The sequence below is a fragment of the Diaporthe batatas genome, assembly GCF_019321695.1.
Source record: "Diaporthe batatas strain CRI 302-4 chromosome Unknown Contig00028, whole genome shotgun sequence".
In the NCBI taxonomy this organism is placed as follows: Eukaryota; Fungi; Ascomycota; class Sordariomycetes; order Diaporthales; family Diaporthaceae; genus Diaporthe; species Diaporthe batatas.
Window position 1 is genome coordinate 1 of NW_025408575.1, and position 117,862 is coordinate 117,862.

The window sequence follows — 117,862 nt, forward strand, 5'->3', positions numbered from 1 at the left end:
AATTCTATAGGCTATAATATAATATATTATTTTTAAAATAATTTAATATATAAATAAAATATTTATAAATTATTTTATTATTTATTATTTAAATTAAATAAACTACCAAACTCCTTTAATAGTAGAAATATTATATAAGTATAGTTTTTATTTTTAAGAGCTTTATTTAAAATTAAAAATATATTTATTTAAACTATTATAGCCCTAAAAGTATTTTATAAATATAAAGAAATCTAGTTAATCTTTAAAATAAAAATATTTATTTAAAAATATTAATTATTTAAAATATATTTTAAAAGTATAAATAGTAATTATAAAATAAAACTTAAAGTACTTTTAAAGTTTATTATTTAATTATTAAATTTTCTTTTAGGTAGGTATATACTTTACTTTTAAATTTTTGCTTAAATAGTTTTATATTTATACTTTTTATATAAAATAAAATTAATATATTATTATTTTAAAAAAATATTATTTATATTTATAATAATTATAAATTAGATTTGCAAACTTATTAATTAGTAGGTTTAATTACTTTAAAAATATTAATAGTAATATTGCTTTTTTAAAAGTAAATTTTAGCTAGTTTTTAATTATATTAGTTGTATTTTTAAAGGATATTTAAAAATGCTTGCTTATATTCTTTTTGCAAGTTACTAAAATAGTATAATAAAACCTTTAAAAAATTTATAAAAAGTAAAATTAAATAAATTGAATTTTTAATGCTATTTAAAAGCTTACTTATATTTTGGCCAACTAATATAAGATTAGCTTTAACTTATATTATTATCTTAAGCTAGTTAAATTTTTAAAAGATTTTCCTTTAAATATTATTATATTATATAGCTTATTTTAATAATATAAAATTAGCCTTTATAGTTTATAAATGATTTTTAGGGCTTAAATATTTTATAACCTTATTAAAAATTTTAAAATATATTTTTATTTTAATATATAAAAGTATTAATTTAAATAAATAAATATTATAAAATTATATTATTTTATTATAAAATAAAATAAAATTAAAGCTATTTAAAAAATAATATATTAACTTATAATATTTAATATATATTATAAATAAATAAGGTTTATTTAAAATTAAAACTAATTTATAATTAGTTTTTTAATATAATAAAATAGTTATTTTATAGGTTATAAAGCTATTCCTAAAACTAAATATAGCTTAAAAGTAAGCTTTTAATTTTAATTTTATTTAAAAATAACACCTTTTAATTAATACTTAAATAAAGCCTATTTTTCCTTTAAATTATAATATTTATATTTTTAAATATATTATTAAAATTAATTATACGCCTTAAGGGCTGCCTAAGTATATTTAGATATAAACCTTAATATATTAATAGGTTAATAAAGTAAGGTTTATAATATTAAATTTTAAAATAAAAATATTTTTTTATTTTAAAAATAATAACTATTAATAATAAGTTTTTCTAATTTAATATAAATTATTAATATTAATAGCTTTAAAAGCTATTATATTATATTATTATAATAATAATATAATAAATAAAATATAAAAATAAAAAGGTTATTTAATTTAAATATGCTTTAAATATAAAAATATAAAAGTTTAATTTATTAAATATATATAAAATTAGAAATTTACCTTTAATATAAAGTATAATTATTTAATTCTTTACTAATTATTAGCTACTAATAATAAGTATATTAATTTTAAGCCCTTTTTAAAATGGGTATTTAACTTTTTAAAATAAGTAATTATTTTTATAATACCCTAATTTATATTTATGAATATTTTATAATTTAAAAATTAAATCTTGGCCTATATTAAAATTTATTATTTAGTAATAGATTTTTAGGTATATATTACCCTTATATTCCTATATTTTTATATTTTTAATTAAATTTTTAAAGTTTTTTATTTTTAAATGTAGTTAGCGTTTAGAAATACTACTAGGTGGTAATATATAACCCGCTTATTAGAATTTAACCTTTTTTTTATTATTTAAGCCTATTATATTTTTTAGTATTATTTAGTTTTATATAATAAACTTAGTAGGGGCTTATTTTATTAATATTTTTAATTTATTTAAAATTATTTAATATTAGGAGATAAGCCCTTTTACTATTATATTTAAACTTTTAAAAAAAAGTATTTTACTTTATTTAATATTTTAAAGTAATAAGTATAAAACTAGTTTAATATTTATTAAAGGAAATTTTAAAAGACTTTATTTTAATACTAAAAACTTTTATTTTTATTAGAAATATTATTTTAGCTTTTATTATTTTTTTATGCCTGTAAATAGGTGTTAAGAAAAGTAAATCTTATTTAGCTTGCTTATAAAATTAAGATCTTTATTAACTATATTATTATAGCTTTTAAAATTTATAAATACTAATAGCACCTAATTTAAAGTGTTTAAGGAATTATTTATATATAATAAATTTAAATTATTAATAATTATTATTATATTATTACTTTTATTAAATTTTTATTTTATAATTATAATTAATATTATAAGATTTTCATTTTTATTTATTATTTTAGTTTAGTTATTAGTAATAGTACTAATTTTAATATTAGAATTTCTAGTATTAATATTTTATTATTAGGCTTGGTTATTAATAGTATTAATTTTAGTATTAGGATTTCTAGTATTAATACCTTATTACTAGATTTGGCCGTTAATATTAATATTAATTTTAGTATTAAGATTTTTAGCATTAACATTTTGTTGCTAGGCCTATTTATTATGGGCAACTAAATTTAAACTTTGTGAGTATATAGGTGTTGGTTTTTAAATTACTTTCTTTATAATTTAATAGTAATTTTAAAGAACTTTTTTTATTTATTAAACTTTTTTTTTTATTTTTTAAACTTTTAGGAAGTTAATTTTACTTTTATTTTTTTTAAAATTAATTTTATTTTACTAAATTTTTAGGCAAATATTTAAAGTTTTCTTTTAAATTTAAAAATTAGAATGTTTTTAAATAAAATATTACTAAAATTATAAAAATTGCTATATATGGAATTTAGTTTGGTTTTTATTTTAAATTATAATGCCTATATTAAATAATATTTAACTACTTTTTGTAAAATAAAAAAGCTTTAATAAACTATTTATAATATAATAAACTTTATTTTTAAAAATAAAGAGGTAAATAAAATATAAAGATAAAAAATAAATTAAATAATTTAAATAGTAAATAAAGTGTTCTTTTATAAATATATATACTTAATATATAATTATAATTTATTTTTCTTTTATAAAAATTAAATTAAGAATAAAGTATTTTTTAAATTTAATTTTAATAGTTTTTATTTAATGCTATGTTATATTAAATTATCTAGCTTATATTAAGCTGCTAGCTATTTAATATTTACTTACCTTAAATTCTATTTTTTTTATAATATATTTAATTTTTTAATTTAATTTATTTATATTAATATATTAATTTAACTAATTTATTAACTAATTGAATGGTTTATTAATTAATTGAGGCCTATATTAATTAGTTAAATGCTTTATTAACTAGTTAAGGCCTATATTAACTAGTTAAGGCTTATATTAACTAGTTAAGGCCTATATTTAAGGCTTATATTAACTAATACTTTATTGATTAGTTGAACGCTTTATTGATTAGTTGAGGCCTATATTAACTAATTAAATGCTTTATTGACTAGTTAAGGCCTATATTAATTAGTTGAATGCTTTATTAATTAGCTAAGGCTTATATTAACTAGTTAAGGCTTATATTAATTAGTTAAATGCTTTATTAACTATAATATTAATTTTAATATTATTAATAATTATAAAATATTTTTAACTTTTTTATTATAAGTTAAATTATAAAGGCTTAAAAATATTTATTTATATAATAAATAATTTTATAGTAAAATTAATTATTATAATATAATTATTATTAATATAACTATTAGTGGTTGGGCAATATTGCTATTTTAATATGCTGTTTTAAAGATTTTAAAAAAGTAATTTATTTAAGGCTAACTAATATAATTAAAAGCTTAATTTTTTTATAGCTTTTATTAAAAAGATATTAATATTATAAACTTTATTTTATGTTTTATATATAGAAAGAGAATGCTTGTAATTAAATAAAACTATTTTATTGTGGTAATAATAAGAAAAAAGGCCTATAAAAATTGCTAAGAATTTAATAACCTATTTAATAGCTATATTATACTTTAAAACTATTTAAAATTAAATAGAGGCTATATAAACTATCTTCTTTATTATTAAAATATATATAAGTATAAAAAATTTGCTATAATAAAGGATAAAACTTATTTTTTAATATTAAAAAATATTTTATTAAATTAATTTTAAAAATATAGAATATTAAAAAGCCTAATTAATTTAATTAAAAAGGATTAAATGCTGCTAGTAATATAAAGTAAATAATTTTATAAGTTGTAAATATTATATATTATTTAATATTTTTTTTTTATAAGGTTAATTAGGTATATTATTATGCTAGTATTAAATATTTTGTATGTTTGTTAGTAATGCGGCTAGATTACTAGTTTTAGCCTTGGCCGCCTTAACTTTTAGCGGTTTTATTCCCTTAGCTTAGCCCTTTATTTTTAGCCTTTTTATTTATAATCTTTCCGTTTTTATTTTAGCCGCCTTAACCTTTAATGGTTTTGTTTTTTTAGCTTAGCCTTTTATTTCTAGCCCCTTTATTTGCGGCCCTTTTGTTTGTGGCCCTTTTATTTATGCCCTATTTATTTATAGCTATTTTGCGTTTTTTATTTTTTTTGCTTTTATATTATTTACTTTTGCCCTATAAGTGCTTTTTTTTGTAGTTTTATATTAGCTAGTATAAATTGCGGGGAGGGTTTATAGTTATTATTTAACTCTATAATATATTTAGTGGCTAATATATAATTTTAAAAGTTGGAGAAAATGTAATTTATATATTAATTATTAAAATTGTTTAGGAGGGTAATATAATTTTTAAAAATATTATTTCTATTTGTGTAGTATTTATAAGAATATGGCGCTTTTATTTTTTAGGTTTAATATAATATAGCTTGTATAGCTACCCTTTTAACTTATAAAAGTATTAAAATTAATAGTATAAGGAAATTTAATAAGTTAAGAACTAGATGCTAGATAAAAAGTAGGTAAAAAGGCCTATTAATAGGGTTATTAATGTAAATAAATATAGCATTATTATTATTAGGGTTATAATTAATAGCAGCTAAGTTATTATTATAATAATAGTTATAAATAAAGTTAATTATAATTATAATTATTTTAATATAAATAAGCTTAAATAAAATTTATATTTATATTAATATAAATTCCCTAATAATATATATTTATAATATATTAATTAATAATTTATATAATATAGTTATATTAAGTATTTAATAATATTAATATTAAAAGTAATATAAATAAAATTTTATTATTTATATATAGAAGAGAGAGTTTTATATATATTTAAATAAAAGAGTTATTAAAAGAAAAGAAAGAAGAAAAAAGTTATATATAAGAAAATAGTAGCTGGTACTATTTAATTTAAAAGAATAGTTTAACTATTTATATTAGTTTTATATTATATTAATATATTAATAACTAGTATTATATAACTTTATAATATTTATTAAGGCTATTATAGCCACTTAATATTACTTATTTAATTTAAAAGAAAAAATATATATAAATAATGCTAAAAATATAAGTTTTTTATAAGTAAAGGCTTAGCTGCCTATTAGTAAATAGGGTAATGGTACTAAATTCTTTTTTTAAGATTATTAAAGGCTATTATAGCAGCAAATTATTTTATTGGCCTATATTACTTTTATTTAATAATTAATTTAAGGGTAATGCTAGGTAAATTATTAGGTATTTATGTAAATAGTAAATATACTTAGTAATAAAGCGAATTTTTTTTATTTAATAAGTACTATTAAATAATAATTTACTTTTATATAAACTATTAAAGGATATTTTAGGTAGGATAAGTTAACTTTATAGGTATTTTTTAAATATAATAATAAAAATATTTATAGTAATTTAATATTAGTAAAATAATTATTTTTAATATATAAAATAATAACTTTATAGAAAATAGCAAGATATTAGTAATGACTTAAATACTTTTACCTTAGATAAAAAGTAAGGGATAAAAAACAAAGAAGAGGGATAAGGAATAAGAGAGGGATAAGAAAGGGATAAGAGAGGGACAAGAAAAGGATAAGGAATAGAGATGAAAAAGGGACGAGAAATAAGGATAAAAGAGGAATAAGAGATAAGGATGAAAAAGGGACAAAAAATAGGAATAAAAGAGGAATAAGGGATAAGGATAAAAAAGGAACAAGGAATAGGAATAAAAGAGGGATAAGGAATAGGGATAAAAGAGGAATAAAAAATAAAAGAAAGATAAAAAATAAAAATAAAAAAGGGATAAGGAATAAGAAATGAAGTATAAAGAATAAGAAAGATTTCTTTAAGGGTTTAAGGGCTTTTATTTATAACCTAAAAATATTTAAGCCAAAATATTAGCAGGCGGGCTAAGTACTTAATTTATTAGGCCATTATTACAAAAAGGTAAAAAGGCAATTATATATTATATATAAAAGAAAGTAGATTAATAATTATAGTTTAAATAATAATATTAAATAATTTTATTAAAAATAAATTTAATAATATATTTATATAAATATAGGGATTAATAATATTTATAATATATAAAAGAGGAAAATAAATTAGTTTTATAGTTAAATTTCTAGCTTTATAGTAGTTATTAAGCTATATATTTAAAATTATAAAATTAATAATTATAATTATATAAAGATTTTATTTATTATTTATATTATATTATAAAGTTTAAGGTAGTTTAAGTTTTTAATATTATTATAAATTATTAATAATATAAGGTTTATTATAAACCTTTTCTTTTAAGCTTTTAATATATTGTAAATTTATATTAAAGGTGGTAAAAATAGGGCCTAATAGCTTTTAGTATTTTAGTAATTAGCTTTATAAAGTATAACTTTTAGAAATAATATATTTATACTATTATTAGGCTTAAGGATAAACAACTTATTAATAATTTTAAATTTTAATTTAAATAGTTTTTATAATTAATAATATTTTATTAAAGTAAATATTAACCTTTATATTATATTTTATTAGTATATTTATAAAAATATATAAATAGCTGCTATTTAATTTATTATAATAACCAAGCTATATATTTAGTATAAAAAAAGTAGAGGTATGTTTTTAGTATTAAAAGATATATAAAAGGAAAATTTTTTAAATATTATTTTAATAAATTAGTAATTATTTATTAATAGTAATATTTTTATTTATTAGCTGGGCTTACCTAATAGTAGTAGCCTAATACCTTAATATATTTTATTTATTAAAGGTGGAAGCCTAATATTTAGGCTTTTATTATTTGCTAATAGCAGGCTTAAATTATTAAAATAAATATAGCTAAATAGTAGATATAATTAGTTGGCCTTACTCTAGGCGTATTAGTTTATAAAATGCATTTTTTTAAAGTTTTATATTAAAAGAAATATTATACTAGCCAAAAAGGTATAACCTAAAATAATTACGTTTTAGCGTTTTAAATATTAATAGCCTACCTTATTTAATATAGCTAAAAAAAATTAAATATAAACTTAATTTATTAAATATATAAAATAGAATTAATATTAATTATAATATATTTTAGCATAAAAAATATAATAAAAAATATATTAAAAAAGACTTTTAATAATTAAATATAATTTAAAATTATAAATAGTATATATAATAGTTTATTATTTAAAGTTTACTAAACTATTAAATTTTATTTAAGCTTAAGGCTTGGCTAAAAAATATATAAATTATATTTAAAACCTTATATTTAGCAATTTATTATATTACTAGTATTAGCTGCAAATATATTAGAGTTTCTTATTAAATTTATTAAGGGCCTTTAAAGTTTTTTTATATATTTAATAAGGCTTTTTAAATAATTTATTTAAAATAGTAATTATTTTATTAATATTTATATTTGTTAATAAGGTTATAAGTTAATAATAAAATTTGGGTAAAGAAAAAAAACTTATATAATTTAAATTGCGCTTATAAATTATAGTGAGGGAAGTAGCTAAAAGATTTAAGTATATGCCTATATTGTTATTTGCCAAAAATTATACCTATTTATTAGATTTACTTATTATATTATTTATTATAAAATAGGTTTTTATTATATTTTATATAGCTGCTAATTAATTGTGTATATAGGGCCTATTTATTTAAAATTTATAAAATGTTTTAATTACTTTTTTTCCTTATAAGGCACCTTATTAAGCTTTAAAATTTTTTTTAAATAGCCTTTTAGTAAATATTTAAATTAAAAATAAAAACGCCTTAAAATAAATTATATATATATTATAATAAAATAAGGCTATTTATATTAAAATAAAGCTTGTTTTTAATATTAATAATTTTTAAAATATAGTTAAATTTAATATTTATTTTAAATAGTTAGGTTTACTTTATGGTTCTTTATTATTAAATTTATGGGTTTTAAAGTATATATTTATTTAAATATATATTCTATAAGAGGGATATATAAAAGGCAAAGCTTTTAAGATATATAATATTAAGAAATTATGACGCAGCTTTTTTAATTGTGTGAAAGAATAGAAGAAGGCAAATAGCTTTAAATATCTATTAATACTTGTTTTTTTAAAACGCTTTATATATAGGCTTTAAAAGGTAAAATTATATTAATAATTAGTATAATAATATTATTAGAAAAGGAGCTATTAGTATTATAATTAGTGTGGTATAGTAATGGTGTGAGTGTAGGCTAAAGAAAGTATGGTTTTAAACTTTTAGTTTTTTAAAAATTCCTATAATATTTAGTAATTTTATTAGTACTTTTTTGCTAGGATTTTATAGTTATTTATTTTATAATTTAATTTAGTAAGATGTAATTTAAGGTAAATAAATAAGTTATTTATAAAGAGATTTTAGCTTTAAATATATTTTAATATAGCCTAGTTTAAAATATAATTTAATACTATTTTATTATTTTTTAGTTTTATTTGTTAATTTCCTATAAAATTAAAATTTAGAAAATAATATATAATTTCTTAAAGATTATATATTAATATTATTTATATTAGGGACTTTTTAAATTATTAATAATAAAATTATATTTATTATAATTAAATATAATAAATTTAGTTTTATTAAATATTATCTTAATATATTTTATATTATTAAATTATTTAAATATTTGGAATATATTTAATACTTGTTTTTATATAAATAAATTAGTAATATTATATTTTTAAAACTTTAAAAGTTTAATTTTATTATTAGATCTTAAAAGCGGCAATATTTAGTTAATAAGTATTATAAATATATAAAATATTTATTTATTTTATTAATATAAATAAAGTTTTAAAATTATTTTTATTAGCCAATTATTATATAAAACTTTAAGGTATAGAAATTATAGTTCTTTATGGGCTTACTTTTTATATTTAGTATAAATACTAGTAAAGGCTTATTTATAGTAATTATATTTATTTAGTAGTTTTATATATATAAACTAATAAATATAGCCTTTAAATATAGCTAATATAAAAAGGTTTTTAAATAAAATAGGGTTATAAAAATAAAGTCTTTTAAAATTAGTAATAAATTAATAATTTAATTTTTTTAAATTTAAATTAAATAATATAATATTTAAAATTTATAAAATATTAAAGGTTTTTATAATTATTAGTAAATATTAACTATTATATATATTATAATATTTATTTAAAAGGCTTATATATAGCTATAAGAGGCCTATTAAATTAAAAAGCTATTTAGCCCTTATTATTAATAAAAAATATTAAATTTGCTATTTTAGCTACTTCTATTAAGGTTTTTTAAATATAAAATTAAAATTTAAGTAAAGTTATTTAATTAATATAAAGTAAGAAATTTAAAAATAATAAAAGGTTTTTTATAAAATAAAATAAAAAAGGTTTAGGGTAAAAAAAAAGCTTAAAATAAAAAAGAAGCTTAAGGTAAAAAAGAGGCTAAAAGTAATAAATATTTTAAGTTTTTTAGCAGGCATTTAGAAATTATTAAAGTATAATTTAAGGAAATATTTTATTAGAAATAATTACACTTAGACTAAGTATATATATAGGAAAAATATAAAGACTAATAAATTTTAACTATTTATATATATAATTATTAAATTTTATATTTTAAATTACTATTAAAAATACCCTTATTTATTAAAATATTAAAATTAGTAGTAATAATAAGTTGCTTATACTAACTATTGTTTTTTAATTAATAGTTTTTTATATTTTTATAATTTTTATAAATATATATTTATTAATGGCTAATAAAGATATTTAATTATAAAATAAGTAGTTTTAGCAATTTATAAAAATAATTTTAGGTTTATAAAATAGTAGATATATTTATAACTATTTTTTTAAAAATTTAAAATAACCTAATAAATTTAAAAGTTAATAAAAGCTGCTATTTATTTATTAAAGTAGCTGCTAAGCCAGCCTACCTTATATTTTTATTTTATTTTATTTTATATAATTAACTATATAATAATTTATAATAGTTATTTTAAAAATTTTTAAAATAAAAATTTAGTTTTAACTATTATATAGTGTATAAAATATTTTTATAACTAAATTAAATATATATTATACTATAAATAGTTAGGGCTTAATATAATATTATATAAATATAAAACTATTTAATAAAAGTATATTATATAAATTATATATATATAATAATATATTCTTATATATTTTAATTTTTAAAGATGGGCCTTACTAGTATAACTATTAATATAAAATTATAATAAAATAATTATTATTTAAGTTTTATAAGCTATATATAATTTATATAAGTAGGTAAAATTAAATTTTACTTTATTTAATAGGTATATTAAGTATATTATAGGCATTACTTTTTTAATATAAATAGCATTTAAAGGCTTTAATTTATAGGTTATAAGTAATAAATTAATTAAGCCTTTTAGCCTATTTAAAAAGGTATTAATTATATGCCTCCTTTTATTATATAGTAAATAATTATATAAGTTTATAGTTGCTAGAATTTAATAAAATATAATAAAGTTTAATACTACTAATATGCTATAAATAGGCCTTTAATATATAAATTTATATATAATAGGGGGCTTATTTTAATTTATATTTTATTATGCCCTTTATACCCTTTAATTTCCCCCTACCTCTTATATTTTCCTTTAAGGTAAAAAATATTACTATATTATCTATTTTTTTATTAATATTTTTTCTTTTTACCTTATTAATAATAAGCTTTATATATATATAATTTAGGTTTTTTAATTAATAAATATAAATAAATTATATAAAATAAATTAAAATATAATATAGGGTTAAATTATAAGAATATTTACTAAAATATTTATTTAGGTAGATAGATAGGTAATATAGCGCGGCGCGCTTATATGCCTAAAAGTAAGGGTATATAAAGCTTAAAATTTATTATAGGCGCATAATTATATAGCGCTTTTTACTTAATATAAGAATGCTTTTATATTATTTAATAAAATTTATAATTTTATATTTTTATATAAGGTATACTAGCTTTTAATAGCAAGTATTATAGTATATATAGGTATTTTTTATAGTAAGTAGTATATAGCATGCAAACTACTTTGCTATTTTATTTTTTTTAATTTTATAAAAATATATTTTATTAATATAAATTAATTTTATATTTTTTATTTTTATTTTAAAACTTTATTTTTATTTTAAGCTATTATTTTATTTATAAAAGATTAATTATTAAAATTTAAGATGTATAATTAAAAGAAGTATTATATTAGTATTTATTTAAGTAGAAACTTAAATAAACTTAATATTTTTATAATTATTAAGCCTTTTATTTTTATTATATACTAATAAAGTATAAAATAGCTTTACTTTTAGGTTTTATATAATATAGTTATAATGCTTTAAGTAATAATTATAAGCTTAATATATTAAAAATAATTAGCATTTTATTATTAAAAATATAATAAATTTATATATATATATATTTAAAAATAATTAACTAGCTAATATATTAAGGTTTTTATTTAATGCTATAATTATTATAAATAGATTATTATTATTATTATTAATATTTTTTTAAATTTAATAAAGCTAAGAAAATTATAAAAAGTATTTTAAATATAAAAGGAAAATTACTATTTTATATAGCTAGTATTTACTAGCTTAAATTTAAAAGAGAAATAGTTATTTTAAAATAATAAAGGATTGAAGGCTATTAATAAAAATATAAATATTAATAAATTTTAGGCTTTTGGTTTTAATTATTATATTTTTTTTTATATATATATATATTTATTATTTAATTATTATTTATTTAAATAATATAGCTAATAAATATTTATATTACTTTATATTTAATGCTATTTTTAAAATATAATTTATAGGACTAATAAAAGTATATAATTACTAATTTATAAGGGCTTAGTAATAAAATTTTTTATAATATAGTAAAATAGTTTTTATACTTTTAGTTTAATTAGTTATAGTTTATTTTATATTTGCCTTATATATTTAGTTTTTAAATTTTCCTTTTATTTTAGGTAAATTTATTAATATTTTTATAATATAGTAATTATTTATTATATATAATTTTAGTAGTATTTATTAATATTATTTTTATTATAAAATAAATATATTTTAAAATAGTATATAAAATTATTTATTTTTATTTTAATATTATTATAATTAGAAATTAGTTTTAATTTAAAAGATTAAATTTTAAGGTAATTATTTAAATATTTATATAAAATATAAAATATTAGATTATGGAAATTATTAAAAAATTTGGAAATATTTTAAATTTATTTATAAAAGGTATAATTAATATAATATATATAATAAAAAAATAAGTTTTTAATTTTTATTTTAATAATTAGTATTAATTTTAAGCTATTTAATAAATTTTTAGCTTAATAATTAAAATTAAAATATAAAAAGCTAAAATTTTTATTATAGCTATTTATATATATTTAACTTTTAATTTTATATTATTTAATTTAGGCTTTAAAAATATAATTATATTATATTAAGTGTTATTAATAAAAGTTAATAATAAAAGATTATATTATATTAAAATTTTAAATATATTTATAAAAATAAATAACCTTTTTTTATATATTTATATTTTAAAATATTTTTATATATATATTAAAATAAATATTTATATTAGTATATATTATAAAGAACTTAAAGAGATTTTAGCCTTATATTATTATAAAGCTTTTATATTAATATATTTAAATAAAAATTTAGTTTACTAATTTAAAACTTTTATTTTTAATAACTTTTTAGCTTTTAAACTTAAATAAGCTATTTTTATTTAATTAGGTGTTTATATATAGTTATTATAATTAATTTATTATATATAATTTTATAATATTTTTAGTTAGCTACTATAAATATACCTTACCTTATTTATTTTTTTTTAGTTTTTATTTTAATATTTTTATTTTTATTATAGGGTTTTATTTATTATTAAAGTTTATTATTATTTTATTTTTTTAATTATTATTATTTTTTAATTAATATTATTTTTTAATTATTATTATTTTTTAATTATTGCTATTTTTAATTATTATTATTTTTTAATTATTATTATTTTTAATTATTATTATTTTTTAATTATTATTATTTTTTAATTATTTTGGTTTTTAATTTTATATTTATTAATAGTTTAGTATAAGGCCGCCTAAATATAAGTAAAAGCTTTTATATTTAAAAGTAGAAAATTTAGTTTTTATTATTTTATTAATTATTATTATTTTATTAGTTATTATTATTTTATTAATTATTATTATTTTATTAATTATTATTATTTTATTAATTATTATTATTTTTTAATTATTATAGTTTTTGGTTTTTACTTTTATATTTATTAATAGCTTAATATAAAGCTATTTAAATATAAATAAAATATTTTATATTTAAAATTTAATTAATTAAAGTAAAAGTATAATATTTATTATTTTTAATTGCTTTAATTTTTAATATTATATTTATTAATAGTTTAATATAAAGTTTTATTTTTAAAATTAGAAATTTATATTCTACTTTTATATTAAAAGCCTATTTTATAGTAGATTAAGGTTGGGAAGCTAAATAATATATTGTTTGTTAATTAATTATTTTTTTAGTTTTTTTAGTTTTTTTAATTTTTTTAATTTTTTTAGTTTTTTTGGTTTTTTTAGTTTTTTTAATTTTTTTAGTTTTTTTAGTTTTTTTAGTTTTTTTAATTTTTTTAATTTTTTTGGTTTTTTTTATATTTTTAGCCCCCATTTTATAACTTAATATAAAATTATTACTAGTTAAAAGTATATATTTTATTTTTATATAAAAAATTTATTTTATAGTGGGCTAAAGTAGAAAGAAATTAGCTATATTTTATTTTAAAATGGCTGGCTATAATGGTAACTAAATGGTAGGGTTAATAGTAATATTTTTAAAAAATAGAGCTGTAGCTAATAAGAATGCCAAGCCCTTATTAGTAGTATTAGGGTGCCTGGTTTAAATATTTTTTGCTTCTTAAAATATTAATATTACTGTTAACATTTTACAATTATAATGCGGAACTAGGTACACGGAATACCGCGTTGTCCACGGGATCCGCGATGGAGGAGTATAGACCCTCAAAACGGGCGCGTCAAGCCTGTGAGCCGTGCCGGTGAGAGCGATTTTATGTTTCCTGTGCTTGCGAGCAGACGGACGTCAAAGTTTCCTAACATGTTACAGGAGAAAAAAGTTAAAATGCCCTGGTGAGAGGCCAGCCTGCTCCTATTGTGTTCGTCTCGGGCAGGACTGCGTGTACGCCACAGGAGAAGACGAACGACCCAACCATGCAATGGTTCGCTGTGTTTTGTCAGTCAGTTCAAGTGTATGATAAACAGTAGACTGATCGGCATCCCCAGCAAGAAAGAATCCACCAGCTGGAGAGCAAGTTGGATCAGCTTATCCAGTGCCTACGGTCAGCCACAGCATCAGCCCCGGTCGAGATCTCCTTTTATCGAGCGTCTCTGATATCTCTCCATTAGACCCGAGATCGCCAGTAGAGCCAGCTACCCTGTGGCTACACAAGAAATCCCGTCCATGCTAAACGAGTCACATGAATCGAATGTTCAACCTTCTTCAAGCCTCAGGCACCTGGAGTCAGCTTTGCAAGGGCATGTGTACATCAGCAGTATCTATACCCATGCTTTCAATCACTGTAGATACCAATACATACTTCCGACCATTGTGCTAATCAAAGGGTAGAACGGACGGATCGCCAAGTGGGAGCGCTTCCCAGGACCTGCGAGACCATGGCCGCCTCTATATGACTTGGTGTCATCGGCAGCCTTTGCAACTATTTGATGAAGACAGCTTTCTTGACTCGCTCGAGTCAAGAGACCACGAGCTAATCCTGGCACTCCAGAGTCTGTCTCTACGGTTTACTGCAAGGACAAGCCCACAGGAGATTTCGGAGAAGACAAGGTCTCTGGCAGAAACGTCTTATCGACTCGTCATGAAGAGAGTTGCACAAGGCGAGGTGCAGCTGTCTACCTTGCAGACACTATGCATGTTGAGTATGGTTGACTTTGCAGGTATGTAGCGGTGACCCTCCCGCGAGTTCTGCAACTAATCGTATCACTCATTACAGCTGGAAGGACTCTCAGAGCATATATGAACTGCGACCATGGCTTACAACTTGTCCAGAACTTACTATGGTCGTTGAAACCTTGTCAAACTAGGGCCCTGATTCAGAACTCCGAGTTCATCGCATGCGTCCAGAGCCTTATTACCCTACACAATTTGCATCACACTGCGGGTTGGTCGGTGACTCCCGAGCCTTCTTCTGGATTCTACAATAGCTATGCAGACTCGCCATTGGCAGTGAGACAATTGCTGTCTTGCGCCGGAAACAACGAAAAGGACGATATTCTAGTCTTCACCAACCAGCTCTCTGAGGTATGGCACATGGCAAGCTGCTACGCCGCCCGCCCAGCAGACTCGAACACCTTGCCCCCTTGGAAACCGGACTCCGACTACTCACACATCATGTCGAGACACCTCGATATCGACAGCCGGGTACCGACCAAGTACCGCTGGCGCGAGAACAACTTGAAGTTCCAGGAACTCGATTCTGCCGAGCTTCAGGAGCAGAGAGGTTACTGGGGGCCATGGCTTTTCGTGCAATTCGTCTATGCTGCGATCCCCTGCCTGCTGAATCACCCGTTCTTGCTCTCGATGAGGCTTCGAAACTTCCGGCACACGATGCCGCAATCTTTCATCCAGCAATCCTTTGAACAGATCACGCGCCACGCGGGCTGGATCATGTACTTCCTTGACTTGCTCGAAAGCAAGACATTTCAGATCTCGGACCCTGTCTTGGGCCAGTGCGTTGCTATTATAGCTACGATTCACCTCCAACACAGCTTTGTGCGTAATGACACACTTCGTGCCAGGGCTCAGACCGGGTTCGAGAAGTGTATGGTGTTCTTGCGGGGACTCGGGCGTATATGGCCTAACATAAGCGTCACGGTATGCTTCCCCCCCCCCCATGCCACTTTCCGACCGCCTGTCCATTCTGACTGACATCGTAATGTTTCCCAGGCAGATAAGTTACAGAGACTACAAAAAAGCGTCGTGGGTGTTGTGGACGCTTCTACTGCACGACTGAATGACCATGCACCGGAAGGGCAAACCTGGTCAATCGATGCAGCATTACTATGGGAATTGTTGGTCTACGAGAAGGCAGGATACTCCAGCTTATCTGAGAACCTTTCATCAGTATTTGGAGACACGCTTCTGCCAACTTCGTTGGCTCCAGAGATGGAGGCAGGAGAGGTCGAGACAGAGTTCGACTTGATCGGCTCCGAGGGCATTGCTGGTCACAAGACGGTTCACAAGGAGACACCTCTTCATGCTCCAGGACAAGATGCAACCATTCTGGACTCAAGCTTACCCATTCCGAGAGCCACTTCTGTCCCGGAAGCAGTCCCAGGAGCTATATCGCCACCATTTATGAACGCGGTGGGCCGGACTCAGAGCCCACCGGGATTTTTCCTAGGAGCTGATGCTTACAATAGAACGATTGATGCGTGGTTGGACTTGGACCTGTGAAACGGGCGTAAGAGCAAGGGGCCAGTTGTCTGAATACAGCATGTAATTTGGAACTAGCTATGTTTATCATCAACTTACCACAACAACTGAAGTCCTTGTATCTACCTGAATAGACACTGTCGGATGACCTGTTGGACGAAAATTTGCCATCTTCTGACCATCCCGCGTTTGCCTGCTCGGAACCGTACAAACAATGTGGCCACTGCACTCAATACTACCACGCCAACTGCTCTGAGGCCGAGCATGTGATTTTCTCACAAAGCTCTATGTCCTCCTGAGTCTTTTCAGTCAACTTGTACTGCGGCGTTGCGGGCCAGAGCTCCCGCTTCAATTGTGCTTCTCTCTCATAGTGACTCTTCACCAAGTCTCTAGTGACCTTTTGAAAGTACAGGGGGCCCTTTGTTCACCATGTCTGTCAGTGAGGGAGGGATTACATGTGAGATGTGCTCTCAGAGTATGCATGAAGACTTGCCTTTTCCGCAGTAGGGTGAAGCTCTCCATTGATGAAGACGCTCCCATTCAAATTCCTCTGGGCGGCATTACAGAGGTCTTTATCCTCCCTTAAAATTGTCTTGAATGTCTCCGTGACGTACGTGAATTCCTCATCTGTCGCATCTCTGTGCCTGTAGAATTCATACTCCATCTGTGTTTGAGTGGCCGAGACTGGGATGCATCGCATCATGTAAAAGAAGTGCGGGCTTTACAAGATCAGGACGTGCCAGAATCCTTATGGATGACTTGATTCTAATGATTTGAACACTTACGAGACTGTCATGCACGCATTGGGGTAGTAGAAGGTACTGTATATCCCCAACCCGACAACACCGGGCTTGTCGGTGTTGAAATGTTGGATATGGCCACCCTTCGTCTCAACCCAGTATTTGTTGAGGTCCGTGAGGCCGTTCAAGGCTGGATGGCCAGTGGGGCAATGATAACACTTTCGGCGTCAGTATCTAATGAGATAGGCCTTTGGACTTGAGGTAAATGCAGTTACTGTTGCATGTATCACCTACTTACCTCGTTGTAGTTGTCTGCCAATGTCTTCCAATTGTATTCTCCTAGCATCTCCCACTGATGATCAAAGTGGTACTCGGCAAAATTGAATTCCTGCAGTCTTGTTTGGCGGTCAACTCCCTCGAAGTCGTCTTCCCATGAGACGGCCGGAGTGCGGTCTGAGTCTAGGTTAACCCAGATGAAGCCGAGGTCGTCGATGTGTACGTGAATACGGAAAAGACCGTTTGACTCTTTCTTGAACCCGTCCAAGTCTTGATACTTGGGTGCTTTGGCCAGGGCTCCCTTGAAGCTATACGACCATCCTGTACACCCTGTCAGACATGGAAACAATCAATTGATACCTTTTGTGCTGCGCGCTGACTATTACAATCTGGTTTGACATACCGTGGTACTTGCATGCAAGGACACTGGAGGTTCCGCAGTCCCGCTCAATGATTGGAAATGCGCGATGTCGACAGATGTTATGGAAGGCATTGATGTTGCCTTCACGGTCCTTGATCAAGAAGAATTGGAAACCTGCTTCTGTGATTCGGACAAAGTCTCCTGTCTTCGGGAGCCTCAATTCATGGGACACTAACATCCATTTGCGGGAGAAGATGGCTCTTCTCTCCAGCTCGTACATCTCTGGAGATCTGTACCAAACGGACGGTAAAGCCAGGGTGGGCGCATGCTCGGAGTTGCTCTCAGCCGGAGCCTTCACAAGCCCTAGGAGCCTGTTCATCTTGATTTATGATAAGAATCTTCCACACGAAGGCTTCTGTATCAAGCAAAATTTGGTTGAGGGATTCATCCGTAGTAAGCAGGAATAAGGTCTACTTCGCTATGGCACTGCAGCACTGGTTCACTACGCACGTCATAATCAAGGTCCCCAAAATAAATACAATCTCCTTTCCATACATTTATCATTTGCCCTGTATTCCTGTTGGTTTCGATTCCGTTCCGGTTCCTGTCCGTGTCCGTGAATATCACACCGCGTATCAAAGTGGGGACGGAAGACGGCCCGGGTCCGGGTGGGCTAAACATGTCTCAGTAGCCCCGAGAATCAGCGACTCGCCGGATAGGCACGATATTCAAGCTCTTACTTTGGTGCGAGGGACACAAATGTTAAACTTGTGGTCTTGGCAACTTGATAATAGACATCAAGGTTGGATGATTCCAATCTACCGCCCGGTATGTATCGGAAACGGCCCGTCCGCCGGTGGCTCACAGAGTCGCTGGATGAGATAGCAGCCGTTGAACTCTCATTATTGTCTAGTATAGTTCTATCTTCAGTTTGTTCATATCCTGGCAGGCAACTAAGTGATAGGTTATTGGATATGTCGAAAGTCGCTTGTCTAATGCTTCTACTCTTGCCGACTCGCTTCTCTGGTTCCTCCACGCATTCACAGACCCAGGCGGGCAATGGCGCCTGTCAGTAATGATCAAAGCCCGGAAGATGGGTGTCAAGCCAATGGAAGCCAACTCCGTTGCATCATTATTGGTGCAGGGTCAGTCTTGAGCATGCCCAAGAAAAGGGTTAGTGTGAGCTAACATTGTGTCTCAGGGTATCAGGTTTGCTGATGGGTACGATGAGTTCCCCTTATAATCAATTCACTCTGATGACATCTCATTATGTTCAGCATACAAACTCCGCGAGCATTTCAATGGCAGCATCGCATTCTCAATTTACGAGAAGTCTCCTGATTTAGGAGGAACATGGTTTGAGAACAAATATCCAGGTTCGTTTTGCACGTGTGAATACACAAGCAATGAAGCCAGCCATGATGTGACAAAATCATCGACTGATCAAGGATTCAATCTCACTCCAGGGTGTGCTTGTGACGTTCCAAGCCACATATATCAGTACCCCTTTGCTCTGAACCCGTCGTGGTCACAGTTGTGAGTACCTTGCCTGCGCCCCGTCCACTTTACCAGAGTACTGAGTCACCCCGTGGGACCGTATCCAGCTATGCATCATCTGATGAGATTCAAGCCTATCTGAAACGTTTTGCTGGCGTTCATGGACTCGAACAGTTCATCCACTTCAACAGTAAGGTCATTGAAGCGAGGTGGTCTGAGAATTTAGCGAAATGGAACGTCACGATCGACGGGATGGCAGATGTTATTCAGTCAGAGATTTTGGTTAACGCAGGCGGCATCCTCAACAACCCCAAACTTCCTAGCATACCGGGTTTCTCAAGCTTTGCGGGTCAGCACCTCCACACGGCAAGCTGGGACTCCAGCGTAAAGCTTGATGGGAAGAGGGTCGCCGTCATTGGTGCCGGTGCAAGCGCCGTTCAACTACTACCCCAGATTCAGCCACTGTGCAGCCAAGTCGATGTCTACATTCGAACCCCGTCTTGGATCACGGCACCTGCTGGAATCACCTTGGCTGATGCTGAAAATATGAACCCGGTTTATAGCATCAAAGATATGGAGCGATTTGCCAGTGATGAGGACGCCTACCTTGAGACTCGCAAGGAGCTTGAAAACTATTTGTGTGTGGTTGCCAAACTTGCTCTTGGCACCCTCCAGAACTGACATTTATTCCCAGCAATGGTAACTTCCTGGCCTACTTCAAGAAGACTCCTGAGCAGAAAGATTTGAAAGCTCAATTCGAGTCACGTATGAGGGAACTCATCATAGACAAAACCCTACAAGAAAAGTTGATCCCGTCATTCGAGGCTGGGTGCAGGCGGATCAATCCTGGTGAACAATACCTCGTCGCGTTACAGGAACCCAATGTCCACGCGAATTTTGATCCTATCGAGAAAATCACAGCTACTGGTGTCGTCGTGTCGGGAGGCGTGGAGCATGCAGCTGATGTTCTCATTGCGGCCACTGGGTTCGACACTACTTTCAGACCTCGGTTTCCCATCATTGGTCGGGACGGTCTCAATTTGCAGGACGTGTGGCGTTCTGACCCGGCCTCCTATATGGGAATTGGTGTGGCAGGCTTCCCCAATTACCTCACTTTTCTTGGCCCAAACACGCCTATCTCAAATGGTAGCCTAATGGGTGAGTGCAGTGATGGCGCAAGTGCACTTTAACACGATGCTGACACGATAATCAGGTTCCCTCGAGGCAACAAGCGACTACTTCATCCGTCTTCTGAGAAGGGTGCTACGACAAAGGGTTCGGTGTTTCGATGTGAGAAGGGAAGCACAAGATGACTTCGTTAATCACACAAATGCGTATATGCAAGATATGGTGTGGACAGGGACATGCAATAGTTGGTGTATGGCTCAATCCTTCTTTCAAACTTGGGATATTTTATGAGACCTTTTACTGACCACCTAACAATCCTCCCCAGTCAAAACGAACGGAAGAGTCACAGCATTGTGGCCTGGCAGCTCATTGCATTACATTCAGACTTTGGCGGAAGACCGATGGGAGGATTACGACTGGAAATATACAACACAGAATCGGTTCAGTTACTGGGGTCCAGGCATCTCATGGGTAGAAGACCCCTCTATCGATCCCCTAGGGGTTGATGAAAGCGACAGCCGTGTTACAACGGCAACAATTCCTCGCAGGGGAGATGATATAAGCTTCTACCTACGGAAGCATAATCCATTGCCAGATGATATGATTTAGGTCCAATTTGGAAGCCTCAAACTAGAGTTAGCAAAGAAAAAGGACAAAATACAGATCGATCGAGTCCATTATCGGACAAAAGTGCCAGTCGCGCGCTGAGATTCAAACCGAATGCTACTAGTAGAATCCTTTGAATAATTTATCTACAATCCACATATAGATACGTCGAGTCACTCATGGTGTAATCTTCCAAATTGAGACCAGATCAGTCACAGTGGGTCCATACCCGACGTTTCTGTAGACAGAATACCTACTTCTCTTAGAGGGAGGCTTGGCAGAGACGGGAGCTCGTCCGGAAGCCGGTCCGGGCTCCGCGTTGGGACTTCGAAGTATCATATTTGGAGACCACGCATTGTTCACTGCAGAGAAACAGTATTCTGAAGTTTTGCCGGCTTGACTCCGGGCTCAGAGCAACATGCATTCTACGGTGCAATGTTACTTTCTAACTCCAGCCGCAGATGTGCCAAACAGCATACTGCCTGTCCTGCACTACCGAAACGTGCTACCGCACCCGCGAACGGAGGTGACGGCCACTGAGTATCTCACTTCTCATCGATGGGAAAAAAGAGTGCGTTTCGCCATTTCGTATGAGACAATAACTGTGCCATTTTCGCCACTCTGACCTCTTGCAACCTTGGAAGGGCACGTGGGGCCACATTGATATACGACACTTCCATCCAAACAGTCATGAATGTTACGGTGAGTGATGTCAACCAAGCCTGGTGTATTTTGTCGTTGAATCAGGCCAGGTGCTACTATGAACAGATTCTGGAGGGTTTAACAGCTGATTTCTTGACAGGAATCTTTCAAGGTTCATCCAGGCTGTTACTAGGCAGAATAACGGATGATTTTGAAGGGGCATTGGAAGTATCAGTGGCAACAGGCGACGTTATAGTGCTCCCAGCTGGCACTGCGCATTTTTGCCTGAAGAGCACGTCTGACTATCGCTATATTGGCGTCTACCCAGAAGTGAGTGACTGGGCATTTTTGCCTTTAAAATGGCCGTTTTACAGAATAGGCTGCGACATGCATCCCAAGGTGATCATGTTTTTTGTTTCTTGTGCCCTCATTTCTGGAACTGCCTTCTCACAGAGACTCTTCACTCCTTATCAATTACTTCTTTTAACCCAACCGCATTTTCTTGTCACGCGATTCACTTTCTGGCCATTTCGGCCTGTTCACGTCTTTTCCCTCCCCTGCTTACACCAACATAGGGATGTCCTCGTTGGACAAATGAGACGGGGAAAAATCCAGCGGATGCTTTCGGGAAGACCATTCAGGATGTTGCCACGCCTGAAGAAGACCCGGTGTATGGAGCAGAGGGTCCCTTAACGCGGCTATGGCGACCAGGCGCGCTAGCCAGATTTTGACGAGTATTTCAAATTGATAGGACCTTTTCTCCTCCCTGATATCATTCATGCACAGCAGGGTAGACGTGATTTTAACAAGTACCTGGGTGCTCTTGCCAACGCGAAACGGGTGTAGTGATGTCAAGTGAGGTTAACCCGTGAAGATGCGAGAGAAAAGACGGCAGCGGGGAAATCGCAGGCGTCGACATCGCTTCTGGTGGCTATATTGAAAGCCGACCAAATGATTCCACGCACGGAGTCTGGGGCAATAGGCTTGCCCCCCTGAGTGATGCTGTGACAGCGAGCCGCCTACATGCGCTCAATTACCACGGTCACATGTGCACTAGGAATCTCAAGGGCTCCTCGGCATCGCTTGTGTAATATTTGAGGATGCTTTGAATATTTGGTGCACGGCGGGTAAAACTTTAGAAACCGGTGCTTTCGCCAAAACCGTAGAAACTGTTTCAAAGCTTCTTCTCTTCCAACAACGGTGCCCTCTCGTCTTTTGTGGTATTCACAGAGGCCTGCTGACCGGCCCCTTCTTGATGTCCCGAACCCGTGCCTAGGGATTTAATCCCGCCTGTAATGGCGCTGATAATGCGTCTGCCGTGGTTCCGAGCAGAGAGACCATTCCTCATGGGTTTTTTATGTTCGACTGCAGGCTCCGCGGGGGGTACACGGGAAGAATCTAGAGTCTTTTCAAGCGGCGGCTTTAGGCCCATGGCATACTTGCTTAACGTGTACTCATCCAGGCTCGAAATGTTGGTGAAATACTTTTCCTGCACACTTGTGATGCCTTCCAAGACCTTTTCACGTGTACCACCATCAAACAAGCCCGGGATAATTGGATCGTATTTGAAGAGACGAATGGCAAGCTCACGGTCGTTGTAGACATACTTTGCTAGGTCGTTCCAATCGCACCATTCGATGAGATACTGGACATAACCACCTAGAGGGCGCTTCTGTTCATCATCGGCGGCAGATATTAGCAACCTTATCTGTACATGAGCATTGTTGAGCAATAGTTCGTTGATTGGTTGTGCGATGTTTTCGTAGTAAATCTCTGCAAATTCGCTGCTCCTGTCTTTGCCGACCCTCTCAATGTGAGATGCGGCTTGATGTAGCCACCCAATCGATCGCCTGTCGGTCAAAACCGCTCCTGTATATTCCGCCAGGAGTAATTGTGTCAGGAAGAGTTGGTATTGGCCTATATCAGCCACAAGGTGGGAATGATCAATGCAGCTCTTGTAGACCCTTGACCAGTGTTCGTCGATTTTGTCCTGCAGCCTGTCGAGCTCTTCGAGGAAAGGCACGTCGAGGCTCGGTTGTTCGAGGGCTTGCTCGTGCACTTCAAGGGCATGGACAATTTCCTCTCGGAGAGATGGCGTAAGACGTTCGTAATCGACCTGAATTTGTAAACTCTGGAATGTGTCAATCTCCATTTGTAGCTCGAATTTGGGTAGCCGTGAACGGCCACTGCTAGTGGCTAAATTCGGAATAACATCACGTACCGAAACTCGCACCCTGATCGCGTCGCGGGCACGTTGGAGGTTCTTTTCATCCATCTTCTTGCGGTATTCGGAGTTGAAGGGGTTGGGTTCGATGGTTAAGTAAGCCGCAAAGCGTCCCTTGAAGAGGCAGTGGACGACGAAGGAATGAAGAACACGGGATCATGGCGCAGACGTGCAGGTTCTCATATACCTAGGTACACAAGTAGGCAGCTCTGTCGACTTTGTCTGTACGATGACGTACCTAGGTAGATCGGCCACCCTTGAACACGTACCCGCGGTCTCAGTGCTAAACTTAGGCACTCCAGTAGCTTGCCGTCACAATTAGTCCCCTAGTGCTGTCGAAATGCAACATACTTTAGAGCAAACAGTCCCTTCGATGGAGCGGCATGTACACAATCCTTCCCAGAAAATGAGGCTTATTGGGCATTGGAAAGGGTTTGCTTCCATGGAAATTGAAGTTTTAGACAACGTACCAGTGCTAGATGCTGCGTTAAGTATACAATTTGTGTATTTATAGATTTGGCATTACATTGGTTGAATACAGCGACCCATCATTTGAGCAAGATGCTCGCCGTTTCCCAAACATCGTGGGCCCCCACAACCACGGAAAACAAGGAAAGAACAGATGATGTCTTCACGCTACCATGTTGACGGCCGTCCTAGGCAAACAACCTGGGGAGTGTCCTGCTTCTGGCTGTGGGTACGGCGTAGATACCAGAACTTCCTCTATGTGAGCATGTTCGAATAATGGGCGGGATACAAAAGAACACATATCAAGGGTTCGGGCCCGTTCATGCGGCCTATTACAGGTTTCTCATCTCCCCTTAGAACCTAGTTATCGTCATCGGATAACGCACGTATCTCTCTCGCAGCTCGCAGCATTGTACAGAGCCAACGATATCATACTCTCCCAGCTACTAGTCTGAAGAGTTTTGGCCCAGGTGTTTAGCCTGTAAACCGACAACAGGCCTCTCCATTTTTGTAGAACAATGTTTAGTTACTTAAAATCAACCTAGCAGTTTTCGCCATCCATTAATCTTCCACAGACACTTCCCAGTGAGCCGGATGTCTATTCAATCAAGCAAGCTATAGAGTACTTGCAATGTTCCACTTTATCCAAAGAACAATGAGTATCGACAGGGACAAGAGATCATACATCTTTTACATCAATGCGGTGGGGCATTCAGACAAAACACATCCTACCCGCGCAACATCCTCCTTCTCATCATCGTTTGCACGTTACTCCGTACCTTTCCTATTAATGCATCCGGAGCTATTTCATCCTCAAATTCGAAGCGTCTCGGATCCAAGTTCCATGTACGCTGAAGAAGAGTGAGGCTCGGCTTTTTTTCCAAGTTAACTAGGGACATCTAGCACTGGCTACTACCCGGACACTCGCAGAGGTCCGGCGAGGCTACGTAGGTAGATAAATACGTGTGTAGGTGTTTCTCAGGATTTATTACAAGGATGATACCAATAATTGATAGGACATGTACATTCGAGGAGACAATTCAGGGTCTCCCTGAACTCCCTGGCTGTAAAGTCCTAGGACAGCGCAGTTGTGGAGGGAGTAGGAGCAGTCCGAGCCAGATCTCGTGACCCAGCTGCCACAGGTGTAAGGATGGATAAGGTTTTCACCGTTTCCGACGGCTAGTCGAGACTTGCAGGCGGTCAAGCGCTGGTGGCATGTTCACGTCTAAGAGCGTCTACAGGTGTTCACCGAGGGAAGTCAGTTTGACCTGGTAAACAAACAGGGCACGCTATACCTCTTTCGGAATTCTTTTTCAAACATGAAGGGCGTTCTATATTTAAAGACGCTTAAACTAAGACTAGTCTTCTACACTAGAAATTATTATAAGTAAGTTCTCGCTTCTATATATAACAAACTTAATATGAAAGTAACTTTATAGGTGTAATTACCACCAGACTGACTTCCCTCCGTGATAACGCCCTTAGTAATGAGGGGGTTAACACTTGAGGGTTTGAAGGCGGGGTTATGACTGGAGCCCCCCCCCTAGCCTTCAAACCCTGGGTGAGGTGATGTTGACTGTCAGACTGTGTACCCTGGAGAAGTACTGTTAATGAGGGAAGTAGATGCGCATTGGCGGTGGCAAACTAGGGCGAGCCTAGCCCCTCTCTCGGTCGCCCTTGCAGAGGGGGCCCGATCCGCAGACGCAGGGTCCGTCGGGTTGGGCTGGGCTGGCTGGGCCACAGCAAAAAACAGGCTTTGGGGAGCCTGTCGGCTAGCAGATAGACGCCTGATCTGATGATGGAAGTGCTAGTGTAGTGTGTCAGTGTGTGTGAACCCCTCGGGCTATAACTGATCGACGTCGGCCGATTATCCGCCGTTGCTGCCGCTTCCCTTGGTCGGCCCAGCAGTCTGGCAGTCCAGTTCGTCAGTTCAAGTTTTGACGCATGCACCCCAGACCGAATTGACGAGGAGTGGGTGGAGTCGGTGGCGAAGGGGGTTTGTTTTGCTGGTTTGATTAATCCGTCCGACAGTCCGTCAGTCCGTCAGTCCGCCAGTCCGTTCGTTCCAGGTCGTCGAGCTAGACCAGCACCGACAGGGCCAGAAGCTCTCGGGATGATGCATATTCGCTGTGCGCAATGTACTGCGCGGCACGTAGGTATATGCACGGCATGAAAAGCGTTAAAGTTCATGCACTGCGACTCGTGGACTACGGTACTGTATGGCAGCTGCGAGGAGGATTCATAGGGCTTCCGAGGTTTGTGAGACGGATTATGAGGTGTTCTTATAATGGCCCCCGGGTGAAACACTGGATTCCTGGGCTTATGAGGCCCGTCTCACGATGGCTGCAATCCTGCAGCTTCTCTTCCTATGCCCTCGGCTGCATTGCTGGTTCGGGTGTCAACAGTAGAGCAGTGGGATTATTGGACAGAGGTGGTGTGCAGGTGATTGTGTGCCTGTCCAATCGGTTCTGAGGTCATAATATATGGGCCAACTTGCTGGCCCAGAACTGCCAGATTTGCATGTCTTGGGTTTCGTCAGCTCTGTTTCTGCCAGCATTTTAGGCTGATGAGCAGTGTTATATTGCAAGTCAACCGATGTAGGAGATCTGATCAACCCTCTCCCTTGGAATCGAGGATCCCATTCCCATCATCCCAAAACTCATCCCTTGTGACTGATTGACTGGCTGTGTGCAGCTGTCAGCTTCCTGCGGTGACTGTTGAGCTCCCCTCCAGCCGTCCAGCCGTCCTGGAGCAAGCTGCAAGGCCCACCCACATTCCAGTCCCACCTCTCCCTCCAACGCTGTCCCTGCCCAGTAGAAACGTACCCCGTCCCGCACACCCGACCCCTACCTCCACCGCACGACGTAGGTACCCAGGTACGGAGTACGGAGTGCCGTTTAGGCCGTCTCACACCACGCGCTACCGCTCAGTAGAGGTACCCCATACCGAGGGGCAGGGAGGAAGGAAGGACTCACAGCCACCCACACGCTTCCCCGTCGAACCATCTAGTCACAGGCTCACAGGCTCACAGCTGCACCCCGTCCCCGTCCCCGTCCCCCTCCCCAGGCCTGAGCATTCCCAGCACTGGCAGCCACTCCCAGCATTCCAAGCTTCCAAGCAAGGCTCGACCTTCGACCCCTTTCCCACCAGTCCACTCCAAACCCACAGTCCGCAGCCCATAGTCCACAAGTCCACAGTCGACACCTCTGCCTGTCTGACGCCAGCGAACCGAGTGTCCTCACCTCACCACCATCATCGCCAAACATCCTTCGTCATCTTGGGCAATTTTTCGCTTCCGCCCTGTCTGTGCGTGCCATTGCTTTGATCAAGCTGAGGCCCGTCCTTGCCGCCAACACGACTCGGCCGGACTGCCGAGCAGAGCGAAACCCTGCGCAACCACAGCCCGAACAATCAGCCCTCAGCCCTCGAGCCCTCGAGCCCTCGCTCGACCCTGCCCAGCCCTGATCTGACCTGGCCTGACACGACCAAACCTAGCCTGCACAGGACTAGCACCACTGTCACACTCGGCAAAAACTCCTCGAGCTCGTCTTCTGCGTCTCTCATCCTCGCCCTCGTCCTGCTGCTGCTGCTGCCGCCGCCGCCTCTTGATGGGTTGACAAGCCAGCAATCCCGCCCTCCTTTGACTCGAGCTCCAGTTGCATCCAACGGCTTGACCGCCATCCAGCGACATCCACCGACTCTTTTGAACCCTCCCACCCCTGGCAGACGTGGCCCACCGGACCCGGCTCCTACCGCCGACTCTTACTCCCGACACAAGTCACAAAACGTCCTTCCACCAAAATACCACTCTGGGATAATCGCCAAATGACGATTATCCCACAGCGCTGCTAGACGGCTAGATAAACAAATGATGCTGCGACGGCCTCCTGGCGAGGGACGGCATGTCGTCCAGCAACCAAACAACAGGAAGTTCTTCTGGGTCCTCGCTGCCCTGCTGCTGCCCGTCCTCCCTCTCGTCGAAGCTGTCGACTTCCACTCCGTCGAGCATCAGCCACAACCACCTGCTCTTGCCTCGCCATCTCTAGCTGCCCCTCGCGCTGCCGACCCTCACCCTCACCCGCATCCCCATCCCGCCGATCAACATGGCAAGCCTGCTAGAGCCAGGCCTCAGGCCCGCCACGAGTCCCCCCTCGAGGGGGACGGTGTCATCCGCAATCTTGCTGCGACTGCGCTGACACAACCCGAAGTCGACACCCCGCACTCTGCCTCGCGCAGGAAGAGAACCAACACACAATCCATCAAGGAAGAACACCCCCCATACAGACAACAACAACATCAACAACAACAAAACATCCAACCCTACGATGCGAGCGCTATCTCTGCTGCGGCTCCGGACCTATCCCAAGGGCGGTCCGTCCGAGCCCCTTCACCGTTGACCCCCGACAGGTCGATTAATGATTGGGAAGTGGAAGATTTTGTTCTTTTGGCGACCATCGATGGAGACCTTTACGCCGCCGACCGGAAAAGTGGCAAGGAGCGCTGGCACATCTCCCTCGGCCAGTCCATGGTCGAGACAAAACACCACCGCCAGGTCAAATCACCCGCAGATGCCGACTCCACCATCTGGGACCAGAGCGTCTGGGCCATCGAACCCACCGGCGACGGCGAGATCTACATGTACGCCCCCGGCAAGACCGAGGGCGTCATGGCCACCGGCTTGTCCATGAAGCAGCTCGTCGAGAAGATGTCGCCCTACGAGAACAAGGAGTACGGCCTCGTCTACACGGGCAAGAAGGAGACCAACATTCTCGCCCTCGATGCTGCCACCGGCCGTGCCATCCGGTGGTTCGGGCCAACCGCATCCACTGCCGAGGATTATGATAGCTGCCCCCGCCCTCTGGACCCAGTGGCTAGCGCCGACTCCGAGGAGTGCTATGGCGGCACCATCACCTTGGGGCGCACAGAATACACTGTCGGTATCTCCAACCCACGTGGGTACCCTGTGGCTACGCTTAAGTATTCCGAGTGGAGTCCGAACATCAAGGACGAGGACCTGATGCGGCAGTATTCCACCACAATGGACAAGCTCTACATCACCAGTCGACACGACGGCCGCGTTTATGGTATCGACTACAACGGAAACGCTGAGCGCCGTAATTCCTTCGTCGAGCATCTCCCGACCCCGATCGCCAGGGCCTTCGACGTCATTCGCCCGGCTCGCACCGACAACCAGTACGAAGAGGACGAGAAGAACCCGGAGCTCATCGCCCTGCCGCAGCCCGCTCTCCCGGCCAAGGACGAGCACGAGGCTCTGGTGCGGAGCGGTGCTATACTCCTCGACCAGATTGCCGGCAACTGGTATGCCATGTCTGCTCGGGCGTACCCTCTGGTGACCAAAGCTCCAGTAGCCCCCATAACCGAGCTCGACTGGTTCCAGGGAGACGAGAAGCTTTCCGAGGTTTTGGTGGGCCAGCATTTTCTTGGCAAGCCATGGACCAGACCCCGGATTCCACTCCTACCAGGGTCCTCCAACCCGGCAGGCTCAGATGTGCCCCAGCTGGATGGCCCTCGGGAGGATCACCCGGATGTCCCCACTATTGTGACTGATGCCCCTAGCCCCAGCAGCACTGTCATCGAGAGGGTCAAGAAGCTCCCTCAGGAGGCGGCCAACAGTGCCATCGAGGCGTTCACCAACCCCTTCGTCGCCCTGCTCTTCATGACGGCCCTCTTTGTGTATCGCCATGAGATTATTCGCCGCGTCAAGGGGGTGCCGAAACAATCGTTGCGGTGGACAAAGGGCGTCCTAAAACAACAAGGCTTCAACGTTGACCTGGACGACGACTCATCAGACGAGACACCGGAGACTCAAGTCGCTGAAAATGACCAAGCAAACGAGAGGCTCCCGGCCGAGCAGGTCGGCGCCGCGAGGGAGGCAGTCAATCTTGGTGACGATACGCCCCCTGACCCAGCCACTCCTCGCGCTCCAATTGACATCGCTGCGCCCATCCAAGGTCAGGGTGACATCCCGGTGGATGCAGCGCAGGCTCCTCCCGAGCCGAAGAAGAAGAAGGCTCACCGCGGTCGGCGTGGGGGAAAGCAACACCGCAAGAACAAGAAGGGCGATAATGGCAATGGGTCCGCCGAAGATGAGGCACTTAACGACGTGGAGGAAGCAGTGAACATGGCCAAGAAACTGGGCGAAACGGCCCGGGGGCCCGAGCCTGATATCCAGACGGTGCCTGACGACGTAGGGAACGTGTCCGTCCCAATCCTCAAGATCGATGACAGCCTCGAGGTCATCCAAGAGCAGCAGTTGGGCACGGGCAGCAACGGAACCATCGTCTTCGCCGGCAAGTGGCAAGACCGGCCAGTGGCGGTCAAGCGAATGCTGCGATCGTTCTACGACATTGCAACGCGTGAGACGCGGCTGCTGCGCGAGGTCGACCTGCACCCTAACGTCATCCGTTATTATGCCCAGCTGGAGCGTGGTGACTTCATTTACATAGCCCTGCAATTATGCGAGGCGTCGTTGGCGGATGTTGTGGAGAAGCCATCACACTTCCGTGCGCTGGCGGAGCTCGGATCCAAGAACCCGCTCGGGGTACTGAAGCAGATCACAAAGGGGCTGGACCATCTCCATTCTCTGCAAATTGGTCAGTGCTATACTTCATCATGTGCCCGTTTTTGGGCACCGAGGACTTGGTTAGGTCTATCATAACATGTTTACTGACAAGATACAGTCCATCGTGACCTGAAGCCACAAAACATTCTCATCACTACTGATATGGATGGCGAGCCTCTCATATTGGTTTCCGACTTTGGTCTTTGCAAGAAGCTGGAGAATGGCCAGTCATCTCTCGGTGCTACCACAGCCCACAACGCCGGTACAGCTGGCTGGCGGGCCCCGGAGCTCTTACACGACGACGACGCCGCGCCTGGCCCGATGCTGGTAGACGCAAGCTCCACGCATAGTGGCACCGCGAGCAGCAGCCAGCATCAGGGTGAGAACCGGCGACGCGTGACGCGATCGATTGACATCTTCTCTCTCGGCATTGTCTTCTTCTACGTGCTCACACAGGGCTCGCACCCGTTCGACTGCGGCGGCTCCTTCATGCGGGAGGTCAACATTCGCAAGGGCACCTACAGCCTCGATAGGCTCGAGGTGCTGGGCGAGTACCAGCGCGAGGCCACGCACCTGATCTCAAAGATGATCAGCGCGAACCCCAAGGAGCGCCCGAAGACTAAGGATATTCTGGTGCACCCGTTCTTCTGGTCTGCCGAGAAGCGTCTGACCTTCCTTTGCGACGTATCAGACGCTTTCGAGCGCGAGCCACGTGACCCGCCCAGCCTGGCCCTCCAAGCCCTCGAGGAGGGCGCACACGAGGTCATACCGAACGGGGATTTCCTCTCTCGCCTGCACAAGGATTTTGTCAACTCGCTCGGCAAGCAGCGCAAGTACACGGGGTCTCGCCTGCTTGACCTGCTGCGCGCGCTGCGCAACAAGAAGAACCACTTCCGCGACATGCCGGAGGCGCTGCAGGAGAAGATCGTCGGGCACCGCGCCATGGAGGAAGGCTATCTGCTTTACTGGACCACGCGGTTCCCCGACCTACTGCTCTACTGCTGGAACGTGGTCCGACACGAGGACGTCGGGTTTGATGAGGACATCCAGCTGAGGAAGTACTACCAGCTCAGGAAGGCGGACTAGACCCTGATCCGCCTTGGGAGGAATACAAGAATGCAAGAGGAAGGAGGGGCTGGAGGACTGGAGGAATATTTTTTGGAACATAAAAGAAAGGTGTGGTTGGTTGGTTGGTTGGTTTGTCGGTCGGTTATAACCGGGTACCTAGGTGGTGAAAATGAATGATGCAATGCCCAGTTGGGCTGATGGGAATCATGCCCGGCGTGGGTGGCTGGGTTCTAGGATCAAAATGGTGTAACTGGACTGAATTGGAGGTTGCCCCCATGGCGGGGTTGGGGATGGGGATCAGGAAGTATGTAGTGAAAGATGAATGTGCAATGAACGAAGTTCACGACAAAGATGATATCACTGAATCTGCACCGGATGTATCACGTGCTCGTAGTGTGTGCCGAGTGAGGAAGAGGTGATGTGCCGTCCGTCCATGGATGATTAAAAGGCACCTGCTGAGCCCTAATGCCAGTGCCGTGACTGAGCGTAGGGGGCATGCCAAGCCAATGACATACCATCAAATACATCTCTCTGCCAGTTCGGATTCTGGTAGAAACGGTATCTGCTGAGCCCTGCCTAACGGGACACTTCCCAGCCCCCAGCAAGTAGGGTATCTGGTGTGCACGTTTCCCCGACGTTGATGCAAGCAAGACCCGGAGCCTTGTGCACTTCCCACAGGTCAGCACTAAGGGGAGCCAATGGCATGCCGTCAGAGACACCGCTTCACCATTTTCGGTTCACGCAGTGCGTCGTCGGTTATCGGGTGCTGAGCCCTGATAAGGGTATTGTGGGCTGGATGCCATTCAAGCTTCCATCGCGGGAAATAGCACATTGAGAGCAATACCCCTAATCCAACGGTGGGGAGGAGGCGTGCCAACCGCGATCTTGTAATACGCTTTTGTGAGACGCGTAAGCCGAAGTGCAGACCCGATCTTCAACTCAGACACCACAGCGAATTTTCAAGGTGACCAGCTCCAAGGGCGCCTTGGGTGTAGCAATAGTGGTGTGCGTCGCCCGCCAGCAAAGGAGTGTGGATTGATAACTCGTGTGTCTCGTGGGGGAGAGAAGCCCCCCCCCCCGAAAATGCCGTTTGAATCTCGCGCATTGGCACTCGTGCGCCTATGTCCCACGACAGATACACCCAGAGCCAATGGCGGAGCATCAACACCACCTCTTCAACACTTTACGTTTGCTGTTGGAGAGACCATGCATGAGTGCTGAGCCTGGTTGAGCCTCATAACATGCATCTGGTGTCTCCCCGTCATCTCCAGGCAACATGTTCCTGTCGCCTTGAATGTCACATGTCACCACTAATGCATGACCCCCGCCATGCAGTGGGCGTCGCAACCGATGCCAGAGCATCCACGATGTCTCCCGGGCACTTCGCAATTCAGTAGCGACGATGCTTTCACCTTGCTAAGCCCTGATGTGCCTAGCTGAATCCTTTGCTTTGTTTTGCGCTGTCCTCATTCTTAAAATGATCTTTTATAAGCCAAGCTTTTATAAGAAAATATCTTATAAGATATAGAATAACCTTATAAAATCCAGATCTTGCTCCAGATGCCAAGCACCCAGACTACGGATGTCTATCGACAGAGGCAACCCGGTGGTTGTGTAGACGATCTGCCTAACGGGAGAGTTTCAATGCCTGCCCGTTCCGTGCCGTGGTGATGCGACGCCTCTACGCCTATGTGTTGCACATCTCCACCTCTCCCCCATACACACACACACACAAAGAACTCTTGAAGCTCATCAAGGAAGTAGCTTGAAGTGTTCTCCTAGGGATGCACCTGGATCACCGGCGCGCCGCCCGGCTAATGTCGTCCTCCAGACTGTCCATGTATGACAGCCCCCGCGGCACGTATGACAAAACCTTCTTCGTGCGGTCCGGGGTGGACCGGGAGTTTGACGCGAAGGCGAGTCGCGCGACGCCCGGGAAGCGGCTCTGCGGCAGCAGCGAGTCGAGCTCTTCGAGTGTGAGCTGCTTTGGCTCCTCGGTGGGCACCAGGCCCTTTTGCTTGAGGATCTTGCCTGCGGCGACGGCAATATCCTTCTGGTTGACTTCCTCGCTTGTCAAGAAATAGTAGCCCTAGGTATGTGTTGTTAGTGGTTGAGAGGGAGAAAGAACTCCATGACCGGGAATATACATACGTCATGTCCCCAGTCAGCCCCCTCGCCCCCGTTGGCAGCAGCTTCGACGAGCTTCGAGAACACCTGGGCCACGTCCTCGATATGCACCTTGGAATAGATGTTGGTTCCGCTCCCATAGTAGAAAGTGGACCCGGTCTGAACGCTTGCAGACACGAGCGCCGGGAAGACCATACTGTCGGTACGCCCAGGCCCCGTGCCCCGTCCGTGGATCATAGGCGGGCACACGACCGCCGTCTTGACACCGCGTGCGGTCCAAGCATCCTGGATGAGCAGCTCGGTGTTGCGGTGGAGCGTCGCCTCCGGCATGGACCAGAGAGTCTCGATGTCGCCGATATCGGACCACACCTTGGGGTGCAGCTCGCCGAGGTTCTCGTACTGCACGATGATGCCCGTGCCGCCGAGGTGGATGTAGAAGGCGGGCAGCGAGGCGGCCGCGCGCTCGCTCGCGCCTGCCAGGAGGGCGCGCACCGCGGCCACGTTATCAGAGTCGCCGTGGTCTTCGACGTGGGAGTGGTTTGGTTAGCTGGTTTCCCTCTGGTCTCTTATGCTGTTCGGGGTTCTGGGGGGAGGGGGGCGGCTGTCTAATGAGATTGTGTAGTACGACTTACGGACTACAACGTCTGCCTTTGATGCGGCATCCTTCAAGAGCTCGAAGTCCCCAAATTCGCCCTTGAGAACCTTCACGTTCGGGTACTTCTCAGAGAATGATGGCTGCGGGTTGCGGAGGAGGACGGTGATGTTGTACTCCGGGTGAGCGGTCACGATGGTGTTGAAGACGGTTCCGCCGACATACCCAGTGACTCCGGTACTATATCGCATTAGCTAAGCCCTATGGCCGTCACTGTTCAGCTTGGGGTATATAAAGCCCTACATGAGAATGTTTGGAGCCATGACAACGGTTTCAGAAGACTTAAATGTGCTTAAAGGATGTAATTGGTGTTGTTGGTTCCCCCCTCGGTTGACGGGTATTTCTCATGTTTGGTCCCAAAAAACTCCTTGCTACATGCTCTCCGGAATTTAGTACCCTGAGCCAAAGGAATACATGACTCGAGTCAAATTTGTCATCATCGTGCACGGTCCAGTGTTACATGTTCTCCATTGTCTCCAAAGCGTTCACGATATCCTGGGTATGCGGCTACATCAAACAGCATCTATCCCGGTCAAGTAGAGCGTGGTGGAGTAGGATTGAGCTACAAGCATGGCAAGGGTATCCACAGATAGACCGGACGAAGCTCGGCCGAGGTCGCGTTTTTTTATTGTAGACTAAGAAATACGGGATTTGAGGTCAATTCTCTATAGACAGGTGAGTTGGAGCCCATAATGCTGCATACCTACTTAAGTAGGTATTGCCAAGGCTTTTAGCTTGGAGGTCTCAGTGGAGAAAGACAGGACATGAGAATGAAAACGGTGACGGTTCTCAGACGATTAAGCTACTTGTACCATCATCTCAAGAACCCACCCGCTGTCCTTACTGGTACTCTGGCAGGTCGTAGTCTCTGTATACTAGCTCCTCTTTGACAGGGTTATATAGCTTCCGCGTTTCCTCTGTGCCAAATCGCTTCTCCAGCCACTGCTGCATGAACTTCGGATTTCGATGCCAATCCGGGGGGACCCAACCCGCAAAGTCGTCCATGGACTCATCCCAAAAGTAGTACATCGGGTTGCACGGGCGCGGCCAATCCATTTGAGGCGGTCTTCCCATATTGCTCTGGGTGAACACAATGGCCCCGTTGTAGTCTATAAGGACAACCCGCGGCAAAGCCAGGCCCGGGACGGTAGGGACATGGTCACCGGGCTCCCTCGGCACCAGCATAACGTTCCGGTCGGCAAAGTCCAGCTGGTCAATCCCACAATGAAGCTGCCTAACGTAACCTTCCATAGCAAGCGCCAGTACCTCGAGCCTGTAGTCCTCTGGGCAGTGATAGGCGTCTTTTTCATCGCACTCAGGGTCGTTGTGGATGTGGCTGCCGCGGATGCTGGTCCCGCACAGGTGTTCAATCAAGACAAGGCGGACGGGCCGCGTCCGAGTCTTTCCCCTGCTGGTGATGGCAATTTCAAAGCTCCATGAGCCATAGTATAACGGGGCAAAGGAGCCGGTCTGTCCCGTCTTCTGTAGGAATTCGTACGCAGCAGCTTCACGGCTATAGTCCATATCCGCCTCGGTGACAATGTCGCAGGGATTAAAACCGATCCACTTCTTGAAACTATAGTATAGAGGGTCATATATCTTAGCAACAGCCCTGAAAGGCTCGGCGTCACTTTCTTTGTCGGGAGTGACGGAGCATATGACGACCTGGGCTCCATTCGCGTATCCCACTGAAAGATGCGTGTTGATGGTAAGCCGTGCCGTCTCTGCTTGGGTTGGCGCCGTTTCTAGAGGAGGATTGTCGACGACTAACTCGCTCTGTCGTGCTTTTTTCATATACTGCAATGATAACTGCGGTCTGGGCTGGGCGTCATAGTAATTCGGACCAAATGGCGGTGGTGGTATATGGCGGTGGATTTGTGTGGTGAAGCCAGTGATGTATGGGAATGGAGGTTTATCTGGGTCATCTGGAGGCGTCCAAAACCGGGGGACATATGGTTCTGACCGTTGAGAGCTTTCAGGGTTAGACATGGTTGTCAATGTTATTGCTCTACTATGTATTGAGTACAAAAGTGCAGTGGGAGGCGTTCTTTCAGTGTCTTTGGCCTGGAAAAAGCTAATCTGAAATGCATTGGTGGTTGGCTTTATATTTTGCGAGGTAAAACGTCGTGTCGTGTTTAGTAAGCTTCAGGCAGCAGCTGCAAGTCGCCCCTTATTATAAGCCACCGCCCTTTTCTTCTTTTTTTGTAAGAGTCTTAACAGTGCCAAGCTAAAACGCAATGGAAACCAAGCATCAATCTATCCAATAGGTTGTGGAAAACCAGTGTGAGCGTATGACGTGTTGGTCCAACTACCTAGGTACCTAGGTACTTTTGGCAGTGAAGAGGCATCTGTGGCCCGTCACCAGCGCCTGTTCGCGTATGATCAACATCGGCGCGGCATGACTGAATTTGGTGGCTAGTGGTTTCGTTTTTTAATGCCCATACATGTAAAATTTATGTGGCGCCTTCATACCGTGAGTTTTGTGGCTACTGTTGAACACGGTCGCAAAGATCTCGGAAAACGCTGAGCTCTTGAACCGAGCGCGCTTCTCACTACGCTTGTCATGCTCAACTAGCTTCTGTTTTGTCTCCTTTTTGTTGTAGCTCATCAGGACAGCCCCTGATATTTCAAATACAATATCTTGAGTCTGCAACGGCGCTTCTTGTCATGTAGTAACAGCTCCTATCGGGATTGCTATAGACTTTTGCCCCACTGCTGCATTCTTACTGATGGGATCGTCGCCAACGGCGTCAACGACGTCGATTAGGCTAGGCTTACTGCCAACTAAAAAAACATTCCAGTTGCTGAGTGCCCTAGCGCAAACGCCGTTCGGACAGTCTGGCAGTCCTGGCAGTCTGTTTGACAGAATTATCTTAAAAAAGCAAAGTGATCGACATTGCCCTGCCAACATGATTACATATGTAAACATCAATTACTTTGTTATTTCTGAAACTGTTCCACTCTGGTGTCTACTAAGTATGGAGGCATGCCTTCTTCAAGAAAACCAAGGGTTTATGTCTCGTTACACGAACGAGCCTGGCGGGTGCTTTGCTGCGCGCTAAATACACACCTGGGCATATTACATGCATGCCAAGTCGCCAAGTTCGACCTCGTGCATGCTTTGAGGGTGATCGACAGGCAATATGGATGCGCAGAGAGAGAACCCTGATGGACGAGATTTGCCGAAAAGGTCAGTCAGTCCCTCTCAGGTTGATTTTCCTCCTATGCGGACTGAGGCCCCCCTCTTTGTCTCTGGTGGTAAGTGATAGACCAAGCCTTTGCCTCGGCCATCCACCCTAGTCTTTCACATTATGGATAGTATAGCATCAACACCTATCGTCCTTCACCAAAAGATACAAGTTCGGGGAAACCTCTCTCCAATGGCAGTGTGTGGCGAGGCCGTTGACCATGGCAACAGACGTCTGCGCATCGCTTCGATCTTCATAGTCCTGGCGGCATCCCTACTTGGGGCCCTCTTACCCATCTTTTCGTCCAGGACGACCCTGTTCCGCATGCCCAGGTCAATCTTCTTTATATGCAAGCATACCGGCACAGGGGTTATCATTGCCACGGCATGGATGCACCTGTTATCACCAGCCGTTGAGGCCCTACACCATGAATGCTTGGCTGCACGGCTGGGCGACTACGACTGGGCTTTTGCTATCGGCCTCATGACCGTGATGATTATGTTCTTGCTTGAACTGGTGGCTACAAACTACGTATCCCAAGGGTTTCCTCTCAGCACAAAGCAGGTCACGCCAGCTTTGCAATCAGCGGGTACGGTGGAGGCGGATGCAGATGCTTGTGTCCGGAAATGTGATAGCTGTTGCTCCAGGCAGTCGTACGTGGCTCAAAATGGCTCGGTTTGTTTCCCTGGAGCATCCAGTATTGGGAATGACGATCAGCAACCGCAAGCAGGAGACTCAATATCAGCACTCTCGGGCCAGTTGACAGCCATCTTCATACTTGAATTTGGTGTCGTTTTTCACAGCATTTTCATCGGACTAGTCTTATCAACAACCAGCAATCTTGTTGTTCTGATCGTCGTCTTCACCTTCCATCAGCTCTTCGAAGGCCTTGGTCTCGGGTCCCGTCTAGCTGTTGCGCACTGGCCTGCGTCCAGCCCGTGGTGGCCCTATCTGCTTGCTACTATATTCGGCTTGTCATCACCAATCGCGACCGCAGTGGGTATATATACCAAGCCTGCCAACGCCGAAGCTCAGATCCTAACTACTGGCATTTTCGACTCTATCAGCGCTGGAATACTCCTATATTCAGGTATGGTGGAACTATTGGGGCATGAATTTCTCTTCAATTCGGAGATGAGGGTAGCGCCTCTGAAGGTGCAGCTTGCTGCGTTTGCCTGCATAGCGATCGGTGCCACTGTCATGGCGGTCTTAGCTGTTTGGGCGTGAGAGACTAGAGATGGGAATATGGTTTGCGTGCAGTTATCCGGATTCATCCTCTCATGTATTTCTTAATTGCATCTGCTTCTCATTGGAGCTCTCCAATCTAGGAAGAATCTGGGCACATGTTGAAATTCCTCGTACCCTCGGGGACTGGGAAATTATTACAGTCGTGCTACGAGAGACAACATGATGCAAACAAAGGTTTTCCAGCTATTCGTAGATCTGGAATAGCTGTCAAGTCACTTGAGCAGAACGTGACCATGCTTCCGATCAATTTGTTTTTACCTACACATCACACAATGTGTGCGGCAGAAGAATGTTTTCGCCTTGCGCGGAACCCCGTAAACCAAGACCGGAGAGGTATGTCCCATACTCCAAGCCGAGGCCGCGTATACCAGTTTCCCTGTATCCCTTTCTCGGCATTGTTTGCTGATGACTCGGATGTGGTGATCGCGTTCTCGGCATTGTTTGCTGATGGGTCGGATGCGGTGATCACTTGTGACGTGGCTCGTGTTTGCAGAGCACGAGCAGCCAGCAAGGTTACGAGCGTGAGCGGTAAGGTGACTTGGAGCCAGCGGATCATGGCAGTGGCGGAGAATGTCCCGCTTCCAGGACCATCATCTCCCTGATACTTGATAATGTCGGTGCTGAAGAAGGTCTGCAATTGATGTCTTAGGTCAGAAAACATCCAACAGTGTCTTTTAAGCACCCGTGCGTTGTCAGTCAAGGGCCACCTACGGAAACAAACGTTGCTGGTAAGTATATGAGAGTCACGATTGTGATTATTCGGACAGCAATCGCCTCTCTCTCCATCTGTTGGTTCATCTTTTCTAGCCTTTCAGACGTCTGGTTTGCGACATGCTGTTTTACCTGGCCGCCACAACATGTCGTCAGTGCATTGCGAGACTGGCAGAAGGTGCATTGCCGCAGCAGACTAACTCACCAACTCTGATCGTTCCATAGTCCTCTGCCGCAGCGATTCTGCCCGGCTGATTTGGAGCTTGAAACTAGAGATTATCATATGCAACTCCTCCACGAAGTCGTCTATGTCCTCGTGGCATATATCCCTGAGAGGAAAGTTTTTCTTCGACTGCAAGTTCCGGTAAAAGGCAGCCATGGAGGAAATAACCTCCACATTGGAGTCGAGCACTGCGATCACATCGCAAACTGTCTCGCGCCATATCTGTAGTTGTTGTATATTTCTCCCCGTGTAGGTCTCTTGAGGGTTCCCTTCTCCCCTGTGCCCCAATAATGCCATAATAGTCTGGTAGAGAAATCAGATTATGATATCTGCCTTTCGGGGAAAATCGCTGAAGTCTTACGTATTCGCCCACCATGGTCTCCAAATATCTAATGTAACCATGCCAGTCCTCCGTAGACCAGTAACAGAATGCCATATGTGCGGCAAGGCTCGACCTGAAACAAGCCCCACTGTCCGCGAACATTTGTCTAGCAGAATCTTTGCTGGTGAGTTCTTTGAAGCGGTGGTGGAGGTCGTCGCCGCCCTTTGTCACGATCCACAGCGCGTTGCCTCCCACGACGTCGAAACGATGGTAGAAGGCGGACTGTCTGATCGAGTACGAGTCATCTTGTTGGGACTTGGAGACGCCTTTCAAGTTGTAGCACAATTCGTAATGCCGCCCGGACCTCCCAAGGGGCGCAATGCTGCCGGTTGCATCCATGGGCTTGATGCGTACCTGGGCCCTGAATCCTCCAAAAAGGAGGTCACTAGAGTCTGGCTTCATTCCAAATACTAGCATGAAGTCGACATATGCAGGCGCGATTTGGTGCCATGTTAAGAGCTCAAGGAGCATGGAACGTGAGATTCGAAGACGTGCCCTAGAGTGCTCGCCATAGATGTAGCTGCAAAACCAAGCGTTAAGCAAACCTTGTCAGCAAAGGCGGCTTTTTTGTTTAGACAAGTCCTAATTTTATGAACTTACACAAAGCGACATTTCGGATCCTTCAGACTGCCTACAACTGTTTTCTTGTGAATGTCGGTGGGGTCAGGAATAACGCGTACCCCCAAGTGTTGGGATAAAGCAGCCTCAGTTTGGATGTATTTTTTGTCAAGATCTATACCATTTTCGTCGGTCAATTTATACTTAGAAGGCATAAACAACCATCCAATCCCAGCGAGTTTCGCATACTCACCTTCACTATTCCCATCATTCTTCAGCAAGTCCCTGAATCTGACGTCGAGCGTGGTGTCTTGGAACAACTTTTCGGAAGCATTTTCAAGGATCTTAACATAATCTCTCGCTGCACCATTGATGGCCAAATTTCGAGGGTACGACTCCCGTTCCAAATACGACGCTTGAAATGCATCGGGTAAACGCGACAGGGAAGGCATTTTCGAGTATGATGACAATATACAAGTAGTAATCTTTTGAGTTATCGAGGAGCTGTTTACTGTGATCAGATGTGAGCGACGGCCAATGCCTTTATACAGTGCCTTGTGTGCGACGCCACCCGTGGTCTGGTCTGCCTCGGGTCATTCAGCCCGTCCTACAGCATAGCCCCTGCCACGCGCCGTCAGAGACCCCTTTGGACGCTGAAACCTGAGATGACCGCAGGGACATGGGTGGTCACACAACACAGGAACCCACAGCCTTGTTGAGAACATGCCCAGGGCGCACATAAATGTATCAATTGGAGACTGGACACCATAGCTTCTTTACATGCTATCGTCTCACATGAATCTTGACAAATGGCTCGACTTTGCGCCGACACCCATTACATGGCAGAGCCTCCCCAAAATGCCGTCCAGGTCACCGGGCCTTACTAAGGGCTGTGCATGTGGTGACACCAAATCCATCGGAACATGTGCGTCAGCGGACCACTAATTGGCCGTGTCTCAGTGCGATCAACACCCACACACCTCGTACATTGCCCTGGTTGCGGCCAGCTGCAGCACAGCCCAACTGGATATGTACCTAGTGGTTCCCACTGGTCATACTATCCAATCACTCTCAGACTCTCCCCCTCCCCCTCTTCCCCCTTCCCCTCCTGCACCCTCTCCTCGCTATTCCCTTTGCATTTTACTCTGGAGATGGGGATCTGGGAGGCGCAGAAGATTTTGCAAGCTCGTCATCCCTCAATATGGCGATCTCATGCCTATCAACCTAGAGTGAAAATTTAGATTAGTCCAGTTGTGTTTGAAATGCGTTATATTGGTGAATTACCTCATCAAGCTTTTGCGGAACATAGAAGATCCAGTGATCGTTTTCCTTCGAGGACCTTTCAGTCAGTTTCGAGAACAGCTTCTGAATGTATATTCCCGCCACCAACTGACCTGCAGCCCGTCTTCTGGGAAGTTGAAGTCCGGCCACTTGCGCTGCAGGTACCCTCGCAGGGTTGCCCAGTTTAGGCGATAACTCGAGTATATGTCCTGGCACCGCTCTTCCGTTCCTGATTGTGGAGGGGCCGTGTTCCTCCTCCGTTGCGACCGTAGTGACTTGATCGACTGGTCTGTACTCCTGCGCTTTGGTGGATCCTGCATATCTACCTAGGTACTTGTTCAGGGAGCTTATTACATTGATGGGGCGAAATAGGTAGTGGGGTCAGGGTGACTTAGGAGCGCCCGTGGAAGTCCAGGAAACACGGTTGGTGTCGCAAGGCATTCCGAGTCCCAGGCCAGGCTCTCCGAGGAGGCGATGTCAGCCTCTTAAATTTCTCAGCTGTGCTGGTCAGCCGCCCAAGTGACCGAGGCCTGTGTGAGGCTCTGGAAGCTCTGATGGGAATCGAGGCAGACTTCTGCCTGTGAGCGCTGTCAACTCGTAGGCCGCGCCCCATCCCTGACGCCTGCCCTACTAGTGAAGGTTGTCACACCATCTGCTGCTTACACATGCCTTCATACCTGGATACTTTCTCTACTTGTGCTGCGACCCATCGGCGCTTACCCTGATTATCTGTGAATCGCACAGCCTGATTGATCCCTCCTTCAACGATTTGCAATGGAGCAGTTCCTCTACCGCCCCTTTCACGTCACACACACCCTCCCACAGGTCCTTGACATTTCGCCTCAGCTTCACCGCCCTTTTCGCGGACGCCAGCTTAAGTTCTTACTAGGCACTGATGGATAGTGACAGAATTAATTGGCAGTTCACATGGCTTTATAGTAATAAACTCCTGCGACAGTGGTGTCCCAGACTCAGGTATATCGTCAGAAGCCAACCTGGGGCATTGGTAGCGGCTGTGGACTGATCCATATCTGAAGATTTCCAGTTCCGGTGGCCTGCATGTCTCGCCTAGGTCTAGACCACCAGTTTGCTACATCCATAATACTGGTGTCTCCCGTCCTTGTGCGCTGCAATAGGCGCTGACCTGCTCCCAGCCCGCGCTCAGCCGCTGCAAAGGAACCAACCACGGCCTCCAGCTGCTTGTGTCTTGCAGCAGAGCGGGGGACCCAATATTTGGCGCCATGCGCCGCGGAATATCGCAATTAATTCAATAATTTTGCACCCGCGTGGCATTTCTTGTCTTTTCAACGACCAAGGAGCATACCCGCGTCAACGCTTTCATCCCAATGGCAGGGTGGCAAGCCTACGAAATCTCACAAGCGCTCTCTAGAAAGTAACGTCGGTCGGTAACTCCGTCCAACTCTTGTCTATAAACCCCTTTCTGCCGGCAACCGAGGACACCATGTCTTCGGATTATGAGAAGGCTGTGTCGGCTCCAGAATCCGCCTCCACCCCGCAGCCGACACTGCAGGCATTCCGAGACCACCTCAGAGGAATTGTTCGGAGGAATTGGGAAGGACGAACATTCTATAACCCAGAAGATATCAAGAGATGGATGGGACTCCGATCTGCAACTACCGGAGGGCAGTCCAGGTCAAATCTCGCAAAACTACTGGACGAAGTCCAAACTGAAGGAAATTTGTTCCGTCGTGCGAGGGAGGACGAGCTAACGAACCTTCCAATATTGTTCGCAATACTTCTTGATGACAGGATAAAACACGGTCACCTGATTCATTGCTTCAAGAAACATATAGCCGACGACTCCCGGTTGATGTTCGACGAGCATTTTGACAGACTTCGCGACATTTTGATGGAAGAGAAGGAGATGAAGGTCCCGGTCAAAACACTGCTTGAAGACTTCAAGAAGGTCCGCCCAGAATATTGCCCAATGATAATCGGCATCTTCAAAGACGTACACTTGATTGATGGTGCTATCTTGCCGTTCTGTAAGAGGGTCCCTATCAACAAGAAAGGAGGAACTGCGAATGTCGAACAATATATGGTCCAGGAAGATCTCGTTGCGGAAAAACTTCGCGTCGAACTTGAAGGCTCTCGAAAAAGGGTTGACGGCTTCGGAGAGGTGAGATAAGCTCTCGTTTGTCAACTCCAGGGCTCCCGTGTGCTCTTTACTGATTCCATGATCGGTAGTGTTACAGCATCGCTGTCAAGTCTTATAACCCCACGGAAACCGATGCCTATCGGCTTGAAGTCGACGCATTCGAGGCTCTTAGCGAAATTCCCGGTGTGATCAAATTTCTCGGCGAATATAACAGGCGCCGCACGTTCAGAGGTTCCCCATCACTTGCTCATCACATTATCCTCGAATTTGGTGAACACGATCTGGACGAGTTCTTGGCGGATAATTTCCCACCTATTTTATACACGGAAATCAAAGGGTTCTGGAACAGCCTCTTCAAAGTGGCTGACACGTTGGAGCGACTCCATGAGTCGCAATACGATGAAAGAACACTTTCCGGGTGGGTGCACATGACTATTTTTCTGGAAGCCAACAATACTGACATATGATAGATGGCATGGCGACATCAAGCCTGATAACATACTCCGAGTGAACGGCGAATTCAAACTTGCTGATTTCGGCTTTACCCAATTCAAGGTTCGCAGTGATCGCGATCCTGACCCGAAAACTCATCTCGACGGCTTGACAAAATCATTTGGTTTGTGATCTATTATTTCTGCATCCATTTGTGAACCTACGGCGACTAACACTTGGATCAGGTGCCCCAGAGATCCGTACGACCGGCCAGGGTGATGGATACACTCAGAAGATTGATACTTGGTCTTTCGGCTGTGTGTTGTCATCTGTCGCCACCTGGGTCATTTTGGGACAGCAGGCGTATGACCACTATCCGGAGATTCGAACAGCAGCCATCAAAGAACTGAAAGAGAAAAGGAAAACCGACCAAAGCATCCATGCACCGGACGCCGATGACGCTTTTCATGACGGTGTGAATGTCCTCCCTGCGGTCAGTCAGTGGCACGATCTCCTCCGGAATTCCATTCGAAAGTCAGACAGCATTTCAGGAAGAATCATCGATTTGATAGAGGAGGGAATGCTGGTTGGCGACGTCAAAAAGAGATTCAAAGTGAAGGAGATGCACCAAAAGCTGCGTGACGTTCTTTCATCCGCCGAGGCCGACCACCAGGCGGCTCTAGAGTCGGCGGACCCCCACCATGCCCTCAAGCGTCTATCACCACAAATGTTGAAGGTCCTTCTCAGTCTCGACAAGGAATCCCCAGCCAGTCCTACCACGGCCGGCGAAGCCAGATCGACGCCTCTCACAAAACAGGGCCCTGCCACAGGGCAGGGAGGGTCCCTGTCCGTGACCAATCGAAACGACCGAGTGAGAAAGTCTGAGAGACTGGACAAGAACGTACGCGCCAAAGTAGCATTCCGTGAGCAGGCACTCATGTCTGAGCTCCGAATCGAAGAATCGATAATTGTAGGGGATGAACAGGAAGCAAGCCACCAGGCTTCGGTGCCAGGTCAGATCAACAAACCTGCTGGACAAAGAAAAGGGAAACAACCTACGACTCCTTCTATCCGCATCACGAACACAGTCACAGAAGCAACACCAATTTTCCCGCCAGCAACAGAAAATCAGCAAACGGATACCAAACCGCCGCAGCTGCTCGTGGAGAAGCGACACAAGCCGCAGACTGGCATGCCTGCTACTCCAAGCATATATCGTGAGTATGATGAGCTTGAGAAACAGTACAGAAAGTTTTCTGTTAGGGTTGGACTGAGCAGTCCGGTCAAGGACCGACAATTGGAAAAGCATATCCACAACCGAGATATAGTAAGACCTCACCGCTATCTATGGCTACAAACTCCGAGCTAACAATTTGGACAGAAGTTTGTTGTTGACAATGCCAGAACAATGAGTGACAAGTGGGGGCAAGTTGAGATAGTGCTTCTGGTACTTGCAATGAAGATAGGTCGACTGGACAAGGACGGCATAGATCTTGTTTACACCATTGGCGAGCACGGAAAGCTAAAAAACGTCAAGGGAACGGATATTCACGGGAGGTTCAAAAAGTCTATGGGAGATGTCGGCAACAGCATCAATCATACCGATAGAACCAGTATGCGACAGACACTCGGAACCATCTTCTCCGAATACTTGGAGAATCCTGGCAAGAGGATGACTTTGATCATTCTCACAGATGGAGCATGGGAAGGCTCACGGACAGATAACGATGTGGAACAACTAATTGTTGACTTCGTCGGGAAACTCGAACAACAAAGAGGTTCAATGGAACAAAGATGGTTCAGCATACAGTTTGTTTGGTTTGGCGAGGAAGACACCGCTGCCATATCCCGGTTGAAAAGTCTTGACGACAACATGAAGGAACGCTTCCATATTGAGTAAGGTTGCAAGCCTATCGATAGGCACGACACAAATTCTCTTCCGACGACGCTGACTGAATCTTAGAGATATCATTGATTCCAAACCGTGGTATCATGAACCAACCGACGAATTAATTCGCGGAAGTATAGAGGAGGGCGTGGATGAAGAGGATGGGGCGACGGCGACTGGCCATCAAGCCCCAAGTCTCCCAGGCTCAACTCTTGGACACAATCTTGCTGATATTCAAAAAAGGCCTTCTTCGAGCTCGTTGAAGGGAAGCATCAGCAGTAAAAAGAAATTTCCGTTCTTCTATAAATAGATATACTACTATCGTTGTGGATGACACAATACTTCACCATTTGTTTTGATATTTTCCTGTTCTTGCATGTATATGGCCTCGGCGTCATGTTACCTAGGTATGTGGGTGAGGTGATTGTTAGGATAAAATATAAAAAGAAAGGAAAAGCCCTTTTATCACGAGAACGGAGATTCATAGGGTAAAAAAAGGAGGGTATAGGGTAATGTATACTCCTAATACACTAACCTTAATTTACACCACTAATTCACTATATAAAACAATAATATATAGTTATTAACTATATATCTATCACCCTATATAAATACCACTCTTATTACTTTTACTTACCTTTATTATTTTTTCTACTTTAATAGTTTATTACTACTTTCCTTATTATTACTTAAAGTGCTTTAATAAGTCTTTAAGTACTTAAATCTCCTCTTAAGTTCTTATAAATTAATAGGTCTATAGGTTAAAATGTAAAAAGTATTTAGTTAGAGTGGTATAAGTATTAAGGTAAGGTTAAATAAAGCCCTCTCATTAACTATTAGTACTTCTTACCCTATACCCTCCGTTTTTTACCCTATGAATCTCTGTTCTCTTTATTATAACTTAAATTAAAAATAATATATTCTTTTTAACGAATTTTTAAAAGTTAGATATTTATATTTATTTAACTAAAGAGTACCTTTATATTAAAGAATTTAAATATTAAAATACTTACTTTAATATTAAATTATAAGTAAATATTTTATAAGTTTATTTTATAAATAGTTTTCTTATAAGAGGTTATCTTATAGGAGATTATCTTATAGGAAGTTATTCTATAGGAGGTTGTTCTATGAGAGGTTATTCCTTAGGGCTTAGGTATACCCTCTGTTATAGTGGGCGTGAATATCCGATCTTAATTTTCGCGGCTAGCATATAGTTACATATCTACCTGGCTATTAAGTGGCCGTGGGACCTCCCTCGGTAATTAATGTAGGTATGGTCGATCCTTCACCTTTTCCAAGATTTCGGCCAGAAGCTGCTTCCACTTGGTGGACGTTGCCAAAAATTCTTTGTCCGTCAACTTTCTCAAGACGCAGGCTGCGACTCTCGGCCATTTATCTCCCCAGGGAGCATCAGGCGCGCCAAATTCAGCCGGGACTGCTGCAGCTACGTAAAGGATTTGGGTTGCTAGTACCACTTGACCGTGTTCCGCAGCGTCTGCATCTACATTGCAGCCAGGTCGGTGAGGTCAGGTTGATCGCGGGGGAGGGGGAATGACTGGACGAGACATAGGCCAGCCATTCTTGACCTCGTCGCTGTCGCAGGCTCCCGCCACGTGTGAATGGAAGGCGGTACAAAATATGTGCTAACACTGAAGGGCCGATTGCACTGTGATCTTGCAGCGCTCGACGATGAGCACTACTCCTATGTAGTATATTATACCACATGCAGGTTGGCATCAAATATCCAATTAGTCACGCAAAACGGCGCTGATGCAGAAGCTCTTTAGTAGTGGCTCGCCTCATTCTTCTGAAGCTAGAACAGACGGGCCATGGAAACGTTGTTTGCTTATGACAGGTTCTTGCCCATCGTATTACACAGTAATGAGTCACTCGAGCGAGGCTATTTTGGCTCCAAAGATAACGGATGTGGTACTTTGCAGTACAACATGAAGCTACTTCCACTGAAGCTCACGTTCTGCGCTTGGCCGGAAACCAAGACGTCCCTGGACGTACTTGAGTGGAAGCTAACGCCGTCAAATGTTCCATGCTGGCGTGGCCTGGCGAGATATCACGAAGCCCCGCTCATTGGCGACACGTACCACGCGCAGTTGCAGAAGACAAGACGACACGACGTTATCGTCATGAATACGTGCTCGTGTTGCTCGTATAGGGCGAACGATGCACCAAACCAGTTGGAAACGCGTTGAAGAGTGGCCCGTTTGCCGAACATGCGCCGAATTTCGACGAACGCTTGCGCCGTTTCCCGTCCGGCCTGCGAACCTTGAGCCGCGGCCCGGGCTGTGGAGACTGTATGTGTGGGGTACAGCACTGGGGTATGTCGAAACAGTACTGGTTTAAGTCACCCGCCGGTCCGATTTCACCCGCAAGGTTACCTGGTCCAGGGGGGGGGGGGCAGGGGGCAGGTTGTTTACATAAACCAGGTGGGACTGATGATTTTCTTTGTTCGAACCCACCCCCTTGTCTGGCCAATGACGCATGCATCCACACAGCCAAGCATAGCATAGCATAGCAGAGCAACAGCCCAGAAACCCGACCGACAAGCCGCCGCCAAGATGAACCGCACTGCTCGAACTGATGAGCCCTATGAAGGGGAACTTACCGGTTACAATCAGAGCCCGAATCCATTGTCTCCTGCATTGACCACCAACCGGGATCTCAACGGCATCGTCAACCTCAGAGAACAGAGGGAGGGCGGCCACGGTGGTGAGCCCGGCGACGACTCCCAAAGTCGAGAAAATAATGCGGAACCAGCTCCCGACGAGGCGAGGGAGAACACCGGCGGAAAGGGGCTGGCTGGTGGATTCATTTCCATCAGCCAGCCCCTGGGAAGATGGTTCGGGCATCTCAGCTCAAACCGCTTCCCAATCGGCTCATCTCCTGCATCTGCAGCTGCCTCGCCCACCAATCCCCCTGGCCAAGGCAGCGACGCCAGGTCCTGGAGGCAGACTATCAAGAAAGGCCTCCTGAAGTTTTTCTCGTTCGTCGGCCCGGGCTTCATGGTTGCAGTCGCGTACAGTATGGCCAGTCATTAGATCTCACAGGCAGTGAGCAGCGAGGCTGACGATCATACTCCACAGTTGATCCTGGAAACTATTCTACCGGCGTAGCTGCCGGAGCTACTTACCAGTTCAGACTCCTCTTCATCGTCCTTTTGGCCAATATATTCGCCATCTTTCTCCAGATCCTTTGCATCAAACTGGGCACGGTCTCCGGGCTCAACCTGGCCGAGGCCTGCCGGGCATTTCTACCGCGCTGGATCAACTACATCCTCTATTTCTTCGCCGAAGTCGCAATCATTGCCACTGATATCGCCGAGGCAAGTCCAATGCGTCAATCGAACTTCACTCATCCTCTAGGGCCGGGCATGTTCTAACCGACTCACAGGTGATTGGATTCGCCATAGGCCTGAACCTTCTGATCCCTGCCGTCCCTCTCGTCGCTGGATGCGCTATTTCCATCTGCGATGTGATGCTCATTCTTCTATTTTATCAGCCCGGCAAATCCATGAAAGCCCTCAGGATATTCGAATTCTCCATTGTAGCCCTTGTACTGGGCGTCGTCGTCTGCTTTTGCATCCAGCTGTCCCTTGTGCACGGCACCAGTGTTGGGGCCGTCTTCAAAGGCTACCTACCATCTCGCGCCATTGTCGAACAACAAGGGTGAGTTTTCCCCATGGCCTGGAAGTGTTATGTGCTTTTGCTGATTGCGAGCAGTCTCTATCAAGCATGTGGCATCCTCGGAGCGACGGTCATGCCCCACAGCCTGTATCTCGGCTCAGGCATAGTCCAGCCCCGGCTCCGGGACTACGATGCGAAGCACGGCCTGCTGCCCCCCGAGGATAACAGCACAGCCGACGACAGTGACAATCAAAAAGATCAGTATACGCCGTCCTTGGACGCCATCAAATACTCCTACAGAATCTCCGCGCTGGAACTCGCCCTCGCCCTCTTCACCTTTGCCCTCTTCGTCAACTCCGCCATCCTGATCGTCGCCGGCATCTCGCTGTACAACAACCCCGACGCCCCCGAGGCAGACATCTTCAGCATCCACCGCCTCCTCTCCACCTCCATCTCCCCCGGGGCAGGGACGGTCTTTGCCCTCGCGCTGCTCCTGTCCGGCGTGTCCGCCGGCGTGGTCTGCACCATCACCGGCCAGATGGTCTGCGAGGGCGCCCTGCACTGGAAGCTGAGGCCCTGGCTGCGGCGCCTCGTCACCCGCAGCATCAGCATCATCCCCAGCGTCGTCATCGCCGGCGCCGTGGGGCGGTCCGGGCTCAACGACGCGCTGAACGGGTCCCAGGTGGTCCTGAGCGTTGTCCTCCCGTTCGTCACCGCGCCGCTGATTTACTTTACGTGTTCTAAGAAGCACATGAGGGTGAGCGGCGATAGGGTCCGCCTGAATATGGGTGGTCGGGATGAACAAAACCAGGGGCTTGTTGATGGTGCCGCCGCGGAATCGAGTGCGGCGGACAGTGTTGAGATGGTCAATTCGTGGTATACCAAGATCTTTGCCGTCTTGCTCTGGATCGTCATTACCGTGCTCAATGTGGCCAATTTGGTATTGTTGGGCCTCGGGAACTAAGCATATTTGGCACGGGCCGTGGAGCCAATTTTTCTCGATGGCTAACAAGCAGGGCCAGATCAAGTGTGCTCAGCGATTGAGCTTTCGGTGAGGAGCTTTTTCGTATCATAGAGAGCAGTGTGTCTGTCGCTTGAGCAATAAGCGTTTCCCAGACTAGAGGATATGACATCAAAAGCGTGCATCATATCAGAGTCATAACTTTGACTGTAGAAAGTCAAACAGAGCAATTTGTTCATTGTGCGCATCAATGCTTAGAGCTTTTTACAATTTCAGCATTGGCGGAGCAATTTAGTGACGAGTGCGGACTACGAGTACTACGTTAACGTGTGGCACTGGTGATATGTCTGTTCCGTTGTGTGCGTTTTCTAACCGATTGTGGTCATGGAATTCAACGTCGCCATGCATGTGCCTTTAGGCCTTTCTATTCCGTCAATAGCAAAATGACTTCTATAACACCACACAGTCTTTACCTACCCCCAGACCCTGAGTTGGTGAACTTTGGAAAGCCAACTCCGTCGATGCAGTAATTCGGCCCACCTGGGCATGCCACGCTATGCTATGCAAGATGTCCAGACCCCCCTTGAAGTATCAGTGGTGCAGTCCACGTCAGTGACAACTTCTCATGATCAAGCTGTTGTGAAACAAATGTCCTCCCTCGCAGCGTCTATCTCCTCACTGCACCATGTGTAAAGTTGAGCCAAGAAGCCATCGAGACCTAGAGTCTCAATGCCTCCTTTCATCTCGACCATTTGGTTGCATGCTTCGATGTGTCGCACCGCGTCTGTAATGTTGCCTGCCAGATACTTTTGATCCCATCAAAGGTTAGCGGCTGTCTATTCGTTGTGTGTCTGCGTCGGGATATTTGAGCACAAACCTCATTGAAGGTAAGGAACAGGCCCTTTGCGATGATCGAATCGGTGATATATCTAGGATCATGTGGCATGTTCTCGGCCATATTCCGGAGCAACCGGCCTCGATATTGGAACGAGTTCTGCTCGAATCTCTTGCCCTGTCCCTCGTTGCCGGAGCTATAGTGCATGTTTGCAAAGACCTGGCTTGAAAGCAACAGGATAGCCTGTATGAGCCCAAAGTCCGTAATGCAGAGCATCACCAACTTTGTGACGAAGTTGTGGCGGAAGGCAATGAGATCGAAGGGTGGATGAACAGCTTCGTATTTGCTTCGCCATTGGGAAACCTGGACTGTGACAACTGACTCGATGGATGTGATCAGTCCCCAGTGCAGGGCTCAGTGGCGGTGGGCTGTAAATGAGACGGATACAACTTACAGTGGTCTAATAGAAACTTCTCCTCCAGTGACAGCTCCTGGAGGAGACCTTGAGCCGGCCCTGTAGACGGCACCCACGCCAGCAAATCTGGGTATGAACGAGTCGGAAGGGTTGTGTCAAAGAACATCACCCCTGGAGGGTACGGTGAGGACCCCAGCCCAGAGGACATGGGCGGTAACAGGGCCCAATTTCGACAAGCGACCTGCCCACCAGACGTGCTCCCACTGGCCTGGTACTGCAGGCAATCATTTCCTCCTCGTGCTTGGCATGTTTTGGTCGTCTTGGTCCGGGCGTTTCGGGTCTTTGCGTGAGAATTGCGGGCAACGTGGATACGGACTTGTCTCTTGTTGTCTGGCTTCTTTGCCTCCTCTGGGTCCGAGTAGAGAAAGAATTTGAGTTGTGGACGGGTATTGGCCGACATTCTTAGGTGCGACAGTGGGTGTTGTGGTTATGCCAGATGACAAAGAATGCATACAAGTAGCAGGGCGTCTGAGGCGACTGGGATGCTTCTTATCATGCAGGTCAACCCCCGCGTTGGGGCTTCTTCACATTTTCTAGAACCGGTATACAGCACGTGTGTGCTTACCCAGGTGCCTACGTAGGTGAACGCCGACTGTCGAGAAGCGCTAGGATCGTAGCTTTGAAAGCATTGACGTAGATTTCTCAGCAGAGAAACGTTGAAGCTGTAGATAGTAAGATGACATCTTACACCTCCTTTCTAGATTATTTTGGCAGTAGGGCTGATGGCCGCTCCCATAAGGAACGGAAAACTGGTGCGCTCCGGACGAAAAATCCCAGTTGACCCCGAAATTCGCTAGCCGGGTCCATTCGTGTCTTGCTCCACACGTGTGGCGAAGTCGAGTCCCAGCCTTTTTTGCACGAAGCGAGGGACCTAGACTCCATGGATGCCGTAAGCTGGCCGTTGTGACTCCCACAACCATTTCAGACCGCATACATAGGGCTCCAATGCACGGTCCTCAATCTCAATGGGCGGTGTAGATAGCACTGCTGTTGGTAATGGTGGCGTCAAGCCTCAGATACCGCGACTATTGTGGCCCAGACTTGTCAGACAAGCGGCCGGAATAATGCACAAGAGAAGGTCCCCGGTTCCTCAAGTTTCTCCTGCGGTACAAGTGTACAACACAATCAAGGTCTGTGCCTATTCACCAGTGAACAGTGGCAGCACGTGGGACTGAAGGTGACGAGAGATCGACCCGGCCCGCCGTGGGCGATGTGACGGTAGAGCCAGACTCGGATGGGTATGTAAGCTTACACGCATGATGCATGTGCATGGGTGTGTAAGACCCAGCAGACTGGCGAACTCCTCCTTGGCAACACCCCTGTGATTGGACCTTTTAATTAAACTACAGGAAATCGAGATTCAATGCGAGGCGTCGGTCCGAGCAGGCGGGCAGGTAGTGTATCAGGAAGATGGCGTATGTCATATGAGTGCAGACTGCTGAAGCCGCACTGGATTATGCGGGAACATAATCCTACTAAGACATCACATCTGCTTACGTACCAACATATTGGCCGTTCTGCAAATTGATCTGGCCCTCTCCTCATACGAATTGAAGTTAGTGATGTTGCGAAACGCCTGCAGGGGGTTGCGGTAAATACCGTCTGTCACCGCTCCAACTCAACCTGCCTCTGACTTACCATAAGCCGCTATTTATTCCGGGCGACACTCATCAGAACAGGCAAAGTCAACAGGAATGCCATGTGAAGCTCACCTTGGAGTCAGTCTGTACGGGACCTGCATTGGCCGAAGGATTCGGTTCCCAACTTTGAGCGGACGCCTGGAGTGTTCCTGGCTGCCTGGCACCCGCCGCCTAGGAGTCTGACATACACATCCGTGCTCTTTATGCTTCGCGGAGATCAGCACTAGCTCAGCGCACATTGGCATTGTTTGTCACCCGACACTCTCTTGATAGGGGTCCGGAGACTTTTTTTTCGCGCGAGGATAGTTTCAACAACCCGAAATTCCATCATGACGATTCTTCGGTACTCGGACAGGAGGGCCGTGGCCTGACAGATCTTGCTAACTCCGCAATTCTCTTGCGGTCACAGATCCACAAATGTTACATTCACAAGTGACGTATTGGTGGCAATAAATATCAACAAGGACTCGGAGTTCAGCAAGGACTCGGATTTCAACAAGGACTCGGAGTTGCTCGGAGTAGGGTAGATGTGCGGCAACGGCGAGCAATCAGATCCGTCGTAATCGCGACTCCTAAGTTGGATCGCACGTACCCTAGGGTAGTTAGGTGCCTAGGTCCCTACTGAAGTATACCTACCTAGGTAGATATGAGCCTGTTTTGAAACATCGTGTTTCTAATTTTATAAGCAAGCACGGATTCTCCCATGATCATTAAAGATAATAGAAGCATACCTGGTAATCAAGGTTCTCAGTGACACGGGAAAGCAGAAGAGGTGTGAATGAACATTGTAGCAATCAAATGTAATCGAAAATAGCACTGAAAAGTTTTATCACCATTCTAACTACTTAGGTAGGTATCCTGCGGAGCATACACCGGAGGTCTATCCTGTTCCGTCAGCCCTCCACATGCATACCGACTAAATCGGTTGTGCGGCGGAATTCCACAAATTCGGCCCAAAAGGTGATTTCATTTACCTGGTCGGCAAAATTGAAATCGAGGTCCCCATCAAAAATGGCTGGGAAGTGGTGAAAGAAATCGTCGAATCGATCACGCCAGACACAGATTTCCATTTGTCCCAGGGCTGGCTCCGCGAGGAGTTCCACGAGGAAGTCGTCCTTAGATATGTCGAGCCACGTCAAGATAGTACGCATAAGCAAGCTACGCCACTCGGCTGGGAGCATACGGTCCTGGTCCAGCCGCATATAGTCGCACACAATACGAAATCCAGCGCGGCTCAAAGTCTTCAAGTCATCAGTTTGTCTCCACGACCGTGATTCCCCGAGACGGCTGCAAAGCAGACTCATGAAGCTGACAATGACGATGTAGGCGGACAAGGTGTTCCATTTCTCACTCTCTTCCAGCCGTTTACGCCTTTCAGCTGGCCCAAGCCCGTCACACTCTCTTAGCCAGCCCACGAGCTGGCTCCTAACGCTGAGCAGCTTGGATTCGGCTGCGCTGATGAGCGAGCCAAGGCTCATCGTTGCCGCTGGATTTGGTACGCGGGCACTGTATAGAATTTTGAAAGCGAGCTCTACAAGCCCCGCCAGGATACAGTCCTTACCTGGCTTCTCGACACTTTCTGCGACTTCCCGAATCAGGGCATGAGCAACCGCATTATCAAAATGTTGAGCTGGGTCCATCATTCGTTCAGCATGCTTTTGCCTGCTCATTTCAAGCAGACCAGCAACCTCTTCCACGTTGCCCATATATTTTTCCTTCGAGACATATGGCTGCTGATCGCCAAACCGGTGAATGATGCTACCTGCCTCAGTGAACATGTCCTGGACAGCAGGGTTGACAACTGAGCTAGACATTTTGAAGTACAAATAATGGCTTTCGGAGAGGACCTCGACTTTGAAATTGCTGGTTGTGTGTTGGTTCTTCGTATTGGATGTGGAGCTGAATACAATCTATGCATCAAGTTCACACAGGGCAATTTATGTACTTGGAAGAGGGACAGTGGGTAGAAACCGCCATCGAGAATGAAACAAAGACCACCGTATCTTGAACAAAGCCTGCAATGCTATTTGGACGCAGTTGCCCTTCTGAATCCGAATACAATAGGTATTGTTTGATAAACAGTACAAAGGTGAACTTGCAGATGGTCGTTGTGACCAAGCCACAGCGAAGCACAGAAAAGCTTTGTCTTGATTTTCAAGGGCCATTTCTCAGGTGTAGCATTACCAGGCTGTACCAAGTCTCTGTGAATGCAAGACCCTTGGGCCAACGTGTTCAGTCATCAGTGGGTGCAAAATTCATCTGGATCGCGGTCAATCTCCAGAACCTCAGCTTCCAACACGGTTTGATACTGTTCTTCGACCTTCATGTTCCATAAATCACTTGTCTTATGGTCTTCATATGTTATAGGCCGGTTTTCCTGCCTCATAAATACGACAACTCTGTCTTTCTCGGTTGAAGGAGATGCTTCGTTCCCTGATGTGGTCGGTATCGATGCCTTCAAGTTTGACCCCCACCAGCATTGAGCGGCCTCTACCCGGGATCTTGCGAAGCGAATACCTAACAGCGGTAATCAACACCTCGCAGCTGAGTTGCTATTTGACCATCATTGAACATAATATGGACTGTCTAAAAGAGCACGCCATTCAAGTTGATCTTGGGCATGTATCACGGCAGAGAAAATAATAGTCCGGTCACTTGTAACTTTAGAACTCAAGGCTCCCTAGTCTTGATATTGAATCCTGGATTTGTTATTGGAACAAATAAATAAACATGCAAATAACTCAACTCAAGTGACTTCACCTAAAAGCTCCATGCATGCATGAGTGCATAAACGAAACATGTTCACAGGGCGAAATTTAGGCATCTGCGAGTGTACTTCCTTCACCCATGGATGATCCGAATTGTTGAAAGTGGTTCGACCAGTGGCAACAGTCGCACCTTTAGCCAGATCGGTGTACCAAACACCCTCTCTGTTCAACTCGAGTGTTCTGTACCCATATTCACGCCACCGATTTAGAGCCCATCCCACTTGTACGTCCGTTATGGCGTCGCGGACGGTCATCTTAATACAGTTCCTCTCAGTCATGACAATGGCCGAGTCATCGTTGTGGTAGTTTGTGAAGAAATCTTCGGTCAAGGGGTCCCTTGTCACCCGATGGGTCTCCCACAGCGCGCGATATTTGCTGATACGCTCGTGGTCGAGTGCTTCGACCAGTACTACTCGCTCCTCTCCAAGCACACCGAAAATTCCTGACTGGATGGCGGGGCCTTTAGAGATGTGGATGCATACCTAGGTACTGTTTTGACGCAGACTGAGATCTCGTGTAGGTCTTCGAGCAAAGCCATGCTCTCCAACCATCCAAGATGTATGTGGCGGTCCCAGATGAAGCCATATGTCAGCGAGGCCGCGACTTTGTGGAGTGAACTTCTCTGGGACAGGAAAGCCAATGGATTTCCCTTGGCCTGCACTCTCATGCCCGGCTCCAGATATTTTGGGTGATGGAGATGGATGGCGTCGCGAGCCGGGTCGAGCCAGTGCTTATCAACAAAGGGATCAATGTCAGGGACAGCACCGCGTCTCCTAAGCTGCCCGCCAACGCGTCTCCTCAGCTGCATACCGTGTCTCCCATGCCCGCTCGGGCCATGGTCGTGTCGTAGCAGGCGTCCGGTCTCAAACGCCACCATTCGGGACTCGCGGCAGACGCGTGTTAAAACGGGAGGAGCAGAGTTGATCCGTGTCGTGTGCTCCATACAGCAACCCCGGCCTTCCTGATCGCCATGGATCGTGCGGCCATCCTCATCCCATCTATCACCATCGAGACCGGGCAGCCATACGCCGAGGGAGACAAGGCCGAGCGGGATGTCGATCTCTACGACGCGGCGGGGCAGACATTCTCTCCAGACAGCGTCGCGTAGTTCCCTGGGCAGCTGAGGGAAGAACTGGAAAGTCCGGGCCCCAGATCGGTCGTTCTCAAGAGCCATTATTCCTAGGGTCGAACGCACTTGTTGGCGGAAACATAGGCTCTGTTCTAAATTGAAAGGCAGTCATGCCCGAGGGTGCCGGTGGAGATATCACGTGAGACTGTGACAAGCGGAATGATCCCGTAAATACCGAGCATACCTAGGTACCTGTTTGAATTAAGTCTTTTTAACCATATTGCTAGAAACACCACCCTTGAAAAAGGATTTAGCAACAATTCCCTTTGTTTGCTGTAAATCAGCGGAGAAAGATGCTGTAGATTTCGGAGCTAACGTTACGTACCTCAAGTTCCAGGGTTCAAAGTGTGAGCGGAGTTTACAGCACATCTATGTAGGTACTTAAGTAGCTAATTCCTCGTGGTATAAGACCACCTGGACTTCGAAGTTTATTTGTCTTTCAACTCGCTTGACTGAAGGGTAGTTCTCCCCCTTCGGCTTATGATTCTTTGAGTTGCCCCTTTCAACCATTTTTGCTTTACAACAATATTGCCGGGCATTTGTGCCCAGCCCGGACATGCTTGGCTTTTTCCCTCGTCGCAAGCAGGCTAGGCCTCCGGTTCAAAACGCCTTCTATCTCCTGCCTCAACATCTCCGTGGTTCCATCACCCTGCACATCCTCGGGCTCGACTTTGGCACACGCGAGTGCTGCCTTCATGGTGTCAATTGAACCCCATGTGCTTCCTGATCTCCATTGCAGCTCGGCTGCCCAGAACCTTTTGCTCGCACGACGCACTGGGTCATCATCCTGGAATGCCATTGCCACCCTGTAGAAATGACAACCCTCAGCCAAACTGTTCTGGCTGATCAATAGCTCAGCAAGCGCGAGCCTCGTCTCTTGCGCCTTGGAAAGATCTAAGTTCGGAGGTGTGTTTTCGAGACTTCTGCGTAGAGAGTCTTCGTCTAGGCCCCTTGCGTCGCTGGGAACACATTTTGCAATGTCGAAAGCCTCCAATGGGCATCTATCTCGTCTCACCATACATTTTCGAAGCATTGATTTGCCGACTGCAACCACAAAAGATTCCGGTGTCTCGCCGGTTGAGACGCACAGTGCCTCGCCCCAAACGTGATTCAGAGGGTGGTTGGGTCCATGGACGATGATCGATAGCCTTTGTACGTGGTCCGAAAGCATATGACAGACGGTTAAGCAGATTCTAGAGTTCGTATATTGGCTAAAAGCAGCAATGGTATCGATCAGCCGCATGTACGCCAACGGATGGGCCCCGGTGATGGTCTGCTGCAGTTGGTCAAACGCCAGGTTTATATCTTTGAAAGCCTGCCGCGGATTCTCGTGCCGGGCTAGGCAATCCAGGCCTCGGACAAAAAGGGAGCTGAAGCTTCCCTGCTCTCCGTAACAAGGGCAGTGTCTGAACCATGTTTCTGGCTCATGGTTCGCCACGATATACATATGAAGATAGTAGCTGGCTGCTTCGACCTTTTCGAGGGTGTCCGGTCCCCGAAGCCTCCGTGGCGGGTTCACAGCTGTGGCTCTGACATCATTTCGGGCGTACGGGGGTGTCAAACCGGGTCGGCGTCTGATATTCCTCAGATGACGATCGATGCGGACTGCGTAGTCTGAATCCCTCTTATCTGGCCAGAATATGGATGAGGGGCCTTCCGGCTGTCCTATGGCCAGCTCCAGGGCCTCGTGGCGCTTGAGATTCTTGCGGATGCCCCATTTTCGGAACTGCGAATTGTAGACCTTGGTGCTGCGATCGATCCCTGTGGGTCAGCATATTGGAAGTGGCCTTGACTTGATCGGGGGTTTAATGCTCACCTAACATCCAAGCCATGTTGTCTTTTCATGGTCGCCTGTACCTCTTTCAGAGGTAGATCACGAATCCAAAATAGGCTCACCAGCTGCTCGCGATGCTTTTCCAATCCATTTGCAGAGTCCTTCTTGCCCGGTCGACGATTACCAGTCACAACAGGCGCTGGCGGCGGCATGCTGGAGGCGGCAGTCTCGGCATCTGAAATAATTGATATGTTTCGATGCCTTCTGAGGAGGGCAACAGGCGGCCCGGTGAATTCATCATCGTGGGTTTGGGATAGCTGCTCGCGTGGTTCCCGCGCAGTCATCACCGCCTTCTCGGCGCTCGTCCTCAACTCGGCCGGGGAGAACATGACGGTCAATCACCAGCCCTCGGGCTTATTGATGATTCTAGAAATGTGGGAGGATTCAGACTTCAGAACAGATGAAGATGACAGGTCGCGGGCATGAGACGATCGGGGTCGTGACGAATGCCAGATGCAAAGGAGACCTGATTCTCCGGTCCTTACCCCGTGGAAAGCGATGGCTCATTTTGCTTTGGCAATACCTTGTTGTGGCCTGCTGCTGTGCCGCAATATCCCGGACACTAGACCGTATCGGGGGACACGGAGTGATCAGGCATTCGCGTCTTACCGTGGTGGAGAGAATGCCACATCGTTATCGAGAGTCGAAGGAGTCCTCATTTAAGCATAACCCAACTGTATTCTCTTTCCACTGTTATTGGTACTGTAATTCTTCAAACGCTGGGTCTTGAGCGTTTACCACTGTATGAAGGCGCCACGTACATTTTACAAGTATGGGGATTAAAAAACGAAACCACTCAAGCATAACCCCGGGGCCGCTCCACAAGCCCCACACGGCCGCGGAATGAGCCTTGGTCCTCCGGATTCAAAAAAGCACCACACATGTCAGAGACATACACTACTATAGACCTGGCCGTGGTGTTTCAAGGACATATGCACGTAAATAAAACTAGTAATAGACAGGTGGGCCCAGTGCGAGAGCTGGCGTGCCTTTGACTCCTCCAGGAGCGCGTTAGACGTGTTAGAAACGACCAAAATTGGGGAGGGTGGCAGTTACAACCCAACCGAGCCAACAGCCGAGGCGTTTGGCTGGTAAGGCAGCTGGCTGTCCCCTCTGCCCTGCCAAGCCGGTTGGGGCTGAAGAACGCCGGGGCCCAACGTTTGATGCCCATTGGGCACCCTAGGGTAGATCGCTGCTGGAGCATTATGGTGATGGCTAATGATCTTGGGGACTAGCTTGGCACGGACACTGGTTCACGACAGAATAAGTTGGATTTCCAGCCGATGTGTACTGGAGTAGCCTGCCTACCAGTAGATACCTAGATAGGTAAATCATCGAGACTCGGTCTACAGTGAGATTTCAACAGAGCGCCCCCCCCCCTCAGGCTCTTAGGATAACCCCAAAATGAAAACAGACCAAGAGACTAGGACGACGAGGCATTGACATATGTAGAATTTGAGATCTTTAAAGACATTGAGTTTTTGAACCCTTTTTGGGATGATTATGATTGATGATATGAAAAAGAGTTTGAGCATGCCGAGAGACATCAGAATATGGTTAGCGCCAGAGGAGGTTAGTAGGACGATAGAGGGTATGCGAAGCCGCATATTACCTACTTAAGTAGGTACCTATCTCAAGTTAGCTATTCCACAGACTGGGCTCACCTACCTTTTACCCCTGTTCCCTGAAGTCTAAAATTCACATCCCTACACAAGATTAGCTCATTCACAAATTGGAGGTTTTCCTACCTTTGAGTCACAGGGCGACCTATTCACGCTGCCTATCTCACGTAGCCTGAAGTGCAGAGCGAGGACGCTGTGTTCTATCCAGCTTGCAATGGTCCGGGCTGCTGCTTGATACCATAGTAGCGACGTGGCCGACTTGCGACTGGGGTCCTATAAGCGTTAGCTCCAACCTCAGCAGCAAAGCTCTCCTGTCTCAGCGTGTTGGTCATTGAGCGAATCGCCTCTTCGTCCTCGGGGTCAAAAGAAGGATCCATGAAGCGCCGAAACTCCGTCTCGCCGTGAGGCTCTGGCGCGGCTTGCCGCGGGATAGGTCGTGCTGCAGCACGTTTCTTTTTCGAGGCGGATCTTTGGAAAAGGCACATCGTGTTGACCGTGTGTATGCTGTAGAGGTTGACAAGATGGGATCCCTAATGGGGTAGATGTGGTGTATCAATATACTAGATGGGGTGAGATATCTCCTTATTTATACAATTCTATCTAGGTATTGTTGCCGTGTAGGGAGGCTGTTGTCTTTGTCCTACCGAGTCTAAAGCAGGGATGGGTGGATGCAATAATACCTATTGTGATGCTTCTTGCCCTGCAAAGAAGACAATTTGAAGTCATAGGGTCTGACAATGCATTGTCTTGGTAATCTTCCCGAGTTGGAGATGCGAACAGTCAAAGAACCATGAATGAACAATGAAGTTGTAGCTCCATCACTGCATTTGAATCCTGCCGTGGGTCTCTGCGCTCCTCAACACGCAATACATCTGACCGTGGTTGCCAGAACAACCCTCAGATGAGCTGCGAATGAGTAGCCCCCATCTTCGTGAAATCAAGTGCTGTGTCTTTTCTTTTTCCATGTACCTAGGAAGTGCACCGTTCCGCAAACGGACCTGGACCATTGACCACTTTTACACACGGCTCAGTCATCAATTCTTTTCTTTCTTGTGACATATACCTCGGTAGATAATGGGCGAAAGCCCCACGAGACAAAGAACCAATACTAACCCTCTGTGTAGCCAACTGTCTCGTGGATAATCCCCCAAAAGCCTCACAGACGAACCTTGGAAGACTGGTCTCACACATCCCGGAGTCAATTGCCCTGGATACATTATTTACATCATGAATCGCGTCAGAAGCAACACACAAAGTGCCTTCGGCCGACTAGACGGATTCGATAGCCGGGGCGCACCACTTGATGGACCGTTTGACATACCTGATGCGGATCTCAAGCTTGAAGTCAGTACCCTCTCCTTCATAAGTGAATGGCCGATATATCAGCTGCGGGTGTAGAATCCAGTGCGTCGCGGGTACTGACAGGCCCACCACAGCAACAAGAGCAATTAGACTATTGGGCGGCCTTCCGGAGAGGTCTTTACGACGAAAGAAGATGGATAGTACAGCATGAGAGGGGGTTGCGGCGTCCAATTTATGAATTGTTCACAGTCCCGAAGAGGCGATCATGGGCACTCGAGGACCAACGGCCATCATGGACACCCGGGGACCAAGGGCCACAGCCAGACCCCCGCGACCCCACACGACCACGCATGGTCCAGGTTGACCAGCGACCCCCGGCAACTATGCGCTATCACACTATCGAAGCTCTACAAAATCCCGAAAAGCTTCGCCGTGCCGACGGGGAGATAATGAGGGGCGAGAACCCGATCATGACAGCCCTGCAGCCGCTTGGTTTTCGCTTCAAGAAGACGCTCGGCCAGGGCGGTGGGGGCATCGCGATACTTGTGGATTTGTTGGACGAGAATGGACAGGCGGAAGAGTGGGTGGTCAAGGCTCCTCTCGAGGATAACGATCTAAAGCGCGAGGCAAGAAACATGAGGGTAGGTCGGCGAGCAATAGAATCTGTTGCGATTTGCTCGTATCATTCGGCATACCACAGTATCCCCAAGCACTTTGCTAATAACTGCGGTATGTCGGTTTAGCGAATGGTTGGGGCAAGACACATGGTGCAACGCAAGTTTATCAGGGTACGTGGTCGAAATTTGCCCGCGGACCCGATTGCCCTCAATTCAAATGGGCGTGACAGCATCATCGGGATGGAACTGCTCAAGCATGGCTCTCTCGACGCCTTGCTCAGGAAAGTATCCCGTCAAAATTTGAAGCTAAGGGATGATGAGCTATGGATGATATTTCATTGCCGTGAGTTTCAAAAAGCAGGAACTCTTGAATACTTGTCTGCCATACTGACACGGATTCACAGTCTTCAGGGCTTGCGTGGCCTTGGCTCGCCCCAGAACGTGGAGTGGGGGCTTAAACCCCGAAAGAGACCCCATCCCGTTACTAGACGAAGCTATTCCACCGATCGGGCCTGTGGAGACGGAAGAATCCATGATCCATTTCGACATAGACCCTGATAATAGTAAGCATTTCGTCCTCATATCTGATGCTAGTGGGTCAAGCTAATACACGAAAAGTCCTAATTGGCGATTACGAAGCTGACCCGGGAAGTCACACTCACGAGACCGTCCCCATTTTCAAGGTATAGAGCGGCCTTTCATGATGGCAGAAATTTCAGGGTCATTAACAGTCTTCGAGATCAGTGATCTGGGTGTCGCCATGCGGCTCGATGAGCTTCAACGGTTCAAGAGTAATAACATGTACATTCTCCTTGTAGCGAAGGGCCTCGGTCCCGTGGTCCACTTGAGCACTACTGATGCGGGTGACAGGTATGTCATGTTGGCTACCAGAAAAATGGGAAAAGTAGAAAATCACACACCAGTAAGGAAATTGACACAAGTCTCGAGTGCTGTATCGACACTGGACCTAACATCTGTCTGGGATAGGAACAATTCACCCAGGAATGGGATTATCTAGCCGATGTACCCTCTGCAACAAATGAGCCAGTGGCAGGGAACTATACCTGGAAAAATAATCTATACGCGGTGGGAAACGTGAGTCTCTGTTTATTTTCAGAGCAAAGAATGGCTTAAGTGGTCGCGGATACCTACCTTGGTAATTAACACAAGCGCAACAGGTCATGTGGATGCTCATGACACGATGCTGTACCGCGATGCCACCAATTGCCACGGACATTCAATTGCGACCAAATGATTACGATACCGTTAATGGTTTTACATATGGTTACGACTTATTTGAAGAAGGCGCCGAGGACTACCACGCGACACTTAGGTCCATGGTAATATGGTGCATGAGTAAGTGATTTTCTCCTGGCCGATCAACCATACTTTGTTCGACTCGATGGCCCCCAGCAAACCCAGATTTCACGGCATTCAAAAACAAGCAGCAAACAAGCCGCCAGAGTGCCGCGAGACGAGGCCGTATCGTGGTATTACCATGAGGCTAACAAATTACCTGGTGCCATCTAGTGCACGACCCAGCGAAAAGACCAGACTTCCGCCAGCTAGAGGACGTTATCGTGGGCAACATCCGTTCCTTCCAAAGGGACGGCGACCCGAACACGGAAGGTAGGACTTCGATCAGGGACATCCTGACCACGCCCACGTCGCCGGCCGCCCCGTCCACGCCCCGGGCCGGGCCCGCGCGGCCTACCGCATCCTCGCTTGGGATCGAAGAGATCGAGGACCCTGCCGCCTGGATCCTGGGCCCGGAGATTGCCGCCGGTATCCAGCACGTCCGTTGGTCGTCGTCAGGGTGGCGGGAAGTCGACGCCGGCATCGAGGGCGCAGGGGGTGGTGCTGGTGGCAACCAGCCCGTTGTGATCGGGGTGCGGCCGCAGCGGAGCAACTTGCGGGCTGCCGTCAGGAACGCGTTCAGGTCGAGAGGCGACGGTGGTGGCGGCGGCGGCGGGCTGCGGAACCTGGCGCAGCGGGCAGGGCGTGGCATCAGGCGCGTGTTTCGCGGGGCCGTACGCCGTGTTTCGGGGTCGGTGGGCCCTCACAGGCGGACCCAGGTGGGGACTGCTACCGTTTCTCGCCCGGCGGCTCAGCAGGCTGATGGAGGACGGGGTACAATGACTAACCTCCAGTTCGCCATGGCTGCTATGGGGGTCGTCTATCCTGGGAACGTAGCATGGGCGCGACGAGGTCAGCGAGGCGGAGACAACCGAGGGCCACCGGCACCTTGAACGTGTAAGCAATATCTCTTGATCATGTGTACCGTGTAGCTGTGGACTTGTTAGATTTTTCAAACGAGATATATTGAAACCCCCTGTACCTATACCCAAGGTACCTCCTCCAGGGAAATTGTGGCTTGTATCACTGGTTGATATCCACCAGATGTGGTCGTATTATTCAAGCAAATGGTTGCGTTCTCGTTCAGTGTTCTATGCTGAGAACCCTTGGGAATGTATCCTGCTAAGGGATTAAGCATGAGCACGAATCCAGGGATTTTGATAAACTGTAGATCTCGAATTTCTTGGTATCATTAACACTATACGTGATATGTCTTCTCTAAAAGAGCAGCCGTTACGCTTGCCGGCGATGATTTAAGCAGCCTCCAACGTGCCAATCATAGAAAATGCCGCATCAACGCTCTCAATCTCCTTCTATAATGTGCATTCTGTAGCTTTTCATCGGTCCGTCTCGTGGGAGGTGACTCTGGCGAGATTCGGGGTATCAACGTCCGCAGAGTCGTCCTGATCACCGCCCTCGTTCTCCTCCAATATAGTGGCGTTCGCTGGGGGGAAATGTGATAGATACAGCACTGCCATGCCCACAATCGCAAGCGCAGCGTTGACATGAAAGGTCATGTACGCCTTCCCGGTCTCGGCCAGGGCAGAGAAAATGAATCCGAAGAGGCCCTGCGTGGCCAGCCTCGCGATGTTCTCCACCAGTGTCACCGCGTTCAGGGCGTCGGTACGGTCGCCGTGCGAGCACATCTCCGTGATGACACCTTTCGCGGCGGGAGCCGAGCCAGACCCCAATGGGAGCAGGAATGAGGCTATGTGAAGTTGAATCAGTAAGAAAAGCCCTCACGATGTCATACGACTTGGACAGATGCGCTTCAAAGGAAGGGAGACGATGATATATAATACTTACCAAGGAATATATGCCATCTCTCGGTGCACAGAGCAGCTGCACCAGTCATCAACCCATCCAGCAGCAGGCTCCATCGGAGAAAGAAAAGATCAAACTGACTTGCGGTCCGGTCTTGGTCGAGGCGCGTCTCAGGCTCAGGCATGGACTCCTCCTGCAAGTTCTGGTTGCCGGACCACATCGGCGCCTCCAGCTGCTCGGGCCGCGATGGTATTCGGGACAGGGCGTTCGGGTCCTTGGCTGGCGGCGGAGCATTCCGAGGGCCCTCAACCTTCCTAACCCACCACTTCCTCCCCGCGTCAATGATCTTTGGGAAGGCGAAGAACAAGAAGATGCTCCTGCACAACGCGTTGCCGCTCATCAGCCAGCCGTTGTCGGCCTGGGTGAAGTCGAAGTATGCCGTGGCGTACATCTGGATCAGCAGCGGGCCGTAGCTGGTCGCCAGCACGGCGAGGAAGATGCCGCAGCACAGGAAGAAGACGCCGAAGTGGTTTGCCACGCGCCCGTCCATGAACCGTATGCGCTGTGGGGCCAGGATCTTGAGCGGAGCGAGGAAGCCCTTGACTCCCTTGGCCTTTGTCTTCTTCCCGTCCGAGAGCGACGCCGGGTCTATGTAGGGTAGCACCGTGCGGGAGTAGAGCGTGGCGCACAGGAACAGGACAAATGCAACCTGGAAGGGCATCCTTATGCCAAACACGTCGCCGACCATGCCGCCCAGGAGGTAGCTGATGGCCTGGCCGAGCATGATGCACGCCTGCAGCTGGCCAAACACGGCGGTGCGCTGCATGGGCTCCACCAGCTCCCCGGCGATGGTGTTGACCACGAGAATGTACCCTGCCGGGCCGCCGAAGATGGTGATGAGCTGCGTGGTCTGGATGATTGTGATGCCTGCGTTGCCACCGGCCAGCACGCCAATGACCTGGGTGGCGACCCTGATGGCCGGGATGAAGGTCTGCTGGACGAGTGCGGCGCGCGGTCCCCACTTCTTGATGGACCAGCCCGTGATGAAAAGGTTGACGGTCCCGCAAAAGGTGGTGCTCATGCCGAGGATTGAGAACTGGGTTGCGGTCCCGGCTGCGATCTCGTTGACGGAGCATCGGTCTCCTGGCCCGGTGTGCGGCGGGTGTGTCTCATAGTAGACATCACATTCCATCAGGTGAAAGACGTAGAAGATGGGCACCTGGGTGAAGCTGAAGGCGAAGGTGATGATGAAGCCGGCAAGGAGGACCTTGATCGTGTTTGGGGGCCCAAAGATCCGCGTGGCCCAGGATCCCTTCGTCTTGGCCTCGGCGGCGTCATACTCCCCCACCGTGCCGTTGCCGATGCCGTTCCCGTTGCCAATGGGCCCATTGGCAGTGGTGGTTCCATTCTGGTGGCCATTTGTCGAGCCATTGAGGAGCGGTGTTCTCTCGTCTCTTGAAGCTCCCGCCATGTTGGTCGATCACCAGTGCAGCATGGCAGGTAGGAGGAACCTTGGAAGGATACTGGATGTTGGAGGTCCAAGGAAGAACAGTACCAGAAAATCTGCGGCAAAAAAAAACCGACGAATAAAGCCGGAGGAATGTCAACTGGTTGCAATCGCCCAATGGATCCCCGCGTTGCATCGCTGCCGGACCCGGTCGTTCGCAGCTGCCCGCGGGCCGGTGACCGGAAGCTGAGTAATGAAATCGGCGCCGCTGTCTGAGAAAAACGAAGTTGCGCCCCCCCCCGGTCAAATGACCCCTATTCATTAATTAAACCAAAAAAAACACCACCACTTACACAATACAAGTTAGGCTTCTTCTAATCCTTTCCTTAAAACTATTAGGGTTACTACCCTCTTTAAAAAAGATTAATTATAAATATTTATACTTAATTATTATATATTTAAATAAAAAAACCTTTTAATTATAAAAAGGAATAAAAATTAACTATTTTTAAAGTTTTTATAAGAATAAAAGGTTTTGTTTTTATTATATAAGTGTTTTTTTGTTAAAATATGGATAGGGGTTATTTGACCAGGGGGGGGCGCAACTTCGTTTTTCTCAGACAGCGGCTCGGCCAAATTTCAGACTTGACATGACGGCATTTCGGATCAAATCACGCCCTTTACTGTGTCGTGCTCCAAGGCTAGATATTGGCCGGTGCAAATGGACATCAACACACTGAAAATGTGGAAGTACACACATGTCGTGGAACTTGCCCGAGGGTCATCGCCAGGGTGAGACCGACTGGCACATCGGGCAGTGCAACCGGCACAAGGATTGGTCGATAACATGCCGCTGGTCCAGAACGGCTTGAAGGGCACTGGGGCACTGACGCTTTCCAGCATGCCATGCGAAGGCTCGCATATGATGCAAATTGTGGACGTCGGTTGACAACCGGCTCATGCGCATGGTCAGTCCGACCACTGAAAATTTGTCGTTGAGTCGAGGTCGACTTAGAGGCTGAGATGCTGAAGTAACTCTGATTTAACTGTAGGCATGATTGAAAAGAGCATTTGACATCCAGCAGAACCTCAGCCCAAGGAGGCATGCTTGACGGCGACAACAGCGATGTAATACAGCAGTTCACAAGTCACAGAATAACGATGGCAGTACCTCCTCTTGACCACAATCGACAGGACACCCTTCCCAACAGCATTTCGGACGAGACCCGAGAAGTTGTTCCCATCGCAAGGCCCATCTGCTTCCTCCACACCGTCTTGGGGGCCTGCTGGGTCAAAGAAGTCCTCCTTCAGGTTGAACAGCAACAGCCCTCCCGCCTCAACAAGCGAAACAGCAGCCTTGAACGCCCGCACGCCTGCGTCACCAAAACACAGTGCGCTGACAGACACCAGCACGTTGAAACCCTGCGCAAATACCGCCGCCTCGGCCGGGTCGCTCGGTGTCGCCTTGGTATACTCCATGATATCAGCCACCACGTATGCGTCGTAAACCCCCGGCCGCTCACGCTCAGTGGCGGCCTTGGCCTCCGGGAGGATATCAAGCCCCACGATCCTCGTCGAGCCTCTCTCTGTCAAGGGGCTGCCACCGCCCTCGCCGTACCCTCGGGCGACAGACCGGATCTCCCTGCCCATCAAGCCATTTCCCGCACCAAAGTCTAGCACCCGCAGCGTGGGCGTGCTACTGTCACCCTCCAGGCTCCGCCCCGGTTCTTCTTGGCGATTATCGAGGACGAGGTGCAGATGCTCGCTCAGAAGGCCGGCCATTATCTGTGGTGATACGCACCTCGTCTCGGATTCTGGCCCGCCGAACAGCTGGTCGTACAGCCCTGGGATGCTAAAGACCTGCGCGTAGTCGTGGAAGCGGATGGAGGTGATGTGCTCGCCTTCAACGAGCTCGCACCACTCATCGTCCTGCGCCACGCCTTTTAGTCCTCGTTGTGGGAAGCGGATGTCGAGGCGTCCTGGTGCGGGCGCCGCCGGCGGAATAATGGTGCGCTTCGTGAAGACAGTCATTCTTTCTGGGCCACGTCGGGTAGTCCGCTGAAAAGGGGAGGACAGTAAGACCCTGTCTCTAACCTAAAATTGGCATGATGGCCAGCCTATTGAGGAGTTTTCATGTTGGGTCGGCCGGTTATAAATATGTGCTCACGGCATTTCCCACAGCTGTGTATAGCCTTTCGGGCCACCTGCGTCCTTGGCACTCTTCCCACCGCTGTCGAACACAGGAGGTCGTGGCTGTGTAACCACACCAAGGTTCCGATGAGGGTCTCCGCCGACCAGATGCTGCAGCTAGATCAATGCAGAGGTTGGACATACGCTACCAACAACTCGCCAAGAAAAAGCTACATGACCAGGCAAGAGTGTTTCCCGATGTCCTTGGCGAAACGAAGGGCATGGGTAATGGGTCGACCTGGCACAGTTTGGCAGCGCACAAAGAAGTAAAACTCGGGGCACGTTGGCGCCATGGTGGGTTGTATGGACAGTCTATTGTGGTGTAATAATAAGTATGGACATAGAAGTGAAACTCCGCAAGGTCTCCCAGGAAGCCCGTTAGGTGCCCACGTGACCACATGCATGCTACAAGCGTAATCTCGAGGCAACAATTTCACTGCAAGGCAGCCTGGCGTCGAACTGCACAACTAGCTCCTCTTATCCCATTACGAGGGTCCGTACATGTTTAGCAGGCAATCTGTCGCATGCGTCAGCACAAGGAGCTTTTGACATGTAGATGGGTAAAGACCGGATCACTCACCTTCTTGGGGCCGGGGATGGTGTAGTTGTTGAAGTTGTTGTAAATCTAGACAGACATTAGAGATAGTTCGTCCACTACATCTTCTGGATGAGCTTACGTTGGCGGTGTAGCCTGGGTCAGTGGCCTTGACATGGCCAGGGATCTTGGTGGTCGGCGACGGGGCGCCGCCGCTGCCGCCCGAGACGGTGACCTGCGCACAGCTGATGTAGAACTGCGGCGGCGAGCCAGGGTTGTGGATGCCGAGCTGCTCGATGCGGAGCAGGTAGTCGCCGTTGGCGATGCAGGTCGGGATGTTGTACGTGTAGCTGGCACGCATCGGCCATGTCGAGCTGCCGCCGCTGAAGGTTGGGCCCTCCTCCGCGATCTTGAACCAGTCGCCGTCGCCCGCGTATGCCGAGGCGGCTGCTGGTGCCTTGGACATGTACACGGCGACGGGGCCTTGGTGGTAGACTGCCTGGTCGAGGTCGAAGGTGAATGCTGCCAGATGTTAGCGGTTGTTGTGGCCCATTCGATGATGTAGTACGCACAGCTGCCTGCCTTGACAGCAACTGTCTCTGTTCCAGCACCCTGCGCACCAGTGTTGCATCGCAGGTCGTTCGAGGCGAGATCAGTCACTGGGGAGTTGTTGCTGGTGTTCTCCCTGATGTACTTGAAAACGCCGTTCTTGTTGATCTGGTTGAATCGGTAGTGGGCGGATACCGGCGAGACGGCGAGCAGCGCCACCACGAGGCTGGTGAAGGTCTTCATTTTGGGCTAGATAGTTGGTTCTCTCCTCGCTGGTTAAATCCTCGAAAATGCAAGGCTGCCTTGGCTGGATTCAGGGCGGCTTAGGCTGATAATTATCTGAAGGCTGGTCTACCATTTGGCATGAATTCTCTCGATGCTGGGGGGCCTGACCTCTTATACCACCACCACGTTCCTTTTGGCGGCGGGTCATCTTCCATGTCGTATGAATTCCCCTTCCGGAATCATGGGAGTTCCCAATAGAGTATCCCATCTGCCCGCCAATCAGTCCCGTCGAGCCGTCGTGGCTGTTGGGTATCCCTGACCCATACTGTCAGTTGGTAATTGCTGCACCACCCAGTCGAAACGGCCCGCCAGTCCTAGATTCAGCGTTTGACAATCAAAACATCCTTGGCAGATCGCTGTTATAGGTAACATCATGTCTGTTCGGCAGTGTGCCGACTGACACCTACAGGGATTGATCATCACTCATAGACCTGCGGTCGGGCGGCTCAAGTATGGTTCCCCTTGGTGGGTGGAGCTGTCCTGAAATGGCGTAGGGGTTTGCTGGCGGGTTTTGCTCTCTCAGATAGAAGATCCCAGCCGTGCATCAGTGCTTGCATGGCTGGTCACGGGCATGCTTCTCCTGACGGTCCCGGGCGCGAGGTGGAGATCGCTTATTGATGGAGAAGGTCTTGGCTGCCGGAGCGCTATGGTCCGCTTGTAAAAAAGTACCGGGGTACTAAATTTATTCGCAACACCAGTACCCTCTTGTGGGCCAGGAATTTAACCGGACCAGGATTCGACCTACAGCTTGGTAGTGCCCGTTCAAGATGGCGGCACAGCGCATAGCAATGCCGAAGGAGGATTCGCCAGATATTAGCCCAGCATGAAATTGAGGCAGGATGACGTCCATCATTGTTGTTGTGTCTTCTGATCCTGGCTTGGTAACCTTTTTTCCTGACAAATACAGGTGACATCCATAGATCCTGCTGTGTACTGATGTCTACACGGCCTTTCTTGCCGCAAGCCTCGCGAGCTCATTATAGTCAGGGTCCTAACGACTTGCTCCATATACGCCTATCTGGTTTCGCTTCTATTCCGTATACGTCCGAGAACACATATGGCGCCTTCATACAGTGAATTACGCCTATACTACTAGTATTCTTGAAGAGATCGGATATTCGCATCCACCAAAACGGAGGGTATACCCAAGCCCCAAGGGATAACCTCTCATAGAACAACCTCCAGGGCTCTTATAGGATAACCTCCTATGGGACAAGCTTCTATAACCAGCTATAGAAAAACATCCTATGGGATAAAGTTATGAGAGAATTACTCGTAGTTTAGTGTTAAACTAAGCACTCTGATCTTCGAGTTCCCAGGTATGGGTGTACCCTCCGTTTTGACGGGTGTGAATATCCGACCTCTTCTTGAATTCTGATGGACGATACTTGGTGAGGCTTAAAAAGGATGTGTATAGTTGCAATATCATGCGCATGGGATTTGTGCAGATATTGTAGCTCATCGCGACACGGTTATTAGGTAGGAAGACGCGTTGGCATGTTCAGTGGTGATCTGTATCAACAATCACATACTGCCTTCGAATCAATACATAAAGTCCAGCATCCTTATACGTTCTTGGGAACCCTCTTCCGATCTGATTAATACAATTCTTCCCTTCCTCTGGCAATTCCTACACTTTGAGGGACGGTCTAGGGGATGATCATCATCGAGAGCTGCCAGCTCACTGCGACTGAGCCTCGAGCACGGCTTTCAAATCCTCCTCCGTCTGTTCATCCGACACCCAGATGCCCGTATCCTCCTCAGCGGCGTTGAGGAAGCCTTCGCCCCGCTTTATAGGTTGGGCGTCCAGATCCGTGACGTATGACCGCCCGTCGTCTAGCTCACGCTCCGTGGACAGCATCATGCCGTCCTTGGCTAGCCGGCGTGGCCCTTCATCAACAACGGACAGGACCCGCTTCTTCGTCGACATCTGACCCTTTTCAAAGCCCCATGATGATGGGTATTCCCTCCGATGCCTCCGGGCGCGGCTGCTAGCGTTGGCCTTGGACATGGAGACACCGCCACGGGAATGTGTCAGACCTGGCGACTTCTGCACTCCGTTGTTGGACGAAGTCGAGATCCCAGTACCCAGAGCAGTCTGATTGTGCTCATCAGGGAGCTTTCTATTGTCGTCCATCAGCTCTCCTTCACTATCGTCCTCTTTTATTTTTGTTTGCGTCTTGGTTGGGAGACGGTTGCTTTCTAGCGCAGCGTCGACTTCGCGGTCGGTATTTGGCACGCCGGCGTAGATACCGGCCACAGAGGCCTGCCACATAGCAGGAGGAACCAATGTCTCTACATGTGCAGACGAATATTGCTGGCTGGGTGCAATATGTGAAGCTGTGAAGGCGGTTGCAACTGAGGGCACGGTGGCGTGCACATGCTGGGTGTCCTGACTGGAAGGAACCTCCATGGTACCTGAATTTGGATCACTTAGAGACCTATTGGGGGCTATAACACTAGCCATCACTGCTGCCGCTCACTGGGTTGACTGTGTACTAAAAGCCTTATATTGACCTTGAATGTAAGGTCAGTTCTGTCCCATGACACTGGAAAGATCTAGGCGATATGATACTGACTCAAAAATCCTCGACACGTTAAATTCAGACTGCGCATTCAGTCTCCTTAGCATAGATGATTGTGTCGGAGGAGGGTGTTGGAAAGCTTGGCCGCTATAAGCTTCCAGCTGATTCTTATTGTCCATAGGAAGTGACGACAGTCTAGACGAGATATAATACGGCTGTTGTGGAGGCTTCTGGACGCTTCGGCCACCAGCTGGTTCTGGAGGGACAGGCAGTTTCTTTCCTCTTTGTACTTTCTGGTCAGCCTCGGTTGCTATGTCACCCCACTCCGGTCTCTCGCGGCTAATCTGATTGTTGTAGAAGTACTTGACCTGCGTCTTGTATTTAGAATTTCTTCAAGTTGCGCTGGGGACCATGTCAGGGCCAGGCTTACCATTTTAGGCGTCTTAGTACCCAGGTGCTCCGCAATGGCCTTCCAATCCGTGCCAAAGCTTTGCAACAATTCGGGAAACTTGTTCATCTCAGCCACGCTCCAGTAGGATGATGGAGCCGTAACACAGTCGGCTACGGTTTCTCTATCAGTTTGACCTATTTGTGACACAGGATCGAGGCTTTCATTTTGTGTAGCCAATGCTTCAGTGCGCCAAAGAGGTTTCTCGTCGGTGTGAGTGCGGAGATGGGTCCGAGATTGTATGCTCTAGTGAACCGTTTCGGACACATATTACACGCCCATTTTTTTAGATACTTCTGGGCTGGTTTCTTGATCTCAGCAGTGCCCTCGAGTCGATGATTTACACCTGTCACGAGGTTAGGATGACTGGCCCCTTGATGAATGTGCTGATAATTAGATATCTTACCTGGTTTTAGCTCTTGTTGATCTCCAACCAAGTTCGGCATCACCGGCTCATCTGCCGCCCCTGGTGGCCCATTCGACACTTTTCCCTTGTTCTCCGCAATTGCGCCGGGAGCATTGTCGCTGCTCGAGTGGTTGCTTGCAGCTTGCACCTCGATCTGGCCGCTTAACTGTTCGACGATTCCCTCCAGCTTCCGTAATCGTTTCATTAGCTCAATCTCTCGCTCACTAGAAGCTTGTTCAGGCGGCTCATGATGTGCTTCTTCGAGTGGGGTAATCCGTTTTCTGAAGATATTCTGGAGGTCGGAGGCCCGCTCGACTGTCTCAATGTTTTTGCCTTCCCCATCGTGCTCGCTGTCCTCATGGTCATCATCAAACTCGCAGTCCTCATGGTCATCATCAAACTCGCAGTCCTCATGGTCATCATCAAACTCGCAGTCAACTGGCAACGCTGACAGAGATATTTCCTCCAAATGATCACTGAGATGTCTTGTTATCGGAACCTTCCCCGGGCCCACGTCGTCTCGACAAAGGGGACACTGGATCATGTGCCACCCTGGGCCCATTCCGTGATTAAGAAAAAGGTGGGATATCCAATCATTCCGAGTCGGGAATGTTTTGGTAGCAGATGTACAACCGGCCTCGAGACATGTCCATGGCTCAAGGTCTCCGTAGACGTGCTGCTTCCAGGCGCTATTCGTGGTAATCGTGACACATTTACCACAGACCACACATGCGAATGGCAGACCTTTCTTGGCCTCATCTGGCAGTGGCGGTACTCGCACTCTTCTTCCTTCATCCGCACCATAGGACATGACGGTTTCTGCATAGGCAGACCCTGTGGTGGGTAGAGACGAGCCAATGCCAGAGTCGTGGAATTTTGAGCTCGCGCCGTCTGGTACACTTGATGCTGTCTGGCCAGATGGCATAACACCGAGCTCGTTTGTGTATTTCTGCTCCTGGCATCTCAGATACCGCTCATAGTTTGCTTTGCCCAGCCTCGCAACCAGTTCATCTGCAGCCATCGGGAACCGTGCGCTGACTTTGTCGCTGTAGGGTTGGTGCGGGCTCCATTTTATCCGCGTGGTATCTAAAACGACTATCGGTTCAGTTTTCGTCCGAGATATTGGACTGAAAAAGAGCGGTTCCAGATCCAAAAGACAAGTTGTGTCAACTCTTAAATCCTCCAAGACTCCGTTGATCGAGACTACACTAGCATCTGAAAACCCCGAGTCTGATGAAGAGTCACTGTCGCCTTCCATAACGGCTGCAGTAAGGGATCTGAGCACGGAGATGGATTTGTAGCCAGCATCACCGAGATCGGCGTCGAGAATATTGACGAGTCCTTGTCGTACAGTCAACCGCTGCTGGTCTGTTATGTTGTGCATCGGGAGATTAGATGATGGACTCACTGTCTGTCAGCGCTTGACCGATGCTCACAACGTATTTGAGTGTGTCGCGTTGCAGATCACGCGATTCCTCGAGCTTTGCATCTAAGTTTCCGTCGGCCATGCCATTCTCGTCTGACCATATCTTCAAACGCTCATAGCTTCTTTCAAGGCTGATATCCAAGAACTGACGCTCCGCCGACGCAGAACTTCTCTTCGCACGTAGAGCCTTCAGTATAATCTGAAACAGCAAAATGCACTGGGAACTGAGCAGAGTCAAATGGCTTTGCCCTTCCATGCCGGTCCCCAATGGATCCACATCCTGAAGGTATTGCTGCACAATAGCAGTACCGCCATGTACGTCTTGTGACGTCGAGGATTCCATGTCTCTGCACTCAGGACAACTTTCAACGACAGGTAAAGGAAGGATTGAAAGCCAAGGTTGTAAAGGCGGCAGAGGTGGGAACTCAAGCAGCAGGTGCTTTGAAGTCTTTGGGACCTGGATACCCGGGCAGATAAGTTGGTCGACGTTACGCGTGTCAGCTAGCTAGCGGAGAGGCAGGGGTACAGGCCTGGCCAGGGATAGGCATTTCTCACCACAGCCACCGCCAGAAGGCGCTGTGCTGCATGCACGAATGATGTGAAGTGTGGGGCTATGTGCATACCTAGGCACTCGCTAACGCCACGGGGGCATTGCTTCAGCCAATGGAGGAGAAAGGCATAACTGTGGGCTATTTCATAGTATAGCCACCGCCCATACTACCTACCGGTACTGTCCGTGTTCGAGCGAAGCGAGCAGTCACCTTTGCGATTATCATCGTAATGACCAAATCCGACCCAATTTCACCCTCCATCCACTTGTCCTTGGAATCGCCTGGTGCCTCTGTCTGGGAAAAACGAAGTTGCGCCCCCCCCCGGTTAAATACCCCTTATTCCTTGGTTAAACTAAAACTTTACTAATAAAGTGGAAAATCCAATATTCTTATTAAAATACCCTTATTAACTTTATTAATATTAATAATAAATTATTTTTATTATTTAATTAGGTAAAAGTAATACTATATTAGTTTTATATAGTTAATTTAAGTTTAGTTTATAAAGGTATATATAATCTATTTATTTTAATATAAAGTAATATTAATTTAGTTAATTTTATAGATAATATTATTAAATTAATTTATTAAATTTAAACTATTTAATATTTATTATATAAAATCTATTTAAAAGTTAAATTATATAGTTTATTAATAAAATATTATATTATTTAAATAATTATATACTTAAAAGTTAACTATTAAGATAATTAAAGTTTAATAAATTATTTAAAAGTACTTATAGGTATTTTTAAAGACTACTTAAAATAAGGTTATTATAATAAATTAAGTAGTTTAAAGGATATAAAAGAATACTATTTAAGTTAATAATAAAGAGAATATATTTAATAATAAGGAAGAAAAGGGTTTAAAAGGTATTAATAATAAGGATTTTTTATTATTAAGGTAGAGTTTTAATAAATAATAATAATAATAATATTAAATATCTTAAAAGTTACCTAATTAACCCTTAATATAGATATATTTAGGTAAATTAACTTTAATTTTATTTATTAAAATTTATAACTTAAAAGTTATTAATACTTTTATTATATAATTTAAAAGATAAAGTATTATATTAGAGGAGAAGGATTAGAGTTAAGGGATTTAAGGTTTTTATTAGATTATATTAATTTATTTAGAAATTTAATTAAAAGGGAATATAAAATTATTTAAATATAATTATTAAGTTAAGGATATTTTTATTAAGGTTAATTAATTTATAAATTAAAAGTTTTTAATTTTATAATTAAAAATTATAAAAAATATTAATAAAAGGATTAAAATATTTAATTATAATAATATTATAAATATACTTTTAAATTTTAATTTTTTTTTAATTTTTATATAACTATAGGGTTATATTATTAATATAAGAGTTATAAATATTTATATTATAGGGTAATTATTTAATTAAATATATATTAATTAAGGTTTTTAGTTATTATTAGCTATTTAATAGGTAGTTACTTTAAGGAATAGTTTATTAATAATAAAATAAATAATAAATATAAATATATTTAGTAGAAACTTAAACTTTAAAATTTTTAATTTATATTAATAATTATTAAATAAAAGTTAAAATAGAGGTAAAAGTAGACTTTATATAAAAAAGTATAAATAGAGGTAAAAGTAGACTTTATATAAAAAAGTATAAATAATTAATAAAATATAATTATATTCTTTAAATAAGTATTATAAAGTTAATTATTATTATTAAAATAAAGAGGATTTTTATAATAATAGTATTTTATTAGATAAAATAGTATATATATTAGTTTATTTAATAGGATTTAAGGGATTAGTTTAATATAATTATAATAAATAATATTATAATTAAGTATTTATTAGAAGTTTTTAATTATTAGATAGTTTAAATAGAGTTTAATAAAAGAAGTCTAATAGTAATAAAGTTAACTTTATCTTTTTAAAAGAAATAATAAAAGTAGAAGTAAAAGGAAAGTAATATTAATATAGTTATTAATTTATTATTTAATATTAATTTATTTAGAGTTAAATATAGTTAAATAGCCTTAATAGAGTTATTATTATTATTATTATTATTAGTTTTCTTTTATAGGTTTAATAGGCTTTTAGTTTTATTATTATTAATAGTAATAATAATAATAGTATTTATAAGTTATTATAAAGGTAAAGGTTATTAGTTATTTTTTATTATTATTATTATAGGTAAAGGAAAATAAAATAGTTTTATATTAAAAGTTTATTATAAAAGTATTTTAAAATACTTTAAGAATTTATTAAAAGGGTTTAATTTAAATAATTTATAAAAGTTATAAGGTATAAAAGGTTTAATTTTTATAAATTTTATAAAAGAGAATATTTAGTTTAATAAGTATAGTTTAAAAATTATTTTATTAATTAAAATATTAGTTAAACTATATTTAAAGGGAAAAAGGATTTTATTAATTTCTTTAATAATAATAATAATAAAAGGATTTATTATTATAATAAGAGCTATTAAATAACTATTTAATAAATTATTAAATAAATATTAAAAATATATACTTTATAAAGTTTATAAAAGTTATTTAATTAATTAATTAATTTTATTTAATATTAAGCTTTATAATTAGGTTAGTTATTTAATAAAAAGTTAAGAGCTTATTAGAATAGTTTTTATATTTAATAAGGTAGAGGAATTATATAATAAGTTTTAAAGGACTTTTTAAATAAGGGAAGTAATAATTAAATATATAGGAAGATATAATTAGTAATAAGAAGTAATAAAAAAGGAAAGTTAATTATTTTAAGTAGATAAAATAAATTAAGTATTTAATATTAAGTAATTAATTAATTAAATAAATTTATTTATAATTAATTTATTTATTTTAACTTTAATTATTAATTTAATTATTTAATTTATAAATAATATTTTTATTTATATAACTATATTTAATTAAAGTTTTATTAATTTTAATTTTTATAATTTTTAATTAATATTATTATATTTATTTTATTTTATTTTTTTAGTATTTATATATAATAGAAATATTTTTAAATAGTTTTAACTTTAAATTTAATCTTTTAAATATAAAAAATAAAATTAAGTAAAATTTTTATTTAAATTATAGTTTAATAATTTATATTAATATTAATAATATAAATAATATTTTAAGTTATTAAAATATATTTTAATAATATTAAAATTAAAGGAGTATAAAATAGATATTTATATTTTATACTTTTATATTTATTATTTTAAATATTTTTATATTATAGTATTATAAAGTATTATCTATTATAAGGATTAATTTTAGGTTTAAATATAAGTTTATTTTTAATAAAATACTTTTATTAATTATTATAAAAGTACTTTTATTATATAATTTTTATATATTATAATAATAAATAAACTATTAAATATAATTATAAGGAGGATATAAAGGTAAGTTTTTATTTAAGGAGATTTTTAATTTATAAAATATACTTAATAAATACTTAATTTATTCTCTTTATATTATCTTACTTATTAAAATTAAATTTATTAATAAAGATAAATATTTTTATTATATAATTTAATTAATATATTTATTAAAGATAATAGTTATAAAGCTTTTATTATATTAATAAACTAATATATATATTTATTTATTACTTTATATATAAGTTTTAAGGGTATTATTTATTATTTTTATAGTAATATTAATTTAAAACTATTTAATAAAGAAGTATTATATTTTATTAAAATATAAATTTAGTTTATTAAATAGAAGATCTTTTAATTTTTAATTTATATAATTTATATATTAATTAAACTTTATAAATTTATTATAAAAAGTAAGTTAATAAATCTTTAAAATTTATTACTTTAACTTAATTATATTTAATAATAATAGTAATAATATACTTAAAATAACTATATAAGTAGTAATAACTCTCTAATAATAGCCCTAAATTATCCTATAATAGTATTAAAATTTAATTTATAGCTATTTATTAGGTAGTAATAAGTTAAAATATAAATAAAACTTTAATTATTAGAGTTTAAATAGTAATAGATAATAGTTAGTTATTATTAGAACCTTTCTTTTATTAATTAAGGAATATTAATAGGTTAATAAAGGTGTTTTATTGAAAAATATTGGATTTTTTACCCTATTAGTGAAGTTTTAGTTTAATTGAGAAATAGGGGGTATTTAACTGGGGGGGGTGTAACTTCGTTTTTCCTAGACAGCTGTTTCCGTGCGCCATGGACCCATTCACCATTGCATTAGGCGTCTTGCAAATCACGGGCGTTGCAATCAAAATGTCGCTGGTTTTGCAGAAAAAGATCAAAGTTTTTCGCAATTACTCCCAAGAGGTGAAGCGAGTCTTCAAAGGGGTCGATCGACAGCAAAAGAACTTTCTTCACGAGATACACCTCCTTCTAAGGTTAGCCAAACAGGATGAGGATGATATTGAGCATATGCTCCAAGATCCAGGTGACCCAAGATGGAGTAGTAGGAAGCTACATAGTGGGCTGAACGATGCATTTCCGAAGAGCCTGAGCACCGTTCAGGATATAATCGAGATCGGGTCAATAATGCAGAGTCTTCAGGGGGAACTCGCCTGCTTTGATGAGATCGTTTGGATGGGTGCCAAGGTAAGCAGGAGAAACATCCTTTGAGACACCCTCCTGAAGGAGGACTTCTTACTTCCTTATAGGATACCTTCCTATCCTCCTATAGCAAGAACTCTTACCCTCAAGCCTGAAGCTCGCTATTAATTGTGCACGAGGGCTGACCATCACAAAATAGAATGAACTCCTTAAGGATACAGTCCGTCGGGTACGCAAGAAGGTGAAGATCACGTGGGACAAGGAGAATCTCGAACAACAAATTCAGAATTTGAGAGAACTCAATGACGATTTACGACGCCTCCGCGAGCAAGTGGCGGAGATCCAGCAGCCGGCCCTTCGAAGCACCGCCTACGTCAAGTCGTCTCATCAGCTCAGCGAGGAGTTTGGCTCGATCGGAAAAGTCCGCAGAGCATCGAAAGCCTTCCACCAAGCTCTGGCTACCGCATGGTTGAAAGAGCTTTCAAGATGGCAGCTCAAGGAAGTCAGGCATCAAGTCAAACTCAAGCTTGATACACAAGTGCGAGAAGAGGTGAAGATGGAAGTTGTAATTGGATGCCACGGACATGGACACACACAGTAAGCGCGTCACAGCTCTCCAACATAGATGTGTCTACTCATACTTGTTATTAGAACATCTATCCAGGCCGGATTCATCAACCTTCAGGTACAATCCCGCATGCTTGATTTCATGGAGTCTGGCCTCAACACTCCACCACACCCCGTTGATGATGGCCGAAAAAGGCGCAAGGTTCGCTTCAACTTCGACGACGGTGACCAGCAACAGCCGACAATAGTGTCTTCCACATTGACAAAGGAAGATCCAACAATAGTTGACCTCCAAATAACCGAGAGTATATGTACGGCATTACAAGGCACGGGCCTCGACCCCTGCGACTCCAAGTGTCTCGGCTATTTGGACAGTTGCTACAACGAGACCTTCAGGCATAGCTTCTTTGGAGTCGCGGCACCGAGACCGGTCTCTGAATCAATTTGCGTATCGACCAAAGAGATTCTTAATCGTCCAGCGGAAGGCTCAGTAACGCTTGTAGACCAGCTAACACTTGCGCGTAACTTCGCCCTGGCAGTCTTAAAATTTCACTCAACACCGTGGCTGAGAGACTACGTCACTATTCATGATTTCTCCTTCTTCCGCTTCGACGGGACCGATCTATCGAGCTGCTTGGAGACTGTGCACCTGGGCTCCAATTTCATGAACGCGTCTTTGGACGACAATTGTCCAATCGAGGATATGGTGGCTCGCGAGGCCATCGAAGAGGCAAAGTTGGCTCATGGAGTCCGCAACCTCACCCTTTGGGGCTTGGGGACAGTAATGTACGTACCCTCTGAACAGCGATCCCTGGAGCACAAGAATTCGGACCAAGCCCCAATTTTCGCTTGTTCTTCTGTTCCTTCTTCTTTCGATGTTCAATTTTCTGAAAGTTTGCAGGCTGCAAATCGGGACATGGTCGGCACTGGAGTCTCCCGATGATGTGGTAGCAGTGCGACGCCTCGCCCAGAAAGTGCCTATGCTAGGCAAGAGGTACAGAGATCTCACTAAACAGTGCCTCGAGTGCGATTTCGCTTTTGGGGAGGATCTTTCGAAGCCAAGGCTACAACAGGCTGTGTACGAGCATGTCGTTTGTGGGTTGACGGAAATGATAAAAACATTGGACATTCAGGAAGACTGATCATCTTCGGCGAGGAAATAGGTGCTGACAGGCTATGTACATTCAACAAAAAGGGTGCAGGCCTCAGAATTTGTCCATTTTTATGAAAAGGACTGCAAAACTAGTTGCATTTCATGAAAGTCTACCTACCACCTGCTGGGTATAGGGAAAGCTACATACAGGGTTGCTGTGACGGTACGAGTTAATAAGGAGATCGAGGATTCACACCCGCAAAATCGGGGGGTACACCTATATAAGTGCACACTCTATACACCAACATTAATTTACACTACCACTTCACTATAGTTAATATAAAAGTATAGTTATTTTTTATATATTTATTATTTTAAATTTATTCCTATTATTATATTTACTTATTTTTATTATTATTTTAACTTTATAGCTTTTTATTACTTTCTTTATTATATAGTTTAAAACTTATATTATTATTATAAAGATATTAAATTAATTTCTAAATAGTTAAAAGATATTTTTAATATTATATTAATAGATAGTAATATAAATTTATAGGTTTAAAGAAGTATTAATAGGTAGGTAGGTAGTTAAAGTAAGTAGGTAAAAAGGTGTTTAATAAAGTATATAAGTAAGGTTATAAAAAGTATTATACTATTTATTTAAAATAATCTTTAAATAAAACTTCTACTATAAGTTTAAAATATTAAATATTAATTAATTAAATCTATAAAAGTTAATTAATTAAAGGGTAGTTAGAAAAAGAAAGGTTATAGGAGTTAAAAAGAGTAAGGAGGTAGGAGGGGAGAGAGGAGAGAGAGAGGGTATATAAATAAAGGTTAGAGTATTAAAAAGAAAGAAAAAAAGGAAAGAAAGTAATTAAGAATTTAATTAAAGATTTAACTAAAGATTTAATTAAATATTAAAATAAATATTAAAATAAATATTAAAATAAATATTAAAATAAATATTAAAATAAATATTAAAATAAATATTAAAATAAATATTAAAATAAATATTAAAATAAATATTAATATATATTAAATTAATTATATAAATAAATATTCTTTTATATTTAATATTAAACTTTATATTTATATATAATATTTAATTAAAGTTACATTAAATATTTATTTAAATATATAAATAAAAATTAAATAAATATTTATTTTTTAATTAAATAAAATATTCTATTAAATATTTATCTAAGTTTAAATAAATAGTTTTAAAGTTTTAATAAAAGCTTTTATTTAATATAAGTAGGTAGGAGGAAAGAAGTAATATATATATTAAGGTAGAGTTTAAAAAAGAAAAAAAGTAAAAGAAAGTAATTAGGAATTAAATTAGAAACTTAACTAAGAGTTTAATTAGAGATTTAATAAAGAATTTAATAAAATTTAATAAGGAATTTAATAAAGAATTTAATAAGGAATTTAATAAGAATTTAATAAGAAATTTAATAAGAAATTTAATAAGGAATTTAATAAAATTTAATAAGGAATTTAATTAAAGTTTTAATTAAAAATAAAGTTAAAAATTAAATAAAGAATTTAATAAGGAATTTAATAAGAATTTAATAAAGACTTTAATAAAAGATTTAATAAAAGTTAAAATAAGAATTAAATTAAAAGTTTAATTAAAAATTATATTAAAAATTAAAGTTTAAATAGAATATTAATTAAAAGTTTAATTAAAAATTAAACTAATAATTTAATTATTAATTTAATTAATAATTTAATTAAAGATTTAATTAAGACAGACTTATAAAGTAGTACACTATAAACGCCCCGGCTAAAAGACCACAATTCCAAGTTATCTCACAACTTAAAATCAACCACTTATTAACTTATACTATTATAACTCTCCCCTAAAGCCTTCTAAAGCTTTAGATAAATAGAGGGCTAATTATATCCATTTCCGCTCAATATACAGTTAATAAAAGGCCTAAGAATCTACAATATAGTGCTAGTTTTATATAACGGACTATAGTATTAGGTATAATAATATAGATAGAGAGAGGTTTAAAGGTCTATTAGGTTTAAGTCTAATATAAAACTAATTCTTACCTTTTTTAAAGAAGAAGTAAATAGGCGTTACCTACCTTTTAAAAGGCCTAAAAAAGGGGTATAACTAAATATTAAAGTACCTTTAAAGTACTTCCCTATAGCTTCTATCTAACTATTATAATTATACCTCTCCTTAAAAGACTATTTTTAACTATTATTATTAATTAATATTAATTACCTTTATTTATACTTTTTAAAAACCTTTTTTATTTACTATTATTAATTAATTCTAATAACTTACTAAATCTTCTAATAGTTTTTACTATATCTTTATAAAAGTATAAACTAACTAACCTTCCTTTTAAATAGCTATTTCTCTCTCTCTACCTTTACTTTCTTTCTTTTTCTCTTTAATAACTAACCTTATTAAGTCTTTAATAAACTCCCTTTTTTTAATCTTTAACTATTTTTTTTAATTATTTTATTAATTTTCTAAATATTATTATTATATCTTACTACTTAAAGTAATTTAAAGTATTTTTATTTTATAATTATTCTTTATTTATTATTATATTATTTATAAATAGTAATTATAAAACTTATAAATAATTTTCTTTTAAAAACTTTATATATTATTTTATATATATTACTTTAAATAATAAAAGTAATTTATTTAAAGATTATTTTAATTTATTAAATTTAACCTTTAAAGACTTTAATAATAATTATATTAACTTTATTTTTATTAATTTTAACTCCTTTTTTATATTAAATTTATTTATAATTTAATTAAGAATATTAATATTATTAAAATCTTTAATAATTATTTCTTAAAATAATAAATAAATAACTTAAAACTATTTTATATACCCTCTAAACTTATTAGAAAGTAACTATAAAATTACTTTTTATTTTAGAATTTAAATAAAAGGCTTTTAAAACCTTCTTAAATTCTAAAAGTTTTTAATTTTAATTTTATATATTTAATATTTAATTAACCTTATAAAATTAAAAATATATTATACCTTCTTTTAAAAGTATATTAAAAGTACTTTTATAAACTTAAATTCTTTTAACTATATTATATTAAATTATATTAAAATTATAAAAAAATAAAGTAAAATAATTAAATTATAAGTTCCTTATAATATATATATAAAAACCTTCCTTAAATAAATAAAAATATTCTTTCTTTTATATAAAGATATTTTATATAATTTTTAATTAAATAGCTTTTATTATAATTAATATATTATAAAGTATTATTCTTTTATATTATAATAAACTTTCTTTTTTATTTACTTTTATTACTATTATTAACTTTCTAAATTAAAAAAATCTTTTATTATTAGATTAATTATTAACCTCTATTTAATAAAATTCCTTTTAAAAGGAATTATAAATAGTATAAAACCTCTACTTTTATTTATATAAAAATAAATTAATATAATTTTAAATTTAATTTATTAATATTTTAATAAATATATTTATAAATAATTTTAATAATTATTTAACTTTTAAAAAAATTAAAAACTTTAAATTTTAAAATAGTTTATTAAATAATAAAAAAAAATAATAATTTTTATATTAAATATAAATAATTAATTATTATTAAAAGTTTAATACTAACTTTTCCTAAAAAAAAATTATAATAATTAATATTTTTAATTATAAGTTATAATTAATTTATATACTTTTAATTAATAAAGTTTAACTTAAATAAAAATTTAAATAATATTTAAAAAAAAATTTTATAATTTAATTAAAATTACTATAATATATTATACTTAATTTTAATAAATAATAGCTTTCTATTTAATATACTTTAATTTAAAAGTTTTTCTAAAAATAATAAATATAATAAATAAAACCTTTAACTTATAACTTTAAAGCTATTTCTTCTTTCTTTAAAAATAACTTATAAAATATAAATAGCTTTTTTAAAAGCTAATTAAAAGTATTATAAATTAATAAATAAAATTATAAAAATAAAAATTTTAAAGTTTTTAAAATAGGATAATAATACCTCCTTATATTACTTTTTTAAAATAAGTTCTAACCTATTATAGGTTTAAATAGTTTAAAACTATTTATTTTAATATATTTTATATTATTTTTACTATAACTTTTTAATTTTAATATTATAATTAATTAACTCTCCTTAATAGTTAACTAATAGTATTTATTTCATAATATTTATCCTTTAAGTAATTTATTAAATCTTTATAGTTTACTTATTTAACTATTATTTATTTTATTAATCCTTTATTAAGTTTATATTTTAATTATATTTTACTTTTACTAATTTATTATAAAGCCTTTATAAATTATTTACTAACTATTTATTATATTATTATTTACTCTATTAGTTACTTTTAATATTTATTTTTTATTATTTAACTATTATTTATTTATCTTTTATTTATTATAACTTAAATAACCCTTTTTCTTAACCTTTTATCTATTTACTTTTAAATTCTCTTTTAAAAATATTAAAGTCCTCTCTTTTATAATATTTCTAAATAGTTTTATTTATAAATATTTTATTCTTTAATATTTAAAATTATACTTATTTAACTACTTTTTTATTTTATTAAATAATAAAAATACCTTTAATTTCTTAATAATTTTAAATTTCCTTTAACTTTTATTTAATTTATTTATTTTTAAATTTAATAGATTTATAATATTCCTTTATAAACCCTTTAATATTCTAACTATTTATAACTTTAATTAATTTATATAAAAATATTATATATTTAAAATATTTTTAAAAAAATTAAACTATAAACTTATTTATTAATTTAAATTAGAATTTTAAATAAATTAGCTTTTATAAAGTTAATTTTTATTTTTAAATAAAAATATTTAATTATTAAAAATATTTATTTATTAATTTTAAATTACTTAAATTAATAATATATATTATAATTTTAAGTTTAAATTTTAATAGCCCTTATTTAATTCTTTTAATATTTTATATAAATTTATTAAAGCTTCTTTAATTATTCTTTTATTATTAATATCTTTCTTTATAATATACTATTTTTAATAAACTATTAATTATATAAAATTATAAAAAAGTTTATATTTTAATAATATTTTAAATAAACTTATTTTAATTATTATATTTTAAATTAAATTATATAAAAAATATAATATATAATAGTTTTAATTAATTTTAAATATTTTTAATTATAAATAACTTAAAATATTATTTTAAAGTTTAATTTATCTTTTAATTTATTTATTACCTTATAAATAATAAGTAATAATATAATAGTTTTAATATTATTAAACTTATATAGTATTTTTAAAATTATTAATAAAAATATACTTTAATTAATAATAATTTCTTATAAAATTCTTTATTTATATTTAATTTTTTATAAAAATTTTATTAAACTTTATAATATTTATTATTATATAAATTAAAGGAAAAAACTTATTTTAATAAAATAATTTATAATTATTAAAATTAAATTTACTTTTTATTATTTATAATAATAGTTAAAAATTTAATTTTAAAGTTTATATTAAGTTTTATATAAACCTAATAGAATTAATAATAAAATAAATTTTTATATAAATAATAATATAATATAAATATATATTAATATATTATATAAAAGTATATATATTTTATTATAAAGACCTTTAACTTAAATTATTAAAAATATTTTTAAAAAAGTTTATATTTTTATTTATTTTAATATTTATTTAATAAATTATTATAATAAATTTATAAAATTTTTATTTTAAAGTTTTTATTTTAATATATATATATATTTTTTTAATAGAAGTTTATTTTAAATTTTATAATTAAAGTTATTTAAAATAGTATTATTTAAAGATTATATTTTTAATTATAATTTAAATTATAAAATCTTCCTTTAAATTTTATAAATTAAGTTTATAAGTAAAAAATAAGGCTCTAAATATATTATATTAATATTAAATATATATATTTAAATTTAAACTTTTATTATAAATTACTTTTATAAAGAAATTATAAATTTAAATTAATATTTTATTAAAAGAAATTATTTTTAAAACTTTATATATTATAATACTTTTAATTATAATTTAAATTTTAATTTATTATTAGTTTTTAAATAAAATTATAAGTTCTTTTAATAGCTATAACTATTTTTAATTTTAAAATTAAAATCTAATTTATATTTAAAGGTTTTTTCTTTAATATATAATTAAACCTCTTTAAAGCTTATTAATTAAATTAATTTTATTAAAATAATATTTAATAATAAAATTAAATTTAATTAAATATATTAACTATTAAATTTATTTTTAAATTAATTTTTTTATTTTATAAAATTATAAAGGTTATTATAATTTAAAAATAATAATAAATTTTAAACTCCCTTAAAATATTATTATTAATATTTAAAACTATTAATAATAGTATTTAATTTTATTATAAATTATTTAATTAAGTTTTATATTAATAAACTTTTAATTAAAAATAATAAAATACTATTAAAATATATTTTTAATAATATACTTTTAAAAATTATTAAAGTAATTATTTTATTAAAATATTATATTTAATTTAAATATAAAATATTAAATTATAATATTAAAATAAAAATACTTATTAAAACTTAACTTTAAGTTTTTTAAAGTTTTTAAACCTTTAAATTTTTAAATATAAATAAGTTAATTTTATTAAACTTTTAACCCTATTTTATACTAAATAATTACTTATTAAAGGGTTAAGTAATCTTAAAATATTCTTTAATAAACCTTTAATAAAATTATAAAAACTTAAAAACTTAAATATTATAATAAATAGTAAAATAGCTATTTTTAAATAGTTTTAATCTAATTAAAATCTATTTAAATTCTCTTTTAATTAAAATCCTAAAATTTAATCTTTTTTAAAAAGTTATACTTTTAAAATTCTTATAAAGCTTAACTAATAATAATTAATCTATAATTATTTAAATATATTTTATACTTTTTTATTCTTTAAAAATTAAAATATTATTTAAATAAATAATTATATAAATATTAATATAATTATTTAAAACCTTTATAATAAATAATTAAAATATAATAGAAATATTAGTTAATTTAAATAGTATTATTTTAAATTTATAATAATTATAATATATATAAAATATAATCTTTTATTTATCCTCTTTTAAATATAAATTTAATAATAAGTATTAATTAAATTAATTTTTAAAAATACTTTATATTTAATAGTTAATTTAAAATTTTAAAACTAATAATAATAAATAATAATTTTTAACTATTATTTTATTAAAGGCTTAATAGTTAATATAAAGTTAAAGAGTATTATTCTTTTAAAGGTAAATAAGATTAAAACCTCTATTAAACTTTTATTAAGGGTAATTTATTTAGTTTTTAAACTTTTTTTTAACTACTTTTTTAAGATTTTTAACTCCTTTAATAATAATAAGTAAAAAGATAGAAAAAGTAATAATATTCCTTTTTTTAATTTAATTATATAATTTACTTTTTTTTAAAAAGGGAGTTCTTTTATTTTAACTTTTATAAAAAAACTCCTTTAAACCCTTTAATTATAAATATAATTAAAAGGATTAAAGAATAATTTTCTTCTTTATTTATTCCTTTTAACTCTTATTACTTTCTTTATTACTTAAATTAAAAGGGTTATTAATTAAAAATAGTATAATAATAGATATTTTATTTTTAATTTTTATAAAAAATTTTATAATTTATTAAATAATATATAAATTATTCTATTAAAGTTATTAATTTTTAAATAACTTTTTAACTTTATTTAAAAATATTATAGATTTAAAGTTTTTAATAATAAAATAAACTTAAAATATTTTTAATTAATAATAAAATATTTTAAATTTCTTTTAATTTTAAAATAGTTTTTAATTAAAAAGGATTTAAAAACTTTATAAATAAATATTAAAATATAATTAATCCCTTTAATAAATATTAAAGATTTTAATTTTTTAAATTAAATTTTTATAAAAAATACTAATTAGATTTATTTAAACTTAAATATTAAGATTAATTTTAATATACTTTTAACTCTATATTATAATTACTTTTTTAAAATTATAAAATATTATAAATTTTATTATTTTTTTCTTTTAATTTTAATTATTAGTTTAACTTTTACTTTAAATACTATTTTAATAGATAGCTAAGATAATCCTTAACTTCCTTTATTTTAATTCTACCTTTAATAGCTCTTTAATTAATAGTTATTATAACTTTAAACTTAATTTATAAATATTATAATTTTTATTAATATTAAATAGTTTAAAATATAATAATAAATATTATTATAATAATAATAAATAGTTAACTTTTTTATTATTAAAAAATAAGTTTTAAAATAATTTTAAAGTTACTTTTTAAATATTTTAATTAAATTAGGTATATAAACCCCTACTTTAAAATTTTTAACCCTAACCTTTTATATATAATAAACTTTAAATTCTCTTAAAAACTATAATATTACCTTAAAAAACCCCCCTTTATTCTCTTTTATTAAGGGTTTTATTACCTCTTTTATACTTTATTTTTAATTCCTTATACTTTTTTAATTTATTTAAATATATTAACTTAAATTACTTAAATAACTTTAACTATTTTATTTCTAATATTTAATAAATTTAAAATATATTTAATTTAAATCTTTAAAAATTTAACTTTATAATTTTAAAAAAACTTAACTTTAAAATTATTACTTTTAACCTTTTATTCTAACTTTAAAGTTTTAAAGTATTAATAAAAGAATTAAAGGTTTTAGTTTTTATTAATAAATAAAATTAATTAAATTTTAAATAACTTTAAAAATATTTTAAAGATCTTTTTAAAGTTATTATTAAAGGTTTTAAACTTATTCTACTTATAATAATTAAATATAGACTTATTTTTTTAAATTTTATATAAATATTTTAATAGTTTTAATACTTTTTATAATAAAATTAAATATATAAATTATTTTTATTTTATTATTATAAAGAGATTATAATTAAAAGATATAAACTTTTTAAGATTTATTATTTAATTATTATATTATTATAAAGTATAAATTATAAATAATAAAGTAATATTAGTTAATTTTAAATCTTTTAGTTTAATTTTTAAGGTAATTTTAACTATTTTAAGGGTATTTATCCTTTATTAAAGGATTTAATTTTACTTTTATTTTTAAGTAAGGGTATTCCTTATTAAAAAAATATTTAAACTCCTTTTATTATTATTTAAACTTACTTAAAACCTTTTTTTTTAATTATTTATTTTTAGTAATATTATAAATAGTATAAGGGAAAGAATTAGAATTATAATAAACTATAATATTAAGTATAATAATATAAATAAAAAAAGGTTTAAAAGTTTATTAAGTTTAAATTTAATATAAGATTAATTTTTATTTCTTTTAAAGAAAAGGTAAGTAAGTATTACCTATCTTTTAAAGGGCTTAAGGAAGGGGTATAGTTAGGCATTAAGATGCCTTTAAGGCGCTTCCCTATAGCTTTCACCTAACCGTTATATTTTATAAGGCTTATAAATATACTTACTTCTTAGCCGTTTATTAGATAGAGGCTTCTTGCTTTAAGTATTGTAGGGACTACTTAAATTAACTAGGAACTAACTGGAATTTTTAAATATAGAGGCTTAAACTTATACCCTTTTAACTTAAAATTAAGATAGACCTATAAAGTAGTATATTATAAATACCTTAATTAAAAAACTATAATTCTAAGTTACTTTATAACTTAAAATTAATTATTTATTAATTTATATTATTATATTAATTATAAATTTAAGTAAAACTTTAATTAAAAATAAAAATAAATTAAAATTTAATAAAAGTTTTTTAAAGATTTTATAAATTAATATTAAATTATAATACTTTTAATATTTCTATTAAATTAAAAACTAAAATAAATATTTATAATAAAATAATAAAATATTAAAATAATAGAATAATAGAATAATAAAATAATAGAATAATAAAATAATAGAATAATAGAATAATAGAATAATAGAATAATAGAATAATAGAATAATAGAATAATAGAATAATAGAATAATAGAATAATAGAATAATAGAATAATAGAATAATAGAATAATAGAATAATAGAATAATAGAATAATAGAATAATAGAATAATAGAATAATAGAATAATAGAATAATAGAATAATAGAATAATAGAATAATAGAATAATAGAATAATAGAATAATAGAATAATAGAATAATAGAATAATAGAATAATAGAATAATAGAATAATAGAATAATAGAATAATAGAATAATAGAATAATAGAATAATAGAATAATAGAATAATAGAATAATAGAATAATAGAATAATAGAATAATAGAATAATAGAATAATAGAATAATAGAATAATAGAATAATAGAATAATAGAATAATAGAATAATAAATAGAAAATTTATAATATGTAGAAAGAAAGAAATTTTAAAAAGTAAATACTATTAAAATTAATAAAGAAGTATTATATTAAATATAATAAAGTTTTATATATTAATATTAAACTTTAAATTAACTTAAAGTTAATTTAATTTAATTTTAAAATATATTAATAATAGAATAATAAAGTTTAATTTATTTATATAAAGATTTATTTAAATTATAATTTATAAAACTTTTATTTAATAAAGAAATTTAAATTAAAACATTTAAATTTAATATATATATATATTTAAATTAAAATTTAAATAAAAGTTTAAATAAAAGTTTAAATAAGAATTTAATTAAAATAGATTTATAGAAATTTTATTAACTACTAATATAATAGACCGCTTAGCTAAAAGACTATAATAACTAATTTAATAATTAGCTATTTTAATAGTTTATAAGCTTAGTTTTAAGCGTTAACTTTAGACCGTTATAATCCTCTCTAAGGTTTTATAAAGCACTTAAATAACTTAAAGATAGATTAAGTATCTATAAAAGATCTAAAAATCTTTTAAATAGAATAGGTATCTATAGTATACTTAAGTTACTTTATTAGAGTAAACAACCTATTTTAGCACCGTAACTATAAACTATAAACACTATACCTACTAACTTACTAATACCTTAAATAAGATCTTTTTAAATATAAGGGCTTAAACCTATACTCTTTAAATTAGTTATTAAGATAAATCTATAGAAATTCTATTAACTACTAATACAATAGACCGCTCGGTTAAAAGACTATAATAACTAATTTAATAATTAGCTATTCTAGTAGTTTATAGGCTTAGTTTTAGGCGTTAGCTCTAGACCGTCACATTAACCTAATAGTAGCCGCAAGCCTACCCTCTTAAACTTAGACGAATAGCTCCCAGGGCCCCAGCAGGGGCTCCCCACCTGGTATAGTGGGTGGTGTGGGTGGTCGATTAAAGTTAAATACGGTGCTCTAATTAACTAGCACCCTAGGTATACACTTATATAGGTGTACACCCCAATTTTGCGGGTGCGAATCCTCGATCTCTTAATAAGTGGTTGATTTCAAGTTATGAGGTAACTTGGAATTATGGTCTTTTGGCCGGGGGCATCTGTGGTGTACCATTCTACGGGTCCGTCTCAGTTGCCGTTCACTATACTTAGTATAGTAGTATAACATAGTAGGTATAACTAAGCCTACTATATTATACTAAAGAGCCTATTGTATAAAATCTAGTAGGTTTAGGTGTAAATAGGGGGGACTAGGGGGGTAGGAGGGAGGAGGAGGGAGGGGGAGGGGGAGGTAAGTTACCTACCTAGGTAGGCAGTTACTTAAGTAGGTTACTATGAATACAGCTATTTTAAAGATAGCTTCGACTTCATGGCGTAACCTTTGGCGCTTTATGTGCGGACGCTGCCATAAAATAACTCGAAGGTCTTGCTTTAGTAACAAGAAAGCCACAGTACTAAACCCTAGTGATGTCAGGATTCGTGGTGGTCTACGGAGCCGCTGGAGGTTGGTCTCGAGTAGCGACGTCTGTGCGGCTGCGACTAGGCTGTCCACAATCCAGTTTATCACAAGCGACATAGCCCTACTTAAGATGTATCGGCATCATGTCGTGCCCAATTCATGTCTTCAAATATGCGTTTCTGTACCTTCTCTACTGTACCTAACGCCACAGCAGTGCCTTCCCCCCCTTACCTCCTGGGGGCCTCAAAGTCTTCCCAACTTCCAAGGTTGCTTGCAAAATCAGCAGGGACAGGAACCAAACGACATTCACAGAAATGAGTTATATCTGGGATTTTCCGCCAAATTCGGCCGTGCAGCCGTCCTTTTTCAGCACACTGTCTTCAGGGATGGACCGAGCTTGTGCGATTCTAGGCTCTATCCGAAGACGTCTGCTCGGACACCACCCAAAGCGCAGTTTTCAGACGCAGTCACTGCTTCTCCAACTGCCCATCGAGTTGCTCTTCGAAATCTCGGACTTTCTTCCAAAAGAATCATTAATCGCTTTTTCAATAACTTTTACCTCCTTGTTTGGCGTTCTATTCCCGAAAGGCAAACTACACCGGTGGCAGCTCGACCAGCTTCTTCAGCTTTTAGAGCGAGACCTCAGCAAGCAACTCCCGAGGTCTTCTTCTGTGAAGTATGTCACATACTCCATCACTTCTGTCCGCCGTGCAGACCAGGACAAAGATATCGCTTTGATACTTCCTGTTGGCTGAAGCTTGTGATTGGAGATGGGTACCACCTTGTTTTCAATCATGCTCTCCTCGCTTTTCACAAGCGTATCTTAGGGGATGGACTGGACTTGAGTCTATTGAACTATATCTTACCTAATTCCTTGGGCGGCTGGGAGGTTACTTTCGAAGCAAGAGTCATTCAGAATGAGCTCTATTTTCGCGTGTCCCATACACTCTCCCTCAACGGAACGGGCCCTACAAATCGCCAAAAGCTTGACCGCACGCAGCATGGAATTTGTAACCATGTTACGATACACCAAGCAAGACCACGTTTGAGTATCTCACGCAGGCGAATACCGGGGCTCACTGGCACTTATCCGCAGTGGCTTTTGGAATACGGCCGGAGTTCATGGTTTTACGGTGTGCCGCAACGAAGAAGTGTCCTTGAACTAGTACCTGGGCAATACTTGGAGACTGGGTTTGCCCTCACGGACTGCCGCGAAGCACGAGGATCCTGTTCAGTCTGCTTGACAGACTATGTTATCAAAACAAATAACATGGACTCCAGCTGGCTGACAACAATGTCAGAGCCACGGAAACCCTTGAGAATCGTCATCACTGCGTACCATCAGCTGGCCCCTCGCCGTTCGCATTTCAATTGGAAATGGCTTACGTATGCGACTTCGCTCCAAGATATGGACGTATCACTACTTGGGAAGCGATCCAAGGATGGACTTTATGCGCCAGGGTCTGTACAGAGTCGCTGGGATCGTGGTTGACCCTCCAGGTCTTCTTTTTGGGCCTGTCACATAATTACATTGTTTCCGTATTAATGCCGCGTTGTTCAGAAAGTAAGAAGATATCATAATAGAGCTCTTATAGCTAACTTGTATACCTTTCATGTGTTGACTTCTGGGAAGTGCTCCTTTGCTCCTATAAGAGGTTAGGATGTTGTCTTGTGAGATGTTGTTCTGCGGAGCAAGGGGGGGTAGCCTTGGCAGTTTATCCCACGGGAGGTTGTCCAACAGGAGGTTGTCCCACAGGAGGCTGGAGGATAGAAGCCCCGGACGCGTAGCGGACACCCAAGCAAACCTCACATTGGGAATTCCCCCAACACGCAGCAACTGCCTGCACCCGTGGGGACCATTCCAGGTTAATTGACACCGGGGGGGAGGGTGGGGGCAATGCGGTATGGACAGGAATATCGCTCATATGACGCGGACGCGATCGGTGCCGAACTTCGGTCCCGAATAGACACGCTGGCATCGAAGAGGCCCTTTCACGTTTTAGAATGCCGTCAGTCGCCTTGCTTCGCCAACCTATCCACATCGAAGCCTCGTCTAAATTGCTAGTCCGACTATGATCCGAGGCCGGCTCATGGGTGGTTGTGCAAATTGTGAAACTGCAACCACGGTGTGTGCGACGTGAATGGAGGAACAGCCTGGATGCCTGGCCGTGGGGTCGAGAAGGGGTCGGGGTAGGTGTGCTTGGCTCGTCGCGTGGTCTACGAAGGATCTGCCTTGTCAGAGTTCTGAGCTGGCCGGCTTCAGCGGCCAACGGCCACAGGATGTCAGCCCAGGCTGCATACCTAGGTATGCTCTGGGGGAAGAATTAATTGATCGACGATGTTCAATATTAAACAACAACGGGGAATGCCGTTTTCACGTTTTACCCCTGCCGTCTCTATTTTTATTCTCTTTCATCCCTTACTTGTGTGCAGTGACTGCTGGAGTATGCGCTGGCCACGCTCACTTCAGTATTACTACTATTAATATTTAATTTCGAAATGTCCAATGCTTCTAGCTTCAGCGACGGCTCTGATGCCCCGCAGGCTGTATTTCCAAGTCCTGAACTTAACACCCACAAGATTCCCGTCAATTACTCAGAGGGAAAGGAAGTCTCGAGTCTAGACAGAGGGGCATATGCCCGCAACCAACCATACGGGCCTTCATGTTATAATCACTATAAAGCAGGCTACGGTGATTGTTACGATAATTACGACCGTGAATTACAACCTCGGCATGTGGAGTTTCTAAGACCAACAGTCAGCAGAAGAATATGCGGACTTCGGCCGGCATGGTTCTGGACGACCGCAGTATTGGTCGTGCTGCTCCTCATCGGTGCCACCGCCGGGGCAGTTGTGGGTGGGATGATGCGCCGCCAGATCAAGACTTCCTCACCGTCCCCGTCAACATCGTCGGCAGCAAAGGCCGAGCTACTGGGCTCTCAGCTCAGCGCGGTCAACTGGACAGACAGCACCGGGGCACAGCGCAGAGCCATCTTCTACCAACGGAATGGGACGCTTCACGTCAGCCATAATGCCGCTGGTGTCGACGGCAAGAGAGTATGGGGGGAACTAGATATCGAGGCCCAGTTCCCCGCGGGTGCGGTGGGGGCCATGAACGCGACACCGCTGGCAGCCAGTTTTAAGAGCGCCGACGCTGGCAAAGACATGTCATTCAGCGCTGCTCTTTATTATTTGGACACTGAGAACAACATCCGCGACCTTGTGAGTACGGCGGATGACTTATCAACGTGGTCCAAGGGCCCACTTTGGGGCGTCACAGTCGCCGCGAATCCAATGTCAGGGCTGGCGGCGGCGGCGCACATGTGCGCGAAAGGGTGCCTTGGGGACCGCATCGTCGTCTTCCAGGGGACTGGTGGCGATCTGTTCGCGGTAAATGGCCCGAGGTGGACCGAACCCCCAACTCGGATCGTTGCGGCGAACATCGGCACGCCTCTCGCCCTGACGCAAGCAGCGTATGTCAACGGCTCCAGCGACGATCCGCCCGTCCAGTGGACTGCTGAGCAGACGCAGTTGCGCTTGTACTACCACCGTGCGCAGAACATTGACGAGTACTTGTTCAATGACAAGACACCGTTGGCATGGACTCCAGGTAAGATACAACAAAGCAGATTTCTTTTGATCCGCGGAATTACCTGGAAGAGGCACGAATTGCTGACAGGCTGACCGGCGGCAGGTTTCGTGGGAGTGGCATCAGGTCTCGAAACGGATGCAGCACGTGGGCTTGCAGCATCGCCCTCGGGTCCCAACAGCGTCGTGCAGGTGGTGACACTGAAGAACTCCGGCAGCGCCGTGGTGAGCTTCGTGAAGGGCTCGACCGGCCACTTCGAGGATAGCACCGTCGACCTGCCAGCGCGGTTCACTGATGGCGGCGATGTCATTACCGGGGTACCGAGCCAAGGGGCATCGGCTATCACTCTGAGCCACAACTTCGGCTTCTATGTGCTCACCGAGGACGGAAAGCAGATCCTGGAGTGTAAGTCCGACTGTCCATATTATAATTACATCCCCTCTTCTCACAATATCTGTCGTTTTCCCGCGTGAACAAGGCCGTTCCAGTCTCTTTGAATATGAAGTTGACGTGGCACTAGATAGCTGGTCCAATGCGGGCCCGGACTCGTTCCGATTTCAAGCCACGGTCGTATAGGAGGTTGTTCTATAGGAGGTTATGATGTGGACCAGTATACAAGATTTAAAGTGCAATTGCGCACGGCCACTTCTCAGTAAAGTTATATTGTAAAATATGCGTTGTATACGTTGACTTAAATGCAAATCCATCAACATTTCACGTAAAGCTTCAACATACTATACATGTATTTCTAAGGTTGGTGTAATTGCAGAGCCTGGTGTTTCCGAGCATAAGTGATGCTTATCCTTATTTTGGCACGGTCTGGTATCCAGATCAATATTAATTTGAGATTAAAGGACACCTTCCACTCAGCCATTGATATTGCCTTTCACGGTTACCTAGCTACATGCGATTAGGAACAACCTTGGAAGCCACGTTCTTGGAAACCTGCGCACATCTTGGCTTGGCCAACTTTTTCGCGGTAACCATGGAAGATATGGGGCACTTACTCAGAGATCATCAATGTTGGGGCTGACAGAATCGAGGTCCGACCTAGTACGCAAGGAGCATTAAATATTTTCATTTCTCGGTGCTGTTATGTTACGAGGGGGTTGATCCCATGCAAGACCCCGGATCCCGGCACAGGTACTACCTACTTACACCCGTGGTCCAGAGCCATCTGACACGCTGCAGAAAGGGTGTCACCACCTTGTCAGCAACCAGCAACTAGATAACCGAATATCATGACCCGGTAGTCGTGCCGGGGGCTATTTCGGCGGCTACTGTAGTTGAACATGCGGGGTTTGAAGCGTGATAATGCACGCACTCATTAGGGTACTACGGAAGATCAGCAGGCTGATACGCGGATACGCTCGCTAGTGGCTCTTTATAATTTAAGAGCAGCCTCTCAATTTTCATCTGTTGCCGCTTATGTGCACTTCTTTGACCGTATTGCTGTCCTCTATAATGGCCGCCTACTCAGCTCAGAAGCCCTTCACGATCGCCATCGTCGGCGGCGGGATAGGCGGCGTTGCCCTGGCTATCGGGCTAGCCGCCCGCAACGTCCCATTCCACATCTACGAATCGGCGCCGTCATTCGGCGAGATCGGCGCGGGAGTTACCTTTGGCCCCAATGTCATCCGTGCCATGCACCGCCTCTCGCCGGCCATGCTTCGCGCGTACTCGAAACACGTCACCGCCAACGAGCCGCCGGAGCTGGCCGATACCTTCCTGACGTACCGGAGGGGTTGGTTGCCGGAGGGCGAGGATGAGACGTGGATGCCGGCAAAGATGTTCAATATGGTGAACAAGGTTCAGGAGATTGACGGCATGTCGTTTCCTGTGAGGTGTTGTGTCCACAGGGCAAAGCTGCTGGATGAACTCGTGAGGCTACTTCCGGAGGGGTCGGCATCTTTCAACAAGACATTCGTCGGTCTTGCGGAGAATGGAAGCGACGGGGAAGACGGGGTTGTTCTGACGTTTGCGGATGGGTCTACCGCAAGTGCATCGGCGCTGGTCGGCTGCGACGGGATCAAAAGTCAGACGAGGAAGCTCCTGCATGGTCCGGACGCTGAACCAAAATACTCGGGCTATGCCGGGTACCGCGCAATGGTACCTCGTGAGGCCTTCGAGAAGGTCATGGGCAAGGAGCTGGCGGGGACAGGCAATCTCTTTCTCTGCCCGAGCGGACACGCCGTTGCATATCCGGTTGAGCACGGTTCGGCACTGAACATCTTCGCCTCACGCTTCCAACCTGATGAATGGAAAGAGAGAGAATGGCGAGTTCCGTTAAAGGAAGGCGAACTCGTTCATGCTAACAGAGAACTGCATCCCGGGCTGGTAAAGCTGCTATTGGAGCATGGGAGCGGGGAGAGGTGGGCGGTGTTTCACTATCCACAAGACAAGAAATACTCCAGTGGGAAACTTTGTATAATGGGCGACGCTGCGCATGCGACTACACCTCATATGGGTGCCGGCGCCGGAATGGCTATCGAGGATGCGTATGTGTTGAGTGGCCTGTTGGGGGCAATCGAGAAATATTCGGATATCGAGAGAGCTTTCCGGGCTTTCGACGAAGCGAGGCGGCCAAGGACGCAAGATGTGATCCGGCGAAGCGGCGAAAACGTTCGCAGATACGAGGCTGTTGCGGCAGCAGAGGGAGACTACCTCGAATGTTTGAAAGGCGAGTTCTATGAAAACTTTGGATGTCTATTCGACTTCGACCTAGATGAGAGCCTTCGGCATGCCATTTCGACGATATGAAGCACCTGTACTAGACGCATGGGATCGTGGGACTACGTGTTCATATGTCCCGCCATGTCCATGTCATTTGCTGAATATAACACTTCTGTTGAAAAGTACGGAGTGTTCCATGCACTGGAGATCTGCACCACGGGAAAAGATACCTCCAACGAAGTCCGTGTTTCTGAGCTTGTCTACGAGGCTCAGCCACGTGCCCACGTACTGTATTCTCTTTCCACTGTTATTGGCATTGTATTTCTTCAAACGCTGGGTCTTGAGCGTTTACCACTGTATGAAGGCGCCACGTACATTTTACATGTATGGGGATTAAAAACGAAACCACCACACTTCTGAGCTTGTCAATCCATCGATGACGAGCATCCCGGCAGGGCATCCCACTCATGATTGTGCTCGGCCTAGATCTACTGCACCAGGCGGGGATCGTTCATACTGGTGACGCTCGCCGCCTCCAATTCTTTGCCGGTTGTAGATTGAAGTACTTTACAGACATGTCGCCAAGCAATGTTGTTCTTAGGGTGGCCAGCGAGTAAGTTGAAAGGAGAATATAGCCAAATGCAACCTCAGCCACATCGGGGTGTGTGGATTGAGAGGGGTTCCAAGTGGGAACGATACGAACGATTAATGGCACTGATCAAATAATAGACTTGAAACACACATTTCAAGCCATCGTCCGGCAAGAGCCGACCTCGGGAAGAGCCGCACACATCCACCGTGCCTCGTGGTTGATCACGTTTACTTGGGAATCAGAGCCAACGTGCGGATTTAACTGTCCAAGGCACAGACAAATTTATCACAGTCCGGCTTTTTAACCCAACTGATGGCGATAATTGCCATCAGTTTACACCAACCTGGGCTGCAACGGCTTAGGGTACCTGTATCACTAGTGCTCAACTCTCCGGGTCCTCGCTGTCAAGTCACAGTCAACTGTGGTTTTGTTGTTTTCCCTTTTTGGGGGGGCGGAGGCGGCTCATGATCAATATCTGGGCAGCGAGAAATTGCACATTACTGATAAGGCGTAAATCTCTCCAGTATCAAATCTCGGGAATCTTCACATGTCATGTCGATCGAACAAGATATAATATCAAACCTTGACTCGCGATTCTGACAGGGCTGTAGCCAAGGGAATGTTCCACGCTTCACGACTCGGTTCCGGACTAACGAACTCCCTTCTCGACTTCTCCCACCGTAAATCGTCTTCACGCGCGATAGCCCGATACCATTTTGGCGCGAAATCTGGATGTGTAGTGCTTTTGACACTTTCACGTTCTATGAGGCTAGGTCCTGATTGCTTGGCGGATAGCCCAAATCTTTATTTGCGGAAAGTATCGTCAACACAGAAATCACACACTCTAATTATAGTGATCGCGCACTCCGATGGATATCAAAAGGTTTTTTTCCGCGCGCGTCACAACTGACTGCGGGCATCCGCGTCCAGCAATGTTACTGACGCGTCAAAACGACCGAAACTGAAGCGTGTGCCATGCCGTGTCACCCGGAGGCGTGGTCCGAGTAAGACATCGTCATCATACTCCGTACAATCTTAAACGCCGCCGCCGACTCTCGGATTTCGGCATCTACGGTGGGAAAGTGAAACCTTAGACCGGGCTAAATGAGGCTCAGAAGCATGGCCAAGACACCTGCACAGCAACGAAATGAGCAAAGACCGCGTGATCACCCGGGCCCTCAGGGCCAACTCCAGTGCCTTCCGTTGATAGTGGAGAGTGTGGGCGGCAGCAGGTTCGCACTGCATGCAGATCTTCGTGGCAAGTGGGCAGTGGTGCCACATACATTCCCCATCCGGCCCGTCTCACATCTCCCATGCGGTTATTCACAATTTAGAAAGTGCTGGCTGCCTCTTCGTGGGCATTCTGGAAAGACTGTCGTCATATCGCCCATATAGTGTCATGAATGACGTTCGACTAGCCTGCTACCAGGATATATTAAGACAAGGCCACCACCAAAGTATTCCCAGCCTTGGCTAAGAATCACTGCGAACCACGGCAGAACAATAGAGACCGGGCCAATGACCTCCATACGCACCGGGCGGCGATATGCATAAACGAGACGGTCGCGGCGACGTGCTCACTATACACATCGCCGTGTGTTTCACACCACACCCTGACGGCTGCGCGCGTGGGAGGTGGGGGCTGCGGGTTCTCGGATAATCCCGGTGGATACGAGCAACGACTCAGACATGTCAACCGACTCGACGCACTTGCCCGCAGACCCGTGCCAGGGCAAAAGGTAACCTGGACAGGCAGGAGGAGCGGTTCTGGATGGTCTCCTTGGCAGTCTGTGGCCGTTCATGTCCGGCGGACCCGGGCTGGCTGGCTGGCTGTTGTGCCTTGCCAACTTTATTGGTCGGGCATTCTTCAGAGCCCGATTGAGGCGGCAGGCGGATCTACCTGAGCATTGCCCTCTGTCCTACGGAATAAGGGACTCTGGAGCTTGTCGTCTGATGATTCATAGTAGGCAGGGGATCAGGCACAAGGTTATGGTGGTCAGCTTAGAAGCTTGAGCTTACTTAACGTTGCCCAGTTAAGCACACCCACTTGTTTCTAGAGTTCCATTTGCGGTCTTGAACGAATAGTGCGCCCGAGATCCCGCGGCAGTGCTAAAACAACAACAAAGGCTTAACGAAGGAACAACCCGATCTGCAGGCGTGTTTCCCCATATGGTTTGGAGAGGACTGGATAGTCTTCCGCTCTAGCCTCTAGCTGGTGATGTTTGTCTAAGAATACGCCCCAAGCCGGGGTCCCCATGCACTCAGTTGCATCCCATAATAGAGAACGGAAATTCGCGCACCCAAAATTAAAAGGCGCGCACCCAAATATAACTAAATAGGGCTGCAGCTAATTAAAAAACTTTATTTTATTTGTTAAACCATTCAAGTAGTGCTTTTTATATTTTACCTAACATGCCCAGTAAAATCTTTTCTTTCTATCTAATTATATTTATTAACTACTATTTAACTATAAGTTAAATTAACTATTTAAGTAATAAGAATTATTAATTAAGAATTAAATTTTTATTATATTTATTTAAATATTATTTTTTAAGCATTATAATTAATAATATAAATATTAAACTACTTTAAGTTTAAGCTATATTAGCAGGTTAATTATTATAACTAAAATTATAATATTATTACTACTAATTATTACCTTTTAGCACTTTTTAATTTTTTTATATTTTTAAAGCTTTTTAATAATAAATATAATATTTATAAAAAATTTAAGGTTAAATTAAATAAAGCTATAAAGTTAGCTAGTTGGCTAATAGTTTTTTATAATTTTAAAATAAATTAAAAAATTTTAATTTATAGCCGCAATATATAGCAACTTTTAGCTTTAACTACTTATAATATTATTATAATTAAAACTAACTACTTTTAGCAAAAAGTTACTTATATAATTAAAGTTATAATAAATAAATAAAAGCTTATAGTTTAAAAAGAAAAGTATATTTATTATAGGCCTTAAATAGTAACTAAAATAAAATAAGGCTAGGTTAAGTTAATTACAAATTAATATAAATTTTTTTTTTAAATTGCCTATAACCCTTTTATAGCAAAATTAAAAAAATTTAAACTTATATTTTAATAAAAGTATTTTATAGTTATATTAAAACCTAATATAATAAAGTTTTAGCTAATAAAATAAAAAAAAAAAAGGTAGGGCATTTATATACTAATATAAATAATATTAAATTAGCTTAAAAGTAAAACTATTAGTATTATTATATTTAAAATAAAAAAGCATTATTAGTATTTTTAATATAAAAGGTAATAAATTATATAAATTTAAAAGTAATATTTTATTTAATATTTTTTTAATTATATTTATATAATTAATAATAAAAATGCTATATTTTTAAGGTATAATTATAATATATATAAAAAGAATTTATTTTTATTTTAAGGTATTATTAATAATAAAAAACTAAACTTTTAATAGCTTTTAAAGTAAGTTAAATTATTGCTAGTAAAATATAAAGTTATAAATTTAAAGATTATTATTATTAATTATAATACTACTTTAATTAATACTATTAAATATATATTTTTTATATTTGCTATTAATTTTATATTTTTATATTAATATAAATATTATTTTTAATATTAAAAATAATAAAGGGTATTAGCTTATAAAATATAAAAGAAAGAAGCTAATAATAAAAGGATTTAAAATTAAAAATTTAAATATAGCCTTATTTAATGCCTTAATAAAAGCAAAATAACTATTTTATTAAAAGTTTTAAATAAAGTTTTTATATTTACTAGGTTTTATTTAACTTATTTAAATTTATAAAATATTTAACTAATTATTAAATTTTTAATTTAGCTTAGCATTATTTATAAAAAGTTTTTAAATTAATAGGTAATAATTTAATATTTAAAATTTATTATATAAATAAAAGAAAATTATAATTAAATAGGTGGCCTATAAAATTTATAAAGTTTTTAATTTTAGTTTATATATAATATCTTTAATAAAAAATATATATTAAAAGTTTAAGGTTTATTTAGGTTATAAAATAAAAAATATTCTTTATTTTACTAGGGCTATTTATAAAACTTTAAAAAATATTATTTATAACTTTAAATTAAAAAAAGTATATTAAAAAATATTCTTTTTTTAAAAGTTTAATAAGTAGAAATGGCTAGGAAGCCTTTTAATATAGGTTTTATAGGCAGCTTTAAATCTTTTTTTAAATATTAAAAAAAAGGCTATATAAATACTTAAAGGCAAGATTATATAAAGTAATTACTTATAATTAACCTATATTTACTTTATATTTATATAATATAGCTTAATTTGCGCTAATTAAATTACTAATAAAAAAAAGGCTAAATAGTCCTTTAAAAAGGCTAATATATATAAATTTTTTTAGCTTAATTATAACTTATTAGTTAATAACCCTTTATTTATAATTTACTTACTAAAATAGGTTAAATTAATTAAAAAACGCCTTTATAAAATAGCTATATTTATAACTAATAAAATAAATATTTTTAAGTAAAATATAAATTAAATAATAATTATAATAAATAAGCAAATTAAATTAATAACTACTAATTTAAAAAGTAAGGTAGAAAATAAAATAAGGGTAATAATAATTTTTTTTTAATAAATAAATTTAGCTTAAAAATAGAATAATTTAACCTTATAGTTTTTAAATAAAAAGAATACTTATAATAGTAGTGCCTAATAAAAAACTATTTGGCAAAACTAATAGCTAATAGCAAGGCTTATAAAATAAGCAAACTATTAGTTAAAATAATAATTTGCTTTTTTAAGTATATTTTTAAGCGCCTTACTAGTAGCTAAAAAATAGCATATAGAAATATAAAGGACTATTAACTAATTGCTATAAATAAACCTAATTATAAATAATCTTACTAATAATAATAAAAATATATAATTTAAAATTTAAATATATATATAATTAAATATAAATTGCGCTTAAAATACTATTTATTTAGGCCTTAATATATATAATTTATATAATTTTTAACCTTTTTTTTATTAGTTGGCAAGAAAATAATATTAAGTATTAGTTATATATAATAATTTTATTAATTATTATAGTAGGCCCTAGTTAAAATAAATTTGTGTATATATGTGGGCACTGCTTAGTTATATTTGGGTGCGCGCCTTTTAATTTTGGGTGCGCGAATTTCCGTTCTCTTATAGTATACTCCACTGCAAACCTGGGCAGCCTGGCCGCATGAGCTTTGGAGCTGAAGATCCCTCCCCTGCCCATCTCCTTAAGCTTTCCCAAGGGGTCCAAGGTTGCACGCGTGATAATGAGTTAGAGTAGTTGCATGTATGCGGCGAGTAGACTCTGAGCTTTAAATAATACAAATCATCCCGTCAAAATGTATAGATATTCCATGATATCCCCCATTTTGGCTCTGGCCACTTCAGTCATTCGTTTCAAATTTCTCTGCTAGCATTTGCGGTGCGAAGATGAGAGTCCTGTCGTTATCCCTCCTTTGCGCGCAGTGGCTGCTGTCTCCTGTCCTGGGCTTGGGCTTGACCACCCATGACAGTACGTTTGTTCCCGACCATGTGCTCCGTATATCAGCCAAGGATATCTCTCAGGCATGCGACCAGCGGCACTCCGCCGTGGTGAACGGCACCTCACCTGGGCCCGCTATCCGTATCAGGCCCGGGGGCTCATCATGGATCCGGGTGTATAATGACATGGAGGACCATAATCTCACAATGGTATGAACAAAACAAAACCGCCCTATACATATAGCAAGAACAAACATTAACAAGCACTCACAGCATTGGCACGGCCTCGCCCAGCGGATGGCCCAATTCTCGGATGGCGCAGTGCTGGCATCCCAATGGCCCATCCCGCCCATGAACTACTTCGACTACGAGATCGAGGCCCTGCCAGAGGACGCAGGGACCTACTTCTACCACTCACACGTCGGGATGCAGGCCCTGACCGTCTTCGGCGCGCTGATCGTCGAGGACTGCGGGCCGCCCCCCTACCAGTACGACGACGAGCGCACGCTGCTGTGGCACGAGCACTACAAGCAGAACGACTCGGCCTTCGAGGCCGGGCTGCTGGCGAGCCCGCTCGTCTTTGGCGGCGAGGTGCAGGCCATGATGCTCAACGGGCAGGGCGTGGCCATCAACCACACGGCGGGCGAGATCCCGGGCGACGCGTCGTGCCAGCTCCCCGTGATCGAGGTCGAGCCGGACAAGACGTACCGGTTCCGGTTCATCGGGGCGACCTCGCTCAGCCACTCCATCATGGCCTTCGAGGGCCACGAGATCCTGACCGTCATCGCCGTCGACGGCGGGCAGTACACGCAGCCGGCGGCGACGTACCGCATGCAGCTGGGCAGCGGGCAGCGGTTCGACGTGCTCCTCAAGACCAAGAGCCAGGCGGACCTCGATGCCGCGGGGGGCAAGACGGACTACTTCATCCAGTTCGAGACCCGGGACCGGCCCGCGGTGTACCAGGGCTTCGGCGTGCTGCGGTACACCTCGAGCTGCGCCGACGACGACGAGGAGGCGCCCGTCCCCACCGCGCCGGCGACGGCCCCGTTCAACCTCACCACCAAGACATACGACTGGCTCGAGAACACGCTGCAGCCGCTCGTGCCGGACCTGGACTTCCCGACGCTCGAGGAGGTGACGAGGCGCGTGGTGGTCGACGTGGTGCAGCTCACGTCCAACGCCACGGGCCAGATCATCTGGCAGCTCAACGGGCTCAACTGGAACGAGATCGTGGCGTACCCGGTGCCCCTGCTGGTCGACATCTACCTGCGGGGCGAGGACGCCGTCCCCGACTACGAGACGGCCGTCGCCAACGGGGGTTGGGACCCCAAGACCAAGGCGTATGCCGCAAAGGTCGGCGAGGTCCTCGAGATTGTGTTCCAGAACACGGGGTCGCTGGTGAACAACAACGGCGGCGTTGATGTTCACCCGTTCCACGCTCACGGCGCCCACTACTACGACCTGGGCAGTGGTAATGGCACGTACGATGCCAACGCTACCGAGGCCGCGAGGGTAGAGGCTGGATACACGCCGGTCAAGAGGGATACCACGATGTTGTACCGGTACGAGACCAAGACGACGGCCGGTGCTGATGCTGGCTGGAGGGCGTGGAGGATCAGGATCAACGACCCTGGTGTGTGGATGATCCACTGCCATGTCCTGCAGCACATGGTAATGGGTGAGTGCCAAACAGCAACTGCAATCCCCCCCTACAAAGTATCAGTCAGCTAACCTCCGAGTAGGAATGCAAAGTGTTTGGGTCGTCGGCAACGCGAGCGAGATCCAGAGGACTCCCACCGAGCTGAGCCAGGGATACTTCACATTCGGAGGCAGCGTCACGGGCAATGAGACCAGCCCCCCGCAAGTATACGAGCAGTTTGACCACAGCCTATCGACCTGTCCTTTTTAATGCTCATCATGGGGTCAGTCGTTACGAAGGTCATGTTTATTATGACGGAATATAATTACATATGCGAGTACTCAGATACAGCGTTTTATTATTAGATGATACCAATACATTATACAGCCCTGTACTTGAAACAAATCTGCTGATCCTCAATTGGGAGGTGAAAACGTACATGTAACTTCACGATGACTTGATGATATTTTGATATTACTGACTGGTTAGAGTGCGCATTTTGTCATTGCCGCGGCGAGCTCCTAAAGGCCAGATCCGGTCGTTGAGTGTCGAGAAATTAAGCAGACAGGCAGCCAGGACAGAATTCGGCCCTGAAAAACTCGGAAAAGAAAGAATCCATGACCGGAAACGAGGTACTGCGTGAACAAAAGCCCTCCGTACTGTTGTGCCTCGGGGTCCGAGGGCACACGCAACACATGGGAACCATCGTTAGTCATCACCGTCATTGATGAGTCCGCGGAATACATTCGCACGACCCACACACCACGTGAAAGAATTAGAATTGTATCTCTCTGCCTCCTGCTCACACCATATGTTACCATTCTGAGAAGGGGGGGGGGGGGCACACATATATTCTCTTCCCCAAAGCCCACGATTTTATGAACGCACCATTGTCGCCCACCTCCATCAGCCTCAGGAGCACACTCACTGCCTGGGCCGGGGCAAAACATGTGAGTAACTACACGCCGTCATCAGCGAAAGCCATTATCCAGCCAGGTTCCTCAGCCATCAAATTACCCAGATAATTTATTTGATCAGGCAGTGTGGCCGCCGGCGCCGGAGAAGGGAGGAGCCAGTCCATCCAAAAGACCGCATCAGCCACGTCAAAACACACCATCTACGTGTCCGATGAATCGATAGACAAGAGACGAAACTGCAAGAAACCGCTCCATTTAATGCTGAGAACCTAAGAATACAGAGCCCATCACCAGGGCTCGAAACCCCATAGCCTTACCCCCATCCTCCGCTAGTAGTTGAACCCGTCCGTCCCATTCTGCTCATTCATTACATGTACCATTTACGCCGTGCCCTTCCCCTCCAACCACGCCGTACACCCTCGTTTGCTCGCTGATACCCATGCACATGAAAATATTACACAACAGGCCGTCAGTGGGGATAGTCATCGCCCCCCTCTGGACTTCCCTCATACCCGCATACCGTAATTTCAAGCCAGCAGCAGACTTTCGCCTTCCCGTCTCGGGTGATAGTAGGAATTCGTCGTGTCATGATATACACCAACCTATCAAACCGACTAGCTCTCTCGTGTGCTTTTGCCCACATTTTCTCTCACCCGCTCTAGCCTCCTCTTCCCACTGGGGTCTCTCATGCTACGCTCGCATCTCTCCCAGATGACATATTACGCATGATACCGCTATTGCGTGCGAGTTCCTCTCATCTAGTCGTTCCAACATCTATCCGGGTATCAAAAAAGGCCTCTGCCCAAAAAGTGCCGGTGGTGCCCATCGGTCATAGGCCGCATTGCGTACAAAGTTATCTTCCAAAAAACTTGCAACCTTCAGATTACACTGCGCTTCGGCGGTCTAGGCCGGGCCTGCGCCAGGCCGAGAGACAACCTCTCGCGCATAGAACTCGACCAGCATCGTCGCATAGGCTTCCAGGTCTTCGACCTGGATTGCGAGACGGAAGTCGTTCAGAAGGAGGAATTGTATCTCCAGGTGGTTGAGCTCGGCGAGCGGAAGACCCCCAACCTATGAGTGTCTTTGTTAGTCTACAGCCACGGTACGGGATGGATAAGAAAAGTAGGTTGTGTGCATGGTTGTGCGTTGGGGTGTTCTTACCTTTGCATATCTCGAATTTGTGTAGAAGACATCCGAGAAGAATTTGCTCGCACACGTCACACCAGAAATGATCAGCCTATGAATGTTGAAGCTGTCCACGACGAAAAATGTAGGCTGGCTGGCGGCAGAGGGTGTACCGCTAGCCTTCCCTGTGCCACTCGCTTGCGCCCTCTTCGGCTCCGCCGGTCGCTCCCCTTCGCTGTCCGAGTCATCCACTATATCCTCGTCCAGGTCCTCGTCGCTGTCGCTGCTCTCGCAGGGGGCCTCCTTCATGACGACATCAGCCTGGGCCTGATCCTGTGCGTGGCCTGACTTCTTGGCCTCTTCTGCCTTCATAACGATATCGTTGACCCTCTCCGTCATGCGGTCAAAATAGACGAGCAAGCTCAGAAACACCTCGAAAGTGGTCGGGCAATACTTGTGTATGCGGCTCAGATAGCTCAATATGGTGATGGCAGGTACGTTCTTGCCGTGGAAGGCCAGTACGCTGCTACTCAGGGGGCTCATGCTGTTCTCCGAAGCCAAGCCGTCGTTCTGGGCCTGGGCCTGCTTGACGTGGCTGGCGTTGCGCTCTACGGCATTCCTGCTGAGAGCATCGTGCTGCTGGTCGTTGGTGGTGGTGATCTTGGTCAGGAGCGCTGCGACCATCTCGATGACATCACCGATGGGGCACTCGCTCAGGTCGTATTTGAGGGATTGCAGGGGCACATCGTCGTCGAAACCCATGCCCGAACGTGCGAGAGCCTGGACATGAGCAAGGTCCCGAACCTTGATGGTGGTCTGTTGTTGTGTAGGGGAGGTGGGCGAGGAGTTCAGTGTGGACTGCGATGCGCCCCATCTATCGCCAGAATTGGAGGCGGGAGAGGGAAGGACCTGACTTGGCTGGGCGGATCCGGCGACGGTCTGAGACGAGGAGTTGGGGGTACAATCGGCGGCAGCAGCACCGGCAGCGGAGAATCCCTGCGCAGGTTGGTGCGCGGCTGAGGATTCCATGTAGACCTGCTTCTGACCATCCTGTGCAACGCTGCTTGTGTACCTCGCCTTCAGGTCTTCGTCTGATTGTGAGGCGCTTGCGGCACCAGCACTGGTGCTACCAGACGAGGAGTCTGGGGGCGAGGGTAGTCTCGATGCGGCGCTGTCGGTGGTGGACGTGGCGGAGAATCGTGGGGAGGCCCGCGAGGACTGCTGCCGGCTGGCTGGAGGGTGGTTTCGGGGGGTAGAGCTTCTCGAATGGCTGCTAGATCGGTAGTGGGAGGAGGCGTGGGATGATTCTTGGGAGTATGGGAGACCCTGGGTTGCGATCATAGTGTGGAATCCGGAATGGTTTGCAAAGTCTCCGATGACAGCTGCCATAGCATGCGAGTGTGGGTGGTCGTCGGGCGGTGTGTGGTTGCTGCCTTTGGCGAAGAGAGTATTGTTATTGAGCCGACGGGGATGGCAGGCGTGTTCGTGGTGGTGGTGTGGGTGGTGGTCGCCGCCGCTGATGGTGCGAACGTCGAGGGAGGATGTGGAGGGAGAAAAAGGTGGTGAGCTGTTGTCGGGGCGGAGACGAGGATTAGCGGGCTGCATGCAGGTTGCTGTCTCAAGGCTGGGTGGCCTCGTAGCGCGATAAAGTTTCGGGAAAGCGAAGGGGGGCCCGGTGGAGAAGCAAGAAGGAAATGCGCAGGAACAACACAAAAAACAAAAAAACAAATGCAGAGATAACGACGATGCAACTAATCTACAGAATAAAACTGTGCAGGAGGATGAGGCTTATTACTACCAGGAGGAGAGCAACAAGAGAGACAACAGATGGTGTTCCCGGGCGGGACAACATAAGACGACAAGATGAATGAGGTCGAGGGCGGCTTGGGCAGCGAGCCGGGGGGCCCAAACAGTTTCGCAGGTGCAGGCCCGACGGGACAGCTGTGTGGCCTTATCTCCACATGTAAGAAGCCCAAGAAACCCCAAAGCAGAAAGGGACGCGGCGAGCGAGGGTGATGGGTCCAGGTGGGGATAGCATCAAGCGAAGCGATCGAGGCCTGTCAGCTGCAGGAGAGAGAAAGCTTGCTTGGATATTGTCTTGTGCCGTGCTGGTTTGCAGTTGCAGTTGCAGCACCGACGACGTCACTTCGAGGGCCGGTCTCCTCTATGGACAAGGGGCTTGCTTCGATGGCTTCTTGGTTCTTGTCTCGGGCAACAAGTCGCAATCGCAGTGTGCAGAGCTGCAGAGCTGCAGGGCTGCTTTGTTGACCCAAGTTACGGCAATAACGAGCACTGGCCGGCCGTCTTGGTTGGCGTGCATGTGTTGCGTGGTTTGTGGTTTGTGGTTTGCGGTTCGTGGTGTTCTTGCAACGCCCTCCTCAACGTCGTATATTGATCGGCCCAGGACAAGACAAAATGACGACAAGAGTGCCAGAGATAAGGAAATCACCATCCATCACTTACAGATCCCAAAATGCACAGCAACAGTCAGTCGTGTCAGGTCGTAGCGTGTCGACGCGGCAACAAAAACAGGAAAAAAAAAGTCAATGGGTCTTGATCTAAATGCGAAGACGAGGAAAAAAGTCAATGGGCAGAAAGGGTCGGTCGAGCTGCGATGCGAAGAGTGTTGACGGGAGATGCGATGCGCAATGCGAGGTGATGTGATGTGATGGCAGGAAGACGGCTGACCAGGGGGGGACAAAAGACTAGATGCTACGGAGTACATACGTACTGTGGTAGAAAAGACCAGGCAGGGCAGGACAGGGCAGGCCAGACCAGGCCAGACTTGTGGGGTGATTTAATGGTGGCTGCGGTTGATGGGCCGAAAGGGGCGTGTGTGCATTGCTGCAGACTGGATTGGTGGATGTGTGCTGTCTGCTGTATAGGGTTTTGCCTGCAATAAGGTTAAATAGTAACTTCTAAGGGCTTCAAGAGGGGCCCCTAGACTAAAATCTAACAAATTACGTAAGTTTATAAGTCTTAACAGTTAATATACATATATAATAAATAGATTTATAAATAGATAAAAATATAGTATATTTAAAAATAGTTAATTATAGCATTATATTTTAGTATAACCTCCCTTAATTATAATTACTACTATTATTCTTTTTAATATACTTATAATAAGTTTCTAAAATATATTAAAAAAACAGCTTCTTATATTTATAAAACAACTATATATAAATTTTTATTTTTAGGTTATTCCTTATAATTTTACTTAATCCACACCTTTATCTACACCTAAATATACTTAATAAGGTTAAGATTAAATAAATAAAATAGCTAAGTAATTAAATAAGTATCTTTTATATATTCTATAAATTAAATCTTTATTAATTTTAAAATATATATTAAAATATTATCTTATTAAATCATAAAGGAGTTATAAAACTTATAGAATTCCTTTAAATAAAGTAATATATAAGTTTAATATATTTCTAAGTTAATTTTCCCCTAACTCTTTTCTTAGATTAGGCTAAAGCCTTACTTATTATTTATAAAATAGACTTAAAATATTTAATTATTTAGTCTAAATTAAGTATTAATAAACTTTTAATATTCTTATTTAGGGTAAAAGTAATAAATTAATATTTTATATTAAACTTATTAAATTATACCTTATTAATTTAAATTTAATATAACTAATTAATAAATAAATAGTAGGAATAATAAAGAGTAAATTTAAATTAAGCTTAATATATTTAATTAAAAAGGAATATAAAATAGCTATATTATATATTAATATCTATTAATAAGTATAGTAAAATATAATATTTATAAAATATATAATAGTAAGTCTAGATATATTTGTTATAATTATATATATATAATAATATATTTTATTTTTATAGTATATTAATAATAGAAAAGAGGAGAGATATTACCTTTAAAGGGACTATATAGTAATAACTTTAAGGTAGAGGTAGAAGTTATATAGTTAGTATATACTAAACCTATTAAATAGTAAGGCTAGTTGTAATAGCAATTTTTAGGATTAATATATAGGTAATAAAATATAAATTTTAATATATTACTTTTTTAGCTAGTATAAAGTTTTTTATATAAGGCTTTTTTTAATTAGCTATAATTATAGGCTTGGATTGAGTATATTAATATAGGCGATAAGGTAAGGTAAAGGGTATATTATATTTATTATACTAGAAGTTAATTATAATAAAGTTATTAATTAAAAACCCTAATTTAATAGAAGAATATATATAATAAAAAAGGTATTAACTATTTTTATTATTAAGAATAATTGGCTTATAAAGGTTAAGAGGGTTAGAGTATTAGGCTTTATAGAAATGTTAAGGGTGGGGAGTATTAACTAAATTGCTAAGAGCCTTATAGCATTAAAGTATTTATAGGATAAGTTAAATTTAAATATAAAAAGAGGAAGAAGGATTAAAGGCAATTAGGCTTAAAGGGATTTAATAGAACTAAAATATTAATATAGGTTTTTTATATTAATATAGTTAATTAATAAGTATAGATTAAAGAGTATTATAAAGTAAATATTAATAGGAAGATAAACCCTATTATATTACCCTTATTTAACTATTTTTTAATATTATTATTATTACTATTTTTAAAGTAAATATTGGATTTAATATTATTTAGAGCCTTATTATTATAAGTATAAAAAGGGTTAGGGTTTAAAATAGGTAGGGGAGGGAAGGTAGCTATATTATAGTAAATAATATTTATAAAAAAGGGACTTATAGGGCTAAATTAAAGTAGAGTATATATTATAATAGTTTATTAAATTAAAATAAAAGTATTAAAAAATAATAAATTAGGGTTTAAAGGGTTTAAAAGGTTTAATATATTAAAAATATTTAAATAAAATAAAAAAAGGTACTTATTATTATTATTAAACTATAGCCTACTTATAAATAAAAGGTATATTAATAAGTAAATTACTAATTTAAAATTTTAAATTTTTAAGCTAGATATAATTAATTTTTAATAAAAAAAAAAGTAATATTTTAATAAACTTTAAGGAAACTTTAATTAATATAAGAGTAATAGAATTAAATTTACTAATATAATATTTTTATATTAAAATATTTAATTAAAAAATTAGGCTTAATAGTAGTAAGGTTAGAGTGTTACTAATTTTAAGTGGTTATAAAGCACTAAAAAGGGTACTTTTTACTCTTCCTTTTATTTTTTTTTAACCTTCTTTTATAAGGTTTTTATAATATTTACTATTATAATTTATATTAATATAAATATATTATTTACCTATAAATAGTAACCTTTAATAAATAAAAGTAATTATTATATAATTTAATAAGTTAAGAAAACCTTATAGTTAGAGTTAATAATAGGTAGGTAATAATAAATTATTAAAGTAATTTATAAAGTAGTTAGTTAACGTTTAAAACTAATAAAAGAAAGGAAATACTTAATATAATCTATTTTTTTAACTAATAGTCTTTTTAAACTAAAAAAAAGTATAAATAAAGTAATTTAAAAATAAATAATATAATTATTAAATTAAATAATATAAAATTATTATTATAATAATATTAAAAAAGAGGTTAGGAGTTATAGTTAATAGATTAATAGATTTAATATAATAGATAGATAAGCTAATAGATTAGGCTAAGCAACTTAGAGCTATAAACTTTAACCTTATAAAAGTAAATTTTAAAAAGCTATAAACTTATAAAGTAATAAAAATAATAAAATATAAGGAAATAAATAAAAAATATTATATTTACTAATAATTTATATTAATAACTATAATTAATAAAAAAAGGATATAAATAGGGTAAATTAA

At 40.6% G+C, this 117,862-nt stretch overlaps 22 protein-coding genes across 22 annotated transcripts; 9 read left to right on the plus strand and 13 right to left on the minus strand.

Moving 5' to 3' along the window:
• Positions 1-15,754: 15,754 nt before the first annotated feature.
• KVR01_013539 (uncharacterized protein) lies at positions 15,755-17,194 on the plus strand (the record flags this gene model as incomplete). Its single annotated transcript, XM_044790777.1, has 2 exons — positions 15,755-16,612; positions 16,685-17,194. 2 exons carry the CDS (start codon positions 15,755-15,757, stop codon positions 17,192-17,194), a joined length of 1,368 nt encoding a protein of 455 aa, XP_044637467.1.
• A 214-nt stretch (positions 17,195-17,408) lies between these two features.
• On the minus strand, positions 17,409-18,929 carry KVR01_013534 (uncharacterized protein; the record flags this gene model as incomplete). The annotated part of the gene is made up of 5 exons (XM_044787435.1): positions 17,409-17,562; positions 17,629-17,892; positions 17,959-18,131; positions 18,212-18,510; positions 18,593-18,929. The coding sequence occupies 5 exons, from the start codon at positions 18,927-18,929 to the stop codon at positions 17,409-17,411; spliced, it is 1,227 nt and encodes a 408-aa protein (XP_044637462.1).
• A 714-nt stretch (positions 18,930-19,643) lies between these two features.
• KVR01_013553 (uncharacterized protein) lies at positions 19,644-21,341 on the plus strand (the record flags this gene model as incomplete). Its single annotated transcript, XM_044787770.1, has 5 exons — positions 19,644-19,695; positions 19,828-20,086; positions 20,155-20,685; positions 20,742-21,205; positions 21,304-21,341. 5 exons carry the CDS (start codon positions 19,644-19,646, stop codon positions 21,339-21,341), a joined length of 1,344 nt encoding a protein of 447 aa, XP_044637481.1.
• A 1,916-nt stretch (positions 21,342-23,257) lies between these two features.
• On the minus strand, positions 23,258-24,771 carry KVR01_013572 (uncharacterized protein). Its single transcript, XM_044781977.1, has 2 exons — positions 24,645-24,771; positions 23,258-24,554 (listed from the first exon to the last, which is right to left on the minus strand). The coding sequence occupies exons 1-2, from the start codon at positions 24,696-24,698 to the stop codon at positions 23,598-23,600; spliced, it is 1,011 nt and encodes a 336-aa protein (XP_044637500.1). The 5' UTR covers positions 24,699-24,771; the 3' UTR covers positions 23,258-23,597.
• A 3,396-nt stretch (positions 24,772-28,167) lies between these two features.
• Positions 28,168-33,113, plus strand: KVR01_013562 (uncharacterized protein). Its single transcript, XM_044787232.1, has 2 exons — positions 28,168-31,729; positions 31,817-33,113. The coding sequence occupies exons 1-2, from the start codon at positions 28,984-28,986 to the stop codon at positions 32,782-32,784; spliced, it is 3,714 nt and encodes a 1,237-aa protein (XP_044637490.1). The 5' UTR covers positions 28,168-28,983; the 3' UTR covers positions 32,785-33,113.
• A 1,303-nt stretch (positions 33,114-34,416) lies between these two features.
• Positions 34,417-35,808, minus strand: KVR01_013567 (uncharacterized protein; the record flags this gene model as incomplete). Its single annotated transcript, XM_044785077.1, has 4 exons — positions 34,417-34,855; positions 34,918-35,414; positions 35,526-35,725; positions 35,789-35,808. 4 exons carry the CDS (start codon positions 35,806-35,808, stop codon positions 34,562-34,564), a joined length of 1,011 nt encoding a protein of 336 aa, XP_044637495.1. The 3' UTR covers positions 34,417-34,561.
• A 577-nt stretch (positions 35,809-36,385) lies between these two features.
• Positions 36,386-37,597, minus strand: KVR01_013513 (uncharacterized protein; the record flags this gene model as incomplete). The annotated part of the gene is made up of 1 exon (XM_044786112.1): positions 36,386-37,597. The coding sequence occupies exon 1, from the start codon at positions 37,532-37,534 to the stop codon at positions 36,386-36,388; it is 1,149 nt and encodes a 382-aa protein (XP_044637441.1). The 5' UTR covers positions 37,535-37,597.
• Positions 37,598-38,816: 1,219 nt separating this feature from the next.
• On the plus strand, positions 38,817-39,960 carry KVR01_013548 (uncharacterized protein; the record flags this gene model as incomplete). Its single annotated transcript, XM_044783496.1, has 2 exons — positions 38,817-38,904; positions 38,964-39,960. Exon 2 carries the CDS (start codon positions 39,058-39,060, stop codon positions 39,958-39,960), a length of 903 nt encoding a protein of 300 aa, XP_044637476.1. The 5' UTR covers positions 38,817-38,904; positions 38,964-39,057.
• KVR01_013535 (uncharacterized protein) lies at positions 39,961-42,539 on the minus strand. The gene is made up of 6 exons (XM_044794373.1): positions 42,109-42,539; positions 41,898-42,030; positions 41,277-41,817; positions 40,898-41,218; positions 40,693-40,824; positions 39,961-40,612 (listed from the first exon to the last, which is right to left on the minus strand). Exons 1-6 carry the CDS (start codon positions 42,305-42,307, stop codon positions 40,247-40,249), a joined length of 1,692 nt encoding a protein of 563 aa, XP_044637463.1. The 5' UTR covers positions 42,308-42,539; the 3' UTR covers positions 39,961-40,246.
• A 49-nt stretch (positions 42,540-42,588) lies between these two features.
• KVR01_013570 (uncharacterized protein) lies at positions 42,589-43,617 on the minus strand. Its single transcript, XM_044783732.1, has 3 exons — positions 43,250-43,617; positions 43,140-43,184; positions 42,589-43,079 (listed from the first exon to the last, which is right to left on the minus strand). The coding sequence occupies exons 1-3, from the start codon at positions 43,454-43,456 to the stop codon at positions 42,996-42,998; spliced, it is 336 nt and encodes a 111-aa protein (XP_044637498.1). The 5' UTR covers positions 43,457-43,617; the 3' UTR covers positions 42,589-42,995.
• Positions 43,618-43,902: 285 nt separating this feature from the next.
• On the plus strand, positions 43,903-48,073 carry KVR01_013574 (uncharacterized protein). The gene is made up of 7 exons (XM_044787586.1): positions 43,903-44,111; positions 44,174-45,276; positions 45,345-45,673; positions 45,726-45,871; positions 45,933-47,014; positions 47,069-47,583; positions 47,651-48,073. The coding sequence occupies exons 2-7, from the start codon at positions 44,599-44,601 to the stop codon at positions 47,883-47,885; spliced, it is 2,985 nt and encodes a 994-aa protein (XP_044637502.1). The 5' UTR covers positions 43,903-44,111; positions 44,174-44,598; the 3' UTR covers positions 47,886-48,073.
• A 1,989-nt stretch (positions 48,074-50,062) lies between these two features.
• KVR01_013527 (uncharacterized protein) lies at positions 50,063-52,484 on the plus strand. The gene is made up of 4 exons (XM_044789618.1): positions 50,063-50,614; positions 50,677-50,915; positions 50,984-51,258; positions 51,313-52,484. The coding sequence occupies exons 1-4, from the start codon at positions 50,152-50,154 to the stop codon at positions 52,178-52,180; spliced, it is 1,845 nt and encodes a 614-aa protein (XP_044637455.1). The 5' UTR covers positions 50,063-50,151; the 3' UTR covers positions 52,181-52,484.
• Positions 52,485-52,806: 322 nt separating this feature from the next.
• KVR01_013561 (uncharacterized protein) lies at positions 52,807-53,887 on the minus strand (the record flags this gene model as incomplete). The annotated part of the gene is made up of 3 exons (XM_044791198.1): positions 52,807-52,902; positions 53,055-53,389; positions 53,467-53,887. The coding sequence occupies 3 exons, from the start codon at positions 53,885-53,887 to the stop codon at positions 52,807-52,809; spliced, it is 852 nt and encodes a 283-aa protein (XP_044637489.1).
• Positions 53,888-56,020: 2,133 nt separating this feature from the next.
• On the minus strand, positions 56,021-56,941 carry KVR01_013509 (uncharacterized protein; the record flags this gene model as incomplete). The annotated part of the gene is made up of 1 exon (XM_044790274.1): positions 56,021-56,941. The coding sequence occupies one exon, from the start codon at positions 56,939-56,941 to the stop codon at positions 56,021-56,023; it is 921 nt and encodes a 306-aa protein (XP_044637437.1).
• A 2,582-nt stretch (positions 56,942-59,523) lies between these two features.
• On the minus strand, positions 59,524-61,290 carry KVR01_013551 (uncharacterized protein). The gene is made up of 3 exons (XM_044784259.1): positions 60,841-61,290; positions 60,618-60,772; positions 59,524-60,545 (listed from the first exon to the last, which is right to left on the minus strand). Exons 1-3 carry the CDS (start codon positions 61,185-61,187, stop codon positions 59,542-59,544), a joined length of 1,506 nt encoding a protein of 501 aa, XP_044637479.1. The 5' UTR covers positions 61,188-61,290; the 3' UTR covers positions 59,524-59,541.
• A 2,417-nt stretch (positions 61,291-63,707) lies between these two features.
• On the plus strand, positions 63,708-66,648 carry KVR01_013517 (uncharacterized protein; the record flags this gene model as incomplete). The annotated part of the gene is made up of 6 exons (XM_044792948.1): positions 63,708-63,824; positions 63,917-64,423; positions 64,526-64,742; positions 64,804-64,913; positions 65,713-65,755; positions 65,930-66,648. The coding sequence occupies 6 exons, from the start codon at positions 63,708-63,710 to the stop codon at positions 66,646-66,648; spliced, it is 1,713 nt and encodes a 570-aa protein (XP_044637445.1).
• A 279-nt stretch (positions 66,649-66,927) lies between these two features.
• KVR01_013526 (uncharacterized protein) lies at positions 66,928-69,111 on the minus strand. The gene is made up of 2 exons (XM_044788927.1): positions 67,562-69,111; positions 66,928-67,463 (listed from the first exon to the last, which is right to left on the minus strand). The coding sequence occupies exons 1-2, from the start codon at positions 68,988-68,990 to the stop codon at positions 67,093-67,095; spliced, it is 1,800 nt and encodes a 599-aa protein (XP_044637454.1). The 5' UTR covers positions 68,991-69,111; the 3' UTR covers positions 66,928-67,092.
• A 944-nt stretch (positions 69,112-70,055) lies between these two features.
• Positions 70,056-72,483, minus strand: KVR01_013529 (uncharacterized protein; the record flags this gene model as incomplete). Its single annotated transcript, XM_044781638.1, has 4 exons — positions 70,056-70,142; positions 71,737-71,781; positions 71,834-72,213; positions 72,264-72,483. 4 exons carry the CDS (start codon positions 72,481-72,483, stop codon positions 70,056-70,058), a joined length of 732 nt encoding a protein of 243 aa, XP_044637457.1.
• Positions 72,484-74,206: 1,723 nt separating this feature from the next.
• Positions 74,207-78,142, minus strand: KVR01_013575 (uncharacterized protein; the record flags this gene model as incomplete). The annotated part of the gene is made up of 6 exons (XM_044783724.1): positions 74,207-74,966; positions 75,135-75,418; positions 75,481-75,635; positions 75,905-77,245; positions 77,313-77,835; positions 78,056-78,142. The coding sequence occupies 6 exons, from the start codon at positions 78,140-78,142 to the stop codon at positions 74,207-74,209; spliced, it is 3,150 nt and encodes a 1,049-aa protein (XP_044637503.1).
• Positions 78,143-98,517: 20,375 nt separating this feature from the next.
• On the plus strand, positions 98,518-100,080 carry KVR01_013525 (uncharacterized protein; the record flags this gene model as incomplete). Its single annotated transcript, XM_044794370.1, has 2 exons — positions 98,518-99,628; positions 99,713-100,080. The coding sequence occupies 2 exons, from the start codon at positions 98,518-98,520 to the stop codon at positions 100,078-100,080; spliced, it is 1,479 nt and encodes a 492-aa protein (XP_044637453.1).
• An 8,206-nt stretch (positions 100,081-108,286) lies between these two features.
• On the plus strand, positions 108,287-110,423 carry KVR01_013555 (uncharacterized protein). The gene is made up of 3 exons (XM_044791939.1): positions 108,287-108,600; positions 108,664-110,068; positions 110,133-110,423. Exons 1-3 carry the CDS (start codon positions 108,340-108,342, stop codon positions 110,297-110,299), a joined length of 1,833 nt encoding a protein of 610 aa, XP_044637483.1. The 5' UTR covers positions 108,287-108,339; the 3' UTR covers positions 110,300-110,423.
• Positions 110,424-111,183: 760 nt separating this feature from the next.
• Positions 111,184-114,933, minus strand: KVR01_013515 (uncharacterized protein). Its single transcript, XM_044787759.1, has 2 exons — positions 112,108-114,933; positions 111,184-112,017 (listed from the first exon to the last, which is right to left on the minus strand). The coding sequence occupies exons 1-2, from the start codon at positions 113,674-113,676 to the stop codon at positions 111,850-111,852; spliced, it is 1,737 nt and encodes a 578-aa protein (XP_044637443.1). The 5' UTR covers positions 113,677-114,933; the 3' UTR covers positions 111,184-111,849.
• Positions 114,934-117,862: the final 2,929 nt, after the last annotated feature.

Bases quoted from the DNA above. Each gene is read 5' to 3' on its own strand.
- KVR01_013535 (XM_044794373.1), bottom strand. From the start codon at position 42,307: ATGCCTTCCCTGTCGCGTTTACCCGATGCATTTCAAGCGTCGTATTTG. The intron at 42,031-42,108 runs GTGAGTATGCGA...AAAATGGTATAG, and splicing joins GAATGATGGGAATAGTGAAG to ATCTTGACAAAAAATACATC. The intron at 40,825-40,897 runs GTGAGTTAGTCT...TGTGGCGGCCAG, and splicing joins CTATGGAACGATCAGAGTTG to GTAAAACAGCATGTCGCAAA.
- KVR01_013574 (XM_044787586.1), top strand. From the start codon at position 44,599: ATGTCTTCGGATTATGAGAAGGCTGTGTCGGCTCCAGAATCCGCCTCC. The intron at 45,872-45,932 runs GTTTGTGATCTA...CACTTGGATCAG, and splicing joins CGGCTTGACAAAATCATTTG to GTGCCCCAGAGATCCGTACG. The intron at 47,584-47,650 runs GTAAGGTTGCAA...ACTGAATCTTAG, and splicing joins AAGGAACGCTTCCATATTGA to AGATATCATTGATTCCAAAC.
- KVR01_013555 (XM_044791939.1), top strand. From the start codon at position 108,340: ATGAGAGTCCTGTCGTTATCCCTCCTTTGCGCGCAGTGGCTGCTGTCT. The intron at 108,601-108,663 runs GTATGAACAAAA...AAGCACTCACAG, and splicing joins AGGACCATAATCTCACAATG to CATTGGCACGGCCTCGCCCA. The intron at 110,069-110,132 runs GTGAGTGCCAAA...ACCTCCGAGTAG, and splicing joins CCTGCAGCACATGGTAATGG to GAATGCAAAGTGTTTGGGTC.
- KVR01_013570 (XM_044783732.1), bottom strand. From the start codon at position 43,456: ATGCAGGATCCACCAAAGCGCAGGAGTACAGACCAGTCGATCAAGTCA. The intron at 43,185-43,249 runs GTCAGTTGGTGG...AGGTCCTCGAAG, and splicing joins TCCCAGAAGACGGGCTGCAG to GAAAACGATCACTGGATCTT. The intron at 43,080-43,139 runs GTAATTCACCAA...TTTTCACTCTAG, and splicing joins TTCCGCAAAAGCTTGATGAG to GTTGATAGGCATGAGATCGC.
- KVR01_013562 (XM_044787232.1), top strand. From the start codon at position 28,984: ATGATGCTGCGACGGCCTCCTGGCGAGGGACGGCATGTCGTCCAGCAA. The intron at 31,730-31,816 runs GTCAGTGCTATA...GACAAGATACAG, and splicing joins TCTCCATTCTCTGCAAATTG to TCCATCGTGACCTGAAGCCA.
- KVR01_013551 (XM_044784259.1), bottom strand. From the start codon at position 61,187: ATGTTCTCCCCGGCCGAGTTGAGGACGAGCGCCGAGAAGGCGGTGATG. The intron at 60,773-60,840 runs GTGAGCATTAAA...GATCGATCGCAG, and splicing joins CAACATGGCTTGGATGTTAG to CACCAAGGTCTACAATTCGC. The intron at 60,546-60,617 runs GTCATCTGAGGA...TCAGAGCCACAG, and splicing joins CTACGCAGTCCGCATCGATC to CTGTGAACCCGCCACGGAGG.
- KVR01_013527 (XM_044789618.1), top strand. From the start codon at position 50,152: ATGAACCGCACTGCTCGAACTGATGAGCCCTATGAAGGGGAACTTACC. The intron at 50,615-50,676 runs GTATGGCCAGTC...CATACTCCACAG, and splicing joins CATGGTTGCAGTCGCGTACA to TTGATCCTGGAAACTATTCT. The intron at 50,916-50,983 runs GCAAGTCCAATG...ACCGACTCACAG, and splicing joins TTGCCACTGATATCGCCGAG to GTGATTGGATTCGCCATAGG.
- KVR01_013515 (XM_044787759.1), bottom strand. From the start codon at position 113,676: ATGCAGCCCGCTAATCCTCGTCTCCGCCCCGACAACAGCTCACCACCT. The intron at 112,018-112,107 runs GTAAGAACACCC...AGACACTCATAG, and splicing joins CAAATTCGAGATATGCAAAG to GTTGGGGGTCTTCCGCTCGC.
- KVR01_013572 (XM_044781977.1), bottom strand. From the start codon at position 24,698: ATGGATGAAAAGAACCTCCAACGTGCCCGCGACGCGATCAGGGTGCGA. The intron at 24,555-24,644 runs GTACGTGATGTT...GACACATTCCAG, and splicing joins CGATCAGGGTGCGAGTTTCG to AGTTTACAAATTCAGGTCGA.
- KVR01_013526 (XM_044788927.1), bottom strand. From the start codon at position 68,990: ATGGCGGGAGCTTCAAGAGACGAGAGAACACCGCTCCTCAATGGCTCG. The intron at 67,464-67,561 runs GTAAGTATTATA...AACTTCACATAG, and splicing joins GAGATGGCATATATTCCTTG to CCTCATTCCTGCTCCCATTG.